A 144179-nucleotide genomic window follows, 5' to 3' on the forward strand; every position below is an offset into this window, starting at 1 on the left:
CTCTCTCAAGCTAAGTGATCAGTCACACGTTTTCTCAGCGCTGCCTGGTGATTTGCGATTCAATATTTCTTTCAAAACTGAGGAGAGAAATGTGAAATATATTGCTGCAATAAAACCACATTGCATGTTTGTATGTCATTAAAAGTGATAATAACGATAGTGATGATGTTTATAATAAATTGTAATAATAATAATAATAATAATAATAATAATAATAATCATAATCATCATAATCATCATCGTCACCTTGGATTATTTAATACATGGCCGTCATGAAAACCATAAACATACTCTTAATATTATCAACAACGTTGACGATGATGATATGACGATGATGATGATGAATTGATGATGATATTGTTAACAATATTGTTTACTTTCATTGTTATACTAGTTATCCACATTGTAGACGGTAATTACTTGCTGAAAGAGACCATGAAGGCTGTGGTGATTGTTGAAAGGAGCGCCGCTCTTCTTCTTGCTTGCATTGAAAATCTGGTCCATGGGGGTGTCATCTTTGGCTGGCCCTCACTCGTGTTCATTCTTATACAGCTTGGCTATTTCAGTGACCTGTGTAACGACACCAGCAGAAACCGTACACTCTCATCTCTAAACGTAAGTGTTTGATATATCTCCCACTGTGTATGTCGGGCAAGTCCAAGATATACTGTGGTCATTTTGGTCGCTCATACGTTATAGTGGACCAGCCAAACATTAAAAAAGGGCTCTAGAAAAATATTGGATGGCACTTTGGGGGAAGGCGTAGCATTCATGCTAAAAAAAACCTTGGAAAAATACAAAGGAATACGAAAGGGGTGCATGCCACGCGCTTTATAAACAAATACTAAGTATGTGAGGTTTTGCTCACAATGTGAAGGAAAATGTCAAAAAGTATCGGTGATAGTAGATGGGGAATCTTTCGAGAGAGAAAAATTATACAAAATTTGCCAAAATTGGTTGGGTATTTATAAATAGACGCATTTTTGTGAAACAATGACATCCACTGACAGTGCTTGTATTAAATAGCGCTTATCTTTTTTTCTTCATAAATGTTTTTAATATGCGAAAGCTTTAGCAGAGCTGTACTCTATAAACGTTAGATTGAATTAAAAAAAAAACACTTCCTACTCACATTTTCAGCCGTTTTCACTGACTTGCTAAACCCCGTTAAGAAATTATAACAATCGTTTAACACGCAGTTTCTTTGCCGATTCTCGACAAATTTGAACCGCTACATCGTATCACAAAAATATTCCTTCAAATCCAAAACCTCTCTGCCAAATTTGCCAATCATCGTCTAATTTTTCATGAGAAAAGATTTCCCTTCCGCTGGTAATAGTGAGTTTGACCTCACATTATTGGAAGTATGCTAGTCCCTTTGGTGGTCCACCCTGTATTCGGGTTAATGGTGCCTGTACTAGACGGGTCCAACAGGGTAATTGCGTTCACCTATTTATTAATGTGGATTCCGAAGTAAAATGTAATGATAACGATGCCACCGACTGATTTGTGAAAATCAGTGCCTAAAGTGCCAAGACTTACGTTTTAAGGACCAAACAGTGTTTATAATCATTCAGATTAAATATTTTGGCTGAAAATGTCCGTTTGGTGTGTAGAAAACCCACTATAAACAATACAGTGAACATGGTATAGGTTAAGACCTACAAAAGACCACAACGGCGCGGAAGTTGCTCAAATAGGGCCACAAGAACAAGCAATTCTAGAGAGTCAAGAGAACTTCTTTAACATATTTTCTGGGGTGGAAGGATCACATATGTCGGTATCAAAATACATTGATACTTTGTAGGTATGACGCTTTGATAGCCAAATAGGTCTCGGGTAGCCTAAATCTGATTTTAAGGGCCCAAATGCAACATAATTGATTAAAGAACATCAAACTAAGTTAGATAATATAATTTCTTTCTACATGCATGTGTTATACTAAATTAGTAGTATGTAGTCAGTGGACACCTGGGCATAGTGAAATAATTTCTTGATTGTCCTCATCATTTTTCCCAGTCATCAATGTGATCTCTACTATTATCATTATGATCATCGTCATAATCCCTATCCCCATCTCAATAATCATCCAAGTATATTGCAACATCAATTCGTCCCATATTATACATGTACTCTCCTTATATAATTTATGTTTGTAGTCTTCCAGTTATTCAGATTAAATAACAGACCACCTAGATCATTTAAATGACGAATCAAATGTCCCGTTAATATCATTTTTAAGAAGGTTGGTTTGAAAAATATAAAACTAAAATATCATGTATTATACAACACCTACGTGAATCCTTGTCATTTGATTGGACGATTGTTGGTCACATGATATTCAATAGATGGTATATTGCACGGTCGTGCATTTTTGGTTATATGCGCCGTGCATTTTTGGTTATATGCAGACTGCGTACCTCTCTGCTGCATGTGCGCGTATCCCTGCGTGTATCTGACGCGAAGGCAATCTGCATGTAATCGAGAAGGCTTGACTCGAACTTTAATTTATCTTTATAACTAGGAGTAAAGCATAATTTGTTGATTAACGTTCTATTAGGTCTTCTTCGATGTTGTATAAAACAAATAATGAATGTTTTTCATTCGTTTAATAGTGCAAATATGTTCATTCGTGGAAAGATTAACGTTAATTCTATTCAACTCGGCTGACGCCTCGTTGAATAGAATGTTAATCTTTCAACTCATGAACATATTCGCACTATTGAACTCATAACCATTCATTATTTGTATACTATTTCATGCCCCTCAGAAAATAATGCTTTTCCTGCCACCTCGATCCATAATTTCAAGCAGAGCCTCTCAGTGCATGGTAAATTTGTGAATATTCTTGTAAGTTAAACAAAATATTTAAAAAAAGAAAAACTTTCACGCATGTCATATTGGGTATAGCTTTAGGGCTCCCGGAGCCCCACCATGTGCCCTAATAACGATGTACTATCGATTAAATTAACGAGTACCTTTAGTTTGACACACATGCAAATGGATGTTTGGGTACCTGAGACAAATTTGACTTTCGAAACCTAATACCCACGATGTATCATTGCATCTTGATACCGAAGTAAAGATGTACCTTGATCCCATAACCCAGAGAAATGGGTTAAAGCAGTCCTCGCAAATGCATATAAACGCTGGTGGACCCCTACAACATATACATTCGGACGCTTTAGACACCGATTACAAAAAAAAAAATCAGTCGGTGGCATCGTTTTGGGCATTACATTTTACTTCGAAATTCACATTAAACAAAAATAGGTGACACCATTTCCCTGTTGGAGCCGTGGGTAGATGGCAAACCTTTTTATACATCTTTTCAATGAAGGCAAGCAAAACATGTTACGGTGTATACGTAAATGCCAATTCATTTTACATGACCGTGTCTCACTCAGTGACAAAATATTGTTTTGTTGTATGCTGTTACTATTGTTTGCTGTTGTTTGACTGTTGTCTGGTTGACTGCACTACTTGTCCCGCGATCTATTCAAAACCACACATCTGTGCAGATATAGGCGTATATGAAAGAATAGACAAATATGCAGCCCTCCTCCTTGTGTACAATATTTGGTCAGCTATACAGTCATTCGGTGACAGTAAAACTGTTATATATGGTTCTCAAAGGTTAACTTCGAATCACCCGTTATCATCGCGTTATACAAGAACTTTCGTGAAATGAAAACGGATTGTAGGACAAGTCATAATGTTTGTCCTACCTAGGAACAATTAATGTCTGCAATTCGCATTCTGAAAATTGAAATAAAATTATTCGTAAATAAAATAGGTGAATGACAAAAATTGTAACGAGGCACGAGATGCTCTTCGTCATGTGATAGAGGCCAGGATCCGGCTCTTAAATTATAAATCTAAACCTAAGGGGGTGGGGGTAGTCTAATGTCAAGGTTGTGTACCTGCAAAGTAGAGAGGGGCGTGGTTGTTTTCCTAACAGTAACTCTTTAAAAAATTGACCTGTTGCTTATACTTTGTTTGCAATAGCACGCGCCAGTTACTGACGCAGTTGTATCAGTAAAGACGGCGTCAAGTGTGCAGGGCGCTTTGAACGGGGTAAGAGGACACTTTTTTTTTTGTCTCGAGATTTGACGTTTTATTCCGTTGGGGGGGGGGGGGGTAAGGTCACCTTTTTTAGGTCAGCCATTATAAAAAAAAATTTTTAATTAAAAAAAAATCAAAAGGTTTTTTTTTTTTACAAGAAAAATACATAAAACATACACATAAAAAAACTCGAACCCACCCCCCCCCCCCTGCGTACGCGCCTGTATGCAGGTCCCGCGGAACGTTTTTCAAAGTGGAGTATTAACGATCAGGTAGAGCGTAAATTGGCGTGGGGTCCAGGGCATGAGCCTCGGCAGGGGGGGGGGGGGGAAGGGAGCCCCCAGAAGCTCAGAGGTTTTAATTTTTAACTACGGTCAGATGAGCATCCAGGGACCGCCTTAGGGCCCTTGGTGGGGTCTAGGGGGCAGAGCCCCCGGAAGCTCAGGGGTTTAAGGTATTAAATCTCGGTCATATGAGGATCCAGGGGCCCGCCTTAGGGCCCTGGGTGGGGTTCAGGGCGTAGAGCCCCCGGAAGCTCAGGGGTTTTATGTATTTAATAACGGTCAGATGAGCATCCAGGGGCCCGCCTTAGAGCCCTTGGTGAGGTCCAGGGGGCAGAGCCCCTGAAAGCTTGGGGTCTTTAGGTATTTAATTATGGTCAGATGAGCATCCAGGGGCCCGCCTTAGAGCCCTTGGTGGGATCCAGAGAGCTTTTTTTTAAGGTATTAAACTACGGTCAGATGAGCATCCAGGGGGCAGAGCCCCCGGAAGCTCAGGGGTTTTAGGTATTTAATTACGGTCAGATGAGCATCCAGGGGACCGCCTTAGGGCCTTTGGTGGGGTCCGGGTGCAGCGCCCCGGTAAGCTCTGTGGTTTTAGGCATTTGATTACGGTTAGATGATCATTTTTTATACCTTTTTTGTGACATTGGCAGGTCACTTATTTTTTCTCTCCGTCTTTCTTTCTTTTTCTTTTTAACATACTTTTTCAAAAAGCCACTTTGCAGACCATGACAAAAAGGCTTCTAAATAAGCGTATTTTTCGCCCGACTGTTATTTGGGAATTTCTTATTTTCCAACAAACGCCTAAAAATGTATGACTTACAAAAACATGGAGAAAAAATCCCGGAAAATCATGTCATAACAGCAACATTTGTAAGTCACTGGTATCGAATAGGAAATACACCCCCCTCCATCAGTACGCCAGCATTTAGGGGCTCATGTCTTTTCACCCCTCAGGGGCTCATAACTCTCTCGCACAATATGTCTACGATATGCGCGTATCGCTATTATAAAGACCTCAATCGATAAATACCGTATAGGTGGCATGCACAATGTTTATGAAATTAAATTCCTGTGAACTTTCCTTTTCTTTGAATGGAATTGTATATGTGATTTAATTCAGGTTTTTATTATTGTTATGTTCTTTTGGGACAAAAATGCAAACCATGTTTACTCCTTTATTGCTTTTTTTTTTGAAGGGGAGGGGGGGATGCGTTTTGCCCTCCCCCACTTTTTTGGTGGGGGGGGGGGGGGGAGTAAATGCCCCCCTGCCCCCCGTCCCCCACTTCCGGCGTCTATGATGGTTCACTATTATCGTGATTATAGATTAGCACAACCATTGACGGAGACAGCTCAGAGAGAGTATCAGATCCCCATACATGTCACGATCAGGACAGCCGCCTGCAGCTTGTCTACTCCTTGGCAGTGGCTTCACAGACCATCTCTATGTTCCCGCTTGGCTTCTTCTTTGATCGCTTTGGGACTAGATCGTCTAGACATCTGGTCAGGTGAGGTTTATAACATTCTCACATTTTTCATTAATAAAGTTTAAAGAGAAGGTTGAGTTCTGGGAAGAGGTGAAAAATAATTTGTGAGCGTTATCATTCTTATTATGCAAGTGTGGAAGAACATCAGATAAGACATGTTCCCTGAAAAGCATGGCTCTTCAAATGCCTTCATATTCTAAATATGTTATGTAACATCGTAAAACTCGGGGGTAAGATTTTTACGCCACGTGTTCGTGTAGTCCCATATACATCTTTCTGTGTACAGTGTTTGTAACTTTACCAAGACATGGCCAAATTTCTTATCATTTAGATGATTCCAGAACCTTGCAATACACACAAATTCTTATATGCTAGATGATCAACCTTTTCTGGTCGATTCCACACCGTTTCTTTCACAATGCAATCGCATGACCAGAACTCAACTTCATCTTTAAAGATTTTCTTTAATACGTTTTTTTTAAATATAGGAACCTTTCAGCTCACTACGCACTTTCAATCATAAATGGATAAAACAAATGTTTAAACCTTTACATCAGAGAGCATGTATACTTATTTTTGTTTTATTGCATTCCCCCCTTTTGATCATCTTTAGCCTCCTGTTACTGATCGGCTATTTAATGATGGGATTCAGCTCTCCTCTTACCCCCTTACTCCTGTTCCCGGGGACCATTATCTTTACTGTGGCAGGCTCCTTACTCCTCTTCTCGACGATGCAGGTCAGTTTATCGGTTAGGTTTTCGATGTGAAATATTTGGTTTTAATTTCCCCCTTTTCTTCGGTTTCTCCTTTTTTTGTTCTCCGTCTTCTTCTTTTTCTTCTTTTTCTTCTCTTCTTCATCATCATCTACTTTTCTCTATCATCACCATCATCATCATCATCGTCATCGTCTATCATCATCATCGTCGCCAACATTATCACAATCGTCATTAACATTATCATCATTCTAAGACACGTTTGGCTTGCACCCAGTAGATAAAGATCAAAATGTTCGATCTTGAAATTGAAATAAAAAGGCAGATTTTGTTTTTAAAACCAGCGGAATTGAATTTGCCATCAATTCCTTGCCGAGCAGTACGTGACTCTACTACGAAGCCCACCACTTGTCCATGGCACAGTCACGATGAACTGGAAAAAGCTCTCTTGTCTCATTCTGACGTATCTAATATCCATCTGTCCGCCATTGAGACAATAGCTTTGACTTTCAAGAATGTCATCGTCATTCATCACCACCATAACTACATCTTGAGAATGATTTCATACTATTTTTTTTTTAATTTACTTTTTCTAGTCCATTCTTGAAATTATATCATTTGGCTACATGATTGATTTTGCTTTTCCCCAAGAATTTTACGAATATGAAAATACGAAATGTAACCTTTTGCATTAGCTCTTGATTAGATCCGCTAATAACTCATTAGTTAAGGATCTATGAATTACACGCAGGTCGCCCTAACGTGAACCTATACTTTGTAAACAAGATGTATGGTTCTTTTTCTTCTTTATAAACACAGATTGGTAATGTTTTTCAAGGAAGGAAGTCTACTGTCATTTCATTGATGAATGGCATGTATAGTTCATCAACGATTGTCTTTTTGATAGCTAAGGTAAGAAATATTTGTCAGAGAAAATTCTAATTCGCCTTGGCGTAGCTTTGGTCCAGCCGGTGGGAGCGGGGGGGGGGGGGGGGGGGGGGGGGGGTACGAGTATATTTGGGTGACATCGGTCTTTTCAGGTAGCTGAAATAAGAGATAGAAAAACCGTCGAGTGAGGGGATGTATGGTCGTACCATCTTCTTTTTTTGTGTCGTTTTTTCTCCTCTTTTTCTCTCTCTCTCTCTGTCTCTCTGTATCCCTCTCTCTTTCTCTGTCTCTCTTTTTATTTGTTTCTTCTTCTTCTTTTTTCTTTCTTTCCGTATTTGATCCTTTTTGCTATCCTTTTGGAGAAGGGAGAGGGTAATATATTAATAATCATAATAACATTGTTTTGTACAGCGCTTAATACTACGATTCTAAGCACTTGACGTTGTAATTATTATCAACCCGATCATTGGATGCAATTGTTCATTCGCACATGATTAGTGCACACTCTCCGCTCCCCTGGGAATATTCCGGTCAGGCGCCATTTTACACGCGCACACATGTCCTGCCAACCACATTTAAGTTTACATCCTACCTGGTATCCATTTAACACCAGGGTGAAGAGTTTTCAAGTGTAGATTGTTGCTTTGCCAAAAGACATAAGTGCCGCGGCGGGACCCGAATCGCGAACCATGCTAATCCACGGTCTGGTGACGTGTCCACTAGACCACGACACCTCTATATCCGTTCAAGCTTAACATCGTCTCTGTGTGAAATACAAATTAACATAAACCATACACATCAGGAAATGATCTGCCATTGTTGTGAACGATGATTTAAACCCTAGACCAATATCAAACACAAACGAACAAACAATTTAAACTATTAGACAAGGGTCTCAGTTCTGAATGCTTTATCCACTTATGCTGCGCCAACAAAAATAAATGTCAACCTATCAATTTCGAAAAAATCCTATAGAGCCTGTAAAATGATGAACGAAAAGAAATGATTAAGTTATGAAATGGAAAAAGGATTCAACTCCATGACGGCATGATTTTTTTGTTTATTCATCCATTTACAAACATGTACTAGTTCAATGTTGTTAATCTTACGGTAAATCTTTTTAGGAATTACTCGGCCCTCCCTAAATTAGTCGATGACATCATCCCATATTGTCGGGGTTTAAACCTGGACTAAAATTAGTTCACTAATAAAACAAATACCGACCCAATTATCTCAAACACGACCACAAAGTCTTTTGAATGATCAACATAAGGCAATTTCGATATCCTTGTTTATCACTTACTAACACATTATGCAAGCCAATTACAATTCGACCTTGAGTTGATTTCTTGAAAGCCTTTCCGATCGCCTTCTCAATTCAAATCGCACTCCAGGCAGCTTATGAAGCAGGGATGTCCCTCAAAATCTTCTTCTCGATTCTGGCTGGATCCGTGATCCTCCTCAGCATTAACACTTTCATCATCATGCCCGCCAAACACGTTCCCTGGCCCTACCCCGACCACCATCGACTGGTAACCTGCTGCACTACGAGGACCGATCAAGACCAGAAGGGTGTCGCTGGACTCCGCAATGAAGCATACGTTGAGGATCCCGCCGATGATATTGGGTGTTCAGAAGAACCACACGGGGACGGAGTAGGGTTGGACTCAGTTACTGGTAGGTCTAGGTGTTTTGTTTCTCTCCTTTACGTAACTCCTTCCTTTCCTCCTCGGTGATGTTCTTGGTCTTCTTCTTAGACCTCTTGTTGTCGTTGTTTATTTTCTTCTGATAAATATATATTTCCAGACCTGTTTTTTTAATATAAAATCTGTTATATTTGTTTATTAATTTTGTCTTCTCTCTTTCTTTGTCTTTTTCTCCTCGTCATCCCCGTCCTTCCCTTTCCTTCTTTTCCCCTCTTCTATGTGATATTCGTGTTCTTAATCCCCTCGTGAAAGATGTTGTTCTTCTGATAAATTTATATTTCCTTACTTATTTTCTAATTTTGTTTATTGCTTTGCTAGAGACACTTAGTACTATTTTGGCAACTAGGTAGTAATAGTCAATCTGACCGTCTATGCAGGTTATATTTTGCACGACTTCATATGTATACAACAAATAATGAAATGGCATGAAAACATCAAAATATCAACATCAACAGCTACAAGACTTTAAGTAAGAAACTGAAATACTTTAACCCACCATCATAGCATTAGCATTGAGATATTTGTCTTATCAACTCAGATACCAACGGAAAAGAGCCGGCGAGTCTAAAAGAAGCCCAAAGAAAGTCCAATGATGGCAGTTTCGAGGACGAGAAGAGAAGAAAATATCCGACAATTCGCTCATGTATATCATCCCTGTCATTCTGGATGATACTTCTATGGCTGGCGATCCTGCAGCTTCACCTTTACTTCATAATTGGTGCAGTCAACTTTTTCCTCACCAGGCTTACCAATAACGACGAGCGCCTAGGTAATAATGTCGACGAGGAGTCTTTCTTTCTATTTCAATGATTTTTTATGTATACTATTCAGTGCACAAAACATTTTCCATTGAAGCATACCATGAATCTTATTAATAATTAACGCATATAAATCACCAACTTGAACACATGGTTATGAAATAAAGAGTTCACCTGGGCAACAGTTACAGTGAAAAGTTAAACTAATCAGAATTAAAAAGTGTTAGTATACAATTCCATGTTCTATGGTGGTAATTATGGGAGTTTACCTTTTCGATTTGTAAGATATTGTTAGTCTTTACACTTGAAATATTGTATCAAACTATATTATGCACTTTCTTCATAGCAACAAATCAGCAAAGGAGCTCTACAACCTAGCGCGCCGTTCTTAAAGGACCAAGAAAACCGGGGAAAGCATAAACAAGACTAAACCGTTATTGGAGTCAATGTCATTACTTCTGCTCTATTGCGAAACAGATTCCATAATTGTAATGATCTACTGACATGTCACTGTACCCTCACGTGGTTGTCCTTTCACCTGTGCTCAGTCAACTGAGGAATAATGGATTTAAGGTCAGCTAGGTGTCAAGAGATCATTACGGACTTTTAGATTTGCACGTCGACGGGCAAATCTAAAAGTCCCTATATTAACATGTCTCTCAGTACAGTATAGAGGAATGACAATGTGTCTTTCAAGCATGCCCATTTGTTAAAGCATGAATTGACTGATACTTCTGATTTGCACACACAATTTACATGAGAACCACAGGAAATCCCCTTCATTGGAAAATTTGTTCAAAATTTACAATTAAAAGGAGTTGCTCAGGAGGAAACTTACCTTTTGTGTTTTGGTGGTTTTTTGTTATTTGTATTTGTTTACAGTGAGCCGGTACACCGATGCCTTCGCGATCATCCAGACTTTCGTGTTCTTTGGCGGGCCTCTCGGTGGTCTTTTTATGGATAGGAACAAGCTCCAGACACCCTGCTCTACCACCAGTGAGTTTATAGCACGATCGCAAAGACTTTCGGGAAATCCCCTAATGCAATTTAAGATGTCATATCCATCATCCTTTGAAATGTGTTAAAGGTACTATGTCCCTTTTGCAGCCAACCTCAAATTCTGTAGAACTTTGCAGGAACTATGAATATGTCATGACTGTCCTATCTGTGAAATTTAAACGCTAGCAGTGTCCTAATATTCAAATTATGCAAGGAAACCCGTTAACTTGCTAGACTTTACTGACATACACTATTGAGTGACTGACCGGTTTTGTTTTCTTTGGTAATAACATACATAACATGAGCTGTGTAAAGGGTACATGGGCATTTGTTTACATCAATAACCCACTTCTTGTGATGGACAAAATTAAACTGACTGAATCTTTACGCAGCATAGACGTATGACTATTCTGTACAATGGTCTGAAAATCAAGACTATTACTTATTGGCTCTATTGCTCCTAAGTCGATTTGACAACTATTTTCGTTATTTTCCCACTTCAAGACATTTTCAAGCCCCACCTTTTTTTATGGAAGTTCTAAATTAGTATTATCTTTCAAATGCCGTTGGAATTTAACCTTTTCATTTTTTGGGCCTGCAAATGGGACATACTACCTTTAATATTCCAATTACATGTAACTTATGATTTGTATATACGTATTGCAATAAAGTATTGTTTTTGCCCTTTAAGTTGATTTTCGAAAGTTTTATCGATAATGTCATATGCGAGTTTTCGCGTTATTTATTTTTTCCCATCTCAACAAAAGTTTATTGTGCATGAAGTTATACATAAAATTGGCAGATTATTTTCGCGTATTATGATAATCCTAATGTAACAGTCTGTTTTTATATTTGTTGTTTGCTCGATGATTGCGTTGTTACACATATAATACACACTGAATACGTAACCATGACAAACAAAGAGAAACGAAACACTTCATTGTGAAATTACATTTATTGTACACAGGAATGATATATATATGTTTGATAAAATCCAACACAAGATATATTTTATAGTATATATATGTATATATATATATATATATATATATATATATATATATACACTATGAACATGACTGACAAAGAAAGCGGACAAAATATACAGTTCCTCAGGTAGACAAAGGAACACCCCTTCACTACTATTATGTAAAAATGTGTAGAACAGGTGTCACATGCATATTCACCTTTTTACATAATGGCAGTGAAGGGATGTTCCTTTGTCTACCTGAGGAACTGTATATTTTGTCCGCTTTCTTTGTATGTCATATTCATAGTGATATAAACATGTATTTGACTGTCTCCTTGCAATGCAGAGAAACCGTATGTTCGTGGTCAGTTTGCCGACATGCGAGATAGCTGTCTCCCTCTAGCGGTCACAAGTCTCTCGGCAGTCGGTTACTCGGTATGTCTCTTGATACCAAGTCTTCCTCTTCAGTATCTCACTTTTGTCTTCATTCTCCTTATGAGATCTCTTCTCTTTGGGGCCGGGGCGTCGGTGACCACCATCATGTAAGTTATCAAAATTGTACTGTATACCACAAATCTTGAATTTGATTTAGGGCATATTTTGTTTTTCTGTTTTGTTAAGAGTTTCGTTTCTAGTGGTGCAAATTTCAAGGATGAACTTTGGACTTTATGTTTTTAACTTTAGGAAAATATAAATAGAAAATCGAATAAATTATAGAAAATTAGGGAGTCATTTGATTAAGTGGTCTCTACTAACTTAATACTTTTGTTTATATATCATAGTAGTACAGCTCTTGTATATTAAGTAATTTACTATGAAATCAACTGGAGAGTGGATGAGAAATGATATATATATTCAATATCAATGTGTATCTCATGATTCCAGATTCCCCATGCAGTACTTCGGCAGTGTGTACGGTGCTATTCGAACTATGAGTGGTTTCGTATCCTTCCTGCAGTACCCGATCTTTATTCTGATCCAGAATCATTTTAATGACGACCCTTTCTGGGTAAGCAAAACATACAGTTTATTGCTTGATACCCATTGTACACAATGTGTCATTTCGATTTAATTATTGTGATGAGTGATAATGTTTTTGTAATTATGATTATATGATTTACATTTATTTGTAAGATTTTATATTTCAAAAGATACAAAGACATTCATCTAAATTGGCATAATTATGTCTACCCAAAGATCACCCTAATTTGTATCCGGGTGGAAATGTAATTACTCGTTTTCATTAACCATCAACATCATCATTGAAATCTTTTGAGGTAGGCCTACAGGCAGTGCAATTAATTATAAATTAGACGGCCTTTCCTAGGAATATATTTTCATTCTTCCTTTTTTTTTAGGTGATCGTCGCCTTTATCGTAGCCGATTGTGTGACCCTCATACTACCTATCGCCCTCTACATCATGTCAAGAGGAAAGTCTCAAGCAGCTGCAGGCCGTACGAGTGCCGATCCTGGGTCACAAAATTGAAATAATAAATTGCCTACTTTTTATATACATGTATCATGGGCTTTGAAAAACCGAATACTAATTTGTAGTGGTTTTTTCGACATATCTAATCTTAGTTTGTATTAGTGGTTGCAAGTCAATTGCTTTGCGTTTCTCCTATGGTATGCCACAGGGTTCTGTGGGCGGGCAGACTCTTTTTTTTCAATTTATTTGATTGGATTGCGACAAGCTTTGTAACAACATGGCATAGATTATCATATTTATGCAGACGAATTCAACTTATGATTTCCTTCAATCCAAATATTCATGTTTATTTCATTTCCAACAGAAAGGTAAACAAAGATATTACATTTGTTTTCATACATAATTCATTTTTCAGGAAACGATACAAATACACTTTGCACATAATACAATTATTACAAGAATTTCTTAATTTCTGAGGAAATGGGGGTGATCCACTAAAAAGCAGTGCTTGTAGTTTGTAGATCCCCCAGTCCGCATAATCTGCGGAAAGGGCTGTTCATCGCCTTGAATCGTGCATGGTTGATGTTCACGATTGGATGTTCGCACGTTCTCTAAAATTGAATTCAGATAAATGTGAACTCCTTATATTTGGTTATTAGGTGCAGCTTAGTAAAACTCATTTTAAATTGAGTTTTTATTTTCATATATCAAAAAGATATGTACTATATAAACTCCAACATTTCTGGGAAAAATGAATGGAATCCTGTTAATGACTATGTGAAGAATGTTAAGGGTCAAGCAGTTCTTTGGGCAGTGAAGAAAAGCCATGCATATGATGTACAGCTTGATATTTTGTATTATGTCCTCTCCACGTCCGACAGTGAATTACCCACTATTCCTTGTTGTTGGTATATTACATAATAAAAGGGGAGAATGTGAATGTAATGTGAGCAAGCACTGAATCCAGTGACCGGGGTAATAGTTTATTATGTAAAGCGCTATATAAAAGTGGAATATTATTATCATTATTATAAAACAGTTCGAAAACCAGACAGATAATTCCTCGTTTGTAGATTTTGCCTGTTTAAGATATTTAACATGAATAAGTGTGTAACGAACATAAACATCATTTGAAGAACCGATGACATCCTTTTTAACCTTTCAAATGCAATTATTTAGAGAACCACATTGTACAATTTCTTTTGCATTTATGCATGAAATGTTTCAAAGCTGGCTCAGGGACCTCTCAGAAACACCTGAATATATGGTTTGGAGAATGGACTATCATACATGGTCTTTGCTTTTGTAACTATTGTAATGAAATATGGTCGAAATTTGGTCGAAAATCTGGATATTTCGTAATACGGGGGAAAGGATTATATTTACGAATCAAAATAAATTGTTTGGATTTTGCGGTAAAATGGAAATATATGTAAATCAAATAAATCTCAGAGAGAATAAATTGAAAAAGAAATGGTGTCACTTAAGAAAATATTTTGAGAGTTTTGGAAATGTGCTTACACGAACATGATCATGAATTTTATGTTAGGCATTTTGTTATATATTAAAAATACTAATTTTGGCATAAATGTTTGTTTTTATCTGCCACAAAGTTTTTCGGTCGTGATGATGATTATTTTTGTTTAGTCATTATGTTGGGAAATTATTTCTTTAATTTTGTGTATATAATGTATGGATATACTGGTTATGATGGAATTTGTTTCGAAAATAAAGAACCATGTGGACGGGAAAAAATATTATCATTATCGAATTATTATCATTATTATTATTATCATTATAATAAATTTTATTATTATTATTATGATTATTATTATTGTAATTATTAGAACAGTTATTATAATGTTTTCGTAATTAGGGGTGGGTGGGTGCAGGGAGGGGCGAGTTTTCCCCTCCCTCCTCCGCGAAGGGCAGAAGCTTTGACATTTCAATAAATTATTAGAGAAAGAAGACGATTCGTTGTACCATTCCCAAAAATAATCCTCGTCTAAATTATGTTTCCCCCCATCCCGCGAGAAGCGCAAAAGCTTTTACGTTTCATTAAATCATTAGAGAAAGAAGACGATTCGTTGTACCGTTCTCGACTCTTAATCCTTGTCTAAATTCAGTTTCCTCCTCCCCACTCCCTACCGCGCGAAGCGCGAAAGCTTCGACGTTTAATTAAATCATTAGCGAAAGAAGACGATTCGTTGTACCGTTATGACTTTTAATCCTCGTCTAAATTCAGTCCCCCCCCCCCTCACCGCGCAAAGCGCGGAAGCTTTTACGTTTCATTAAATCATTAGCGAAAGAAGACGATTCGTTGTACCGTCATGACTTTTAATCCTCGTCTATTTTCAGTTCCCCCCCCCCCTCCCACGCGAAGCGCGGAAGCTTTTACGTTTCATTAAATCATTAGAGAAAGAAGACGATTCGTTGTACAGTTTTCGTCTCTTAATCCTTGTCTAAATTCGGTTCCCTCCTCCCAGCTTCGACGTTTCATTAAATTTTTAGAGAATAAAGACGATTCGTTGTTCCGCTCTCAAAAAATAATTTAGTTTCACCCATCCGCGCGAAGCGCGGAAGCTTTTACGTTTCATTAAATCATTAGCGAAAGAAGACGATTCGTTGTACCGTTCTCGAAAATTATCCTCGTCTGAATTTAGTTCCCCCTCCCCTCCCCCCGCGCGAAGCGCGGAAGCTTTGACGTTTTATTAATTCATTTGAGAAAGAAGACGATTCGTTGTACCGTTCTCGACTCCTTGTCTGAATTTCAAAAATGTTCTTTGTCTATTCCCTTTTCTACCTACGTCCTCTTCCTTTTCACTCCTCTCTCTTTTTGGCCGGCGTTTATGGGGGGACCACGACCACCCCACCGCCCCCTGGCTACGCGCCTGCGGTCAGATGAACATATGTTGATACCTTGTTCGCCCCGGAAGCTCAGGGGTTTAAGGTTTTAATTTACGGTCAGATTAGCATTCAGGGGTCCGCCTTAGGGGTCCAGGGGGCAGAGCCCCGGAAGTTCAGGAGTTTTAGGCATTTAATTACAGTCAGATGAGCATTATTTTGATACCTAATTATTACAGTGGCAGGTCACTTATTGGCTTGGGGTTAAGGGGGCGGAGCCCCGGAATCTCAAGGGTTTTAGGCACTCAATTACGGTCAGATGAGTATCAAGGGGCCCGCCTAAGGGCTCTTGGTTGGGTCCAGGGGGCAGAGCCCCCGGAAGCTCAGGGGTTTTAAGCGTTTAATTACGGTCAGATGAGCATTTTTGATACCTTATTATTTGTAACACTGGCAGGACACTATTTGGCGTGGGGTCCATGGGGCAGAGCCCCCAGAAATCAGGGGTTTTAGGCATTAAATGACCGTCAGATGAGCATCTAAGGGTCCGCCTTAGGGCCCTAGGTGGAATCCAGGGGGCAAAGCCCTTGGGGTTTTAAGCATTTAATCATGGTCAGATGAGCATAATTTGATACCCCATTATAATGTGACACTGGCAGTTAACTATTTTTTCCTTCTCGCTCTCTTTCTTTCTTTTTCTCTTTAATATACTTTTTCAAAGAAAGTGTGGGGGGGGGGGGGGGGAGGGGGCTCGAGGATCCCGATTCTAGCTGTTCCGCGGGCCCTGATAATGTAGGCATCTCAAGAAGCATTCGTTGCCTGGCTGTAAATTTAGGAATTTGTCATTTTCCAACAAACGCATGAAGTGAGGAAAAATCTCGGAAAATGATCTCATTTCAGCATTATTTGTAAACCACCGTTATGGAAATAGAAATAAACCACGTTTGAATTCTATTTCTCCAAAGCCCCTATGAGTACGCCAGTGCCCCATCCCCCTCCCCCCCCCACCCCCTCCGATCTACACCTTGTTGGCGGGAAAATTGCAACTGATATCCCCTACCTTTCTTCATTCTCTTTTTTCTTTCCCTTTCTCTCCTCTTTCCCTTTCCTTCCTTATCTCTCTTTTAGGTTCGCTGGGGGGGGGGGGGAGGGGCAAGGTCATTTTGGTCCCCACCCCGCTCCACACATTGTTGGCAGGATTAACCGCAACTGATCTCCGCTTCTTTTCTCCCTTTTCTTTTTTTCGTCCTCTTTTTTGTTCCATTTTAGCTCTCCTCTTTTCCTTTTCCTTCCTTCTCTCTTTTTTTTAGCGGGGACGGGGGTGGGGGGGGGGGGGAAGGCTAGGGCCTTTTGCCCCCCCCCTCGATCCACAACTTGTTGGCGGGAAAATTGCAACTGATATCCCCCTTCTTTTCTTTTCTTCTTTCTCTTTTGTCCTTCCCTTTATCTCCTCTTTTTCTTTTTTCTTTCCCTTTCCTTCCTTCTCTTTTAATTTTGATTGGGGGGGGGGGGGGAGGGGGGCGGGGGGATGCAAAAGCCTGGGAGGCGAGTCCTTTTGCCCCCCCCCCGATCTCCTTCTTCCCTCTTTTCTTTTCTTCTTCCTCTTTTTTTTTCCCTTTCTCTTTTCTTTCCCTTTCCCTTCTTGTCCTTCTCTCTCTCTCTTTTTTTTTTGCGGGGGGGGGGGGGGGGGTGGCAAGGCCCGCTCGCTCCCCCTGGATCCGCGCCTGGGGTTTCATACATTCGTCCGCTCTGACCGGTGAGTCGTTAAGAGACTCACTGCGGTGGTTCTTGGTTAGCTTTTCACGAGCAAAGTATACGAATCTCTGATTTCGAAGATTCGAAGAATCAGAGCTGATGGCAACGTCTGATTTAGTGAAGTTGCGCAAATTTTCCCTGCCTCTATTTCATAGATGAAGCATCATATCAACACAAACTTTGTTTTTAAGTCCTTTAGCTGTGTTCACTTTAAATCTAACACTGAAGAGGATTTTATGTCCACAAACTCTTCCTTAGAAATTGGATCTTTGTGGGTGACAGATCCCTTGCCAGCTATTTTAACTTGAACTAACATTGCACAAAACATTTCACTGGATTGTCTAAATTGTGCATCATTCACATTGTAAAATTCCCTCACTCTAGGCCTATTTAATAAATTGTATTTGTAGTCCGAAACGTAGGGTTATCACAGGCCTAGATCTTTTAGCAAGCTACCAGTCGTTCTTCTTACCTCAGCGGAGGACGTTCGAAGAAAGCCGTTAAGTTCATCTGCTGAGAAGTCATCAATATCTTTAATAATGATGTGCCTTTTCAACACAGTACTGACTAAGAATGTTTACAGGTGAATTGATCACCGCTTTTTTACAATGAGAATCCTTCGTGTAAATCGACTTGCAGTCGCCATGTCTGATCAGCAGACGCGGCGCGGACATAGAGTTCTAAATAAGAACACTTAAGCACTCACTTCGCATTCGTGCGCGCACAATGCTACTTATGTTTTTCTTCCTCTTTTTTTTCCTCCCCTTTATCTCCTCTTTTCCTTTTTTCTTCCTCTTTCTTTCCCCTTTTCCTTCCTTCTCTCTTTTTTTCTTTCCCTTTCCTATCCTAAAGGGCAATACAACATCTTTTTTTTAGGCCTGACGTAGGTGATGACGTACGTCCAATATAACGGACCGAGGTTACGTCAATCGGGCAATATATAACGTTGGAGATCCTTGCAGCTCTAGTCACGTGAGGCGCATTGACCAATTACTAATCAGTATCTACCGTATATAGGCCATTTTATGTTGTTGGATATTTGTGCGGTTTTCTGTCCGATTATCGTCGTAAATTAGTTTAAAACATGCAAATGCATATTTCTCACACAAAATTGATGAACGTAATCATATTGATATTCCAGCATGAAACTGTGACTGAACAAAATTGTAGATAAGTTGATTTATATAATTCCTAAACGAGATTTTATAGGATTTTTTCAGACGATGCCTATTTTCATGCGGCGCATTGCAAAATATACCAATATCATGGTTTAAAGGTAAAGACCAGTATTGGAAATGCCCCAATTTCAAAAAATGAAATGGAAGCTCTCATTACCAATCGTGTGAAAGAATATGTTTTGACTAATACATGATGATAAAAAATTTGCCGGGAAACAGCCTACTTATTCATATATTTAGTAAATTTGTTTCTCTCATGGTCTGTGAGAGATATAGGGTAGTCCCATATACATCTTTTTGTGTATAGTGCTTGTAACTTTACGAAAAATGGGCCAAATTTCTTATCATTTTGATGATTCCAGAACCTTGCAGATGCTAGATGCTAGATGATCAACCTTTTCTGATCGATTTCACAACGTTTCTTTCACAATGCAATCGCATGACCATAACTGGTCTTTACCTTTAAAGTGTCATTGCGTTCCTCCCCCTCTTCTCTATCTCTCTCTCTCTCTCTCCCTCTCTTTCTTTTCTCTCTCTCTCTTATTCTTTTTTCTCTCTTTCTCCTCCTCCCCACCCCTCTCAGTGAGGAGAAAGCATTCATAGAGCTATTCTGAGAGGAATGAGGGAAATTTATTAGAGAGATAAAAATATTATGAGCAAAAGAACAGTTAGGAAGCTTAGGCAAGGGATGACTTCGACGATGTTACTATAAAACCGCACAAATAGTCAAAAATATTTTGATTGGAACATATAGCAAACAAATTATTACTTTGTAATTGTTTCTGTAATTTATTCTAACAGCACACCTATAAAATTACAATAAAAATAACAATGATAACAATAATATCAATTGAATTGAATTCATTCACCACCATTGAAACAAAAGATATGTATGAATAAACAATAACGATGTCAATATAACATAAATACATGACATGAATTATAAAAATACATGTTCTACGACGATATACATGTACATTATAAAACATATTTATTTCCTCCACTTCTCATAATTCTGCCTCAGATACTTTTAATTTCCCTCTAAGCACGGCCTTTCTTCTACGGCTACTAAAAAAAAAAAAAAAAAAAATGGGTTTTGACGCATTGATAGTAAACTTATTTGCAGTGCACCAATTCTGTATTGATTTTAAATTTTTATTTATTTCAGACTCATCTATTTGATCTACACCTTTTGGAAAGGTATGAAAAATATTAGAATCATCTGCAAATAGTCTGAATTTCAAATAATTTGTCACAGTTGGCAAGTCATTTATATAGATTCAAAACAGAGTTGGTCTTAAGACAGAACTTTGTGGTACACCACATTTGATATATCTACTTTCTGATGATGACTCTTTGTATTTCACAAACTGCATTCTGTCACTAAGATAGCTTTCGAGCCATTTAAGTGCATGTCCCCGGATAATAGGATAGCTTTTAAAATAATATGTTATCGTATATTGTCTCAAAAACCTTTTGAAATTCAAGAAACACAATTCAACCCCACTAAATATTCCTCCTTTTATTGCCCATGATACAAAGTAGGCAATTTATTCTTCAATTTTGTGACCCGGGATCGGCACTCGTACGGCCTGCAGCTGCATGGGACTTTCCTCTTGACATGACGTAGAGGGCGATAGGCAGTATGAGGGTCACACAATCGGCTACGATAAAGGCGACGATCACCTAAAAAAGAAGAAGAATGAAAATAATATTCTATGGATAGGTCGTCTTATTTATATTTAAGCGCACTGCATGTACGCACAAGATTATAATGCTGATGTTGATGGTTAATTGAAACGAGTTAATAATTTTTTACCCAGATACAGATTAAGGTGATCTTTTGGTAAGCATAATTATGCCAATTTAGATGAATGTCTTTTGTGCCTTTTGAAATATATAATCTTTGCAATAATATCATTAACGACTGTACATACAAATTACATTGTCTATTGTTCATTTGTGATTACTCGCGTAAATATACAACTTGTTGATTTTCTTCTTATATTTATGTATTGTGAAACTTAATGTGCATGTAGGTCTATAGGCTATATAAATGATGTTTACCCCAAAATTCAAATTTAAATTCAATGAATGTAAACTATATAATCCTAATTACAAACACATTATCACTCATCACATTAACTTAATCGAAAAGACGCATTGCGTACAATGGGCATCCCGCAATAAACAAAATTTTGCTCACCCAGAAAGGGTCGTCATTGAAATAATTCTGGATCAGGATAAAGATCGGGTACTGCAGGAAGGATACGAAACCACTCATAGTCCGAATAGCACCGTACACCCTGGCGAAGTACTGCATGGGAAATCTGAAATCATCATATACACATTGATATTAAATAAATATTTATGTATGTAATTTCTCACATGTAAATAATTCAAATCTTCAGTCGCTATCATAGTTAATTATTTAATATACAAGTCTTAGAGCTGTACTACTACTTCATCAGATGACTCCCTAATTTGTTTTTCTTTGAGCTATAATTTATTTGATTTTCTGTTCATATTTTTACTAAAGCTAAAAACATTTACAAGTCCAAGTTGATCCTTGAAATCTGCAACACTAGAAACGAAACGTTTTAACAAAACAGGAAAACAAAATATGCCCTGAATCAAGTTCAAAATTTGTGGTCTACAGTATAATTTTGATAACTTACATGATGGTGGTCACCGCCGGCGCGGTCCCAAAGAGAAAAGTTCTCACGATAAGGATGAAGACAAAAGTGAGATACTGAAGAGGAAGACTTGGTATCAAGAGACATACCGAGTAACCGACTGCCGAGAGACTTGTGACCGCTAGAGGGAGACAGCTATCTCGCAAATCGGCAAACTGACCCCGAACATTAGGTTTCTCTGGATTTCAAAGAGACGGTCAATTACATGTATATATATTATAAAATATCTCTTGTGGTGGATCCGATTAGATATTTATAATTTCTGTGCAGATAAGGGTTATAATCAATTTAATTTCATAATGAATTGTATCTTTCTCTTTTTTGTCATGGTTACGTATTCAGAAATTGTCTTCTCACCGTAGTGTAGTTGATTAATATGCTAAATGTTAAAACAACGCAATCATCTAAAAAACAAAACAATAGAAAACAAAATGCTAAGTTAGAATTATCAAAATACGATACAAAATTTGTTACCAATGTTATGTATAACTCCATGTACAATTACTTTTGTTGAGGTGGGGAGAAAAAGATAACGCGAAATGCGAAAACATGCATACAACAACACCATCGATAAAAATCAACAAGAACAATACTCTATTGCATTATGTATTTACAAATCGTGTTCGGATTTAGTGACACGTCATTGTAATATTCATGATGGATAGGACTACTGAACTTGCTTTAGGCGATTTCCCAATCGTGCTATAAACTCACTGGCGATAGAGCAGGGTGTCTGGAGCTTGTTCCTATCCATAAGAAGACCAGCGAGAGGCCCGCCGAAGAACACCAAAGCCTGGATGATCGCGAATGCATCGGTGTACCGGCTCACTAATAAAACAAAAACAAAACAAAAATTAAGCTCCTCCTGACTCCCTGAGCAACTCCTTGTAATTTCTGAATCGCAAATTTTGAACAAATTTTCGAAGGAGGGAGATTTTCTGTGGTTCTCGTGTAAATTTTTTGTGAAAATTCAGAGATATCAATCGATGTATTAGTAGAGGCTACTATGAAATCCCGTAAGACAATCGTGCCAAAATTGATTTTTTTTTGGCTAACTTTGTCAATTTCGGGGTGCTGAATCTAAAAAAAATTTGGTACCATTTTTTTCGACCACGTCTTGGGCAGCCATTTTGAATTTCAAAATGGCCACCATAAATAGTTGCACTTTGAGCATTATTTCATATTATAGACATCATAGAAGGTTCAAATTTCGGATAAAAAGCATGGCATTGATGTCTGATATAGTAATACAAATTTCCATGAAATTGTGCTTTGTTCCGGATAAGCCGCCATTTTGAATTTCAAAATGGCCGCCATTGTTAAGCCTATTTCAACTTGAATATCAAGTTAGAAGTGCATGGAAAGGTTAAAACTTGTTATAGTATCATCATTATGATGATATACATGCTTTAAAAGGAAATACATGCTTCGTTTAATGATGACCATTCTAATTAGCCGCCATCTTGAAATTCAAAATGGCCGCCATAATATGGTATTTCAGATTTGTAACACATATTGGGTATTGGAGCGCTTAAAATGCGAAATCAATCATTTTGGAAGGCATGTGATTCTAGAATCAATCACGGCAGTCAACTCCTGCTTTATATTGCGATATGTTGAATTGAATAATGACATATAATGCATGGCATAACCTGAGACTGATAAATCATGCGATTGTGATTTCAAAGACCAAATGTCTACCAAATGTACCTCCTTGCAACTGTGTCTAAAATGACAACTAATCTTATGGATGTGAGTTTAGTTGCGACGTTGAAACAACAATTTCTTATAATCTACAATTTTATATTCACCTAGTCAACATCGGGGCTATTCACATCATAGTCCTGTGTATTTTCACAGTCACAACACTTGCATAGGGCTGTGCAAGGCAGATGGTTCTTCTTGCAAGAGCAATGGCTTTTGCATTCCTTCCGACATGAGCATTTGACCAATTCCATGACTGCCTTCGGCGCAGGAAGCTCTAAACACTTGGTTGCACTGAATGTTCCTTCTGGGGAAAGCTCCCATCCATTTCCATCTAGAGGGGGCAGCTTTGGTTTTGGAACTTTGTATCCCTTGTTGACTCTGGCTACGAAGTTTGCCCTCTGGATGTGTGGTGTCAAGGATCCAAGGGTTGGTGGGAGCTTTTCTGCCTCAAGATTTTTTGCCCTGAATAACTCCCATCTAAGGTCACTCACTTTTGTGGCTTTGCTGTTTCTAGCATACACCTTGCAGACAAAGTCTTCCAAGACTGATAACACACTTTCCTGGTTGAAGTCTTCTTCACCTAATGTTTGGAATGCATGGACTATGTCACATTCTGGGTCAAGGCCCAAATACTGCTTGATCCATCTGCTCTTTGAGATGCCTGCAAATTTACCACCCCAATCGGCACCACTGAATGCATGTAGACCAAGCAAACCTTTGCTTTTTTCGCTACCAACTGCAGAACATCTCTCAGCAATGTCAATTGTACGTTTCGCATTTCCCTTTCCAGTGATGAAGCAAAGGCGACCTAAGACATTGTGTGTAGAACAAAGATCCATCAGATATACAAAGACGTCAGTGTCTGGAGAATAAACATCAATATCTATGATGTTCTCTGCTGCTCTTGAGGTAGCATCCAGTACATGCAATGGGATGAGTGTATCCGCTTCCTCATGTGTGTGATGGCTGAGTTCTGGATCAAACATATCTGGCTTGTTGGAATATGTAGCATTTCCGTAGACGACAACAACGTTCTTGCTACTATTTGTATACTCATGCAGAACAGCCTTTCCAAGATATTCTGTCAGTTGCGACTTGGTGTAGTTGTGAGACAGAAGAGTCTTCAGTGAAACGAGCTTGATGTTGGTATTGTCCTTGATATCAAACTTCACTGGTTCAATACCTGCAGTCCTTTTCCCTCTAGTCTGTGCCTTGAGGGAATCATCAATGTATCTATCAAAGATAACCCGTGCTTCATCGTACTGGGATGCAATTTTCCTTATGCTCCTAACAAAAGCAGCAGCAAAGTCGGAGCAGTCAACCATTGATGGGGACTTCTTTATGGCCTGGACAACTGCCATGGCATCGATGATGCACAGTTTGTCTGTTTTCTTGTCTTCTCCTGATGTCTCTATGTTGGGTGAATCTTGCTGCTCATTGATCTGGTCTTCAGACTGACTATTCGGTTCAGCTCCATAGGTTTCTATGGCATGGATGAAAGAGCTTTTGTCTGATGGGATAAGGAGAAGGCCATCTGAGGTAAATAGCGACCTAGGAATGACAGAAAATTCATATTTTCCAATTGTGTCACCCAGTGAATGTATCATTCCAGGTCTGGACTGCTGAACAACGAGAAATCTTGCAAGAAGTTGGCGATCCTCTCTTAGCTTGACGAGCTTGGCTCCAATCTTACACTGTGTCTTCTTTCTGCAAGAGCTGAATGTCTTCAGTTTGGCCTTCCTCATTGGGTCCCAGATAGATTTCTTGACCGATGACTCAACTATTCTGTCAGATACAAATTATTTCCCTTTACATCTCTTTCAAGAATGTCCTCCCTGAAAGCTTCAGGAACTTGCATGTTAGATACCATATTCATCAGCTTCATTGACCAGATTTCAAATGGATTGCCCTCGCAGTGTCGTATGATTGCTTTCTTGATTGTTGATGAATTTCTGTGCATGCGAAGAGCCACAGAACCACTGAGCTGATAGTGCTCCTTCGTAGTTTGAGAGTCATTGGTGGTACAACAGTAAGCATCTTGGAAGTCTTGAATGAGGATGACCAATTCAGGGGCAATCAGGAAAAACCTACCCAGTGCTTCTTCATTTTGTGTTATTCCAGTGATGCCGCCAGCTACTTTCACTTCCCTGATCAGCTGTTCCAATGTTTGGTCAACAAATAGGTTCGTGAATGGGATGCCAGATTTAGTGACCATGAAGTCCCCTGCCTTTAGTGCATCCCAAGTAGTAGGATCAGATGTCTTCAGCGAATGCATTTGAAGAAGGTAGATTGGCACGAGCCTAGCATACTTGTATAAGTCATGTGCAAAGTAGTACTTGACCTGCTCTTCCATGGAAGCGAGATGCAGCTCCCAGTTCCCCTGTCTGCTAGCTCGAATCACATGCAGTAAACTCTCAACTTGCTTCATGTAGTTGAGTAAGAATGTTGCCATCTCGTCATTCTCTTGGATGATTGTGGTTTGATAATGCTCTTTAATCATTGAAGTTACCTCCTCAAAAACCTGTTTAATGTCACTATCTCTCTCGTGTAACTTCTTACGAAGCTCTTCGCATTTCTTAATCATGCTGTCCAAGTGTTCATGATGTACTGATGCTTCAAACAGGAGATCATAGCACGCCATGATGTTGGTCATGTGGAATTCAATACCACGTTTGAACCACTTTCCAGTGAATATTTGGCGGATCGTTGAAGGGGAAAAGAGGCCTGCTTCAATGCTAATAGATTCCAAGCCACTGTCCTCGAGATATTTTGCAATTGCATGCAGTGATGCGAAGCAGGCATGGAGTTCACCAATTCGAAGAATCCAGTTCTTGTTCCCTGTGGAAGATTGAAGTTTGGTTGCTCTCTCATACAAATCAAGATCAAGGGTGATGACTGTTTTCTTATGAGGACCAACCACAGCAGCTGATATCCCTTGAGCAAGACTTAAGATTGTAAAGAGAGATGAATAGTCAGTGGGAGGTCGGCGTAACAGAGGAGCAACAATCGCACTCTTTGTCAAGGATTGATTTCCTTTCTGCTGTGCCTGAACGAGTAAGGAATTGGTGGCTGCCCAGGTTGGCACTACTGTCTTCTTCAGTGCTTTGGCTGATGAGTGTACACCAGGTCCTTCAGAAGTTTTAGTGCTTCCTTCACTTTGTTCAATTCCATGGACTCTGGAATTCCCACCTGAATTGTCTAGACTAGGAGTTGTCATTGCCATAGGCTGTTCAATATCCGAAACAAGGTAATGTTCAAAAGTTGCACCTGAAGTAACCGACTCCAAAGATTGCTCGTCCTCAGGTTGTGTATCACTGTTCTGATCAGAATGGACGTGGAGGCTAGTCTCATCATCACTTGATTGTTCTGTAAGCGGTGATTGACTATCAAGAGGCTCAGTCAGTTGAGAAATATCAATGTGTAGAGATTCATTTGCAGCTACAGGGTGTGTTGCACTTGAAGTTGTATTTGACCTTGTAGAAAAGGATGCCATGAACCACGCCTTGTCACACATCTCATTTTCGCTGATGCCATGCTGAAAGGAGCCAAACTCAAATGAACTGGCAGTGATTGTTTTGACTTAAAGAGATGGTGGATGCTGTAGTTTGATGTCTACATCAATGGGTTTGACATCGTCTGGAATCCGGAGTGGTTCACTGACCTGTGGCTGAGTCACTATCCCCACCCTGGTTCTGATTGATTACCAGAATGGTACCATGGAGAGTGTTCTGACCGTCGGCAGTGTTTTCAAGGAAGTCAATATTGTCCGCTGCGAAAAATAGAGACTTTCCTTTCTCAATGAAAGGTGGCAAACAAAACCCACCAGATGTCTCCATCCTTTCTGCAACTCCACTGGCAATCCGCTTTTCAATTTGCAGCACCTTATCATACGAGCATCCAATGTTCAAATGGGATAGAAGATCAACTAGATCTTTACTTCTTGTCTTCTTGTGTATTGTGAGTGCCAATCCTACTGATAACGGCGTTTCATGCCTCCTTCTGAATTCGGCATCTGATTCTGGTGAATATGCTGCTTGACGGTCAGTCTTGAAGTTAAGCAACATTTGCTGCGCCATAAGATTGACTGCTTTTCTTGATGATTGGCTACGTCTTCCCTTAATGCCTACGCATTTTGTGCCAAAGAGAACCCAACGAAGGAAACTGGTCAGTAGAGGAGGATGCTGAAATTCTGACATCGACTGGATACCTGTAAATTTCCATTTAGCAGATGAAGATGCAAGTGCCTTTCTTAGTATCGTAGCTGCTTCCTGAAGACATTCAACATCAGCTTCTTCTGTTTGTTGCTCATGAAGTTCAGAAACAGTTTTTCCAAGCAGCTTTTCACCTACGAGAAGTTCACTCTCATTGGCACGATGTGATTTTATGAAATTTACTCCTTCAATGTTTTCTGATATTATTGCTTTCAGGTGTTTTTTGTGGTGATAAGGTCCGGGGTCGATGTCATTGTCAGCAAGGAATGAAACGTACAACTCATTAACTTCATTCATCGTCACAGTAAACCCTTCATTCAAAGAACATTTCACAGCATTCAATATGTCAATATCAGCAATATGTTTGCCAATGTTTAATTTGGACCTCATCTCTGAGTTGGAGTAGCCCTGTACCTTTCGCTCATGATCCCTTAGACAATTTCTGTGATACATCAAGTCAAATGCAGAACAATCTGTAGGCTCATTAACATGAGCTAACGCCACACGTAATTTTTCATCTTTTGTGTTTGATTTGATGAACATTAATCTTCTCCCCATAGACTCTGTTTCTACTCTATGTAGTTCACCACTATGTGCATTTTTGCATTGAAACACACAATTTTTGGCATTCGGTGCAGAGCTTGATCTTCTTAGTCGCCCTGGTACATCTCCTTTGCTGCATGACGGTGAAACCGATCTTGAAGGCCGTCCTTTCTTTGGTTGGACTGCTGTCTTTGATGATGATGATGATGCATCAAGAACCCTTTTCTCTGCCCTTTTCAACTTCGCATTATTTACAATCTGTTTGTAGCATGCCCAATGAAAAACAGACTGAAAATATTGTTCATCTGTAAGACTTACTATCCTTTCCCAAACAGGAGAAATCGTAGTTTCCCCCAAAGAAGAGCGTTTTTTTTGCAAAGTCTTTGAGTTTTTCTAGGGATGATTTGGATGGTGTCAAGTTCATTTGCGTTGATTCATCAGCTTGCAAACATACGATACACTTATTTGAACTTCGGCCGGAGGTCTCCATCTTGTCTGCTCGTTCAGTCCTGGAAAGAGACCGGATGACTGAATGAGCTTTAGATTTTCTTTCATTTCGAGCAAATTAATGAAGTCATAACAATGACAGCATAAAGGTGGAGTGTAAATCGTTTGTAATGTATTGTTGACGTTTATTCACAAAATCTAATTTCAGTAAGATTTCAATATATTTTTGATTCATTCATTAATGCATCACTCACTTTTGTATTGAAAAGATAACAAAAATAATAAATCATTTATGTTCTCTCTTGGCTAACCTGGAAATTGACACACATGTGACAGTTTTGTTTCCTCATATCCACTCTTTCATCATTTAAGATCTGAATCAGACCCTGAAGGGAGTGAAGGGGAAAAACAGCAAAGATTATGCATCAATTGGTTACAGATTCACTAATCTGTTACTAGTTTGTAGTGAATTAAGATGTCCATGTTGGCATAAAAATTCCCCCCTAGATTCCATATTGATAAACACTGTTATTGTAGGGATCACAAATACATCATTGATAAATTTGCTTCCCTTGGAGCCTATTCCGATCATTTTGGGTTAATTATAATAACTTTGATAAACTGTTCAACACCCAGCACTCATAGGAAATAACACAGATACAAATAGCTACTGTACAGTACGTATGTGCGAGATGGTAACATCATTGACTTTAAGCAAAGAGAATACTTCACATTACACATATTCAAATGTCTATTTAAACATTCTTATAAAACAACAGCAACTGACATCTGTTTATCAACAAAGGTAAATGTACATTGTAGGCAAATTTAATAGTTTAAAAGGCCTACCTCTCAAATCATGTGGTATGGTGACAGCTGCTCTGACAAAATCAGAATGCATAGAAGAACATTGTAGAGGTCTTGAGTCTTTACACAAGTAAATAGGTTTAGTGGGACAGTAAAACAATCTGTCAGTTGTGTGTAATCTGTATGGGACACAGACTTACATAGTGTATCTATACACATACATCCACGTGGGTGAGAGCACATGGGGAGCACATGTCATATCAAAGATATGCTGGCAATCTGCATAGACACGTGATACTGCATTCTGATGTGATGCGTGTCTCATCATGTCTTATCTCTGGAATAACAGGCCTGTATTTGCACACTGAAGTTTTAATACGTCCAGTCCAAGGCATTTATTTTTCTAGTTTTTCTTTAACACCACATTCAGTAACTGTTATATGTTATAATTAAGCCCCCCCCCCCCCCGGGTGGAAGAAGGGGGGTGATGCGTTTAGGCATATATACGATGATCAAGATGACAGCCGGTATTCTATGTACCAGGTCCTGCAAGCTTTAAATACAGATGATCTCTCAAAATGGATGATTCTAAGGTACTTTCAAATGAATTAATATAGCAAATGTTATTCCATGGCGGCCATTTTGAATTTCAAAATGGTGGCCAATTCGAATGGTCAGTTACTGGGAGCTTGTGTTTTGTTTGAAAACACACATAGCATCAATATTATGATACTGTTACGGTACAAACCTTTCCAGGTGCTTATAACTTGAGACATGAGATAAAATAGGATTAGCAATGGCGGCCATTTTGAATTTCAAGATGGCGGCCAATCGAAATAAAGCAAAATTTTATAAAAATGTGTATTGATATATCAGACATCATAAGCATACATTTTATCCCACATTTGCACCTTCTCCAATGTCTATAATATGAAATAATGGTAAAAAATGCATTTTTTATGGTGGCCATTTTGAAATTCAAAATGGCCGCCTAAGACGTGGTCGAAAAAAATGGTACCAAAGTTTTTTGGATTCAGCACCCCCAAATTGACAAAGTTAGCCAAAAAAAAAAAAAAATCAATTTTGGCACAATTATCTCACGGGATTCAATATTGTGACATTACAGGCTGTACTATATGCTTGAATGGCCACGCTTGATCATGGCTACATTCAGGCCTGGCTACATTTCAAACTCCGATTGTCTCATTTTTCACTCGCTTGATCTGCTGCGCGCGCGTTGCAGCATAAACCGTCTTAGCTCGCTTGACGTCACTACCGAACTTGCCAATCAGCTGTCAATGACGTCATACCTTGTTTGGCGTAAAGGGATAGAGCAACGTCGATCTGGCGCTGCCCAGTGGCTGCCGGGCTCACGATCGATTGGGCAAAAAGAATTTCCATTTTCGGTTTAACTTAATAAAATTAGGAGTGGACTTTAAAAGATTATTATTATTATTATTATTATTATTATATTGCATGCGGCGGCAAATATATTTGGTGGTATGCTTCAATGGAATATGTTTTGTGCACTGAAAAGTATCCATGAAATATCATTGAAATAGAAAGAGAGACTCCTCGTTGACATTATTACCTAGTCGTTCGTCGTTATTGGTAAGCCTGCTGAGGAAAAAGTAGATTGCACCGAATATGAAGTTGAGCTGAAGCTGCAGGATCGCCAGCCATAACAGTATCATCCAAAATGGCGGCGATAATATACATGAGCGAAATGTCGGATATTTTCTTCTCTTCTCGTCCTCGAAACAGCCATCATCGGACTTTCTTTGGGCTTCTTTTAGACTCGCCGGTGTCATAGGCGATTTGTTCCGTGCAGGCGATCGGTTCCTCCGGAACCGATCGCCTGGATATGTACCCGCCGATTTGTTCCGGATTCGTAGATTCGTTCCGCTAGTCACAGGCGATCGGTTCCGGCCAGGCGATCCGTTCCGAATCTCATCGGAGAGCGTGCGTGCTCACGTATTATTGAATACACGCCATGGTACACCCCTAAAGCAAAATGAACTATTCTGGTCGGCCTTTGCAACCAATCAAACTTTTCCAAATTAGCTACACCAACGATTGCCAATTTGAGAACTTTGTATAGAAATGCAGATTCCCGTTGTTCAAATATGTTGATAATTGCGGCCAATGATTGACCACAAACAGCGCCGTCGCGAAGCGACGGGGACTGGGTGGTCTAGCAAAAAGGGCAGTTGTTGCCATAGGCTTAGTTTGCCTGTAAAAGCAGATGTCGGGGTGTTTTCTAATCAGGCCTTCTAATTTGGTTTGAATGCTGCTTTATATGATATCGTGTTACGTCAACCACCTATTACCGGGCTTCGATCATCACAGAATCTAATTATGCATGTGGGCTGCATGCATGATGTACATGTAGACTCTAGTTTAAATGAAAGAGATGCGGGGTGGGGTGGGGGGGGGGGGGGGGGGGCCGGGGTCAACACAAAAATATTTCAAAAAAAATAATATTGGTTTTCATTGCAACAATAAATACAAAAGTATCAAGATAAAGCTAAAATTTATTTTTACCATGTTTATTCGACACAAGTAATAAAAATATACGCGATTATATAAGCAGAAACGTTCGGCCAATGTCGGATAAGAACGGCGGCTTTCGAACGTATCTGCGAACGAGTCGATCCAGTAGATTCGTTCCGAGGAACAAATCGGCGCGCCGATTTGTTCCGCGGAACCCGGAACAAATCGCCTACCACACCGGCTCTTTTCCGTTGGTATCTGAGTTGATAAGACAAATATTCCAATGCTAATGTTATGATGGTGGATTAACGTATTTTATTTTCGAAGACAAAGAAAGAGATAAAACAAAATAAACAAACAAATAAAATAGATTTTATAAAAAAAGAGGTCTGGAAATATAAATTTATCAGAAGAAGATAAACAACGACAACAACAGGCCTAAGAAGAAGACCAAGAACATCACCGAGAAGGAAAGGAAGGGAGAAACGTAAAAGAGGGAGAGACAGGGAAACAAAACATCCATACCTACCAGTAACCGAGTCCAACCCTACTCCGTCCCCGTGTGGTTCTTCTGAACACCCCATATCATCGGCGGGATCCTCAACGTATGCTTCATTGCGGAGTCCAGCAACACCCTTCTGGTCTTGATCGGTCTTTGTAGTGCAGCAGGTTACCAGTCGATGGTGGTCGGGGTAGGGCCAGGGGATGCGTTTGACGGGCAGGATGATGAAGGTGTTAATGCTGAGGAGGATCACGGATCCAGCCATAATCGAGAAGAAGATTCGAAGGGACAACCCTGCTTCATAAGCTGCCTGGAGTGCGATTTGAATTGAGAAGGCGATCGTAAAGGCTTTCAAGAAATCAACTCAAGTTCGAATTGCAATTGGATTTTGAATTAAGAAAGAAAGATAAAAAAAGAAGAAAGAGGGAGGGAGAGGGAAAGAGAGAGAAAAAGAGAGGGAGAGAGAGAGAGAGAGAGAGGAAGAAAGAGAAGAAGACAACGAAGAAAAAAGATGGTCCGACCCCTCCCGTACACCCCTTACTCGACGGTTTTGTTATCTCGCATTCTCCTACCTGAAAAAACCGATGTCACCCAAAGATACTCGTGCCCAGGCCAGTAGCCACGGGGGGAGGGGGACACGGGGGATGGGGGGGGGGGGGCACGTGCCCCCAAAACATGTCCAAGATCGGTTGAACTTTTTTAGACCCCTCCCCAGGACTTCGATCAATTACATGTATGTGCCCCCACCCCCAAACATCAAACTCTGGCTACGGCCCTGCTCATGCCCCCTCCTAACCGGCCTAAGCCATTCTACGCCAATGCGAATTAGAATTTCTTTGAAAATTGTTTCTTACCTTAGCTATTAAAAAGACAATCGTTGATGAACTATACACGCCATTAATCAATGAAATGACAGTAGATTTCCTTCCTTGGAAAACATTACCAATCTGTATTTAGAAATAAGAAAAAACACCATACATCGTAATTACAAAAATCTGCGTGTAATCCATATATTCTAAACAGAATGATTTATTAGCCGATGAAATCGATAGCAAATGCGAAAGGTTACATTTTGTATTTTTATATTGTTGAAATTCTTTGGGCAAAAGCAAAATCAATCATGTAGCCAAATTATATAATTTTGAAAATTAACAAGAAAAAGTAAATAACCAGATATTTGATTAAATCATGCTCAAGAAGTAAATATGATGATGCTGATGATGAATGATGATAAAATGCTTGAAATTTAATGCCATTGCCTTTATGGCGGACTATTGGAGTGTTGGCTCAGTCAGTAGAGCGTCCGCTTCACAATCGGGAGGTCGTGGGTTCGAACCCCGGCCGCGTCATACCAAAAGACGTTAAAAGATGGGAGTTGTTGCTACCTTGTTTGGCGTTCAACAATAAGGGATAGAGCAACGTCGATCTGGCGCTGCTCAGTGGCTGCCGGGCTCACGATCAATTGGGCAAAAAGAATTTCCGTTTCGGTTTAATAAAATTTGGAGTGGACTATTAGGCTATTATTATTACCTCTACCTCCAAGCCATCACTGGTCTATGGCACAGTCACGATGAACTGGAAACAAATACCTCAGCTCTCCGGACTCATTCTGACGTATTTGTTTCCAGTTCATCGTGACTGTGCCATAGACCAGTGATGGCCTGGAGGTAGAGTCGCTGCTCGGCAAGAAATAGACGGCAGATTCATGTCCGCTGGTTAAAAAAAACACAATTCTGACTTGTTTTTCAATTACAAGATCGAGCATACGATTTGTATCTTAGATGTCTTAGAATGATGAAAATGTTGCCGACGATAATGATAATGATGATGATGATGATGGTGATGATGATGACGTTGGTGATACAAATGATTAAGATGATGATGATGGATGATGATGTTGATGACGATAAAGAATAAGTAGATGATGATGAAGAATACGATGAAAAAGAAGAGGAAGAGAAGGAGCAATGTAAAGCAGAAAATGAATATTAAAAAAGACAGATAACAAAAATGAGAAAACGAGGAAAAGGGGAAAATTAAAACCAAATATGTCACATTGATAACATAATCGATAAACTGACCTGCACTGATGAGAAGAGGAGTAAGGAGCCTGCCACAGTAAAGATAATGGTCCCCGGGAACAGGAGTAAGGGGGTAAGAGGAGAGCTGATACCCATCATTAAATAGCCGATCAGTAACAGGACGCTAAAGATAATCAACAGGGGGGGAATGCAATAAAAAAATAAGTATACATGCTTTCCGATGTGAACTCTTACACATTTGCGTTATCCATTTATGAATGAAGGTACATAGTTAGCTGAAAGGTTCCTGTTTTTTGGCTTCCTATATTTTAAACATAACGTGTTGAAACAAATCTTTAAACTTGATATATGAAAAATGAGAGAATGTTAAAGACAGTGGTGAGTTTTGGTTTTGAAAAAAAGAATTCTCACAGAATAAAACGAAACTTACACTAAATGTCCAAGATTACAAATAAATGTCATTCGCCAAACAATTTAGGTAGAAAATGTATACTGGCTGAGTAATGAGCATAGAAAGATTAGAAAATCAAGGTTGTTAGCCCCGACACCATTTGTGTAGTCCCGTATGCATCTTGCTGTGTACAGTGCTTGTTACTTTACCAAGACTGGGCCAAATTTATTATGATTTTGATGACTCCGGAACTTTGCAGTACACACCAATACTTACATGCTACGTGATCAATGATTTGTTTTCTGATCCATTCCTCACCTTTTCTTTCACAATGAAATCAGATGACAAGACTCAACTTTATCTTTAAGACTCTTACCTGAGCAGATGCCTAGACATTCTAGTCCCAAAGCGATCAAAGAAGAAGCCCATCGGGAACATAGAGATGGTCTGTGAAGCCACTGCCAAGGAGTAGACAAGCTGCAGGCGGCTGTCCTGCTCGTGACATGTCTGGTTATATGATGCTCTCTCTGAGCTGTCACCGTCAATGGTCATGCTAATCTATAATAACGATAAATGGTGATTCATAAAGCAGAAGGGATATTACATTTTTTTTCTCGCAATAGTTAAAAAAAAAGAAAGATTCCAAACAATACAAATTAATTTTAGAAATAAAATACAGTTGCTTTTCCTGTGAAGCCACTGCCATGGAGTAGACAAGCTGCAGGCGGCTGTCCTGCTCGAGACATGTCTGGTTATATGATGCTCTCTCTGAGCTGTCACCGTCAATGGTCATGCTAATCTATAATAACGATAAATGGTGATTCATAAAGCAGAAGGGATATTACATTTTTTTTCTCGCAATAGTTAAAAAAAAAAACTTGATTCCAAACAATACAAATTAATTTTAGAAATAAAATACAGTTGCTTTTCTTTGACATGTGTTCAAATAACATTTGCGGCAGTCGATCCTAGCTCATTTTCTCATTCGCGCTTAAACTTCCTCTTCCGCAGCTCCTTCTCCCGTTTACTGTGCATGTCATTTGAAATCCCGTACGCTCGCTGAATGGATGCACAGGAGTGCCTTGGAAGAAAATATATATGACGTCATCAATGGTATAGTGCACTATACCATGGATGACGTCACGGCTTAGCACATTTTTCTTATCTGTAACATCATAGCAATGTTATGTTTGGTCACACGATGCTATGTTGACCAATCACTGAACAGAATTTCATTAATCAAAACTATAATAAAACATATATATTTTATGATGTGTTGAACCCATTGATGATATTCGTTGATAATAAACTATATACCACGTGCTCCTACACCTTCCATCACCATCACAATGTCCAACATTTTTTCTACGGGCTTATTGAGGAAAAAAAAAATCTAGAAATATATTTCACTATGCCCGGGTGTCCACTGACTTCATACTGCTATAAGCCTATGTAGTTACTTCGTAAGTACCTACCAAGGTTTTAGGCATGTTCGTCCAGGTTTGTATCATTCGGAACACACATGAATGATAAAGCAATGCGTGGGGCTGTTATGCGAATTCTTTCACATGCACCAAAGATGTGTTTTTAAGCTGTGCATATAGCATTCAAAATGTCCCCACGATAGCTGGAATTACGAAATTATGTAATTTATACATACTTCCTTATTATTAGATCAAATAAACAAGCACTATTGTTAATTTTTACCAACATTATTCAAGCAAGACCATGCGTCATTCGGTGGGCACATATGATTTGCGATTTAATCAAGAAAATGGACCTTAAGCATTGTGATTGAAAGTGTATAATATGTTATCCACACCTATCATCAATGGATTCAATCTTTACGTTGGTTCCGAGGTTATTTTTCTTTGAGAAAACACAATACTATTATTAACGGGTCAGAAGCAAACCAAGTATTTTGTGGCGTCCCACGGGGAAGTATATCGGGGCCACTGTTATTCATATTATACATGAATGATTTACCACCTGTTGTCAAGCGTCGCACTGTATCAATGTTTGCTGACGACACATGTTTATATTATATTTTTGATCAATGAAATCCTGTTCTGTGATTGGTCAACATAGCATCATGTGACCAAACGTAACATTGCTATGATGTAACCTTGACGTCATCCATGGTATAGTGCACTTTACCATGGCACTATACCATGGATGACGTCATATATATGCGATCAATCAAGATCAATGTGCGAGTGCGGTACTGTCGTTTGCGCTGCTTTTTTTTGTTTTTTTTGAGGCCGCCATCCTTGTCAAGCTTTGCTTATGATTGCGGTCTCCTGCACTTTTCCACCAGAATAGTTAGGTTAATACTTTAAATTTATGATAATATGTTATGGAAATAATAAGTTTCGTTATTATAATTATGTACATATATTATGTAAAAAAACATTTTGACATGAAGAAATTATTGTTTGTTTATGTTGTATTATACCTTACATGTATATTATGTTATTTGTTATTCAGTTATATTTTATTTGGAAAAAATGCAGAAATAAAATCAAATCAAATCAAAATCAAAATCTCACTGCACTCTACACTACTTCAGTAACAGATAACATAATTATTATTATTATTATTATTATTTTTATGAAGGTTGGTTTGAAAAATATAAAACAAATACATCAATGGATCTCTAGATGCATAGTAAACAAATATACCATGCACTATTTCGAGCCACTAGTTAAAATTATGGATTCCTCGGCGACAGAAATGGCACTATTTTCTTCGGGGCTACGCCCCACAGAAATTAGTGCTATTCCTGTCACCTCAATCCATAATTTCAACTAGAGCCTCTCAGTGCATGGTATATTTGTTTACTATGCATCTAGAGATCCACATAGTCTTCAGTGTATAATTAATGAAGATTCATGATTGGTTACTGCATAATAAATGTAATGCAATGAAATGTAAGTTTACGGTCATAGGAACAAAACGTAAACGTAAAATTGTTGAGAACATTAATGTTTGTATTGATAATTGGCCCCTAAAGAGAGTCGATCAATGTAAATATATCGGTGTTAAACTTGATACAGATTTTCCATGGACACACAGTTTGAAAGGGCGAAATCAACAATACCACGGAACTTTTTTTGTCTTGCGAAGAGTTAGACCATTTATCGATCACCGGACTGCTCTACTGTTATGTAATACGATGATTCGATCTCGTTTTGATTATTGTAGTAGGATTTTGATGAAACCCAACTCTGGGCACGTAAAGAAGTTTCAGATATTACAAAACAGGGCATTAAGAATAGTACTTTGGGTGGATTCTCGCTTCAGCAGACATGAACTTTACAATAGATTAAACGTTATTTTCTAAGAAACAGTACTCTTTATATCGCATCTCGGCTATTTAATCACCTACCCCAATGCACCAGAAAAGAAACTCGGCTTTCAAACTTTATAAAGGCGATCGATGGTATTCCCCCCTACGTTATAATTGTTATCGACTATCTTATGGGGTGTTGCAAGAAACTTGCAATCAATTGCAAATAACCCAATCAAGCGCAAGTCTTGCGATTAATTGCAAATTTGCAATTGATCGCAACTCAACTTTCTTGCAACGTCCCATTAGTAAGAGAGGGAGAGAGAGAGAGAGAGAGAGAGAGAGAGAGAGAGAGAGAGGGGGGATGAATAAAAGCTAGATCTAGTTAAATTAATTTAATTGTTCAAGATTAAATCCTAACGAAATCCCAGGAAATTTAGGAGACTAGTGGGGCGTTGCAAGAAAGTTGAGTTGCAATCGATTGCAAATATCTGTTGCAAATTTTGCAACTTGCAGTTAAACGCAACTTGCAATCAATCGCAACTTTCTTGCAACACCCCATTAGTCTCTGTCTCTCTCCCCCTCTCTCTCTCTCTCTCTCATTCTATCTTCTCATCTTCCTCTCTCTCTCTCTTTCCCTCTCTCCCTCGCTCTCTCACTCAATCTACCTTTGATGATTTGTTTTATGATAAGGAGCTTGTGATTTGACTAAATTGTATTTTTTCCTCAAATTTCTGATATTAAAAATACTAAGCGTGATTACTATTAAAAGTTATTTACAGATATGTTTTCTTGTTATTATTATTATTTTTTTTTTTACAAATTTGTATTCTTTTTATTAAGTTATTTCCACATTTTTATTCTTGTTATTTTAATTTGTGTTATGAATTTATATTTGTTTTGTTTATGTATATTGTATGAATGTTTTTTTTACGGACTTGCTGAAAAACAACCTCGTGGCTGATAGCAGATGTTAACCGTGGTTAAATAAATAAAACAAACAAACACATCTAATATAGCATGTGTTTTAATATTCTAGTCAATACAATACTCGATTTTTCACGCATTACTTATTGGGTTCCAATGAATAGCTACAGGGCTCCCGAGGCCCTTTGAGCTGCCCCTATAAAGATGTAATATTGGTTGCATTATTAAGTACAGTATTTAGAATAATACATGTATGTAAAAAGAAAAAAAATATATCTAACTTAGTTAGTTTGATGTTCTTTAATTACCTATGTTGCATTTGGGCCCTTAACATCAGATTTAGACTACGCGAGACCTATTTGGCTATCACAGCGTCATATCCATAATGTATCAGTGTATTTTTTTTATACCGAAATAGAGTTTTGCTGTGATCCTTTTACCCAACAAAATAGGTTAAAGAAATTCTATTGACTGTCTAGAATTGCTGATTCTTTGGGCCCTATTTAGGACCTTGTGGTCTTTTGTGTGTCTGAACCTATATCTCTCTTTAGTATGTTGAATAAATCTAGTCATCTCATTGATCAAAATTGGAGTCGTGATTTTAGCCATGCCCGCCTCATGGTTAATATTTAATGAAAAAGATGCCCGTTGCCCCGGGTAACGGGAGGCTTTGTTAAATTTTGCTGAAATTCCCATTGGTTAACGTGTAAGAAGTTTGTGCGAATTCGGTATATAAAAGATATATGGAATGCTTTAATATTGGAGACATAGCTGTTTCTATACAGACTTTCTCATAGCAGTCAATATATTAATATCATTTTCACTGTATTGTTCGTAATGGGTTTTTTACACACCAAATGAACATTTTCAGCCAAAATATGTTGTCTGAAATGCATATAAACATTGTTGGTCCCTTAAACGTTAATCCACATTAATAAATAGGCTAACACAATTTCCCTGTTGGAGCCGGCTGTGTACCTAACTAATATAAGCAGCCTTAAACCGAATCCACGGTGGACCACCAAAGGAACTAGCATATACTTCCAATCATGTGGTGTGAAACTCACTGCTACCAGCAAAAGAGAATCTTTTCTCATGAAAAATAATACAAAGATTGACAAATTTGGCAGAGACGGTTTCGTTTTTAAGGAATATTTTGTGATACAATGCAGGAGTTTAATGAATGTGCAATGAAGCTGCGTTTTAAATAATTTGCGTTTGTGTTTAACAAGTCAGTGAAATACGCCTGACAAAAAGTGAGTGGAATTTGGTTTGTATTCAATCTAACATTTATCTAGTACAGCTCGCCTAAAGCTAATGCGTATTAAATACCAATTGTGAAACAAGATACATTATTTAATACAAGCACTGCCAGTGGGTGTCATTTGTTAACGAAAATGCATCTATTCTTAAATAGTCAACCAATTTTGATCTATTTTTCCTCTCTCGAAAAAAATCACCATCTACTGGTACCGGTAAGTTTTGACATTTTTTTCTTCACATTGAAATGCAAAACTTGATATTTAGTATTTTAAAAAAGCGCGTGGCATGCACCCCTTTCGGATTCCTTTTTATTTTTGCAAGGGTTTGTAGCATGGATGCCATGTATTACCCCCGAAAATGACATACAATATTTTTCTAGAGCCCTTTCGCTGGTCTACTATAACGTATGAGCGACCAAAATGAAAACATTATATCTTTGACTTGCCCGACATACACAGTGATAGTCTTGGGGATAAGCAAACACTTACGTTCAGAGGCGAGAGAGTACGGTTTTCGCTGGTGTTGTTGCACAGGTCACTGAAATAGCCGAGCTGTATAAGAATGAACACGAGTGAGGGCCAGCCAAAAATGACACCCCCATGGACCAGATTTTCAATGCAAGCAAGAAGAAGAGCGGCGCTCCTTTCTACAATCACCACAGCCTTCATGGTCTCTTTCAGCAAGCGAGTAGTTACCGTCCAGATAAGATGGTTGATGATAACTAGTATAACAATAAAAGTAAATATTATTGTTAGCAATTATCACCGGCCATCATCGTCATCATCGTCGTCGTTGTCATATCATCATCGTCCTCATCGTCAACGTTGTTAATAATATCAAGAGTATGTTACTGGTTGTCATGACGACCATGTATTAAATGACCCAAGACAACGATGATGATGATGACGATGATGGTTATCATTTGTATTAATATCATGATTTATTATTGACATTATCACCATCGCTATTATCACTTTTATTGACTTACGGTGGAAAATACAATGTGATTATTTGTCAGTTTAAGCTCAAGGGAGAGATTTCTTTTTTGTTTTGGGGTCGAAGTTGGAACTCTGTTGGCACGATTAGTGGAATGCATTTTAATACAGCGGAGCAACAGTCGCATAAGCACGTGTCCTACAATACCTTCCCGGCCCTCTTCAAGAAACGTTAATCCACGTAGTATTCCCATTTCCCCCAAAAATGTAAATATAAACTACAAGTTATAGGCATATACAATTCCAATTAAAAATTATGAATAACAAAGCATGAAAATAATTAAATAATATAAAGGTAGATCTTAAATGCAGTTTTCAAGGTCTGGATTGTAAGTGCAGTTCAATGGCGACCTTCATTTATGTGTACAATAAAGTTTTGGAGATCATATTACTTAATTTAACTGAGATGAAACGATCGACTGTATGTTTTCTCGTTTTTAAGTACAGGGAAACGCAGAATGAGGCTCATCCAAGGCTGAATAAAAATAGATATTAATAGTAAAAATACAGATCAGAACTAGAAGGCTATTTAATTTCAGCAATTAAAGTACAGAAAGCTTACTCACCTTCAGAATCACGAAGCAATAGAATGATGTTGGTGGATAATAACCATATTGACTACCATGCACACAAAAAACGAACCCCTTTCCCTCTAGTGTAACCGCAGTCGATCGACTTATATAATCTTCTGTTAAAATCTATTCCTAGGGGTTTTAAAGAAGGGGGATGGGGTCCTCCCTGCTGTTATGGTTGAGTAGCTGGTAGTTTGAGCGTGACATGTTGACCCATCAATTCAATTCAATTCAACAATATTTTCAATATATCACACTGCACTTTTCCTCCGTTTCCTTTCTTTCCTCGCTTTCCTTTTCTCCACTTTTCTTTCTTTCTCTTTCTTTCTTGCTTGTCTCTCTTCTCGCCTCTTCTACCTGACATAAATTTTCTTCTTTCAACTGTACAGTGTATCTTCCATCTATATGTGCATGTACTAGCATACAGTTGTATTAGTATTTCTTGGCATAAATAGCAGTGTTTCATTATATGTAACAGTACTAAGCACAGGTGCAATATAAATGACAAATTTATTACAAAGCAATGTTTTGAATTAAATTGTATATGCATCCTCTCACACTGAACTATTCCTCTCTTCAACACACACACCACACACACTCTCTCTCTCTCTTTCTATTTCCCTTTCCCTTTCTCCCTTTCTCTCTTTCGTTCTCTCTCTTGTCTCTCATCTATGCACTCCAGTATGATGTACGTTTAGTTATGTCTGCTACCAGAAATAAACAGTTTTTATCTGAATATTTTAACAATTGATGAATAATTGATTTTAGATCTTGGCTGTTACTTGTTTTATTTTATTGTTGTCATGTACATTTTTTAGAATATATTTAAGTTTGTATTGTCTGTTGGGAGCCAGGAGAGTACAAATAATAAAATAATTCCCCTGGCTCTCAACAGAGAGGTTAAATTAAAATACAATGTTATGTTATTTATATTATTTGTAGTTATTTGCCTATGATATGTTAATGTATTGTTATATTTCATACAAATTAATGTGAGACGATTTTTATGCCTTCATCTTATTTTGTGCATGACAATAAAGAAATCCAATCCAGTATGTCCCTTTTTGCAGCTAACATCGATTTCTGGAATGCATGGCTATACAGAGGATTTTTTCTTGTGGGGGACCGGGGATAGATGCAATGAATTGTTGATAATGTGTTGCATTTTCGTTCATATAGCTCCGTTTAGTCTCATTTGACAACGCCCCCTATCGTTAAGCAGGGCTCCCACTTAGCCGAGTTGTATTAGCGAGTTATGGCGAGTTGTGGTGAGTTGCCTCAAAGAGGCCCTCGCAATAACTCGCGAACAATTTGGTATGGCTATTAAAGCGTAACACATTCCAAGACTCTCCTCGAAGTCGCGTGCAGTTCCAAAATTTTGAACATGTTCACAAATTTTCCCCGATTCGTTTTAATTCGAGGTGAACTCGCCTACACTCGTAATATTCTCGCATTACTCGTAACAAGCTCGCGCTCCTTGCTTGGCTCTTCATTGCTCCATTATCGTTGTTTCGTAAAGACGCTGTCACCGATCCTGGCCTTGCTAACTGCTAGCTTCACCTTGCGAACAATTCCGCCAACGGAAGGAACGATCTCAACGACCCTTGTTAACGGCCACAAGTTTTTCGGCACGTTATCGTCCTTCACAATTCATCGTCGATAATTGCGACTTCTCGTTGTGGACGCGTTCTCTTCGTAGCCTGCAGACCAGAAAATGAGAAAAGGATAAATGACTGCCGGATACAGGTTTTAATTACAACGTATAAGAAGAACAAACAAAATTGAGAGAAAATGCTGTCTTATTGAAAAGTGTCGTATATGGTTTAAGCTTTATATGAAATATATAAATTAATATGTAAACTCAAGCTACCAAAAAACAAGTGTCTCTTATGATTTACCAGTTCGTATTATTCGTGAGTTTGCTGTCGAGTTAATTAAGCACACCATTAGGAAACATGCTAAATTCAGCTTTTCAGCTACGAATTTTTCCTCAAATGTGGAAATATGCTGAAAATTACACCTGTGTCAAAGTCTTATCCGCCTGTGACATACATGTACACGGGCGAAAATCTCTGCGCATAGAACTTTCAAAGACTCACTCAGATTTTCTTTCTGCTCATTTTGTTGTATTTCTGAAGATGAAAAAACACAATTGAGAGAATGAAAAAAAAAAAGGTGCATTGATCGTTTTATTTTGAAAAGCGTCATATATTTTTATGCTAATGACAAATAGTGTCGTTTGTGTGTATATTACATATCCGGAGAATTGAACTTAAACGAAATTCTCGCCTGTGACACCGCCTCTGTATCGGCACTTCACTACGTTGTGAATTCGGCTCCAGTGATCTTTGAAATTGACTGGTTTACCAAGATTTTAATAATGGGTTTATTTATTCAAAAATATTCATCGCAGCCAATCGCAGCCCAGGGACAGAATATTGTACAGTTTGTTTTACAAAAGTATTTACATGATAAAAAATACACTACATAGATTCATTGTTCAAGTAAACAGTATGCAATTGTAAATTATTCAGGAGTATAGTACCAAGGAGCACATGTGAGTCTACCATTAAATTAGTACATGTAGCAGTACAATATTAGGTGTATAGGTGATGGTTCAAAAGAATCTAGTGTGATGTAAGTGAAGACCGCAAAAGGGAGGCAGGGGAGTGGAGAGAGAGAGAGAGAGAGAGAAAGAGATATAAAGAGAGAGGTAAGGAAAAGATTATTATTATGCCTTATAATTACCAAAGGAAACAAGTGCATCGGCTTGGTTTCGAACCCGGGACCTACCGGGTACAAGTCCACTGCTCTACCACTGAGCCATCTTTAAAGCAGGTCCCAAGTCTTACAGACTGTAATAGGTGTACGATTAGCTGAATGCAATTCTGCGTAAGATTCACAGCCGGATTCTCACACGCCTTACATGTATTTTTTCTTTATATTTCATCTACTCCCAATCAGAACAACACACTATTTACAAAGAAAAATAATACCACCTTACTCTCTTCAATTTTCGTACTTACATCCGTATATTCTAATACATGTACAAGTCACACAAAACTTTAGAACATAACGATATCATTTCTCAATTATCACTTTATATTCGTTTTAAAAGACAAAAATATACAAATTACTGCACATTCCTCCAATAATATACAGACAACTGTAAATTTATCAAATGATAAACAAAGTACTGTTAATTCAATGTGATGTCAATATAGATAGTTCTTCAATATGGAAGACATTATAGATTGCATATCAGATTATTATTTTTTAACTGCACTGAAATACAAGGATCTATATTCTGAAATATATGCCTCAAAACATTACTCTTCTAGACTATCTAACAAACATTTCATAACACGTACTCCTGCAGTCTACATACACTTAATACACTTAGAGAATGGAGCCTCTCTACGTACATGATTTGTCATATTTATATGCAAGGGCATTATTGAGAAATTTGAATATGGCATAAAAGTCATGTCTATTTTACCTGATAATAAATGAGCATGTGACAATGGCTTAATCTTAACGTCGTATCTTTACATCACCACTGGGTAGGATATACAAGGAAAACTACGTCTAAATGATTGCAGGAATGCAGCCATCTTTCAAAAGTAAGATATTCCATATAATGGAATTTCAACTACGTTTGCTGAACAGCCTTGAAATATTTCTATAGCCATTTTTGGTTCTGACTTTAATATTCAGTGTACAGCAGCATTCAAAATCTTTTCTGTTGTATATTTCATGTCAGCAAAACACAAGTCACGAACACCTTCCTGTTGTCTATTGACAACATCTCTTAATTGTTCACTCCATTTCTAATGGCATGATAAAAGTGAAATCTAACATTTCTTACTACTTGTGGCATCATTAATTCTTGCTTAAATGGTGCTCATGCTTATTTAAGAAAGATTTGAAGGGTGTTTATGTCACTGAGATCTAATAAATCTCAAAATACGACCTCTGGGCAACAATTTACAAACGGGCTATGAATGTCCCTTTTTAATAAATTACAATTATACTATTTTAATAAATTACAATTATGATATAAAAAAAGTAATAGAAGCAGAATTGCTTCATTCTTAGTGGGTTGCTCATTAACTCTCATTCACTAGTGATATGAACATTCCCCGAAATTAAATCAGGCAGACTTTGTCTAGGCCTACATGTACTTTGAAAGTTGTGGTATTACATTCAAGAGGAAAACTAACCTGTAACAGTTTTGATGTCCAGAGTTCCGACATCTTTCTCAGATGCGAACAGGCAGGCTGAAGCTAGCTTACATCTTTACATCGTTTATGTCAGACAGCTGATATCATCATAATGATGATATGCAGTAATCGCCAAAACAACAACCACTTGCGATAGCAAAATTGGCAGCGTACTTCAGTCTGCTAATTCGCGTCTGAGGAAGATGTCTAAACTCTAGACATCGAAACTGTGATATCATACGAGAACTTTCAAACCATTATTACAACCATCCTTATGAAAATCGTCATAATCGTTTACATGTGTATTTGATTATATTGCTATTTCTAATAAAATCTGAACATAATGTGATATCTCGCATTGTGTAGTATAATAATAATACATAACATTTATCAGGCGCTTAATACGGGTGTTTCTAAGCGCACCATTGTCTGAATTAAAATAACCAACCACAACTTATAATAAACAAAAATAATATATATCTGTTCTTTATTCAATAAATCATGCATATGCATATGCCATAACATCTGCTCTCCATGAAAGAATTTTCATTATCCCTGCAATTAAAATCATTTGGCATATTGTATATAGTCAGGCAATTAGATATAGCTCACACACATGTCATTTGGAAATACATTATATAATACAGAATTGCACAGAATCATCAGATGTCAACATATAGACCAACATAAATTTCTCAATGACAAAATATAACATTATAAACCATTTAGAAGATCAGATAGTTAAATCCGTTTTGAAGGAGAACATACAATACACACATGAACGTTTACTATCTATACAAAACAATTTATGTATAAAACAATGTATAACAAATTATTTTGATCAAAATAAAGTGAAATACGATACAAACTGCCTGGATTAATTTGTCTTTTTTTAAATACTTTTTATTAGATACCCCCAAACTTTAACTGATGTAGTTTTTCTGTCATTTTCTATCAACATTGACCAATGTATACCGAAATTTTCTCATTCCCATAGGCTGTTTTACAATAACCACATGGTTCTCATATAGGCAATGAGTTAAAACCAATTTAATACTGTATCAGGATGAGATTGCCCTCTAATATTCATTGATTTAATTCAGTATGTGGATTAAGTCAGAAATTTACTTAGCATTTAGCTTACCTACGTAAAATGGCTTCTAGTCTTCTTCAAATGAGATCAAGTCAGCTTAGCTTAGGGTAAAAAACACTTTGCCAACATTTTCAAGTGAATACTGAAGTTGGCTTGTTTAAGTTGAAAACTGAGTAGAATACCCATATTTCTGAGATACGTATCAAATTCAATACCGGCTCAGAGCCATATTAGGAGCAGTTGAGTTGAACGCACTTTGTGACTTATCCCAATGTGCTGCTTTACATGTACATCATAGCTCAGATACTTGGACATTCTCTTCTCGACCACTGTCATCTGGATGGCCTCCATCTGTGTGACCGGTCTTATCTTGGATGGTCGCCTCTTGGTTGCTTTCATCCCGACGAGTCGCATCTTGCTGGTCCATGTTTGCAGTATCTGTGCAAGATTGGAAGAAAGCAATACAGATCATCAATTTTAATGGAGGCACTGTTAAAGATGGGATAAATTGTGATGAGATAAGGAGATGTTGAAGATAGAGGAATGCAGGAAGAAATGAGGATGGTGAATGGAAATTACAAAGGAGAGGTAGAGCAAGAGAGAGAGAGAGAGAGACGAAGGGAAAAGAGATGGAAAGAGAGAGAGAGAGAGAGAGAGAGAGAAAGATATAAAGGCGATGTGAGTACATTTTATGAATGATTGGTTGTTTGTAACTAGATAGCCGCCACCGTCATCTCTCATTATGTATCTATTATTCATCCTATGACTTCAAATTTGATAAATGTTGGGGTATTTGCGCAAGATGGAAAGAAAACAATATCCCTTGGTTCATCAATTCATGAAATGCCACAAACCAATTAAAGACATTTCAGAAATCAGAACTTTCCCATGAATAGTTCAAATTGTTTGAATTGCTTTCATCGAATAAGTGAAAACTTTCATAAACCAAATCAAGACATTCTTAAAAACAAACCTCTTCCCTAAAAAGTTAAAACTTTATAAAATTGTTATCATTAATTTTGCACAATCGACACTTTAGACTAAATTGGGATATTCTTGAAAATATTCCTCTTCCCTAAATAGTTTAAACCCTTTATTACCTTCACAGACCAATGCGAGACATCTTTTAAAATGAACCACTTCCCTATATAGTTTAACCCCTTCAAATTGCTTTCATAAAACTGTAACAGTACACACCATAGAATAATTTAAGATATTCTTGAGAACATAGCTCTTCCCTATTGAAATAATCTAAAACTGGGAGACATTTTCTCAAACTTATAGTAACAGAAATAAATTGAAAGGAAAACTTGGGAAAGATTTGTAAATATGAAAAAGGTGAACAGCAGGAAAACTACCTGCTTCCTTCTTACCAATCTCTTCCTCCTCCTCCTCCTCCACATCCACCTCGATGACCCTACTCAATCTATTACTGGGACCAGCCGTCAAATTGGTAAGCTGGACAACCTGATGATTTTGATTAGGATCATCATCTATGAAAATCTTCTGCAGGGCTTCGTCCACCCCCTCCAGGGCATCATCGACGGTATCGTAGATGACCACATCCTTGATCTTGGCTTTGTCAATGAGAGTTCTCATGCTGGGCTGTAGAAGTAAATAAAAACAATAATGATAATAATAACACCAACAACAACAACAATAACAACAACAACAACAACAATAATAATAATAATAATAATTAAAACAAAATAACAATAATAACTATAGAGAACTATACGTTCAGGAAAGATGACCAACAGTCCTTTTCAGGACCGTACTACACATACTCAAGAAAGAAAGATTACCGACATTCCTTTTGAGGACTCCCTAATCCTCACCCCTCTCTCATTTGGTGTAACCATAAGCCTACTGTATACATTATGATAATGATAATAATAAGAATGATAATAAAAAATAAAAATAAAAGCTGAATTTATATAGCACCTGTTCCAGAGGATACAAGGCACTGTCCCTTAGTCTAAGGACAAATTAAGAATGGTAGAGGTATGTTTTCAGACGGTTTTTAAGAACTCAATATTATTGAATAATTTTTTCTCAGAAAGGCAGGGCATGAATGTTCCATAGGCGTGGGAAAAAGGATTACAAGGATTTAAAGCCAGCCCGTTTTCAGGATTTGGGAATGAGAAAGGAAGGAGCTGGTGTAGATCAAAGTGAATACTATATGTTGTTCTATGTTGCTAAATGAGTGAGGACATGTATAGAAAAAGTTTGGCTGACTTAAATGTAAAAGTTTGAATAAGTATCTGGTATTGTATTCCCTTTTAACTGGAAGCTAGTGTAGTTCGTGTAACATTGGGGTAGCATGGTACCGTTTCGGCTTTTGACAGAATAGCTGAGCAGCCTTATTCCGGATACGTTGGGAGTCTGCTCTGGTCCTGCTTACTGAAACCCCAGCAAGCATCCACCATCGTCACGACTGCATCAAACATTTCCTTTAAATGTCCCCTTTAGCTTTTTCAAAATAAATATGATCTTAGTACCCATTACGGAGATTATTTCATCCTGAGAGAAACTCATAAGTTAAAGAAAATAAATGGAATAAAAACAAAAGAATACATTTCAATTCTCCAGCATCACTAATACATACCCTCACACCTGCTAACACTAGACTGCTGTTTTTCTTCGAAAACGATTTGAAGATGTCTTTCAGACCCTGGAACAACATGAAAAGAAAGAGGATGAATTGTGAAGTAGAGGCAGACTAAACAAAGGTAAATATTGTAAATGCACACAACGGAGTAGACTGGTATCATCAGGGGGCGGCGATTTCTTTTCATGACCGGGGGGACGAAATGGGAGATTTTCCACTATATACACTAACTTTGAAGGAAATTATGCGAGGGAGCGTAACGACTGAGCGAGAAGATTTTGTTAGTCTAAACTCTGCACCTGTGGGCCCTCCAGAGCCTTAAAAGGATCCGGTAATTTTATCTCAGATTCTGAAACAAAATTCTGGATTTAGCTCATGCTGCAATGATAATTATAAACCTTTAGGTCAGTCAGGAACCCTATGACTTTTACAAGCCGATCGCCTGTCTGATTATCAAGATATTCATGATTGAAATTACAAATTTTGAAAACCGTTTACTAAACGGTTTTCATAACTGACAGTCTATTGGGGAAAACGAGTATAATGGTAAAACCGGTCACTCAAATATTTTTTTCCTTTTTTGAGGCAGTACTTGATCATTTTGAAGCGCAATTTTTGTAGGGCTTGAATATTACACCATATCACAAACACTGATAGCGCGTAGGGCCGTACATCTCAGATTTAACATTGTTAAACGATCCCTTTAAGGACTGTTGCATTCTTCAGTCAGTATTTGCTATACATTTAGTGAGCACCATTTAAAAAAAAAATTGTCACGAGGTCTAATTTGAAAGGAATCACTGGAAAAATGATTGAACGAGACTGAGTGAACAGGTTGGAATTCTGCCCCGCTTGCTGATTCAGAAGTACAATAACCTATTTTCAAACATGTGCAAAAGAACACTGAATATAAGACGGGGTCAATAAGTTGAACTGCTGGTTCTGTAGCAGAAGAACAAAAAATGCTTTTTTAAAACATTTGGAGGAAAAATAGATATTTTGACTATCCATCTGATATATTATGTGCTTGAAATCCTTATGATGGATGTAATGCTTTCGCTTACCTCAATAACCGAGTAATCCATAGATGAAACATTTGAGAAATCTAAGATGGCTGAGGGAGGTTTCTCTTGGATGAGGGCTTTGTCATCCAGGAGGTTCTGTAGCTCACTTACTGCAGGGAACCTCAGACCCCTCTCCATCTGTATAATCACAACGCTCTGATCCACCTCTTTAGACTGGAAACGGGTTGGGCAGAGGGGAAATATGAAATCAATGAAATAAACTGTCATTAATATCTTGTTTCAGAAAGCCACACCAGCACTTAGAGTAATACAGATTGACATAACAATTAATTCCTTTCGTACTTTATTACCAACTACACTAACTCTTCAGTAGTTTCTGAGGACCATGTGAAATAACCTATTTAATCTAACAGTTGTCACCCCCTCTCTGTGAAAGGAATAATTGTCACCAGATTCTCTAATCCACCATCTCACAGTTCATTATGCATATATTCCTAGACACGGATACTCTCATTATGAGGTCCTTTTTCATGCGAAAGCCAAGCACCAAAGCTTGTCCAGGGGTTCAATAGCAGAATAGCATCGTTTTTTTTTCTTCCTGAAAGCATACAACAGATAAAATATATGTCCTGTAAAGTTTGTTTTGTACACACAAAAAAACCATTCCAGATGACTTATTAATTCTTATAATTTGAAAATGACACACACAAAAAAAAGCTAGCTTTTTACTTCGGAATTTACCGTTAAACCTGGTTTTCCGTAAGGATATAGCAGCATAAGGAGGTCAACCAGAATACCGATGATAGTACCATACTCTACTCCAAGCCAGAGTGATACGAAGAAGGTCATCGCCAAGGTGATCAGGTCAGGTTCTGCAAGTAACACCAAATTGATTTAATGACAACGATGATAATTATGATGATGATCAAATAGGTTTGGTTCATTGTATTTTTATTATCCTGTGCCAGGGGCCAAATTGTCCTTGTCTCTTGCTACATTATGTTGCCTTATTCATGTATACATTGCTGGTATGTGTTGATTAGGGTGTTTTCAGATGTTCTTAAAAGAAGTTGTTACACAGCTTCAATAAACAAGACAAAATTACTCCTGGCAGCTATACTAGTGGAATATCTCACTTTGGTGTTTTAAAGAATGACTGCCACATCATTCCAATTTTGATATCAATAGTGAGGACGTCGTGCATTTTATGGTCAGAAATCTAAGAAATCAAGTAAATGTGTATTCCATCTTAAGGATTGCTAGAATGTCTAGTCTCTAGATATATGATGATTAACCCTTTAATAAAAAAAATATGTCAAAATCACTTACTTCTGACCCTCCATAGCTTGACAACGATGTGGTAGTCGATCATGAAGAGGACTGCATAGATAATGACAGCTGCTAGGGAGGCTTTGGGGATGTAGAAGAATACTGGAGTGAGGAAGGCAAGAGAGACGATGACCAGCGTCCCTGTTACAATGCCAGATGCCTGGGTCATGACTCCGCTCTGCTCGTTGATCGCTGACCTGTGACATGAAAGATATTTACCCGGTAGATCTTAACCAACATTTGCTTGGTATGTACTGTACCACATCGTTGAAGAGCAAGGATCTGCTGTACATGCAGCTCAAAAGTGAATACTTTATATGGCTAGAAGATTATACATTGTTAATGAAACATTAGGGGAGTGATAATATATCAGGAACATTTGTAAACCGATAATAACTGCACCTAATGACTGCACATTGTGTAGCAATAATTATTTGCATATTGAAAAATTTCAAGGTGGTTATGTTATGCAAACCACTTGCAAAATTCACAAAACTTTGTGTGCCCGAAAGTTACAGGTTTTACAATATGATGACCACTGTCGCCATCTAATAGGAAATTGATTTGCATAATTATATTAAGAGACTTTACTAACAAGAATATTGTAATATCTTGTCAGAGGCTTTCTTTGTACAATGACTCCATCTTCATGTATTACAAATGGGACATTTTATTGTATGTGTTTAGCACTGTGAGATGAATAGAGATATTTTGCACAGTCATTTCAATTCCTATATCCCACCGCTGCCACCCTTTAATCTACAGTACTATAATTTTCAGTACCATTTATGAATCAATCTAGTATGCAGCTTGATGTAAATTCTAATTCTATTTGTATATTCAAGTCTTTGGAGGTAAATTTGGTGGATCATTTTTGTTTAACTTCGAATCAACTAGTTCATTTGATCCCTAGTAAGTTTGCTGAATGCTTACTCAGTGGTCACTTAGGGCTTATGTCACAAATGTGAAAAGCTCCCTCTCTGCCATTGCCCATGATGAAATAATAATAACAATAATAAAAGGTTTTTACATAGCGCTCATGTCTGTCAAATTTGACACTCCTGGCGCTCCACAATTATTATCCCATGGCTTTCGCATGGCTGCCATTATCATGACATTCTAGCATTTCATGGAATTTATTCCAGCCAGGTACCCATTTACGTCACCTGGACGGAACGTGGCAAAAGTAGATTAATGTCTTGCCAAAGAACATTAGTGCAGCGGCAGGATTCAATCCACATTTTGGTGACGTATCGACTAGTAAACCATGGCACCTCCACATTTTGATTATTTTTTTGTTGGTAATATTAGTTTCACTATGGTCTCAACTCTGCCATGACAATAAAGACACCTATACCTGATCAATCACACTGCCAGACTGTCTCAAAACCAACTGCTTCTTGGTCATTCAGGGTCATGTTATTTCTATTCAGCCTGATGTGGGTATTGCTGGTGCAATTGGGGTATAAACCATCTCTCATTAATGATGGAGATGATAAGGATTCAGTAAATTGTTATATCAATGATTATAATATGATTTCTTACCTTGAGAAACTGCCTGTAATGGGGTATCCTGAGATAAACGATGAACCAATATTACATGCCCCTGCAAAAACAAGACGGAATAAACTGAAATTATTTTTCATTTGTATTTAATAAAAAGACAATTCCTATAAATCATAAAATGAAAAAGATGCAAAGATTCAAAGATAAAGTTGAGGCAAATGTTTATCAATTTCACAGTCAAACAATGTTTTTTATTATACTAATGACAACTTACCTATAGCTATCAGCTCTTGGTTTGTATCTACACGGTAGCCATTCTTACGAGCTGTAAACATACAGAAATCACGATAGGTTTTAATATCAAGAATATACATACCATCAACGTGTGTATTACAAGGCACATATCATTTCATTGCGAATAACTGAAGCTAAATTAAAAAAAATTAAATAACAAACGAATCTTATAGACTAATAATCAAATGAAAGCAAGAAACAAAGCTAAATACACAAAATAATTATACAAGAAACAAGCAGGATATTAACTGCAAGTGGGATTCTTAAAACCATACAAATTAAACTGCAATGAAATGGTCATTGACTACATATTGGTAGTTGTTTTTAAAGACATTTTCAACATGTTGTCTGCACTTTGAAGAGTATTCATTCTGTGCAATCTCATGTGACAATTATACATACTTCTACAAAATATAAAAATGAATATGTGCAATAGGTGAATTATTAGTAGAAATTAGAGTTAGACTGCAGTGAGAGGGGACTAGTAATAAAGTATTCATAAAAAAATAAAAGCATATTTAGTTATTAAGGTGAAATGCGATAATATAAATTAGTAAGATCAATAGCTGCACTTTAAATCATATTCTGTTCAGCACTGTCAAAAGACTGTCAATATTGTCGGCTTGTGAACCCTTTCAAATCCATTCCTTATTCACATCATAATAAAGGCTAATGTATGGTATAACAAGCCTGAACAATTAATGAGCATTATAACAACCTCTTCATACTCCGATACTAAACGTGCATTTGAATAAAATATGACATTTTGTTTTAAACATTTTTTTTTAAAGACAAAACAGTACCATGATAATTATAATGATAATAATCATAATAATAATGATAATTATAATGATAATAATCATAATAATAATGATAATTATAATGATAATAATTATAAATTGTCTTGATGATCAAGTGTATAGCCTCATCAGTATTAATATTGTTTTCCTTGAGGGCCCTGCAATCATATCATTACCCCGGCTTTAGTACTAAAAGCTATTAAAATCACTGAGCATTTATTTTACCATGCACAGTTTTTCAATAAGAATAATTGTGAATACCTATGTCAAAGACATTAATTGCTCATGTGGTAATATTCAGGAAAGCACTTACCAAAGCCCTTGACAATAGCTATATTTTCCAGAAAGCCCAGCATGGGTATGATTATAAGACCTATATTTAAGTGCTGGTGATGGTTTAATGCAACAGAGGAAAAACATAAATACAAAGGGTTAGTACAAAAACCCACATGCAGTTAACTTAAGGGAGAAGTTTACCCTGAAAATTAGCTGGTATCAATAAAAGCAGGAAGACAAGAGAAACAAATCAGTTGGTGTTTGAATGTAGTAGAGCTACTATTTAAGAAAGTGTTCTAACTCGCTGAGGTTACAGCAATGAAATTTGAACACAACTGCACCATACAACAATTAATGATAAAATTAATCTTTTAGACTACCTCCATTAGCTCAAGAGGCAAAAATGAGGTTGCTCTACAGCTTCAAAATGCATATTAGAGAGTTGCATACAAACAAACAATAACTAAAAACAAACAGTTATTTTTCAGTATGTTAAATGATCTCATACATATTTTCTTTGTGTACTCACTGCACTATGCCAAGAGCTGTAAATATCTTTTCATGCTTTTGAATAGTGAAAAAATAGCATCCAATGAGTTATTGCATCTCAAGTATAGTTATTTATTTGTTTCTATCTGCACTACATAGTACATATGCATAAAGGCAGTTAGACAAATTAGTAATGATATTTTTAGACAAATATTTTCACTCATTTGTTGTGCGTTTTGCAAACTTTGATGTCCTATATTTTAATAAGAAGTTACGTCTTTATGTCAAATCATTTCAAACAAAAGTGATCATATGTGGGAGTGAGAATGGGAAATTGTGCATTTCATTTTCGACTTGCACATAAACCTATAAAAGTAAAGATGTAAAGATAAAACTAAATAATTTTGACTGAAACATTTAGATAGTTAGTCTACAATGGAAAGCCTAGAAGAGTTTATTAGTCTGGTGATAAATATCTACCATCTAACTATCTAACTAATATCAAGAAGAAAAAAAAAACAGAACCAAGTTATCTAAACGTCACGAATATGGAGTTTTTTCACTCGACATTAACCGATGTACAACCACTGTATGTTCATATCACAGTTCAGAAAAAAAATTATGAGTTGAAACTCAACATATTTTCTCATGTCATATATTTTATTAAAAAGAAAATCAACTCTAGTCCAGCATGACTAAAATATTGAGGTTTTATGAAGCATCTATCTTACCTTGATGATGTTGTCTGCCCCAAAGTTTGGCAGAGACAGGGGCGGGAGACCATCTGTGACATTACCCGTGATGGTAAAGACCTCCTCCATGCCATTCTCATGAAGCCCGTACGTTATACCTGCTGCTACAACGACGATAACGGCATTGCGAGCTAAAGGAAAGGAAGATGAAGGAGAAGAGGAAGGAGAAGATTTAAAGGAGAAGATTTAAAGTTTACTATTATTTTTCATATTTTACACATCACTCTTTGAATCCCCCCTCAAGTATTCTATCATGATAACCCCCTCGACCTTTTCTTCTCCATCTTGTTGTTGTTGGCGTGTTGTTGTTGGCCTTCTCCTCCTCCTCCCCTTCTTCTTCTTGTAATTCATCTTCTTCTTCTTCTCATTTTGCTTCTTCTTCTTCTTCTTCTTCTTCTTCTTCTTCTTCTTCTTTAAAGCAACATCTTCAAGGGTTGATTTTACTTGATTGTCATTAATATTTTTTCTTGTAAATGGAATGAATAAAGTTATAATTGTCAGAGAAAATAAAGATGCAGTTTGTCAACTACTGTCCTTAAGTATACATCGATTAACTCAAGTTTGGCTTGAGTGATTATATGCAGCGTCTCACAAAGACAGTCAATAATAAGTTTTCTTATCTGAACTATTGTGATTATAATACAGCTAAACACTCACCAGTTCCAAACACCCATAAAAACTTCCAGATAATCTTTTTTCTCAATGGGGGCTTCTTTCCCAACTTTTCTATTTTTTGCTGCGCTATATTCTTCATGAACTAAAGAGAATAAGGAAAATGGATAAAGAAAAACATGTTCAATATATGATATCGGATATGTGATCCATAAGGTACTCATACTATCTGATATCCACATTTAGTGCAATCATTTCAACAGCATTTTTGTCAATTTAATTATCTCAACTTTTCCTCACAAAAAATAACAATTAAGTATAGTTGTGTAAGCAAACAAAAACACAGTTGAGAATCTGAAAGTATTAGAGTGGTTTAAAAAGAATAGCAATAGACACAGCATATTTCCAAGAATGTTGACACTATGAAACTAATTCAACTTAATATCACATGAAGGCAAATCATTCACTAAACTAATTTAATTTTTCCAACACTGGATCTAAAAAGTCCCCTTCCAGCATTGATGCTAGATAGAATTTAGACATCATAAAACTTGTTTGAAGCAATAAGCAATTCTGTAATTTAAAAAACATTAATTACGAAATGTGTATTAGTGGGACAAAAACTTTGATACACTATTTTTTAAAAGCAAAATACCCATTCTGTAAAGATAACTCATTCACACTATTAATCTATGTTTTTTTTTTCTTCCAACAGCAGTGCTACCATCGTTCACATCGTAAAAAACCTTGTTATTCTTCATCTACAATCTTACCCTCATTAATGCCAGTGCAACAATGCAGCTCAATCCAAGAGTGAGGTCTTGCCACCTGGGGCAACAACAAAAGAGAGAGAGAGAGAGAAAACGAAAATGGGAAGATTATAATCAGCTACCAGGAAGGTGAATGTTCTTATCTAAAGCCATGATGCAAGCGAAGCACCGATGACCACTAATATTAATTTAATAATGATATTAATATTACGATATTCATTTGTATTATTTCATAATAGTGGTAATGATGGTGGTGATGCTGCTGCTACTACTACTACTACTACTACTACTCCTACTACTAAACTACTACTACATTACTACTACTACTTCTACTAATGATAAACTGCGTTTACATAATGCATGTCAATTTACAGTCCTGGTATATGCACTGTTGGCAATTCAAACTAGACTACAACTACATATAGTTATAAACAAATGAGCCTATGTCTATTTTGTAATGTGTTAACTCTCGTACATACATGTACATCTTGTAGCCTACATTGTTAGAGACACACCCACTTGTACTAGTAAACAAACAAACGCTGTATGAATATTAACAAGGTTAATAAAACAAATCACATTAGGGAAAATGTGAATGATATTATGATAATCTCTGTAGGCAATTATCGTAGATCAAATATAATCTGTTCACTTATCATCAACTTTAATGGTATTTTCTAGTATTGACCTTTGATCATTCAATAATTTAGGACAGAGTTCACCTGATAAAGAAATATATATAGAGCTGCATGGTTTCATTTATTGTATTTGATCTAAAGCAATGATCTGAATTCTGACTTTTTTACAACCATATATAAAAAATAGATTTGAGATCAATTACAGAATATATGATGTAATTAAAAGCTTTAAATATATTGCTCCATTTTCCACATGAGGATGAATATTAGTTTTTTTTCTTTCTACATGTGGTTTTATTTAAAAAAAATCTTATTCTCCTAACTAAGTATGAGGCAATTTGAAAATGTGAAATTTTATTAGCACGAACTGTACCTTTAACGTATGCAAAAAGGAAGCAATATCTTTATCACAGTCTATTATTCCTTACAGCCTGACTATACTCATGCAGCAAATATTGACTTTTATTTGTTACAGATGGTGTTTGAGCTTTACACTGTGATTTGCTCTTAATTACCTGATAAAGATAACCAACAAGAGCTGTCTATCTGTATATATTTGCTAACTTCCCAGGCCAGCGACAGCAATGCTTTGATGATATTAGATATGTACATAAAACGTCTACTATGAGATATGAAAATGTGACACACTCTTCACAAAAGTGTAAAATACAGCAGGGAGATTGAAGGGGTTTTACCCAAATTAATTCATAACTTATTATTTGATGAATGTGCAATATCGAGCTTAAACACTAATTACTCTCCCTCCTTTGTAATATCTACCTCTGTAATGGCAATAGTACAGTTATAAACATTCGTTTTACTCAATTAAAAAGTGCAATATAAAAAACTGAATTGATGAACGAAACAAAATAGACTATGAGGAATAGGAAAAAGAAAAAAAAAGCATTAACGGACATGAAAATATACCTTTTTTAAAGAATGAAAGTAACAGTAATCAACGAATAGAGAACAATGTAATCAGACAAACAAACAAACAAAAATTAAAAAAATTATGGTAAATATTTTTAAAAAGATGATAGGAGGTAAAACGAAGGAGGCCACATAAATAAAGAGAGGAAAAGGGACTCCAAAGAAACCAACAGGCCTTGTTAGAAAATGGGGTGATATAATGCGTTACAAAAACTTCCACAACACGGTTAGCACATTACAGCAATGACCCCGAATATCCACAGATCTTCCGAACATGAAGAGGTCCTACTTTGTACATTTTTGAAATAATCACTCCTACAGCGATGGAAGTGCTATATAAATTGCCTTTGTTTCCCCTTTTCAAAGAATACTTCCACCTGTGTATCATGGAGTGCACTGAATGTGCATGAATGCATAATGATTACATAACTTTCATGAGAACGTATCCAGTATTTCGTCTCCGTGTATTTCAAAATTTGTTCTGCAATGACCTTTATCTGCTCATGCTCAGACTACAACCGTGAACTGGCTTATTCAAAATAACTTTACTAATTATGTGAACATGGCTTGCATTACCTTGTTTCAGTGATATGCCTGAATGTTTCGATGAGGTCATGGAAAAACGTCTCCGCTGGGAATTTGATGCCCAGAATGGTTTTTACTTGACTCATCGCTATGGTGATAGCCGATGCAGAGGTGAAACCTGCTATTACCACTGCAGATATGTAGTTGGCTATAAAACCTGTGGAAAACAAAATTGATAAAGAAATATGAAATGTATGCATCTGTACAATTTGATGATACATAAAGTTTTTGTATTTTATAAGTTCAGAAGGAGGTATTGCCTGAATGTTATGAGGAAGGTTCTTATATGACATCTCTACCCTTTATTTAATAAAATGTCTACAGTAACAGAAAATATCTATTGAAGAACGTTAATCTAAGCAATAGACCAGCTCACGGTTAGTACATAACTGCAATGACCCCCAAATATCCACAGATCTTCAAAACATAAATAGGGCTCACTTTGTACATTTTGAAATAGTCACTCCTACAGCGATGGAGGTGCTATATAAATAGCCTTTGTTTCCCCTTTCAAAGAATACTTCCACCTGTGTATCATGGAGTGCACTGAATGTGCATGAATAATAATGATTACATAATTTTTATGAGCACGTATCCAGTATTTCGTCTCCGTGTATTTCAAAATTTGTTCTGCAATGACCTTTATCTGCTCATGCTCAGACTGCAACCGTGAACTGGCTTATTAAAAAGATTATTTATAATCCTTTCATAAATTAAAAACAAACATGAGCTCACGAAAAAATTAAAGGGAAGGTTTCAGTTCCCAATTGATGAATGCCAACGAACAAAACCAGGAACACATCTCATAACAACAAATTCGATTATAAAATGTAAAAAAACTCATAACTGTAAATAATTAAGATTAATGGGTTATACTGCAGTCACACTGCCCCCCTCCCCGACTTCAAACAGACTGATTCGTTACCATTCATGGCAATGTAATGATTTTTGTCAGTCTATTGTCAGTCTCATGTTAGTTTCCTTTGTGTGAATGGGTTACTACATGTAATTAATTTAATCAGACAAAACGAAAGCACATCTCTCCAAACACAGATACATGTTTAGAATGTACTTTGATCAAGGGGATTCATTGTTCTTCAAAGTGTACTAAAAATGCCAATAATGCTTAATAATGGCTCTCACTTGAATGTATATGACCCATATAAATCTTGCATTTGTTATTGATAACTAGTTTTATGTAACAGGGCCCAGTTATATACTGAGGTTTCGTGCCTCGATTTGTAAAAAACAAACAAACCAAACAATGTTTTATACGTCATTTGATTAGCTAGGATAATATAACAAAAACTTTCTCAAAATTAATTGACACTCTCCAAGTCCATGTGTAAATCTCAATTTGATATGAGCTGTAAATTCTGAAGTATTATAATTCAAGTGTCAAGTTCTCATTCAATTCTAATGATCATTCATTTGGAGCCACAACTCTCCTCAGTTCACACAAAGTTAATGCCCTCCTCCAAAAATTCAAAGAGTCAAAATTATTTTTAACCATTGCTGAAGTCCCTCAGAACTCACCTAGATGTAGGATCCCGAAGACGAGTTGAACGATTCCACAGCAGAATGCCAACAGTATGGCATAGGTTGGATCGTTCAATTCTTCGTCTCCTGGGATGGGTGTTCCATACTGTGCCACTAGGAGGGACATGATGGCTGTGGGGCCAACCGAGATATCTTTGGACATCCCAAAGAGAGCGTACATGAACCCACCCATAATGGCTGCATAGAGTCCATACTATTGAGGGCAAATCAGAAGAATAGATATATATGTCTTAATTGCAGATTACTGAAACTTTCAATTACAATATATAATTTCTGGGAGTTATCCTCCCTATTTCACAAATCCTGTAGAAGGTCTAATTAAACGTGTTTATTATTATCAATGGAAAACATATATCTACATTTAGATACAGATAGCCAGAAAATGGATAACAAATATTCAAATCAATGTACCAGCAATACACTCACTGTTCTAGACCAGTTATTTAGGAGGCTCAGTTAACAGTAAACCCCCAATGACTATGACGTGACTGGCCATAATTAAAATCATGGAGTTGACACTCACTCACAAATCACTTCTCAGCAAAGCCTTTATTATCACCATATGTCTGAAGATACTACGGTTAGACCCATTGGTTACCAAGCAATTACATAATTGACTGGCCTTCAACATCGGAAGGGACAGAGACCAACCCCTGAGGAAAGCGATGCCAAACCATTAAAGACCAGTCCTTGAGGATGTAAAGTGAAACCCACATTTCACTAAGAGATTACATCATTAACTGTTTTTCAGCAGTAACAGTGACACTGACTTGTCTCAGAGGCCGGAAGCCTTGTAATATCATAGACTTTCAGTAAGTTCAATGCAAAAACATTTACTGTCTTTGATCCAGCAATGGAGGTGCCAATGACTTACCTCTGTCATCTTTGAAGGCTTCCATGGCGAGCAAGGTTTGATGTTTTAACATGTATTCTTTTCGACAGAATTAGTTGGCCCTGAAAAAGGCCCACTCATGTTCTATCAGGATAGGTCGTACGTATTCTGGATGAGTGTGTATGGTTAGATAGTAATAATAGGGGGTCCTTGTATTACCCTGGCTTTAGCACGGGTGCCATTCCGGCGCTCTAGCATATCAAGGAATTGATTCCTGCCAGGTACCCATTTACATCACCTGGGTTGAGTGTGGCACATGTAGATAAATGTCTTGTCAAAGGACATTAGTGCCGCGGCAGGACTCGAACCGCGGACCTGGTGATTGACAGTCCGGTGACATATCCACTCATCCACGACACCTCTAGGGTTTATATTTATTAACAAAAAGGCTTACCTCCGATGGAAGCTTGGCGATACCGGCATAGGCCAGCCCTTGAGGCAGCACCGTAAGACCCACCGTCAGTCCAGCGATGATATCATTGACTCCTTTGTAGATGCGGTACTTTGGCAGCCACATGGAGATGGGGAAGCGCTCCTTCCATTTCTCCTTGGAGCAGTAGTTCTTGACCTTGGATTTCAATCTCCTCGCCACCTCCTTTCTCTGACGACTTGAGCTCATGGTGATGGGTGTTTGAGAGTTGTGTAGGGGGTTATCACAAGTTCTTGCTCCTAGGTGAAATCATCTAAACAGAATCATTTGAAGAATTCATTTGAATTGACTGCAACTTCTAGGTCAATATTTTAAAGAAAATCTTCTTTGCTCAATTCGTTGAAATTGGGATCTTTCACTTCCAAATCCATATTTTTATGTACTTCCCACCCCTCCCTCGTGGTTTAAAACCAAACTTTGGAGATTTAATTAGAGACATTCTTAAGAAATAAAATAAATGAAATGCAAATGATATTTTTGAAATCAGTATGATGATGATCTCATATACGTATAGTTTTGCCGGGAGCAAAATATACATGTACATGATTATATATGCCATATATTTTCATGTTTAGCATTTAAATTCTGATTCATGATTTTGAATTTGCAGTTGTCACATAATGGTAATTCATTGACACCCCCTCCCCAAGAAGGCTTAAAGATCAGAGCCACATGCATTAATTATTTTGTCAATTGAAGTAACTGCCTAATTGCTGGCAGCCAACAAATTAATGTACACCACCCACTATTCCTGCAATATACACAACTAAATACGACTTTGTAGATAAGCTAATTTCAATAAAGGATTGATAACATCTTGGAAGTATTATATTATGTAAATAATATATAATGTAGCCTATTTGCTTACATATAATGTCAAATATATACCTGTATGTGTTCTTTTAATAAAAGCTTGACCTTAAATGGCGATTCGTTTCCTCCATACAGACAAAACTACTTTATAGGCTATTGCTTTATAGAAGCTTACACATTGTACATTAATATATTGTTAACAAGGGTGTTCAAAGTACAGATTGTAAAATAATGTCGGTACAAAAGGAGCTGGTACCAGGTGCTCTCCTTGGAAAGGAAATGCCCTGAGTTTAATAGTCAGACAAACAGGTACCAAATTACTCTCGGGAAAATTTCCACGTGCAGGCAGTCATGTTATAAAATCTCAAGTACTGAACAGTAAGAAAGTTTCATTCAAAAGTCTGGGAGAAAAAACAAAACATGCGTTTAATATTCATCTGACCATTATTTTTTAATTCAGCTTCTCACTAAAGTCTTAATGGAAAATGATACCTTCATAGCAAAAAAAGCTAAACAGAAAGAAGAAAAATTCAGGGTTAGCAGAATGGTGGAATTTTGAGAGAAATCAGACAAAAACTCACAAAGTTATGAATTTTTAAAAGCTGTACTTACTATACGTATGGGAATTTCAAATTGGTTGAATAGGTGATGTAAATGATATAGTGCAGACAATCCTTTTCTCCAACACATTGCTTTCAGAGTCGAAGCAAAATATGAAAGAAAGATAATGGTAAAGGTTTGAAATAATAACCCCCCCCCCCCCGAAAAAAAAAAAATATATATATAGGGCGCAATCATGATTGTGTATCGTTAGAGAACAGTCCAATCCCCACTATTTTATCTTCGCACATGCAAATACCATTCATAAAGATCATATCTGCACAGGTCAATTAAATCATACACATAGAGTCATTAAATTACAGGATTAGGGTCATGATTATATTACCTATTACACAATAACATCAGTTTCCTTTATAGTTGCGGGTAGGTCCTGAATATTGCATTATATTCTTTCTCTTTCCACACAGACATGAACAACATGGCAGATGAAGATAACATAATAATTCAACCAAACACTGGCCATTATTTTTTAAATATGAATGGTAAAATCAGAAAGACTTTTGCTGGCATATAAAATGTTTGAATTGGTGGTAATTTTGTTTAATTTTAAATTTGATGTATTAAAACCAAATAAAGACAATTAGTGCCTGTCACATAAACACAGTGCCTCGTTTGAATGTTATAAAAGGACAACTTCCTACAAAGCACTTTGCATAATACTATCAAAGGATAGAGTTATTTACTTTAATATAATTTAGAATTAATTCCCTTTCATGCATAATGAACTAAGCTTTTAAAAAGAGGTGGCTTAACAAGGTAATTATGTTTTGGAAAGACTAAAATAAATGGGTCAAGGTAAAAAAATATCGCTGCCCGATCGCAGAAAATACACTTTTAATTTCCATCCATTCGAAATATACCTCCTCAATGTTAATAAAAAAAAAACACGTCTTACCTTACAATATATGTTCTCCTTTTCTAAATGATGTCGTTATAATAATCCCCAACGCAAAGTCTGATTTAAGGTTGAAATATATTTTACATTCACACAAGGAGCCCGATCAAAAGTTCATTTATCCCCGGCACTTATCGACTGTGTGTATTTATAAGTACCTTGTATCAGCGGCGCTTCTTCGTTGGTCTCAGCTTGCCAAGCGTGTTCTAACTTCTGTTGAGAATGGTACGCATAATCGTCTAGCCCCGTACATGAATAAGCAAGGTGGCGCACTTGCTTGGCTTGCGGCATGCGAGAAGGTGACAGGTGGTAGAAAATGCGAAAAGCTGTATAGCTGGCGCTACCGTAATTCAGGTGCATTTAATACCGGATCATGACTTGTTTGTGTGTGTGTATATATATTTTTTATTGAAAGTTAAAAACAGATACTTGAAGCAGGATTATGACTTGGCTGATGCATTTTGTAGAACTGAATCAATGGTATACCGTTCGTGGAAACATTTTAACAAACTATAATGAAAAAAAATAAAAAAGAACAGGGCTTTCAGGCAAGGTTGTCGATTTGTATCCTCGGTTGGGGGGGGGGGGGGGGGTGATAGGTGCCAAAATATTTTCGGCAATGGATCAAAGCAACCAAGAGGTAGAGGCGTGTGGCAGATTGCACCCCTCCCTTCCAAGTTATTTACTTTTTCAAGTCACCCTCAATAAAGATAACATTTTAGAGAATATGGGACCCATGTGAGTCCAACATGGGCTTGCTACCTGGGTTATTATCCTCTCAAGCATAAAGGCAGGATTTTAATTTAGGAGGGGGCAGTAGTGAGCACCTCCTAGGGGGTGGGTGCAGGGAGGGAAAGTTTCCCCCTTCCCGCTCGAAGCGCGGAAGCACTGACGTTTCATTAAATTATTAAAGAAAGAAGACGATTCGTTGTACCAATCTCGACTCTTAATCCTTGTCTGAATTCAGTCCCCCCCCCCCTCCCTCCCGCGCGAAGCGCGGAAGCTTTGACATTTCATTAAATTATTAGAGAAAGAAGACGATTCGTTGTACCATTCTCGACTCTTAATCCTTGCTGAATGCAGTTCCCCCCCTTCCCGCGCAAAGCGCGGAAGCTTTGAAGTTTCATTAAATTATTAGAGAAATAAGACGATTCGTTGTACCATTCTCGACTCTTAATCCTTGCTGAATTCAGTCCCCCCCCCCCCCCTTTCCGCGCGAAGCGCGGAAGCTTTGACCCTTTCATTAAATTATTAGAGAATGAAGACGATTCGTTGTACCGTTCTCGACTCTTAATCCTTTTTCTTCCTACGTCATCTTCCTATCCTCTTTTTCTCTCTTCTTTTGGGGGGGAGGGGGGGGGGGGCGACCGCCCCCACCACCCCCTCGCTACGCGCCTGTTTCCTCTCTGTCTCTCATTATCTCTCTCTCCCACTCTCTTCTGCTTTTTTTGCACTTTTGCGTTTCGCGCTTAACATTTACTAAGCTCGTTACTTTTTAACGCTGCGGCTTTGCATTTGGCGCACTGCATTTCTATGATGCTGTTGATTGAATAAATTGAATAAATTCATCAATTCCTGATGAAGCCGTATGAGCGAGAATTAAATTTATACTTGTCTCATACTCGGTCGTATCATTTACTTCGTTTTCTATTTATATATGTATGTATTATAAAAAATGAGATAGCAAAATGTGTATATTGATAGTCATCTTGCGAGTAATAACCATTAACTACTTAACTACTTTCATCGGGCTCTCATCGTTAATTTTTTTTTTTTTTTTTTTTTTTGATGGTGAATTATTGGGGGGATGATTGTACATGCCATCCCCCACCTGAAATATTGGGGGGGGGGGGATATATCCCCCATCTCCCCCCCCCCCCCCAGGCGCGGATCCAGGATTTCTTAGGGGAGGGGGCCCAACTTTTTTTTTTTTTTTTGCTCCCGAAAATTTGAAAATCGCGCCGGCCGAAAATTCGCTTAGTGTGGGGGGGGGGGGGGGGGGGGGGGGGGGGGGGGGGGGGGGGGGGGTGAGGGGGGTTTTTTTTTTTTTTTTGATCCTCAAAAAAAATTTCAATTTGCACCACCCCCCCCCCCCCCCCCGACCCCCCCCCTTGAGCGCCAGGGGGGGGCCCAACCCCCCAAAAAGGTTAAAAAATCACGTGATTTTACATGATTTTTTTCTCAAGGGTGGGGGGGGGGGACCGGGCCCCCCCCCCCCCCCCCCCCCCCCCCCCCCTGATCCTGGACATCCGCCACTGCCCTCCCCCCCCCCCCCGGGGATCGACACCCATGCTTTCAGGGCCAATTCTCACAAGCATATGCTGGTCTCTCCATTTTCCATACTGTATTTTGTAATGTAACGAGTCAATCAATAAGGACGCAGGATTCATTTGTTTCCATTTGGTTCCATCTTTATTGATTACATTCACTGGCGTACTGGTGGGGGGGGGGGGGGGCAAAGCGCCCCCAATAAAATTAAACCATGACTTATTTTCTCAATTTTTATCATCCTACCTCTACCACCCTACCTCTAACACCACCTACTCTACTGCATCCTTCTTCTCAACCCCACTCCACCCACTCTACCCCACCCTACCCTATACCACCCACAATCGACCTCTTTTACCACCCTACTCTACCACCACCGTACCTCTACTACCATTCTACCTCTACCACCGTCCTACCTCTCCTAACTCTACCCCACCCTACCCCTACTACCCCACCATCCTACCTCTACTACCAACCTACCTTTACTACCATCATATACATGTATCTACTACCCCTACCTCTGCTACCTCTCCTACCCCCTACCTCTACTGTCTCTCCTACCTCTCCTACTTCCTCCCTCTACCACCACCTTTCCTCTACCCCTATCCTACATTTTCTACCACCCTACCACCACTACCTTACTACCACCCTACCTCTACTTACACCCTACCTCTAATACAATCTCACCACCTTCCCCACCTCCACCACCACCCCACATCCACCACTACCCCACCTCCACCACGATTCTCCCTCTAATACCATATCTAGAACCATATGTCCTCTAGAGCCATTTCTTTTTCTTTCAGGGTAAATAAAAAAAAAATCTCCATATATATTTCCCTCCACAGGGATTTTATTGATTTTCATTTGAAACAAATTAACAAATATATATATTCAAGGTAATTTACATTTATAACATAAATAAATTGGCTTCTCAAGATACAAGTATTGTTGAACTGCTGAGTTAACAGAAAAACTAATAAATCTTCAATAATTAAATTCTGATATTCATGGAAAGAAAAAAAAAAACATTCATGTAAACAAATTCCTGTATTGAAACCATTTTCTTGTGAATTTATTATTCCTACAATTTGAATTTGCAATATACTTTTCGTTTTTTTAAGTAATTTATAATCGAAACTCTAATATTATCAAAATCGGGCAAATGTTTCTTTATTGCAAGTATACACCATCCGTCGCACCACAATCTATATACAATTCAATGCATAATTATTTGAACCTCTTAAACCAAATAATTTATCTTGTAATGAAAATGTTAATTTATTTTCCGGTTCCAGCATAAATCCAGTGCTCCAACCTATCCCAAATATGTTCAACATGCGTACAATCACATAGCAGATGAATAAACTGTTTCAATCTGTTCATACAAAATGTACATTCTTTTCTTGGGACTAAATTCATTTTAAACAGTAGATCGTTTCGTATATAATATGCGTTGCAAAACTTTAAACTGAAACTGTTAGTGAGCACATTTTTTTTGGGCCCTCGAAAATTTGAAATTTGAACGCCCCCTCCCCCCCCCCCTTGAGCGCCATGTCTTTTGTCCTATGTCTAGCTATGCCTTTAAAAAAAAAAATGCATTTATTTGTTTATTCCTTTTTCATATATTTTCTTATTGATCAGCATTATTTAGGGGGGTATATACCAAATATACAAACAAAAGTTACTAACTTAATGTTCAATACAAATTTTCAGTGCATGTAATGGGTAATCGAGTTTTCGGAATATCTTTGAAATTAGGCATTTGTCTATTAAAGTCTAGCCCCCCCCCATGTGTATCAGGGAATACATTTAAAATATCATTATAATTCTCTGTCAGTCAGTCAGTGCTTTCTTTTTCTTTTAATCTATTCTCTCCAATATATGTCCCTCCCCCTCTTTAAGTCTTCTTTACTCTCCTCTTTTATCTATTCTCCATTACTTCCTTTCCATCTTTACTTTTCTCCTTGATCCCCTCCCTTCTCTCTAAATGTTTCATCTATTCGCTATTTCTTTCTTTCAACTTTACTTCCCCCCCCCCCCTTGAACCTTTCTCTTTCTCTCGATCTCTTCTACCCCTCTCTCACACATTACCCTCTATCCCCGTTCTTCACGCTTCTCTCTCTCTCTCTTTCTCTTTACTCTACCTCTCATCCCCTCTATCTGTCTGTCTGTCTGTCTCTCTCTCTATCTCTTCTCTCTTGGTACATTTATGTTTATCAATGTTTAACATGGACAAATTAATATAAAATATGCATAGAGGTATGAACAGACTCAAATAATCAAGCATTTCACCTTGTCAGCTATTATAAACACATTTGTACATTTATCAACATTGAACTGCATGGAACAAAATCATATTTGTTCTTGGAAATTTTAGATGAGACTAACAACAAAATGCATGTTAAATAAGATATATGTCAAATAGGAGCAAGAAATACAAATGAACTTTGAAGTGTAGAGTAATTTTAAACGAGGGACATTGTTTGAGCTACCTTATATGTTAAAGGTATAGACCAGTTTTGGAAAGCTCTTATTACCAATCATGTTTTGACTTATACGTGATGATACAAATTTTGCAGGGAAACATATATTAGTAAAGTATTGATCTATCCGGACCGGATAGATACTGCGCATGTGTTGCATAGTCCCATATACATCTTTCTATGTACAGTGCTTGTAACTTTACCAAGACTGGGCCAAATTTCTGATCGTTTCTTTCACAATGCAATCGCATGACCAGAACTGGTCTTTACCTTAAATACATACTAGCAATTTGATGATGCCATTTTCTAAACAGTTTACTAGTAATGTGAAGTAGAAGTGGTCAAGGTAGAAAAAAATAAACAAAAATAGAAACTTGTCTGGTCGGTGCACTTGCTTAGAGAATTATATTTACCAAAATAAATAACTGTGAGAGGTATCAAAGTATACCATACTTTTTTGACAGTCCATTCATACAAGCTTAATAACAATTTTCATTTTTAGGCATTTTTCTCTTCTTTTTTTTGGATTTTAACTTTATCCACTCAGGATGCTATGGTAGACCAGAGGGGTGTTTCACAAAGAATAAGATCAACTTAAGTTGGACTTAACTATGGCAGGCCATTCATGCCAGTGGTTGCTCTCACCATATAATCTTTAGACAATATTTTTCCTGCAATAATTAATTCTCAAAAGATGTAAATTCTGTAGATTTGTGGATATGATTTGTACATGCCAGTAAATGGTGAAAGCATACAGACAGTGGCATGAATGGCCTGCCATAGTTAAGGCCAACTTAAAGTTGATCTTAGCCTTTGTGAAACACCTCCCCTCCCCCTCCCCCCCCCCCAAAGAATAGTATACCTTAATCTAGTTTCCCCACTCAAGAATGATCACAACCACACCCAAACATGGCCTTTTGAATAGATTGATTTACTATTTCCACCTCAACCCCCCCCCCCCCCCCCCGCCAAAAAAAGAAAAAAAAAAGAAGAAGATTTAACAGTCTTCCAAGTCAAGTTTAATGCCACACACATCTGCAGCTGGCCTGGTAGGGTTATATATCAGGTGGTGTTATTGTTACGAATATGCAAAGGAGATGTTGATTGATATGCTAATTCCAAGATGTGGCCGACCCAACATTATGTTGAAGTTTTGTCCCAAATATTACATATCAGGGCGAGATTAAATTTCTATCCAAAGGATCTCTTGCATGAATACATTTACATTATTTACATTTTTACATGTGTTCAGATAATTTAATATTACAACCCCTCACCCCTCAACAAAACAAAGATAGTTTTTTAGATACATCTAAAGTTTTTGGATTAAAACTTAGTCTTTCAATCAGCTATTACATATCTTGATGAGATTAAGTTTATATCCACAGGATCTTTTAGATTTTTCACATGTTTTCAGATTATAATAGTGCTCCCAAATAAAAGAAAACAGATCATTAAGCTTTCTGATTTAACCCTCTATTTTTTATGGATTAAAACTCTAAATTGCCACATTGTTTGGAGTATGTGTGCCAATAAAGATTGTGGCCCGAATTCATAAAGGAGGTATGTCGATAAACCTCGACAAACAAACCTCCTTTGTGAATTCAAGCCTGTATGTTTCACAAACATATGTCAGTCCATTGTTTGTCTACCACCGCAGGCAAAGAGTTAACATATCTCTCCGACAATGCATGTACAGCAAGATTTCTTTCCAAAAATGGTGAATGCAATGCTTCATCGTCCTTTTCTACATCTCTGTCGTTCAACAGCAAGTTCACATTTTCAAAAAAATATCTGTTCTCATCATGAAATGGCGCTATTCTTTTAATCTCTGCAAAGACCTCGCTAACCCTGCCGGTGCCATGGCAAGGGGCGTCTTCTCCTCCTGAAAAAGAAGAAGGAGAACAAATCAATTAGAAATCAAATAGCTCTGAAAATTCATGCATATTGAAAATTCACAACTTGCATTTGGAAATAAGTGAGCTTTAACTTAAGTCTAGGAATATTTCCAATCTCATGCTACGAGATATAATGCAAATTAATTTTCCATTGCTCCTTCTCATTCAACCCGCCCTCCCCCCCCCCCCCCCCCCCCCCCCCCCCCCCCCCCCCCCCCTTCCACCCCCAAACTTTATGATAAGCTCAATAATATTTGTTCTTATCATACATATTCTCATCTCATCCTATTCTATTATCGGTATAATATATTCATCTTACTGAAATGATTATGGTTATGAGCTACTAAATGATGCCTACGAATTATCATAACATAAATGTTGTTAAATGAAAAACCGAATTAAAATTGTGTAACAGTATAAAAATGTCGCAACCTAATAAGTAAAGAAAGAAGAGGATTTTCAAACAAACTACTACACTCTGTCTTTTCAAAAGATGTGAGCATGTACAGTGGGTGATTCTTAATCTTTTTTTTTTATCCATTGACTTCTGATTTGTTATGTTCCCTATATGTTTGATAAAGAAACCATTCGATGGGTTACATGAATGGATGATTTTGTGCACAATACTGTTTTCTTCTCTGTGAGTTGCCTATGGTGGAGTGTATACCAAACTGACCTTGTTCACTATTTCAAGGCTTGCACCGTGTTCTACAAGCGCAACAGCTTCCTCAGTTCTCTCCTCCTCACAGGCTAGATGTCTGAGAGGAAGAAGATACATAGATTAAAGTGATAAAACACTAAAATAAAGACAATGAATATGTGGTTAAATGTGTTGGAATGTAGCTGTTCTAACAGCTATCCAAAGAATACAATTTTTAATAAAGTATATTCTAAAGATTCATTAGCATTATATTTAAAAAAAGGTTAAATATGTTCACCAAAAATATTGGTAAATAGTCATCCTATTTTTATGTTGAATTGTGGGTTTAGATATATTGGTTCCTAAAAGATAAGAAATAGAGAGAATTCATAGCATAGCAAACCCCTCATTTTTTCATTTCTGATAACAATAATAATAAGGTCATAAACGAAAACATGTATCTGTCCCATGTTTTTTATGCGAATATTCCTCCCACCTCCCTTATCCAAGCCTGTAATCAACAAAATTTCTATACAGATAGGTCATGACAATTATTTTTTATTATTAAAGTTTAAGATTATCACTTACAATGGAGTATTTCCTTGTTTATCTGTTGCATCCACTCTGCAGTTGAACTGGAGGAGGAGTTTGACGATCTCTATGTTTCCTCGGGAGGCGGCACGGTGGAGGGGTGTGGCTCCGTTCTCATCACTGATGATTGGATCGGCTCCATGGTCCAAAAGAATCTCCGTCACCTGGAAGAGAGAGCATGAATATGATGTGATTTGCCTTCTCAGAACCAGCTGCTCAAGTTCCCCCTCTCCTTCTCTCACTCCCTCTCCATCTCTTCCTCACTTTTCTCCCTTTTTTCTCTCCTCTATCTTTCTCTTTTTTTCCCCCTCTCTCTCTCTCTCTGTCATTGGATTTGGGTTTTCATTCAAGAATTTCATTGATCGGTGTCTCGGTTATAAATCTCCACTCTCCTGCATAATCTTCATTTGCCTCTCTCCATCCAGGTATTGCATGGGTAGCGGTTGTAAGGGATCCCTTCAATGCTATGAGCACGGAAAAAACGGAAGCCTAGCAGAACAGGAGTAACATTGGAGCGACTTGAACTTGTTGCGTGGTGGAAATGTGCTCTACAACATTTTCTTTATGAGAGTATGGAGAGGATTCTATAACAAAAAGCTGAAACCATCATTGAGATGAAAAATGGTCAAGAAAAAAATGCTCAAACATTTCACAGAAACAAATATTAAAATGCAAAAGAACAATATGAACAGAATACAGCTAACATAAGGACTAGTTGGAGCACACTAGTGTACATCACCCTCAACACCCCCCCCCCCCCTACACATACACAACATCACCGACTGGCAGAAATAATGAGAACAGAGAGATAGCAAAGAAGGGAAAATGGAAAACAAAAGAAAATGATAGGAACATACCTTCCCTGAGTATGTGGCCTTGTATATATTTGCATTAACCCCCCCCCCCCCTGATGTTAATGTAAATGTAATATGTCAAGGGGTCAAATTCTAAATCCTAAATCTGATGGGATAGTACGGCTCATTACTCCTGTAGGCGTAAATGCAAGGCAGACTGGGTGTGTACTTGGAGTAATAAAACAATACTATTGATGATGCTATATTGAATACAAACTTGGGATACCGTAAGAATTTGAATGTTTGTGGAGAGGTTGAGAACTTGAAATACAATTTCACCTGTTTGGAGCTAGAATGAGGTTACTTCTGTGTTAAAGAATATGATAACTCTTCTGGTTCCTACAATAATTATCGGATACTAACCTCGACCCTACTTCTTGATGAGGAGTAATGGAGAGGTGTCTGTCCCGTATGATTGGTTGCATTGACTTCAGCATTCTGACCAATCAGAGCCGAGACAATACCTGCATGACCAACGGATGCTGCAATGTGCAAAGGACTCCAACCTGACTGCAAAAAAAAAAAAAAATGTTTCGAAATATCTTCAGAAATTTTTTATGAAAATGTTATGCATTCACAAGTAAAGGAACATCAACTCACAATAAACATTATGCCTGAATGTTAACTTTGGAACGGATCTAATCCGTATTCAAATGTCTATAAGAAATAAGCAGAATTAAATGTAAACAGTTGGCAAGATTTAGGATTCTCATATTTTTGTATAATATATTTTAGAGTGGTCAAGTTTTGTTTTCATCATAAATAAATTGACAGAAGAAAAGAAAGAAAAATCTAAATAATTTTTAGACATATTACAGATACAGAAGGGACAGCTAAGTAAGAAGTACGAGGGAGAAAGGACAGCATGAAGAAGATATATGAAGATGTCAAATTGTAAATATAAAATTGTGTTAAAGGAGCTATTTTTTGTTGTTGCTTACTGCCAAGTGAATTACCTGGCAGAGGTCCTATTTTATTAAAAGTTTCACCAAAGCGCATCTCAAGCTTTCCAGAGCATAAACACTCTCTACTTGTGCCTTTTTTAATGTCCCTTCTCATCTTCTTTTTCATCAATACATTCTTCTCCTTCCTCTTGTCCTTCTTGTTCTTGTTCACCTTCTTCCTATCTTGTTTCTTCTGTTTTTTCTTCATTTTTCTTTTTTTTCTCAGCTCAGGAAAAGAAACAATGAGAATAGGGGAATAATATATCTTTTTCAATAGAACATTTAGATAGAGAAAAGAGAGAGTGGGACAGGGATAGACAGCGAAGGAAGGCAGAGATGGCTCAGACTGGGACAGGGAAATAGACAATGATGTGTGGAAAGAGAGAGAAGAGAGGTAAGGGGAAAGAGAGGATAAATTGGAATGATATAATGCAAACAATCCCTTCAAGGTTCTGTTTAACGAGGCAAAACAGAGTCAAACACTTACATCATCTGATACATTGACTGGAACTCCATTTTCCAACAAATACTGGACAACCTCAAACTTTGCTCCAGATGCCGCCCAGTGAAGGGGCATACGATCACTCTGTAAAATAATGATTAAAGTTACGAATAAGACAAGTTATTCTAACAAAAAATGTTCTATGCAATAAATGGGTACATAGCTATGCCTCAAGGTTGATCTTAATTATTAAAATTACAAAACAACTACGTAATATGCGCTAATGTTAACTTTGATCGTAAAGTGATACCGTAATTACGCCGCAAGCAAGTTAAACAGCAAAATGTGTTGATTATTTTGTTTCCCTTTCAAACGATGACAAAATACTGCACTGATTGCTGGATAACAGAAAATTAAGTACACATATATCATGTTTTCTACTCTGAGCTTTGTGCTTTAAGAGCAGAGAGTACTACTCACAATTAAAAAAAGAATCTGGCTGGTATACATGACAAACTTGGTGTTTCTTTTAATTTGTTTAAAATTGAATGATTTGACAAGATCTTTCCCAGTGGCAGTGACCAGCCACGTCCAATTAGATCTAGTCATGTCAGTCATAATTTAAAAGTCATATAATACATGTTGCTCGATTTATGATTATATAAATGGTTTATTTTATAAGTATAACTCAATCATTTCAAATTCCAAATCATTTAACCTGCCTCCAATCGAGATATCTGCATCGTCATTCCCAAATAGCGATTTGCGCACAAGTCATGTAAATCATTACCGCGTACCGTACCGGTACCGTAGCCTACACAAAGTTGAACGAGTTGGGCTACAATATCTCTACCTGCTTACCTGGTCTAACTTTAAGAGCAGAGATTTATCCTCTGTTGCTCTCACCCTTAGTGCACCAAGGTCACCTTCGTATGCCAACTTCCAAATGTCAACTGTATCCATCTTAAAGTATCATAAAATACCTAATTTCAACAAGATAAACGTGACAAAGCAGTTTTGAAAATAGCAGCCGCTCTCTAATGTTCCTTCAATCACTTATGAAGTGCCAATGAAGAGAGCGCGAGAAATGCCAGTGCCCTACAATTCAATGGGCATCGTGCATGACTAAACCATTATTGACGCTAAATCAACCGAGTGATCAACTATAGGATTCATATAAAAATAACCAAGATACAGATTGACAAAGGTTGAACATCCACCATCCACCCACCCCCCCCCCCAAACAAAAAATGCTGGTTGAATATCATGCATGTAACATGTTAATTTGTGTCACTTTTGGTTATATTGTTATCTTTATTCTTACACTCAATTATCTATGTTACACTATAACCTTGAAATTTGTTATCCAATGTACACAAATTAAAAATGATCCTATCTGTTTGGATTGAAATCAGTGAAGTTTGAATTTGAATTTGAATTTGTAAAAATAAATTACCAACTCAGCGAGAGTGGAAAATCGGGTTTGACTCACCGAGGAGGAAAAAAATAAGTTGCTCCCGGTATCCAAAACACAAGAATTTGAAGAAAGAAGTGATTTTCAACTTCATACAGGAAAGTTTTTTTTCAGAGGTAAAACCTTGTGAAACAACCTGTGCAAATTATTTTTTTTAGAAAATCAATTATGATCTGACCTCCACATACCCCGAAGGCGGCCCTCCAGGTCCCCCCCGGGGGGGGGGGGGGCGGTGCACAGCGCGCCCCCGGTGCTCCTCCCTACTTTTTCAAGTACCCCAAAAGAGCTCCTTTTTACATAAGAGAACGCGGGCCCCACCTTTGTAAGAAGTGCTCGTTTTCCATTGGTAAAGTGTCCCTTTTACTTTTAAGTGCCCCCATTATTTTTTAAAAGTGCAATAAGTGTCCATTTACCATTTTCATAAGTGCTCTCTAGTAATAAGTCCCCCTTTTCAGGTAGCCTACGGGAAGTGCCCCTCTGTACTTTTGATATTAAGTGCCCCCTTTAGAACTTAGACAAGCGCACCTTAATATTTCCACATGTGCCCCTTTTCCGAATGATAAGTTCCTCCGTTGGTCTTGGAATCAAAAGATCCTCTACCCCTTTTCACAAATATCCCTTTTCATCTGTGGCCGAATTAATGCCCTTTTTCAGGTATGAGAAGTTACTCCTTTTAACTTCAGATAAGATCTCCTTCACCTCCAATAATTGCCCCTATTTAAATCTGAGAGACATTCGCTTTACTTTGGCCTTCATCGCCCCTTCCTTTGTGATAAGTGCTCATCGCTAATAACTACCCCTTTCCCTTTCTAATGAATGCTCTTTTTCCTTCCTATATAAGTGTCCCTTCCATTTTCATCTCTAATAAGTGCAACGTTTATTTTAATCATATTATGTGCCTCTTTTTCTGTTTTTCTGTAATAAGAGACCACTTCTTCCTTTTCATGAAGCCTGCTTTCACCTCCGATAAATGCTCCTGTTCAAATCTGATCGGCGCCCCTTTTTCTCAACTCAGTACACATTTTTCTTTATTAAAAGTGTCTCCTTCTTCATTCTTATATACGGTGCCCCTTTTCCTATCTGATCAGTGATCCTTGTGCGTTAAGTGCCCCTTTTTATCTCTGATAATTTCCCTTTTAACAATCATAAGTGCTCCTTTTCCGTTCTATTAAGGTACCTAAATAAATGCCCTTATCAATCTGCTTATTACCCATTATCATAAGTGTCTCCTTTTTCACACATCATTAAACGCGCCCCTAATTTTAATCGACTAAAAGCAATTTCCCTCAAATTAGCTCTCTTGCTCGCATTTAGATGATCAATCAACGTTCTTTTCAGTCTTCCCTTATGAGAATGTGCAAATAAACCAATCGGAAGTTTGGGACACAAGAGGACACTTTTTATTTTTTATTTTTTTTTGGTCTCGAAATTTGAAAATTTGACATTTTGCTCCGTTTGGGGGGGGGGGTAAGGTCAACTTTTCCAGGTCAGCCATTGTTATAACTTTTTTTTTTTTTTTAATTAAAAAAAAAAAAAAAAAAAAAAAAAAAAAAAGTACCAAAGGGGGGGGGGGGGGGGGGGGGGTTTCCTCCAAAATACACACATAAAAAATACCAAAGGGGGGGGGGTTTCAACCCCCAACCCCCCCCCCCCCCCTGCCTACGCGCCTGTGTACATGTATTTTATAATTCCTAAGTCATGTTTGAGCAATCCCTAATGTAGCACAGGCATATTAAACATAATTTGAATCTAATTCCGTAGGTCCGATATGCAAGGATTGAGGGATTGTATTTTTGCAAAAGGCATTCAAGATCTCCAAGTCGCGTTCCATAGCATCTTGTTGGCTTTGCATTGACGACGTACGTACGTCGGCGTTCGCACTTTAGAAGTTATAGAAACGCACGTGTAACGTTGATTTTAAGGCCTCAGTGAAGCACAACGCCGAGAGGACCGAGTTTTACCCATATTTTCACCTGTAACAATACAATAATCTCCCTAACATGGTATGTGTCATATTCTTTTAACATTTATGAATATATTCAGGCGTCATTTTTTAAGAATTGAAATAATCTGTGATGATTTACAATGAAGCGTGTTTGTTGATGAGTGTATCGAATGCCAAATTGTACACTATAATGAATGTGTGGGACCAACACGTGGTGTGGTCGGTTAGTGTGCACGTGTGCTAGCATGTGGGAATTGTACTTGTTGTACTAGTAATCATGTACTAGACTAGATCTACTTAGTACTGTAGGCTGTTATACGGTAGTTTTGGGAAGAGCTTTGTGAGTTCATCTTTGCCTTCCTAATTTGCCTGGGCTAGGTTTTTTTACTTTTGCCGTTTCATTATTTTTGGCAGTTTTAAAGTTTGAACTTTGAGTTTGAGTTAGGCAGGCGCAGGGACAGGGTCACTCATATCACGAAAGTCAAAACCGTTATAAATAACATTAAATAAGCAGTAGGGGCACTGGTCCGAGAATGAGGATCGTCCACATAAACATGGAATGATGGATAAATCACGTCCGCAAAAATAAGCATCGTCCGTATCTTTGTAGACAATTTTTTTTCTTCCGCCGTTCCGGGCTCTGCGGGTTTCAGGTTCTTGATCCGTGCTCTTGCAAGTTGCAATGCAAAAAACTGATTCCACGTATTACTCCCAGTTTACCGTCTATTTTTAAGGGTTGCCCTGTCCAAGAATATATCGCTCATATTCATAAGTAACGTGAAAGTCTCTGTACAATGTGAAATGCATCAAGAAAATCAAAGCAGAATCCGTTTTTCGCATTGCCAACGCGCGGATCGGAAATAAGAATCGTCTGCGAAATTGGACCAATTTAAGCGATGAAAAGAGCCATAACTAAAGCTTTTTCGACTTGCACTCATCAGAGTAAATGCAGGAATGAAACAGAAAGCCAAAACCAATCGATATAGGCCTAAACGGAAACTAAAGGAACAAGGCGCGAATATAACGAGCGCTGATTGGCTGTCTAAAGTAACAGTAGGGTGTCTGAACGATTTTTCAATTTTCAATTTGGGATCGTTTTTCACCATTTTTGTTTGATATTTGAATTAAAAATGTTATCAGAATAATACATTTCAAATTTCAAGTCTCACCGATGTTTCTATCAAAAGTTACAGCCCCTCCAACACGCTGGTATATTCATATCATTTTGGTCAAAATCGACGAAAAAGACGTCCACGCAGAGTGATGTTGTTTTGCTAAATTTAGCCAAACAGCTGTATCGCGCGATATGCAAGCGTATGCATATCGTACGCATGCTGCTAAGCCAATCCGCGACTTGCAGCTTGAGCTACGCTGTCTCCGCGACATGTGCGATTGACTAGTATGGTTGGCGTTCGTCGCACAATAAACCCGGAAGTGAATGCACGTTATAGTCAATGGCAATATCGCGGAGACAACGCACGTTGTCTCCGCGATATTGCCATTGACTATAACGTGTATTCACTTCCGGGTTTATCGAGGGATTTGCCAACCATAATTTCAGTCACTATAATGTGTAATTGAATTTGGGGTTTCGTTCGTGCGCGGAGATGTTACGCGATGTAACCATGGTTTGGACTGAGCGGAGCGCACGCCTCCTAATTAGCTGATCCACCAAATAGCGAGAAGGGTATTTTTAAACTGTTATCAGTTGTGATCCCTGGGGGCTAGCGAAAATATAATCACATAGAATTGTTCCTTAGGACTGGGACTACTTATCGATCGGGGCGTCATATCTCAAAAGTGACAAACCTCAGAGTTAGCCAGGACACAATGTTTAAATTGCTGTTTTGACCAAGATATTTTTAGAATTTCGGGGGCTACGCCCCTTTGGAAATATTGGAATTCACCTGCTCTTTCATATGACACCTCATTCATTGATTATCACCTTCAGGATCACAACTGATAAAGGTTTGAATCTCGATTTGAAAAAAAAAATTGACTTTTTTTGCATGGTCGCGCAATGCACGTAGGCTGCATAGGGATGCGTGTAATCTCTATGGGAAGAATTTTAGCACACAACATCGGGTGCGCGATCAGACACCCTAGTAACAGTAAATTAGGCTTATGCCAGCCGGTTATACCAGGATAATCGCTAGAATAATACGAGCGTCTGAAAAAACTCTTTAGTTATGGCGCTTTTCTACGCTATTCTCCGATTTTGTAGTACCAATCATCTTTTCAATTTTAATGTATTTCTTTTCCTCTTGGGCACTCACAGGCCGATGAAGTAAACTCCAAAGCCTACCCTCTGGCTGATGGTGACCTGACAAAGAAACTCCTTAATCTGGTTCAGCAAGCCGTCAATTATAAGCAGCTCAAGAAGGGAGCCAATGAAGGTAAGTTCTACTTACATGTACATGTATGAGAAAACAGGTTTTGGGCTTGGTCACATGAACCCTCCACCTCCCCCCCCCCCCCCTCCCACAACAAATGAAATAATATCCCTTGAAAATAGGGTTGAGTCATCTCGGGATTTTCATAAACCGGGTCCCGACGGCCTTGCACCGATCGGGACCCGGTGTCCTGAAATCAGCTCGCAGGATTTGTCACTTGCCTCTATAAAAAGCGCATATCATGATTATTATCATCAGTATGTCCCTTAAAAGTGAACTTTTTTATCAATCAAATAAATCAAAACATGCATACCTCGGCTCAAATCGGTATATTCTTTCATTTGACATTATTTTCATCCATGATTGGCGATGTTTAGTGCCATTATCGTGCCTCTAAAAGTAAAAAAACTGGGGCAAAAATAGAAAGACAACACTCGAGCCGCCATTTTGATTCATGCAGGTTGAATAAATCGGGTCAAAGATATGAATGTTAGAATAATAAAATGGCTTTCTAAAAATTCTTCTTTACAATATACCGATCGTATAATCTTTTAAAGACAAAATAAATATTTATCTCTTATTTTAAACATTGCATGCTTTTTTTTTAAAAGCTGAAAATTACTTGGTAATCACAAGAAGTTTCAATACGGATAGCTGTTGCAAGGCAAGTTCAGACTAGTCTCATAAAAATGCGCAGTACGTGCTCCTCGTTAGCTGTAATGCGTGCCAGAACGAACTCAAACAAAGACGTGATCGTAACGAGAAAAAAATAATTAAAAAACTACGAGAGCACAATTGGAAAGACAACTACTGCTCAAAATTACCATAATCAGATACATAACTTTGGCAAAGAATTCAATAATCGCCCAAGAAATGCCACAGAAATTGTGATAATCGAGGAGTAACTGGGTACATTTTTATCGCAAGAGGCCTGCTGCAAATACTTGAATCCTTTGTTATACTGCTTTTTACCGTAGAGGGCGGTATTTGGTTTCTAGCCTCGTGTTCAATTTAAACACGTGTAATTCGGACATATCAGCAGGCCCATTCCGATAATGATTGTACCTATAGTAACTCCTTAAATATCACTATTTTTGTGGCTTTTCTTGGACAACTATTGTATTCTTCGGTTCTTCCTCCAAGTTATGTATCTGCTTACGATAATTTTGAGTAGTTGTCTTTCCAATTGTGCTCTCGTAGTTTTTAATGATTTTTTCTCGTTACGATCACGTCTTTGTTTGGGTTCGTTCTGGCACGCATTACAGCTAACGACGAGGAGCACTGCGCATTATTCTGAGACTAGTTTGAACTTGCCTTGCAACAGCTATCCGTATCGAAACTTCTTGTGATTACCAAGTAATTTTCAGCTTTTAGAAAAAAGCATGCAATGTTTAAAATAAGAGATAAATATTTATTTTGTCTTTAAAAAATTATACGATCAGTATGTTGTAATGAAGTACTTTTTAGAAAGCCGTTTTATTATTCAAACATTAATGTTTCTTTCAACCTGATTTATTAATCCTGCCGAGAGACCCGGCCAGTACAGTAGCTAGCTAGCAGCTGGCAACAACCCCATGGGGCGAACTAATTGCAACCCATATTTATATCAGCAGTTCGGATTGATTCAGGATGAGCTAGAATATGATTGGTAACAATTAAATACTTACGTTTTAAGGTGGATTGATTTTAGTGGTGTGTAATACTGCAATTTCTTACATATTTCATTATATTTTTTTCGGAGCGTCGGTTCTCAAAAAACAAAACCGGGACCCGACAGCAACGGTCGGGTCCCGGTGTGATCGACCGTACCGACTCAAGCCTACTTGAAAACTACAATCTATACTCCTTGTGAGAAGAAAAAAGAATTGAAAAAGGGAATAAGGAGTAACGAGTACACATTTGTAAATAATATTGAGCTCTTCATTAGTAAGGAATGCTTCTAAATGGCTGGATCAATAAGCCAGTAAGCCTGCCTCTGAACTAATGAATTGATTGAAGAAGCTGGCAGTTTATAACATCTTTGTGCATCTGATATGTATGCATTCAAGTATACAAGTAACTCGCCACTTTCACCTTGATTTCTTTGTATTTAAAACAGTTATGCATGTTGTTTATCATGAAATTGTCAACATTGCTTAGGAGAGACTACTAAGAATAATCTTTGTTGTCAAACCTGCTTTAGTGACCACCTGTCTACAAAGGCCACATTTGTTGTTTCCCTTGAAAATGGTTTCTCATTGAATCATGTACTAAAGGAAGCTGTCTACAAAGACTACCTGTCTACAAAGGCCACTTTTTGTGTTTCCCTTGGGCGGTTGCTATAGACAGGTTTGACTGTATCTCTGAGTTTATCACCCTGGCTGCTGATACCAATGCCCCTAAAAATCCTCCTGCGTCTGGTTCAGAACACCCCTACTCTTAATCATGAATATGATCAATCTAATCATAATAAATGTGGGACTGGCTGGGCCTTCTAGAATCTGTGACACTAAAAATAATCTTTTGTTTTCTTGGACCTTCCGCAGCCACCAAGACCCTGAACCGTGGTATCTCTGAGTTCATCATCCTGGCTGCTGATGCCGAGCCCCTAGAGATTCTGCTTCACCTGCCCCTCCTGTGCGAGGATAAGAACGTCCCCTACGTCTTTGTCAGGTCCAAGGAAGGTAGGTCATCCACTGGCACACTGAGTCACAGTGTTCATATCTCAGGAAGGACATTTAAACCTAAACCATGGTATAAACTCTAAACTGCTGAGTTATTGTGAAGAGCCAAAATGGCGAAAGCATGATTTGAAAAAAAATGGTCTTGATCTGGGGACAATTTTGATTTTGTACACTAAGTAAATTCTTAATGACAACTCTGCAATGGACCAAACCCTATACCAAATGCCTGAATGCTAACCCTGTATATTTCACAAAATAAAGCCTGAAGCAATTGGCCATTTTCGTAATGTAACCAAATTTAATGCACAAGTCTTTGTGAAGTGCCTCAATACAAATTGTTTCATTCACCTGATAAGAATATAATAGTATTTCAATAGACAATATCCAAACCGCAAACATTAATGGTTGCCAGGTAGGACAAACATGGCTTGACCTACCATACCTAGCCACACGTTCAGTTTGCGTTCTGACTATTGAAATACTATTATTCGTATCAGGTGAACGAAATAATTTGTATTGATGCACTTCACAAAGACTCATGCATTAATTTCGGTTACATTACGAAAATGGCCTTTTGTTGTGGTAGATGTCAGAGCACCATAAAAAGTCACTGTTTTTTTTTATTGGGGGAGGGGGGATGAAGTATGTGTTCCTTCTAACAATCTAACTCTTTTTCACCTTTGGTTGCCCAAAGTCAATGGGTGATTTAAACCATAGTTTAGGGTTAAAACAATTTCTTAAAGTGGGCTTTAGTGTCTGCTTCATGAATAAAGGAAGGTTGCATTGAAACCAGCTACTGGCAGAGGACCAGACCCTATATCAACTGTCAAACTTGCATCTATCTACCTTGTTGGCGAAATTCAGATTGATAAGTTGAAAATATGTAACTCTGTGATAGAGATGCAGACCCCATGTTGGTATTGGAAAGCCATAACTTACAAAGGTTGGCCAGTTGAGGACCTCTATTCTGTTATTCATGGCAGTTAATGATCATGTTGTTCTTACAAGATCATGTTTATTATTCCCATCAATTAAGGGACGTCACATGATACTTGGACAGCGAGAAATGTTACAACGTATTTTAATCTGCTAATAATGCGCAACATTCTTAGTTCCCAATATTGCTAGATAATTTGCCAATGTTTGACAAAAGGCCTGGAGGAACAACAGATTTTCCATGTTAAAAGCAATTTTAAAAATAATCAAAAACACTTGCAATTTTTATCTTAATTCCCTTCAACTTTTCACAGGAGTAATGCCCCATAATTTAATATATTCCTTGCCATTTTATGTCAATCTCTATTGATTGTAATTTGTTTTCATATGTGTAAAAGATGATAGAAGACTTTTAAATTTGTCCTCCATTTTTTCTTGTGCAGCTCTTGGTCGTGCCTGTGGTGTCTCCCGTCCTGTAATCTCCTGTTCAGTGACCACCAACGAGGGCTCCCAGCTGAAGCCGCAGATCCTGATCATCCAGCAAGCCATTGAGAAGCTCCTTATCTAAATATTCTACCATCTCAAACAACACCACGATATTGGATGACTGGACAAACTTCTGTTCACGTTTTGCCAATGCTACATTTAATATAATTTCCAAATAATTATTTTCAATCATGATTTCAAATTTGGCAAGGATTTTCAGAAAGAGATTCATTGTAAATACATTTTAAAAGTTGAATTGACATGAGGCAAATTATCAGTTCAGGGAAATTTTTCTGTTGCATCATCTACAGTTTTTGTATGCATTTTTCAAAATGTCATATTTGGTGTTGTTACATATTCACACAAGTAACCGAAGGTCTATCCTAGGAGTACGTTTTCATTTCTCTTTAATAGCCCTCTTTTCAGACAGACCTTTCGTACCAGGACCCTTCATCACTATTTTAATTATTTATATTTGTAATGCATTCCAGCGGTGTTGGGGGAAAATAATCATTAGAGAAAAATGAGGAATGGTCTATATCTTGTACAGACTTACACTTTGCCAAAATGAATATAGACAAATTAAAGAATAGAAAAGAGAGTTTGGAAACATCTCACAGGTAATCCGAATCCATATTTTTAGTTCTGATGATTTTAAAAGATTTAGTTTTCATCAAACACTAATTTATTCCCATGAATTTATTTCCACGTAATCATTTATGGAACTTACACTTTGCCAAAATGAATATAGACAAATTAAAGAATAGAAAAGAGAGTTTGGAAACATCTCACAGGTAATCCGAATCCATATTTTTAGTTCTGATGATTTTAAAAGATTTAGTTTTCATCAAACACTAATTTATTCCCATGAATTTATTTCCACGTAATCATTTATGGAACAATGTTGGTCCTAAAAAGCTTTGTAAATATTAACTTGTAAGTATTTTCAGGTTTTAGAAGATCATGCTTTTTAAATAAAATGTTTGAAAACCAAATTTTATGGGTTTCTTTTTGTTTGTTTTGAGAAATAATTATAATAGGTACTGGTACTACGTTTCATGTACTAATTAAATTAATTAAACATCTTTAGACAAGTTCTTGTAGAGAAGAAAATGACTATTGAGTAAAATTTGCATCATTGCTATCTTCTTTAATGAAAATCAATATTCACTTTCCTTTTTTCTTTGGAACATGCTTTATGTGTGACTTGAGGTCTGGACAGACTGGACTTAATTAATGCCGTTTTCTTGGGTTATTTTTTGGCAATTGTACATTTTATATAAAAATTACTCGCACATGTAACAGATATTTATAGGCTTGAATATTTTTATTTATTTATTTATTTCTATTCTTTTGACAGGGTAGCCCATTCACCAACAAGTAGTGGTCTTCCATGGGGCCCTGAATGAACATATTTACATCGTTTATAACATTTATACAGAACAGTTACAAAAATAATACTCGTTTGCAAAATAAACATATATCATTAACCTAGTAAACAGTAATGTCAATAGGAAAATATTAATTAAGTCGCAGTTATGTGAATAAGTCAAGTCATGTCATTTGAAGTCTAGTTGATTTTATGAGGATGTCTTTTCTTTTAGCATTTCTACTTTCAAGAACTAAAGATGTCATGATCATTAATTAGTTTTGCTAAGGTACATGCTGATGAAGGGGCTTAGATTGGGTATGAGAGGAAGTGATAACGAGGAAAAGAGAGAGAGAGAGAGGGGTTGGAGTGAGGGAAAGGGGGAAGGAAGAGATCTGGCAGTGAGAGGGACAGAAAGAAAGAGAGAGAGTGTGGAAAAAAGTATGGTAAAATATAATATACTGGTAGACACAAAGTGGACACTTTTTTAAGGCCCACTGCACTACTGGTAGCTACTTGCGCCCTCTATATAACTAACAATGCCTAATCGGTGACCATTGGTCCCCCATGATCCTCTTTTTCTTATGTTAACTGAGAGCTGAGTTGATGAGATAACCACCTGTCCAGTGACCTTGCAGAGCGGTCTAATCCCTCCTGTAAACTACGGCAGATAAGCTTTAACATTATGACATAATGCACATATTCACTCGATTACAAGAAACACATTCAAGCTTTATTGCAAGAAAAACATTGAAAAGTAAAGGTACATTAGTAAGGTTCTTTGGCTTTCTTTTTTTCATTATAACCAATATATACAGAGTTGTACGCATGATAATGATTCAAGTCATTAAAATATTTATAACAAAAAGACAATACATGTATATATCTTAACCAGTGAATAAAATTGATGTAACATATATTACAATTACATGTATAATTAAAGAAAAAGGACAGAAATAATGATAAAGACATCAATATATGTGTGATAGATAGAAAAAAGACCTGCTACAAGTATATCAAAAATGGACTACTGTATGCCATGATGGTCCAAAAGAAGTTGGTACTAAAACAGTTATACATATCACAGTGCCACCCTCCCCCCCCCCCCCCCCCCCAAGTGCACATTGAATTATTTTGTGTAATTTCCATTATGATATATAAACATACAGTTCTTAACATTACAACGTCGTTTGTAGACCAAATCATCCTCATGATATTTTGGTTAATATAATGTACCGGTAGGTAAATTTCACTACATTTACTGGTGTTGTATTTAACATGTATTCATACCTTTTGTAAAGAATCCTTTCCGAAACTCCTCCACCCCCATTCCCCTATTCAATTGTTTACACAATTTTGCATCACTATACTGATGAAATAGTTTGTGGGGCAAGTTTCCTCTTGTCCTTTTTAAACATGAATCTTAGGTGTATTTAATCAATTATTATATTTATCACGAATGTACAATGTAAACAAATATATATCATTGTGAACAACTAAGGAAAGTTTCATCTTTGGTCAAAATTTAAAAAAAATGTGCATAAGGATCAAGGTAAGGTTTACATACATACAGGTGTTGAAGTATGGAGAGAAGAGAATATAAATAATCCTACGCGTCTGAATATTTTATCCAATAGATGTACCTGAGAGATAGGACCACAGTTAAAATAATTTGAAATATCATTTCTTTGAATTTATTTCTTTCTGGTAAAATACTTATGTAATTCATAGAAATCCAAACAAACAGAAACTCACAGGTCAAAATATCTCAGACAAAAAGAGAAGAATCAAACCGCCTATGCAAACGGGCCTAAGTTTGCTACTGGGATTAAACATGTCTTGCCCAAATATCAACTTTGCAATTAAAAATATAAATGACAGCGAGCTAGATGTAGCAAAAAAAATGCTGAGACGATAAAGCCTCTTTACAAACATATATGACTCAAGGTGCATCAGTGCCAATGCATTTTAAAAGTACTTTCTATTTCTGTGATTCTGTCACAAAGTTTTGGTTTCATTCTGTGAACATAGAAGTGTTCTCTGATCATCAAATCTAATTAAATACATGCATCTTTCAAAATGTGGAGCCAACAATTAATTCATGGGAATGGAGTCAAGTATTTACATTATTACCCTTATATATCATACAAATATACATGTATTTATTCTTAATCCCACATGTAATTTTAGGAGGGCCAAATAAACTTCAGAGATGTAACAAGTACTAAACTTCAATGACAAAATGTCTGATACCAAAATACAAATATTTCTGTAGTTTGTAGAAAGTCTTGTAACTTGTTGTACTGATAATCAGTTGTATAAAACATTACCCAATACATGTGCAACAGTCATGTGCTACATCTACAGACACCTACATGTATGTGCACACAAACTTAGGCTACTTCCAGAAACTACACCAATTCATTAGAATTCATGGACGGAACTTCAAAGTAACTGGCACATGCATCTTTAGATACAGGTGTAACAATAAGAGAACATGTTCAACAACTTTTCATTCCACTTTCTTTTTCCCTACCTTAAGAAAAAAAAGTAGTACATCTTTTAATGAATATAAAAGTTGCCATTAAATAGAACATGTATCATCAACATATTATACATGTACAGTGATTGAATACATAATGACAAGTTGACAACATTAATAGAAATTCATTTTCTGAATATAAACAAAGGAATAAATCTGATCAGTAATAAAAAGGCAATTATTGTATGATACAAACACATACAATTTTATTTGTCCCATCCAAGGCACTGGAAAGTAGATACATGTACCATTTGGAAAATTATATTTGTAGAGCTCTCTGATGTTATAAAGGTAAAGACCAGTTATGGTCATGCGATTGCATTGTGAAAGAAACGTTGTGGAATCGATCAGATAAGGTTGATCATCTAGCATATACATGTAAGTATTGGTGTGTACTGCAAGGTTCTGGAATCATCAAAATGATAAGAAATTTGGCCCAGTCTTCGTAAAGTTACAAGTACTGTACACAGAAAGATGTATATGGGACTATACGCACACGTGCGCGACACGTGCGTTTATCTCTCACAGACCATGTAGATAAAACTAATTTACCAAATATATCAATTAGTAGGCGGTTTCCCGGCAAAATTTGTATCATCATGTATTAGTCAAAACATATTCTTTCACATGATTGGTAATAAGAGCTTCCATTTCGTTTTTTGAAATTGGGGCGTTTCCAATACTGGTCTTTACCTTTAAACCGGTGCTTACAAAAATACAATGTCCAGAAGTTCCCACATAAAACCCAGTTACATTTTAAAGTCAATTTCTACCAGATATCTTGTAAATTCTTGAAAATTGAATGAAGAAATGCATTATCAAGACGTAAAAAAACACTCACAGAATACAATAACACTCGCAACAAAACAATAATGTTCACCCGTAGACGACTGAATTCTCCCATTCCCTTAGGCTTCATACAGGAGCCAACTTGAAGGCAATTGGTTAAACTAATACCGTCTGCTTAGAGCCTGAAGGGTATTAGCTCTTACACATAATTATACCGGTACTCTAAAGCCACTCTAAAGTCAGTGTTGGGAGCCCCAAATTAGCCAAAAAATTGATGGCAAGATTTCACTTAAATTTTATCATAATGTGAAAGCGAATGTAATTTGAGACATGCTTCAGCAAGGATTCCCCTTAAATTGTGTTTCAAGACACATTTGTTTTGAAAATCATTGCCGAAATGTTTCTTTAATGACATTCTCTTTCACACTATAATACAGTTTAAGTGAAATTTTGCCATTAAATTTGTTGGGCTCCTACCACTTTGGAGGGGCTTTAACAAAGAGATAATGCCCTTCTGGCTCTCAACAGAGGATACGTGTTCGTGTGTACACATTCATGTACGTGAGGTCTTCATTAAAGTATGTGAATACTTTATAAAAAAATACTTGCAAAGATGATCCCCTCCCTGATTGAAAAGAACATACCAAAAAGTGTTCACACAAAAATAGAAAACTGCAAAAACAAAACAAATATCCTCATTGAATATTCAATGGCTTACAACGTATTTACATATCTTACTCAAACAAATACTGATTTCCCTAAAACAAGGTGAAAAGGCTGGAAATAAATAAACATTTTCAAAAGTATAAAGAAGAAAAGACATGATGGTGAAGTGTGAACATTCAACATATTACCAGAAAATTCATATTATGAAGATCCTCAAAAAGAAAAACTCAAGACTAGTAAAATAGATACAATAAGTGTCATGTATGGGATATTTACATCAAAATTATTCATACACATAAAATATAGTATTGGGTTAGTTGGTTACAAAAATAAGGCAAGGACAGCTCCGGATACGGTTCTAGAAGAAGACAAAAAGGGGTGGGTGGGGTTTTTTGTATAAGTTTCTACATGTGCCTTGGTTGAATTTATTTAATCAAGAAATGTTACAGCTCAATAAATAATGTAGCCTCTAAATGTGACAATGGATAAGGCATCTTCTTCAAATAGTATTCAACAGAATTTTTCATTCCCCCCCCCCCCCCCCCCCCCCCCCCCCCGAAGTATGTTACTGATTTGTCACGAACGCACAGCATCTGAATTTCAGCTCATTAATTATGTGACATTGCCTTGTAAAATTGAAGATTTCAATTCATCTTATCTTAATCTGAAATACATGTTGTATCACAATTCATGCCATTTTGCTCGTTCTGACGATTAAACTGCATAATATTTCCACATGAATTTCTCACATGGCAGATGCGTTTGCTGTAAACCATCTGACAAAGGGCACATGTATTTGATGCCTAGTTCCACACACTTTTCCACATAATCTAGGGAGTGGTTTCATCGAAATATATTACTTTGTAATAAAGCAGAAGGTAATGACAATGTTTAATAGTGAGTTGTTTAACAGTCCCATGACTTATCCAACAGACAGTCTTCTATATCTTAGAAGAAAGAAACAAATCTTTCACCATATCTCCAGGAAGAGACTAGTGCTGATATAGTTTTAAAAGCTCACATCTATTTTTGTTCAAATATTATATTTTCTAAGAGTAGACAGCACTACTGTAGAATGTTAGAAAAATACCTGATTTCTGAAAATAATATTAAGAAGGCGCAGTTCAAAAGAGCTAAAGAGGTATTCAAAAGAGTTCAAAGGTTTATCATGCACTCTCTGCATAAAGAATAGTATTTGAAAAACCTTGCTGCTACAGAGTTGAAAGAGATATCATCTCATTTCCAACAAATAAATAATTACATATACTTCATCGGCAACATCGCAGAGTTCAAGGAATGTGTTCACTATCCTCTGACGACAAAGAGGGGGGCACACAGCTTGCCCGCAAGGAGCTCCGAGATGACGGTTAGGACAATGGAGATGGGAAGATCACGTAGGATGATCCTACGGTGACGGTGCTATCCTCGGTGCTATCCACGGACAGCAAAGAGGGGATCATATGGTGGCGGTGCTATCCTCAGGTGACGGTGCTATCTTCGGTTGACGGTGCTATCCTCGGACAACAAAGAGGGGAGCACACAGCTTGCCTGCAAGGAGCTCCGAGATGACGGTTAGGACAATAGAGATGAGGAAGATCACGTAGGATGATCCTACGGTGACGGTGCTAGGGAGTTTGTAGGGTTCCCCTCCGATCTCATCCACGTAGAAACCGATGGGGAATATGATGGCTGCCAGGCACAGTAGAATGACTGGAGAGGGGGTAAAGAGACAAGAAACCTATCATATTACAGTACCACACTAGAAATTGCTTTGCACTGAAATAATGTCAATAATCACTGATTTTAAAGGAATCTATCCATGTACAAATGTGGTTTTTCAATGAAAGTTGTCTTTAATGTGGGTATATTTTATGAATATTAATATTGAGAGAGAACTTCCTGTACTTCCTTTGGCATTGTAGAGACATTTTAATGCTTCAACTGAAACCATATACATTTCTTCCAGCATGTAAATAAATAATGTGGCATCTTCAGTTGCGCATATAATAATAATAATAATAACTCCGCTTTTATAAAGCGCTTAATAAGCGTTTTACAGATATATTATTACCCCGGTCATTGGATTCAATACTTGCCCGCATACATTGTGTGCACAATTTTCACTCCCTGGGGAGCATATCAGCCAGGGGTTACTTGAGGCACTTAAAGATGTAATGTATTTCACAAGCTTTTGTCTACCTCTGACCTTCCAAAGTCCTAAGTATTACAATTTCTCAAGGATAGCCATTAGTAAAATATGAACTGTTTTATGAAGCAATCTTTATTTCACAAACTATCCTGAACTTACTTGCCGCAAAGGAGAACCATCGGGCGTGGTCGAGCATGGTGATTCTCCGATGGGAGTAGACAAACATGATGCAGGTGATGGTCAGGCATATGATGGCACACACGATGAAGAGCAGAGTCATCTGCCAGGCAGGGCAGAGGTTAGGAGGGATGCACACTGTATCCCTGCCGAAAATTGTCAGGCACTGCGAAATAAGGCCCATCGTCATGGCTCCTGTATGGGGGAGAAAAGCAGGATTGGATGTTTAAAGCGCACAGTTTGTTTTCAAAATTCTTTAGGGGCTCCTAACCCCATGTTTTTATATTTCCATGAATTATTGTATCGGTATATGTATTTTGTTTCTTTTCTTTTTTCATACTTTTCTTTTTCTTCTTATAGGTCTATTTGTTTTTTGTTTAGGACCTTTTGTAATTCTGTTCTATATTTGATGCCGATTGATGCTTTATGTGCACATTTCTCTCCAGATCCAGTTAACCCCATCTCTTGTAATTTGAAATGTTTTATGTTTCTGTAACTGCTTTCACTGCTTTGTCTGTCTCATGAAACTGATGGGGCGTTGCGCCTGTAATCAAGTTAACAAGTTACAAACTGATCCAGCTGAGGACACACACTCACTACGGTATAGTTCTTTGCTGAAGTAATTGCACCGATCCTGACCTTTATCTTTCAACAATCTCTAGATACAGGAACAGTACTATCTGACTGGCGTCTTGCAAACATTTCACCAATCTTCAAGAAAGGAGACAGGAGCAAGGCCTCCAACTATCGCCCTGTATCAATCACGTCCATCTGCAGTAAACTGCTCGAACATGTCATTTTCAGCAATAATATCATGGATCACTATGATGAAAATAATATTCTCAGTGATGTTCAGCATGGCTTTCGTCCTGGCCATTCATGTGACACCCAGTTGATCATTACATCTCAAGATGTTGCACACTCTCTAGACCAGAAAGAGCAAGTTGATGCAGTTGCATTAGACTTCTCCAAAGCCTTTGAACGTGTACCCCACAACCGCATCCTCCATAAGCTCCATCACTATGGGATCCATGACAACCTTATCAGATGGATCAGGGTGTTCCTAACTGAAAGGTTACAAAGTGTTGTTGTAGATGGAGAGTCATCTGAATGGGTTCCAGTCACCTCTAGGGCATGGCAGGGCACAGTTCTCGGCCCACTTCTGTTTATATCCTTCATCAATGACATAGTAGATGGGATCTCTTCCAAAATCCGACTTTTTGCTGATGATTGTCTTTTATACCGTCCAATCACTGATGTCACTGATAGCCAAGCCCTACAACAAGATCTCAACAGGCTGCATTCATGGGCTAACACATGGCAGATGAAATTCAACACTGAGAAGTACTCCCCCATCACATTCTCCCTACGTCGGAAAGCCATCACCACGACATACACGCTAGGAGACACTCCTCTTGCATTGGTAACAGATCTCCGGTATCTAGGACTGACTTTCTCATCCAACTTGTCCTGGCAAGGCCACATGAACAACATCACATCCCTAGCCAATCGGATGCTGGGACTAGTCAGCAGAAATCTCCACAAAACCTCACAAAAGATCCGCCAACAAGCCTACTTCTCTCTTGTTAGACCTCATCTGGAATACTGTTGCTCGGTCTGGAACCCTCACACAAACGAGCATATATCCAAAATCGAGGCAGAAAAAAGGCGAGCAGCAAGATTCATCCTCCAGAGATATCGTCATATGGCCAGTGTCTCGGCCATGATTCAACATCTGAAATGGGAGAGCCTGGAGAGGAGAAGAAATGCTGCAAGCCTCCACTTCAAGTACAAGATCCAAAACAACACAGTAGCCATCAATGCACACCATTACACAGCACCCATGATTGCCAGCAACCCACGACAGTATCACTCAAAGAAGTTGCTGGCTATCCCATCCCACACCCAACTCTACCAGAACTCATTTTTCCCTCGGACAGTAACTGTGTGGAATGCACTTTCGAAGATCACCCTTGACGCTACTTCACTGGGGGGGGGGGGGGGGGGGGGGGGGGCTTCAAGGGAGCGCTTCCACCCAGCATCTAGACCAAGAACTAGATGGTTTATTCCTCAGCACTACATCCTGACTTATGGATCCTGCTGAGTATCGTCGTAGAAGTAGAAGTGACTTGGTTCATATCATATTCATATCATTATTAATATATCTCTTGCGAGGCATTTACATAATGCACATTAGTCATTACATCATAATTCATATGGACATCTCACAACTGAATACCACCTACCAGCTAAAAGCTAGGCAAAAGCCCGTGTACCAGAATGGATAGCCACCACCACCACCCCATGCACTCCCCAAAACTGTGATAACGCCATTACGAACGTGTAGATGGCGCACAGTTTTTCCTTAATAATCGTTTTGCCTTCGGCGTAGACTAGAAGGGATGAGATTGATTTAGATGACTCCGTGCGCAGCGAGAGTTTAACACGGCTTGCAAGATTTCAACATGGATGTCGATTTTGACCCATAATTTCCTTAAAAGGGACCATTAAACGGATTATTTCAGTCAAGTTGGTAAGTGGAACCGATGTAGTATAACCTTCTCCTAATTTTAAATAATCAATGCATGAGGTAAAATGACATTTTGGGGGATTTTGGGGGCAAAACGCTACGTCTACGACCTGAAATGGCCGTGGCGTTATCAAGGGAATGTGTATAGGCCTAGACGGTTTCCGTCTCTAAAGAGAGAGCCGACCCTACCCCAATAAGAGGCTAACGAACGAAAGAGACGGAAAATTCGGTCTAGTACATTATCATGACAGACACATGCACAGTGCAGTGCACAGCACAGTCAGACACCTGTCAACTACATGTAACAACTAACATGAACAATAAGGTGTGGGACTGTGATATGATTTAAGTCGTCACTTACCAGATCCATGAGAAACCACCCATACTGGGTTAAATACACTCGTTAGTGCGAATACATCTGCAGCAAAAAATAGAAATCCTGTCGCTATCATAATCTTATCCATTGCTGCTGATACAATTTACGTCCCCATTAGATTTCGATCCTGGTTGTCGGGCGACGCGACGTTCGATAATACGTCACTGGTTTGTTTACCCAAGCCTAGCGCATGTGTTATATATTGTGTACATATGTGCACTGCGCACTGTATGTACTCATACTCCGCGGCAACTCTGAGATATATACAAAATGTAATATATAATGGATAAATGGTTCAGCTATAGGGGGCTCACATAAAGTTAACAACTAAATTATTCATACCCCTTGTTAAATTGATGTTTTTCGTGTTTTTCGTAGCTCAAGAACGATATTAGGTGGACTGGTAGAACTAGGCTCTTTGTTGAATACTTTTAGATGTAGCTTTATATGTCGATCACATGAAGTTCAAGAAAACGGGCCAAATTGATTTTTCACGTACATACATCTAAAATTACAATACTTGGTATAAGGGTATGACTATGAATAATTTAGCTGTTAACTGTATACATACATAAAGATGTTGTAAACAGCTGAATTTTTAAAATTCATATCCCTTGTAAATTTGATGGGTTCTTATTTTTGCAAGGGAAATACGCGAGTGTCACAGTTTTCTTAGATTTAACATGTAGGCCTAGGCTATATCTCGGGGCATCGTTTCATCACGAAACTAAATACAAGTATCATCCCATATTGATCAATTGAGCACATGGTTTAGAATTAACATGCTTGGGATGACGATATAAACTTGAACTTATTACAGTTTCGTGAAACATTGCCCTGGTCTACACAGATAGACTTTTCTTTAATTGTGATGGAGGTTGCAAGGAAGGAAGGGATAAAAGTGTTAAAGCAACCGACAGGAAAGGTGGCATTAGGGAAAAGCACAGTACAAGTAAATCTTTGGGAGGTATGGAGACAGAGAAAGAGATAGATAGATAAATAGAGAGAGATCGAGAGAGAACAAAAGGGAGAGAGAGAGATCGAGAGAGAGAGTCGAGAAAGAGAGAAGGGGGTGGGGGAGAGTACGTACACAAATTAGGGCACTTTCTTGAAAAAAGGGGTACCTACAAAGGGAAACCTCAAAAGGAAATATATAATTTTAGACATTGTGATGATTTCAATATGTGTTTCTCTCTTTGCATGGTCCTAGATACTGCTTTAAAACATTTTTACATGAAGGCCACCGGGGGCGCCTCTGAAAATTGAATACCGGCAATTAAAAGGTGAAGATCGGGGGGGGGGCACTTATCAAGGTTGGTAAGAGGCATTTATAAGAATGCTGAACGGGCACCTGTTAGAAAGAAAAGGGACAGTAAAAATTCAGAAGCAGAAGAATCATTAAACATTGAGATAAAAACAACGATCGATGTAAGATGGATGAAAACAAGCAATCGAATGCTGGCCCGAATAAAAGTCTTTTCGAAATCACAGATCAGATAACGGTCAAGCTACGCATTTGGTTATGTCTACTGTTTGTTTTGAATACAACCAAAGACCACAATGTACATGTTAACGCTTTTCCGACATTTTAGTACTGGAGTGGTTTACCGCATGGGTCCGATCATGCGTCTTCATTAGGCATCATGGATATTTAAGTATTGCTTCTTGAAGAGAATGGTCTTTCTGCGTTTATTTAAGATGAACTCTGCGAACCTCTTCTCCAACCAATGCCATTATCTTCGTCTACAACACAATTTTTTGTTTGCTCTTGTTCGTATGTTCAGTGAACATGATCGTCGCATACCACTTACAGGTTGTCGCCATGAATATCATTGCAACAAGAGTAAATCTACAAAGTTATCTTCATTTTTTGCTAGTGGTTCATTGTTCTTGTTATCTTTCGTCAGGTATTTTTATGTCTTCAAATATTGAATTTCCAATATGTTTCCTTGTTGTATCTATGGAAAACAGGAAGACCATATCAAATTACAATTTTGTTCTTAAACAGACATGCATGCAAATAATTGCCGTGGACAATAAATAATGTAAGTTTTGCCTCGGGCAAAATTATGCATTAAAATGAACATACTGCCAGTTTGTCGTGTCCGGTAATCGAAAGTGGAGCTTGAAGGATGGAAATAATAATGATAATTGTCCGGATGTTTTGTTAAGCTGACAGAAAGGGTTTATTCTCAAAGTATACGAGCATTTTTTGCATAATAGGCCTACTTTTACACATATGCATTACGATAATAGTCATAACAATCTAGTCTTATTTACACAATCATGGTCGCGACATTTTAGAAAAAAATTTGGGAAAAACATTCATACTCTGAAAGGAACAACACAGAACAGAATTGCAGAGAAGAGAGATGTGTCGAAAGAATTTGCGATCAAACTCCGAACTGGGAAGAGATAACTGCGGCAGTATCAATACTGCTCTTCCTGCGGGCTCTGCATTTAATTAGTCAAGGGGGAGCTACATGCAGGTATAAGCCCTTAGTACACCTGGGTCGAGAGGAACAAATATGGGTGAATACCTTGACTCACTGTATATAAGAATGTAGAAAGCGAGCAAGCATCAAACCCGCTACTGCTTGCGTGAGTGTCAAGCACTATGGCCTGTATCGATGAGGTAGCTCAGGAGGCTAGTGCCCCAAATAGTTCCACATATTCATAAAAGGAAAACAATAACAGAACAAAAACTAATAAAGAAATAAAGACAGTAAGAGAGAAAAGGAAAAAAAAAGAAAGAAAGAAGGAAAGAAAGAGATAAAGAGAGAAAGAAAAAAGAAAGACAGGAAAAATAAGGCATCATTTCATTATTCCCTTTCCGGAGAGGGGGTGGAGGAAGTGTTCCCGCCCCGCCCGCCCGTCTCTGGGTCTGCCAATGCCTGATACCTCTGCAAATATTTATCCGATAATAGTGACCATCATGTTTTCCAGTGCGTCTTCAATTTTCCAAATGTGATACAGCTAGAGGAAAAGCCTGTTTTCATCTTGCCATTTGATATGAGAAGCACCTAAAGCCTAACGTTCGAGCCTTTCCTATACATTGTCAGTTGAATAACTACCATAGTCCATAGTATATCAATGAACAATAACTATATTTGGAAACATTAAGGTATGGGTATTGCCTAAGGTATGGAAATGTAAGCTGCTCGCATTGGCGCGAGTCAGAGAGGCTTAACAGAATCTACGTATAGATTACGAAGTCCCAGGGGTGTATTTTTGTTTTTTCCCCTTTAAGTACCAGCCCAAGGGCGTTTCTTGCTGGATAGCGTCTACTCCCCTTCACCCCCTCCCAAATTATTGACTATTATATGCTACATCTGGTCGTTCAACCCTTGTATAAATATAAGTCCATTTAAAGGAAAGCAGAAAATACGATAAACATAAGGCCTAACTAAAAAAAATATTGTAGTCACAAAACATGGGTCTGTCGGTAGGAAATGTTTTTTTGTTTAAACTTTTTTTTCGTTCCTTATTTGGGCTGATATTTCTCAGTTTTTAATGCTTTTAATACATTTTCAAGATTTTTTGGTCGGTCGCAAGGGGCAATACAACATCTTTTTTCTTTTTAGGCCTAATAATAATAATAATAATCTTTTAAAGTCCACTCCAAATTTTATTAAACCGAAAATGGAAATTCTTTTTGCCCAATCGATCGTGAGCCCGGCATGCAGCCACAGAGGAGTGCCAGATCGACGTTGCTCTATCCCCTATTGTTGAACGCCAAACAAGGCGAAATTTGGAAGTTATGAATGGTTGGAAATATGAGATCACCGTACTACTAAGCAAATCTCATATTGGCATTTTTTTCCAGTGGATTGTGACGTTGTGACGGATAAACCTCGCGTTCGTCGTGTACAAATTAAACTTCACTAATTTTTGTTTTTCTTCCAGGTGCCCTCATCCCAAGGGCACTACTCAAATTATACACAGTATATAATTTCAGGTCTTCTAAAAAGAAAAGACCATCCGGAGACATTCGTTTTTGTAAAATGGAAATTTTAGTCATTTTGAGTGCTAGAACAAATGGGAAAGTATTGTCCGCTTTTACATCATTTTGGGCAGAGACATTACCAATTCATGCAAATAATATTGGTTGGAATTAAATATCCAAGTCGTTTTTAATAGTCATTGTTTTTATGGTTTTTCTTAAGCAATCAGAAGACCTTTAAATCCTCTCCGAAGGACTTGGTTACCTACCGGTAACGAGACCTCTGCTCTAACACCTATCCAACGCGCCTCACTGTACTCCCGTATGACAAGTACATACACATAATATTGCGAGGCAAAACACCCTCCATAATACAATATTTTACATGTTTATTGCGTTTTTTTGAGTTTTCCCCTACTCAATATCATTCGAAGCGATCTCGTGTCAGTAAATTAAAACTAGTTACATATTATTTGTCGCACGTAAGACGATATTTTCTATGGAGTTTAGTGCGAGAACACATACATGTATATTGTAGTCTTCTGTGTTTTAGTGCATGCAAGGTATTTGTATATTGCTCTAAATTCCCAAGAGCTAGCCGGATTATTGTTAATGAGTTGTTTTTCAAAATATTAACAATCTTTGAGGGAATATATCCCCATCAACGGCAGGCATTATGAAAAGCTAAGAAGGCGATTAAAGATCGCTTTTGGCTTATTGAAGCTGTTCGTTTTGATGGCGGAGGAAAATTATAATAATGGTTGGAGCCGACTTAATTTCAAAAAAATCTAGGAACACAAATTATTTATTTACAATTGAATTTCTTTACAATTTTCGTTCGATAAAAAATACAGAAAAACATTAATATGTACACTATACACCGAAAATTCGTAAGACTGACGCCGAATGGATAATGCTTGCCCAAAGTTCGATTCTTTTTCCCGTTTTGTTTTATACAGGCCCAATTTTTCCTCTTCTTCTTCTTCTTCTTCCTCTCCTTCTTCTTCATCTTTTTCTTCTTCTTCTAATTATTATTACTATTATTATTATTATCGCTACAATACTGCTGCTGCTGCTACTACTACTACTACTACTACTACTACTACTACTACTACTACCACCACCACCACCACCTCCACAACTACTACTACATGTACGTGCACTACTACTACTACGTACACTACTACTAATGTTATGATTCTACTAATACAGTTGTTAGTACTATCATAATCACATCATTACAATTACTATCTTTTTTATTTAAGAGAAAAAAAGTAAATACTTCATGGCCTCTCCACTTCCCACATAGATAGAACAATAATACAACATACAAATATGTTTAAAGAAGAGTGAAGAGTTAGGGCAAAGATGAAAAACATTATGAATGTGATTGAACTTGAAACTGCATTTGTGTATGAATCACATTTCTTCCAGCATTTGTAATTTGCCTTGTACAATATTATGATAAACGTAAACGGATTTCACAAATGCAAAGTAATCATATAAGCTGTCAACAAGTTGACATTTTGATAACGAATAATCTCGGTTGCAAAGAACGTCTCTGCCAGCGGTCTTTCTGAATGGTAAACACAATTGTTTTTAAAAATATCGTGCAATTTACTGACCTACATTTTTTTTTTACCCCTGGGAACTTAATGCAGACATAATGCAGTTAGTACTTTGCTAAGCCGTTATAATATTAAAAGTAAACAGGCATAACCAAGAGACATCTATCATTAGCCGGGAGGGTTGTTTTGTTAACCCAATTAAATCGTAATTAGCGCAAATATGATAATACTCCCATATCTTTTAAGTGCAGAGTCATTGATTAGGAGAGTTTGGCCAACCCGGTTCGAGTTGGGAACAATATAGTCCGGCAGCCATCTCGATATACCTTGTTTTAGGGTCTATAGTTTTTTTTTCTTCGGATTATAGTTCCTTAGACCATCAATTTGAGGAATTCGATTGCTGACACTCTGTCAGCATTGAGCAATTTGAGATATGTGACGTCATACAAAATGGCCGCCAAAATCCCCTTTTTAACCAAAATTAATGATATAAAAAGTTTTAACAGCATTTTACTACATTAAATGGCAGTCAAATATCTTAATTTTTTTCTAGAATCATCACTAAATAAAAATTGCGATGCTGTATGATCACAAATGATATGCAAATTTGCATAATTCGGAATGGCGCCCTCTATAGACACATTAACTTGAATAGTTCAAAATGATGGCCAAATACCAATTTCTAACATGAGATTATCATGTCATGAGTCAGATGCACTGGATACAGTGAGTAAAAATGGTGCTGCACATTTATTTTTATTTTGTAATTTTATACTCGAAGAAAACATGGTTGAATTTTATGCTCTCTGTCCCATAGATATGAGGTGGCATATGGTGATAAATGCCCATTGTCAGTGACAGCGTTAAGAAACTAGATTTGTATTCTAAGGTACTAGATTCTTTTAAATTAACCTAAAAATTACGAACTACCGATACGATACAGGACTATATCCGTTTATAAGTTTGCTTCAAAATCTTGAAATTTGTTTAAAAGCCCTCTAAAGTGTTGGGAGCCCTAAAATATTCCATGCGGAAGAGGGTGTCATTTAACACTTAATTCTGCAAAGTGAGGTCGTGACTGTAATGCGTGCTTCCACACGCATGTTTGCAAATGAGCTCTCTTTTAATAACATTTTCTACAAACGCTTGAGGTAGTTTGAGGTAGTGAGGCAAGGTTTGGGGGTATTTGGAGCTCCTAGTCTTCGGACCCTTGATAGCCACACGTTGATACGAGCCTCTGACATTCAGTTGGTTGTTGACTGTCCATAACATGAAGCAAAGCATTGAGTAGGTTGAGTGATGACATATGACCATGCTGCATCAACATTGCCAACTGAGTCCTAAGGGAGTCGAATCTTCTGCTTCATCACTTTCAGCATTGTACCCTATCCAATGCCAAAGTATGCCCCAAGAGTGTCGCATCCCGTCAACGCATGTCCTGCCAACATCGATGGAATGGTATCTCCTAACTTGTCTACATTAGCAGGAACATCAATAACAGTTCAATTTGTGAAGGGGCGTCTCCATGGTCATTGGCGTTTTATAAGTCCGTCATGTAGATAATGATGCAAAAGTAGTACGTAGACGTCTGTGTCATCCACTAGGACCCTAACATACATCTTCTCATTAGCATCAATTCAAATCGCTTGCTGTAATTCGATGTTGCCTGCTTCATCATAACTATGTTGTGGACAGACCTTTCCTTGCCATGACATCACTGCCTGGAATCCCTTCAACAGGAACCTCATCTTGACGGTAAAGGCCTGCTTGTGCTTTTGCCTATTTCTGAGCACCCAATCATCCTGCAGACTCGCGCATATAATTACGATGTCGATCAACTGTAGTTTGTTGTCATGAAAAGATAGTGAAGTTAGCAACACTAGAGACACGTTTCAACAACTTCTCTCCCTAGCTTTATTGATCTTTCCAAAGCTTTTGACTGCGTACAACATAAACGCCTATGGAAGATTATGAGCTGGATGGGCTTTCCAGCACATATAATTCAACTCATCCAGTCGCTCTACCAATACCTAGAAGCAACAGTAAGAACAGAGAATGGCTACACCGAAAGGTTCACTATTGGTCAAGTTGTCCGTCAAGGCTGCATCCTATCACCATCTATGCTGTATTCATTATGAGAAAGGCATTTTATGGTCAAGTTTCTGTTGGTGGACGAACGATCACCAACCTAAGATACGCCGACAATACAACACTCTCTGGGGACAGTTAAACCCCCAAACAAAATTCAAACTGTTTTTTCTATATATTCGATACCAGTGATTTACAAATGTTGCTGAAATGACATGATTTTCCTGGGTTTTTTCTCACTTTTTAGTAAATTATTATTTGTTAAGCGTATGTTGGAAAATGACAAATCCTAAATTCACAGTCAAGCAAAAAATATGCTTATTTAAAAGCCTACATGTCAGGGTCCGCAGAACAGCGGGGCTCAGGGGACTCGAGCCCCCCTCACTTTTTGTATAAAGTATGTTAAAGAGAACTAGAAAGAAAGAAAGAAAGTGACCCGAGGTGAAATGAGGTATCAAAATATGTTCATCTTACAGTTAATAAATGCCTGAAACCCTTGAGCTTCCAGGGGCTGTGCCCCTTGAACACCACGCCAATTTGCGCTCCTCTCTTCCTGATCGTAAATACTTCACCCCCCCCCACCACTACGATTTTAAAAAAGTTCTGCGGGGCCTGAATGTAACATGTATGAGTGGTGGTGATGCAGATTGTTTTTCTGCCCCTCTAAGTGTTTTTGCTCAGTATGCCACTGACAACACTTATAACAAGAACATCAGAAGAACTACTAGAACTCTTTAAAAAAGAGTGAAGGATGCAAGTGAATAATTTGGACCCTACCTCAATGGGAAAAAGACCAAGATCATGATTGGTGGAAATAAACTACATGCAACAGAGCATGGTGGTTGATGGAGAAGAAGTTGATCAATTGGACAAGTTTATATAATGTTCTTGGGTCAATGATTGTCAAGGAGGGTGGAAGCTCGGCAATATCTGCCTTTGAAATGTGGTGTTGGAGGAAGCTACTTGGGATATCATGAAGAGATTAGAACACCAATGTACACAATTAATGTCCATCATCGGAGATCAACCGCCACTTGCTACCAGGATTGACGGTACAAGCTACAATAGTTTGGTCACGTTAGCAGAAGATCAGAAGACAACCTTGACAAATTATCATTCAAGGTACCTTTGAAGGAACACGTAACAAAGGAAGACTCAAGCTCAGATGGACTGACGACCTTCGGGAAATCACTAGCCACCCTCTAAATACTAAAGACACTCTACCGGATTGCAGGAGACAGATGCCGATCAAAAGGTCTCATCAAACGGGTCACAATGGTGAGCCATGATCTATATGACAACGACGACGACGACGAATAGTAAGAGATAGTTTCTTGGAGGGCAGCAGTGACGCGGGACTCAGTTGGAAGACTCTCGACCCGTTATGACCTCTAGATACTCTCGGATCTGTCAAACACCAAGCAAAAATCATCAGATTTTCATCCACAGCAGAGCACAACCATCAATGACTGTACAAGGTTGTTCCAGTGTCTCATGCCTGGCTGACATCTCAACTTTTGTCAAATTCTATAAGTCCGTCTTTGACATGGGAGTGCTCGTTTCCAGAATCATCAAAAAGTGCTGTTGGGACTGGTGAAAGCTCTTATGACAAAATGTCCTTGACATTGACCTCTCTTGAACTTGTCTGCAGTCCTATTACTCTGGAGTAGATCAACTTTTCATAGATTTTCGTATCCCAACATTGACTTCTTTATGGCAGCCATGGTTTGAACTTTCTTGGAAATTGTGTCATAGAATCCACCAGGTAATATCTTTTGAAATTCATGCATCTGTCTAGTATAGATGTCAACTGCTTTATCCACATTCACTGACGTTGGAGCAATGCTGGTCTAAATAAAGCCTATCGATTGAATAATAATGTGTGCCGTAAAACCACTTCTCACCGATTTGATGAAAAATGAATTCTTTCATAGCCATTTTTTTTTCTTGACATATGTAGGGTAGGTGTAGGGAATTGGAGACCACCAAGCTTGAACCCATCACTGTCTGTCCGTGTTGGCTCCAATATTGATATAGCGACATATGTGGCCTTAAACAACACTTCTGCATATATCCAATTCATTTCGAAGACTACAATGCGTTCTCTCTCCGAGAAAATTGGCAAAATTGACCAAGATATTAGCAATTTTGAACGTAAAAATTTGCTCTGATATAAAAACACAACTTTCACTGAATGTTGTGGTGTATGCAGATATTTAGGGGTGGCTCTTAAAAATTAGTTTTAAAAGGAAGTTTATGAAATGTGCCAACCATCACAGAAAGCTTATGGCCATTGTATGTTGTGAATGGGTGTTGCAATTCACATTATGAATGGTATCTGATCAGAAATGTGTGTAGGTAATTGGGGACACCAGGTCCAAGATGGGGGCCTACTTCTCCCCAGTTGTCCATTTCATGTTGAAAGGCACTATCATGAAACATATTTGGTCGTACGTGTCACCATTCTAATTTGAATGCATTCAATTTTAAGAAGTTGTTTCTATGCTGTGAGTTTGATCAATGTAAAAGTCATATTGCCAGAACATTATTCTGAAAGTATTTTAACATAATTGAGAGCACCTTTATTACTGTAAACAAAAAACTACAGAAATATTTTGGGCCACATTGTTTTAAAATCGTTTCAAAATTTCAGTAAGTTCATTGGCTCCATGTATCTCTTTCAAAAAGTGTTTGAACTAACTATAACAATCCCATTTTCATTCAAATTGTATTTAAAATGTCTTGATTTGTAACTGTCCCTTATTACCTACACATGTAGGTAATGAGAGACCTTTGGTGATGACGTCATTAATCATTGTTATCTTATTAATCAGTTACATCATGACTACAATTTCGTTACAAAATAAAGAGAAAAAATACTAAAGGGAATACAAAAATGTCTGTATGTGTAACATTGTTCATGTTTATGTAAATTATGCAAATGTGCTTAAGGGTCTTCCATTCCCCACACCTACCCTATCTAAATTTGTACCAAACACGATGAAAGATTATGCAGCACAACTGCAATTGTTGCCCCCAAAAAGCATTTAATATGATTTCAACGTGACATAGATTTAAGAAATTGGCAATTGGCTGGCACATATATTTTATTCAAATTAATATGTTTATAGAGGGCGCTATTTCAAAATATGCAAATAAGCTGGTCATCTATGGCCATGCAACATCACAAAACATTTTGTTAGTGATGGTCCTAGAGAGATACAGACATTTGGCTGCCAAAAATTGTAGAAAAAATCCTTATTATATATTTATTATTCATTTTTAAAGGAAAATCATGTACTTTGGCGGCCATTTTGTATGACGTCATATATCTTAAATTGCTCAAGGCTGACAGAGTGTCAGCAATCGGATTCTTGAAATAGAAGGTCTAGGCAATCAAAATCCATTGAAAAAAAAACTATAGACCCTAAAACAAGGTTAGGCCAATAATCTGGATTTGGCTGCCGGACTAATATGGCGAATACCGCTTTGTCGGACAAAGTAACACAGAACAAAAGAATATACTTCATGTATTTACTCAGTGAAACCAAACTGGCCAAACTCTGTTCATGGACGGCTCTGGTTAAGATGGTAGAATGTTGTCAATTTGATACAAGCAAAGATAAGTCTTTCGTCTTCTTCTGTTTTCTTTCAAATTCTTCAATCTGCAATAGTTTTGGTAAAACGTATCAAGACGATCCATTTTCTTTTTTCTTACCCTCTTCGTTCAGTCCTAGGAGATCTATAGAGGCTTGCAGCGGGTTCCAAATGTATATATACATTTGGAACCCGTCGTTCGCACTGAAATATGATATGAGGACAACCTCCAAGATGTCATTTTATTGCTTTAGTATATCTTTTTTAGGAGGAATTGGCGAGCGTATATAGACTGTTAAATAATGCATGTTTTATTCACAGGGATTTGCGTGGGTTAAAAACTATAGGATGACAAACATCCGTAGACAGTGCAAACAGTTTGTTTTTTATCCAGCCAATGATACAAAAGAGTTCACTAAAATATCATCTTCGTGGTGGGGGTGTTAAAAAAAAACTTCTCTTTTTAAAAGCTGCGTTCGTATGATCTGTTTTATTTTGTTTTGCTTTGAGTCACTGTCAGTTTATACATTGCTTATAGTTGGACACTAGTTACTGACACTACTTCAGATTTGCAAATACTGCCATCTGCTGTTCATAACATCCCATGTGTCGACATCCATGTCCCACAATGCACCACCTACTAATGACGCATAAGTGGTGACACCAGAAATTGCTCTATGTAGACACTCGCTGAAAGATGGCGCAATTGAAAATACATTACAGCAGTAATTACGTGGTAGCGATGTTGGTAAAATGTACACTGCCTTTAAACCTAATCTAAACCATTGTTACAACCCTAAACCTAACCATATATGTTTTTAAGGCTACAGGGGGGGGGGGGGGTGTTAAAGCTCTGATATAAGGGCTACCACCACCTTAAATTTCGGCAGTTCGGCAGCGAGGTGCCCAAATGTGTTTCTTTTGTATTGTGTTGTCACTATTTTTTTCAGCTTTAGCACAAAATGTATTAATAGAAACTGAGGAGTTGATATTCGGGCAAAATGCGACAGCCCCCCCCCCCCCACCTCAGCCCCTCGCGAAAATGTGCCGAAACGCCTTCGATAGGTTTGTTCAAGATACCATAAACAAAACCCAAAATAAGTGTGAATGTTATTCATTAACCCTCCCGTTTGAACTTTGAACTTTATTCTGAAGGCTCTAATCAATCTAAAAAATAATAAAAACAAATTCCGGGAAATTGTATCAATTTGCCCTTCGTAATGTCCAATGTTTGGTAATTTTGTGCAGTGGTTAACTTGGCAAAAATCTCATTGCATGCATGACCAGGCCTTTCAATCCATACACGGGCTTGGTGACCTATAGCTGCATCTGTCGAGAGGACAGCTTTCCCCGAACAAATATCATTTTATAGGTTGAATGACGAGCATGAATAATTCTACTTAAATCGATTCCACTTTAGCGGAGCTTCTGCTTGAATTATCATTAACCAAAAACTAGCGAAACACATAGCAAAGAGGTTTCAAGGTAATCGCCAATTCCGAATTCGGCATTTTGGAAGACGGGCTTGAAGTCATTTTGATTTGACCTTAAAGAAACCAAAAATGAATTTACCGAAAAAAAGTACACTGGTAATTAATTCGGGAACACATGATGTGAAATGAGTTGCCCCCTCCCATTAATCACATTTCAATAGATACAAACCCATTTGGCTTACATAACTGTATTCTTGAAGATTCGTGATACAATTGTTTTCCCCATCATTATACAACCATTCAAAACTTATTTTTTTTTAGTAGTGCGTTTAGAGGTCCAGTGGATAAGTCCCCGGATTGACAACCATAAGGTACGGGGTTCGAATCCCTGTTGCAGCACCAATATCCTTTGGCAGGACTTCATTTATATTAATTTGCCATACTCTATCTAGGTGAAGTAAATGGGAACCTGGCAGGAATTAATTCGTTAAAATACTCGATCGCTGTAAAGGGAGCCGTGCTAAAGCCGGGGTATTAATAATGATGAAAAATTAGTGACAGAATGGCCACTTCAGTGTCGAATTACTTCAGATAATAACCGATTTGGCTTTTCACGGAAGCCATGCTGGTTGTCATAAAAGACATTAAGGTGTTCAACAAGATTTTTACAAACAAACCTTTTTAACATTTGAAAAATAATTAAATGGGTGCCTATTTGTTACTGTTCGTAATAAGGGGACGACATTAATTTTGTTCTGCGCCAGTGAAATGGGGAAGTTAGGGGGGGGGGGACAACATTAAGAAACATTTCCAAGCCATTACGCTTTCTCTGGTGATTATCTTACAGAGTGAAAATATGAAATATGCATCAAATCTCACCAAAATGAGAGAGAAAGAGAAAGACCGGAAACATGTGGGTATTTATATTTGTCAAAGTTTTTTCTTACCAGGGTATGCATCTTCCCCAGATAATGTCATCCAAATGTCTCGCACTGAGGAGACGAGACGTCTGAAAAAGAATTTCATGAATAATCACTGCAGTATTAAACACCAAAAAGCCATAATTCAAAGACATACTAGTACGTAGATCAGGCGGAGGGCCTGAAGCCGGAATGTTCGGATCCTAGATTCATTTCAATCTCACCCCACAGTGAACGATTTGTATTTTCTCTTCGTGGTTTTGATTAATTTCATTTAGGAGATAATAGCTTGGGAATAAAGGATTTTACTAAGCAAAATAACAATACTGAAGAATATGAATCGAATTATGCCATACACCAAGGTTATCAATATATTATTGATAACAGCGTAAGTACATAAACATCACTAAATACTATACATCTAGGCCTATATTACGTTTAGGCCGCATATCCGAGAAATTTCGATTAGGTGCAGCCTATTTAGTTTACAAAAACAGACAATCCACAATTAAGAGTTAAGCAAAGAAATTCTTTTCAGCAAAAAGTCAAAAATGGAGATTCCTAATTTCCTCAAATTTGAGGGAAGAGAGTTTGCAGAGAACAGGGGCAACCTGCACGACCTTGGCTAAGTAATAACAAGCGGTGTATCTGGACCTTGGCGTCAGGGCATGGATGAGGGGGAACATTCGAGCATTGTTGTAGCTAAAAAAAGGGCAATTTCTAGAAGGGGGCATCTATAATTTGAAGACCTGGTGGAAATTTTTTAAGACTTTTCATTTTCATGCCCCTCCGCGAGTTTGGACAATACTGTCTGATTGTGCCATCTCTCGTTCTACTGATCATCAGTGGCTGCCGGGCTCACGATCAATTGGGCAAAAAGAATTTCCGTTTCGGTCTAATAAAATTTGGAGTGGACTATTAGGCTATTATTATTATTATTATTATTATTATTATTATTATTATTATTATTATTATTATTATGATCATCTTTAAAAAAAAAAAACGCAGCATGTATTATTATTGTCCTGGGCATCAATATGCCAACTACTAACTGAGTATAACTTGGCGTCGTTTTACGAATTCGGTATCAGTACAAGTTCACGGACAACCAAATCAAATGCAGGTCATTTATTTGAGCACGAGTTTCAAGGGAACGTCTGTGAACTTGAATTTATAAAGATTTCGTAAAACGATGCCCTGACTAGTTCTTTATTTTGCGAGGCCGAAACCCATTAGGATTATAACTAAATTTAATGGTATTGAAATTGGGACTAGTTTAAAGACGCATGGCAGTGGGTTCTCATGCTGAATTCGACACCATTCGGGGTTTACCCAATAACGTGTTGTCAATCACCAGCATTTGCCTTACGTTTTATGACCAACAGGCCTTATGTAATGCTCTGCATTTCTCGCACGTCGCCCACATGGTATAAGTCATTATCTTACATTTCCCTCAACCGAAGACTCTCTGAAAGACGAGGGGGTATTCTCCTCGATGGGACTACGAGTTTCCTGTGTTTGGGACTTGTACGCCCATCAATGGTATTTTCGCCAAGCCGGGTGTCAGCGAATTATTACCTACTGCACACGGAAACTGACGACAATCCCCTTTTAAAATCACGATCTTCCTTTAGGCGGGTGTGTAACATAGTCGAATGGCAGCAGCGGGCGCAAATCGGAGCCAGTGCCATCTTTTACAAAGAGTTTGACCAACTTGGTTATCAGGTGGTAACATCATGTTGCGTGTTAATTTTCTAGCCCAACAAAGCAGTGTTCGCCATATTGTGCCCCACTCGAATCGGCTTCATTCTCCTAATCAATGACTCTGATCGAAGCGAACTAAGACGCCCCCTATCGATAGCCCCAATTCTTACCCTTTATCTCTGTCACAGTGGCAGGACGCGTTCCCACCAAGAAACAGTCAGATTTGTTTACAAAAACTTGTACCTTCAACAAAAAAATAGAGAAAATTTATTTAATGTATATCACATCCAATCTAACTTCTACCAGAAGTAAAATCGGATTGTATATTCTCCGACGCGCTTTATTCATATACGCACATTTAAAGGAATTTCAAATCGCTTTATCGAATCCTGTTTGTCTGTCTGCTTGATTGTTAAAGCTAATCTTGAACTCTGGTTTGGGAGTCGTAATTATTCTGGATTGTTTATCCTGCAGCAGATTGATTATTTAAACCAGTGAAATAAAAACAAACGCACACAAACTTATTGGGTATCATCTTTGATAAAAACTACAACTCTCAGGCACAGTCATGGTGTCGGGCCTACTTACCCGGATTTCCTTATCTTTCTATGCTCATTACTCAGCCACTATTCATTTTCTACCAAAATTGTTTGGTGTAAGTTTCGCTGGATTCTGTGAAAATTTATCTAATTTCTAGATTTACCAAAAACTCAGATTTATCTTTAAGGTCGTCAACATGATGCTCTATTCTCAAGTCCAACACAGCTTCTGAAATATCGCATATTCCATGAATGATTGTCCCAGATTAGAGGGACCCGTGTCAGCGTTAGACCCCGTAGCTGAGGAATCTCATGTCACCCGGGGCAAACACCGGATGCTCATCCGTGGTTTCCAAGATCAGACGTGTGAATATATAACTGGATGCCGGTGGGTGTTGATCATCAATTGGCGGGAAATCCAGACTGTTGGGATTAACGTCAGATGGGCTAAATATTCTCCCCCTGCCGTGTGACGTGATCGCATCGTCTGCTCGGGGATTACGAACACTGGGTAATGCATTATGTAATGCATATTACATTTGCTTTTAATACTGCTAGTTGATATCACCACATTAATTTGTTCAGCTTGGCATCATACTTCACCCGCAATATCGGTTACATGTTGACGTGAAGGCCGGAATATACAAGACATTCTATTAAGGGTAGGAGGATCATTAGAATAGGCGAATCCTGTTATAATATCACAGAAAATAGAGCGTCCGCCTCACAACCAGGAGGTCGTGGGTTCGAAGCCCGGCCGCGTCATACCAAAAGACGTTTTTGCTACCTTGTTTGACGTTCAACAATAAGGGATAGAGCAACGTCGATCTGGCGCTGCTCAGTGGCTGCCGGGCTCACGATCAATTGGGCAAAAAGAATTTCCGTTTCGGTTTAATAAAATTTGGAGTGGACTATTAGGCTATTATTATTGTTATTATTGTTATTATTATTATTATTATTATTATTATCATTATAAATACATATGTGTACATAATCGTGTACATATAAACGAAAAACAAGCCTAAAAAGGACTGCGAGTATACTCAAGTAATCTACGCAAATTCAATTTTTGTTGGCAACTACTTTATTGAGTCGTTGAAATCATTTCATCGGAACAGATGGGGCACTGTGGTTTATTATTGTTGAACGCATTTGGCCCTCATTCGAGACGTCTAGTGTTTGTTAATTGAAAGTGTATTTGGTACGGTCCTAGTCCAGGATGTATAAATGGAAACCTGGAAATGCTGGAGTAATAATACAAGTTGTAGGATCATCATAAAAATCAGTATTGATGCTGATGAGGTCTCTCTTGATAAGAATGACATTATTAGAATGAAAGATTATTACTCAAGAAATAGAATTGATTTTGTTTTCTATGCACACCATTTTAAAGCTATACAATAGACAAAACATAAATATTTTTTCTCTCTTTCCTCTGTAACCCAGTTAAATTATTATAATATTTATTTTCCAGTTTATACCTCACAATTTTAGTTAGATTTGTTGAATCAATGGCGCATTTATACAAGTTTTTATTGCGCCGTTGTTTCAACAAAAGAAATTCTAGCACTTTCGAAAGAGTTAAAAAGAAACTCTAACCTTCAGCATATACATGTACTGATCTAGACGAAAGTAGAAAAATTAGAGAAATAGACTGTTGCAAGTTCGTATGTTTGTTTGATACATTACCGTTAAAGAATATAGCAATATGATATCCATGGTAGTTTGAGTAGTATATATGACATTTTGTACACGACGAACGGGAGAGTTATCCGCCATTACCTCACTATCCCCTGATCAAAATTAACTGCCAATTTGAGATTCGCATATAATTAGAGATCTCATAGTTTAAACATTGAAGTTTGAAGTTTTATTTATTTCACATTTTACATAGAAAAACAGTTTATATTCTTTTTTTTATACAGGCGTATATTATTATAAGTATAGATTTGACACAAGAAAAAAAAAATAGAGATTTCAAATCAAATATAATGTACGGAAAATAAGTACGAAATTTCGAAATATGTATATATAACAGGCTGGGTAGAACAATGTAAAATGTGGGGAGCCTAAATAAAAAGCATAGCTTGTATGTGAATAGGCTCCCGTACTGAGTAACACAATATAGTAGGTCTGGATTTAAAATGTATTATAGGAGGCGGAGTAGTATAGTATGAGATTCTAGAGACGTAAAAGGAGAGTGAATTTAAGAAGAAACGAAAAATAGAAATAAAGAGTAAAGAGAATAATATAATAGTGATAAGTAGGAGAAGGTGAGTAAGGGAAGGAAGAGGAAGAAGAGGAAGACGAAAAAGAATTGGAAGAAGAAGAGGCAGAAGAAGAATAAGAGAAATAAAATTGATGAAATCAATGGCATTGTAAAATAACAAAAACAAAGTCTGTATAACCACCTGTAACTTGCTTATTATTAGTCCAATTTATTTCAAACTTTCACCTTTCTGTTTATCTTTTTTTTTCTGCGTTTATACAAATGAACTTATTACAAGGGTTGCATTGCCCTTTAAGAGAAAAAAAACACACACGTGTTAAATATAACACTCCAATTAATGATAAATATAATATAATTTGTTAAGTTATGTTAGTAATATTGATTTTTCTTGAAGTAATTTTGTTTTGTGTACAGCGCTTTGAAACTTTTATGTCACAAGCGCTATTTAAATTTTTCGTATTATTATTATTATTATTATTATATCTTTAGATTTTCTTAACATCCTAAACTAAAATGCAGCCACGTATCTGTCACTTTGGTATGATAAAATAAGGTACGTTCATTCTAGTGGCTAAAGTAGAACATTACAGTGATGTTATTGAGTTGTTTTACATTCATTAAGTTAGACGCTCTCATCACATAAATATAACCTGCATATTCAATCAAATTTCTGTTACACAAAATACTCTAAAAAAGTTGTTTTCTATAAAATAAGAGAGTTTGATTTACCGTTTTTTTCTTCAGTGAGACACAGTGAGAATTGTAATGAATATCTGACCCTTTTAAAAGCTTTTGACAGGTAATCCTTGGGAATGGAGATAAGTAAAGCAAATTAATCTAATTAATGCTCTCTTTTCTCATTAAAAAAAGTGATTAGATATATCATTAAGTGTGCCCTTTTTGTAGAATTACTTCTGTCCAAGTAATGCAAACTAATATTCATCCCAACTTTATCTAAAAATAATTACAGGCCAGTCGAATTATAGATATTCAGGGAGTAAACAACTTACTAGTTACATTAAAAAACACAAGTAAATGCAACAACCACAACATCAAATACGGCTTTGCATAGTTTAATAGTAATAACATATAACTATTGTGTAAACAACTATGTATTCGGAATCAATAGTTTGATACGACTTTTTTAGTTATAATTTCATTTCTTTATCCCCGTTTCAAATTAATTTAAAGTAGAAGCAACAAGTTTATCTTAAATGAACACGAAAAAGAAGGACAAAACTCAAACAATACAGGGATTTTCAAGGTTATTCAGCTTTAATAACTTTCTTTACTAGTAGGGTCCATGATAGAATGCGGATCTTGCATGGTGTAGATAGAAAATGCCAGGCACAGTTCAGAGTACAAAAAAGAGAATGAGAGAAAGAAGAAAGAAAGAGAGAGAGAGAGATAGAGAGAGAGAGAGAGGGGGGGGGGGGGAGAGGGGGAAGAAGAGAAGGAAGATATGCAACAGGAGGAAGAAAAGAGAGAGAGAGAGAGAGAGAGAATGCAACATGAGAGTTGTTTTGAGAAGCTAGAAAAGCCATGGACTAATCAATCCTAACCCTAGAAGTGAGTGGCTTTACTCTTCGAGTGAGGCAGTATTTTCTATGGGTTTCGTGTTTCGCAAGGCGATTCCAAATCCCAAGGTTTTCCATTTGCCACCCGCACTTAAACATATTTGAAGCGTTCGAAAGAGTCATTTATCAACCTTCTAAAACGCTATACTGTCTGTTAAAGGAAAAGCACAGTCTTCATTCCTGGTATCCTTTTTATGCACATGTTGCCCATGAAGTGAGCAAAAATTAGTTAGACCTTTTTTCACGAAGCGATCGTGACGATATGATTTGTTCTTGATGGACAATGTTTATTCCTTCGCAGAACTTAATTCGATTAAAATAGTCATAGAGATTGATCAATATAGTTTTGAGAAGATATAAAGTCTGTTTATCATAAATAAATCATGTGTTTACAATCATACAATGAAAAGGTCTATGAAATAAATAGTTCCAACTTCATGTTTGTTCAGGTTTACCACAATTCCCGAAAACAAAAGATTATGCCTCAATTATGTTTAAGGAAAAGTAATAAACCTCAACAAAAAAGACCATTCTTCCTTTAATAGCTTTATATAATGTTAGTACAAATCACTTAAAAATTGGTATTGTGCCTCTTTTTATGTGTTTTCTGCACTGTTTAAAATTTGATTAAATAAAGGAAATGTAATTGATTTGTATGTACAAACCAACTTCAGGTACTGTAGGGTAAATGTTGGTCTGGAGGTGATATTTTCCCAATCATGACAATACTTACTACTGATTGAGCTTAAATTACCCGAGTTCAGCAAATACAAGTTGCACAAAAGGGAATAACTTTCTTCACATCGGGCAATCTTTTATGCAACATTTTATGTAGCTTAACCTTTTACGCCACGTTTCTAAAACAAGAAACATGAAAGCATTACACATCTGGTAATCACATGTAGGACCATTGAGCCATTGTGGCAATTTGCCTAGCTAGCCACTTTAATATTGGACTTCGTTAATGTCGCATCTGATGTGCTTTTCACTTACTTGTAGATCATGATGCATTAATAAGGAAGCTATGATCAGGTGGCCGACATATCATGGTTAACTTTAATGTAACATAGTGCCGTAGGGTTGGGAGTAATTATCGTCAAGAAAACACCTACCCAGCTTGTTATCGTACCGAATGATCAATTGCCCTACATTTTTAAATAAACATGTTGTTTTTCCATCGCAGGGGAAGCCTTACAGCTAACAACCAACTAGACCAGCAAAACAATAATTTAGCAGACAGAGAAACGAAGTAAGATTCAAAACGTTCATGAGACTGCGAGGTGGGATTCGAACCTTCAACCCTTGAATTGAGAGTTGGGTGTATGAACTATAGATGATTATGTATAACAAGGATCATTTTTACATAAATGCCTTTTCTGTTTTTTGTTGTTTTTTGTAAAGGATTTGTCTGGTTTAATTATTCTATATATTGATGTTTTGTGTTATTTCAATCTCTGTATTTCTATCTCGTTGTTATTATATTTAAGACACTTTTTATGTAAATTTTATTATCTTCGGGAATAGCCTTGGTGGCCATAATTGGCCTCTGTTTTTCCCACCACATTATTATATAAATTGAACATGTTTGATTTTAACGGTTGTTATTATATGCATATAAATTTTACCTGTTTAAAGAAAAATCAGATGTGGAAATAAAATTTGAACTTGAACTGAACTTGAACTTCTAAACCACTACACCTCTCGTTGGCCGTGAGTCCAGTGAATCTTTAAACAGTGGACAAAAGGAGCTGGCCACGAAACCGATAGTGTCGGTCTCGTTGGCTGTGAGTCTCGTGGCTGTAGGTACACTGATTTTCCGGTCGCTGGATGGTGGCCAACTTAATAGCTTCTAAACGTGTATTGGCTTAACTCAGCCCAAGAGGGAGAGTGCGATGCTAGTGAATCCTCAACAAAATTGTCAGATATATGTCATATAAAATGAAAGAAACGTTAATATTTTAAAATCATACTTTTCACCGAAAGAGAGAAAGAACACAGAGGACTCATTTCATTGTTCCTAAAGTTGCATTTGTGAAATTATACATCTAGAATCTGCAACAAGTATCCTTCTGATGGTTTCATTATTACAGGTTAATTAGAATATAGGCGGTCTCTTTGATATGTTATACTCCCGTCCTTTGTGGGAGAGCTATCGCCTCTTTTAATTTAATGAGCGATCAAAACCCAATCTGTCTGTGCCGTCGGCTAAATATTAGATGTTCAGATAAACAAATAGGATTCTATACTCTCTCCGATACCAATTTCTACAAAATTAAGTCAGATGTTTAATAGAAGCCTCTTTAAACAAAAATAAACGAATGAATATACTTTTTAACGTAATTGTATTATTGGGATTGCAAAAATACTTGCATTCATAACAACGTGGATTGTGATTTTTTTTTTGTGTACTATAATTGAGATTAAAAAAATGGCATACATGTAAATACATACAATTTCTATGATTATAGTTTTAATTATCACAAATAATTTTGAACTGATTTTAATAGATAAAGTTAGAAACTAAAAATGCAACATGAGTGTCTGGTTGAATTATTAATGGCTATACGGGTATTCCTGTGAAACATTCAACTTGATTCAAGATAGAATCCTTGAAGGATTCATAATATGTATGAAAACAAAGTAATAATAAAAATAATATGTCTTGTTTACCCACGGAAGCCTCTTCAGTATATAACTCTCTTTTTCATTATAAATGAAGGCGAGTCATTTGATTTCAAATGAAAGCCGAATTAAGTGCACACAATCATATAACTCCAACTTATAATGATAATAATAGTAATAAATATAATAATAATAATAATAATAATTACAGTGCTTATATAGCGCCTAACACTTACTTTGTCAGAAGTCTCTAAGCGCTCTACAATAATGCAGCATAATGATGATGATGATGATGATAACAATAATGATAATGATAATGACAAATTATTATTATTATTATTATTATTCTTATTTGTATTCTTCTTCTTCTTCTTTTGATTATTAAAGCTACATATTTATTATTGCTACTATTGTTATTATTATTACTATCGTTATTATCAATATTATCATTACTATCATTTTTTTTCCGGGAAGCCTGAACAGCATCAGTGCTGGTATTCATGAGGGCCCAGCAATTATTATCCCCCAGCCATAACCAGATACCCCTTTACCCCTGGGTCAAAAAGGGGCACATGTGGATTAATGTCTTGCCAAAGGACGTTAGTATCGGACTGGGATTCGAACCCTTAACCCTTTAATTTAGATTCAAATGAATGAACCACCGTACCTGCACGACACCCCCTCCTACACTCTATTAAAAAGGAACTCGAATTCCATTTTATAAGATATTAAGAAGTACAACGCGTTTTCTTAACAAAACAAAACAACAACAAAAGGTTGAACGAGCGTCTTATTATTTTTTTGCCATTTTTTTTAACGAATCATTGGAGATGTAAAAACCATAAATGTAATTGATACAAATTTTCAAATACAACACACAGTTATTCTCACAGTAACCATGGCAATAGACATGTATGATTCCATTAGTATGTTTATCAGCTTTATGCCCCCGAGGGAAGCTCTTAGCGGAGAGCTGTATGGATGCTCGTCTGCAGCTGTTATGCTCAAGAGATCGCTCTTTGAGACAGATTATAAACAGTGACTTCTGTAGCATGCATAGCACAACAAGGACGAAAAGAAGAAGAGCAAAAAGAGCAATTATACCGTCGAAATTAAAGGATAGGTTGAGTTGAGGATGTTTTATGATTGTTAGAACATGACTGCCAACATGACTAAGAACGCATGTATATGTTTGATATTGCTTGTAAGACAGTAAGAAACCAGGGTACCGACGGCTTTAAGTCCTCTCCGAGAGATTGGTAATGATAATTAATGCCTTACCAACATGGGGGCACGAGCGCATTGACTTGCGGTTACGATACCACTGCTCTACCACTGTGCCATCGCGCCTTCTATTGGCAGGAGAAAAATACTTTGTGAGCTTTGTAATTTTTAAGCCCACTATCGTCCTGCAATCCAGTTTCGATGAAATGGCAATTGTGTAAGAAGAAACGTCATCTCTCTGACTTAGCTTCTAACTAATGTTAAGAATACCTACTACCGGAACTATAGTAAATTGAACTCCTTTAAAGTTAAAAGAAAAGCTGCATCGGCTTAAAATCGTAGATAATCGCACTACTGGTCCGACATTACTACGGTACTGAGCCGACTTAGCCTTTTCTCTCCCAAGGAAGCATGAAATCCATTGTATATAAATTATATTTTCTTAAACATACGACTTTTCAGATCCTCTGTCATTAACATTTTACATCTTTGAATGTTCGTATTAAATACTATAATTAATTGTAAATTCTACCAAAATCGAATCGTAGTCAGATCGTTTAGTGCATGGTGGGTTTTATTTCAGTTTAGTCGTGGTCGTGTTGGAGAATATCTTAGACGAAAATGTTTCCTGACATGTTTTGCTCTCCAAATACCCTCATATGCAAAATATGGCGAGTACTTCAAAGCTTCACTCAAAACTCACATCTTCCTTCAGACATTTAAATGCTAATTTTATTGGAGGAGCTTGCGCCTTTGAATGTTTCTTGAAACAGATATATGGCGCCACACAAATGCTTTTCATCATCATCATCATCATCATCATAGTCTCATATACAAATTTCTGTTTGCAGTGCATGTTACATATAGCTACACTTGATTAACCAAGTTCAATACATAAGTGATGTTAGACTCATTACAACAACATTTCTGTTACTAACCAGATATGACTTTGTATTAAAGAGTTTTTCCCTTCGTTAAATATATATATATATATTTTAAAGGATTTGATTTGATTTGATTTATTGGTTTCTGCATCTTTTTTCTTTTTTTCATCATACATTTTCATGAACATAATATGGCTTGATACAATATTTCAAGTGTATATAATTTTAAACAGATAATAAACGATATTAAACAAATATATTGAATTTAAACATATACATTGAATGCATAATTAACATACATTAGATGCAGGAGGGCTACAGAAATAAGCTAAGTAGCTTGACGTGCCGGCAGCCCTCAACTTAGATACAACAATACAAAATAATATATATATTTTAAAGGAATCCCTGACCTTCTTATATAACTCTCATAGCTGGCTACCCCTTCTCCAGGAAGAAAAGTCAGTATCCGTTCTCGTCTATATTCTCGGTCACATAATACAAGAAGTCCTAATTCGTCCGAGGGACATCCGGTAACATCTTATCCGTGGTGGCGGATAGTCGCCCAAAGCCCACAGCTATAGCCTAGACTGGGTGACCTCGCAATCGAAACTTATCGTGACGTCATTGACAGGAGGTTGAATGACACGACGACGCCAAATTGTTTTCATCCACAACACTTCTTCCAACGCTGTAGGTACTCTGATTTTCCGGTCGCTGGATGGTGGCCAACTTAACAGCTTCTAAACGTTTATTGGCTTAACTCGGCCCAAGAGGGAGAGTGTGATGCTATCACCGACGGATCGAGGCTACAGGGACTTTCCTAGAAAATATCAAGACGTGTATGGGGTACTGGAGGGTATACGAGTGGTGAATACTGGGAGTGGGGCGGAAGGGAAAAACGGGAGATGATGGAAGGGCAGACGAGAAGAAGTTGAACAAGATAGATGAAAAGGGATATGTTTGATGCTGTTTGATGGATGTTTTACCTGACTGCTAAGAAAGCTTTTGTACGCTTGTCAGGAAGCAACCGGGAGACCGACGGATTTAAGTCATATCCGAGGGACTTGGTAATGAGGATTACTTACTAATACTAAAGGTTACGAGAATGTTGACTTAATAGGTTTCTAATCCGGGACCTCCCAGTTAATAATCACTTAATGAGGGTAGAGAGAGAGAGAGGGAGAGAGGGGGGAGGTAAGAAAGGGGGAAAGAGAAAGAAAAAGTAAGAGAGAGAGAGCGAGAGAGAGAAAGAAAGAGAGAGGAAGAGAAAGAAGAAAGATATATTAATATTATACTCTCAACAATGATACCCATATGCGACCATCAATGCCAAAATTACGAAAATAATGTAGTAGATCTCTTTAAAGCTTTTCTGTACTACTTTACAGGAAGGATTAGACTGCCCTGCAAGGTCACTGGACAAGTGGTTATCTCATCAACTCAGCTCTCAGTTAACATAAGAAAAAGAGGATCATGGGGGACCAATGGTCAGCGATTAGGCATTGTTTGTTTATATAGAGGGCGCAAGTAGCTACATGTAGTGCAGTGGGCCTTTAAATCTCACAAACATGAACATGAGAAACACTTCAAACCATGGGTAAGGAGAGCTCTTCTAACTGCTTGGTCAGACTAAGATAAGAATTTGGTTTTCATGCAATTCATGAGATTTCATAATTATCATTCGACGTAGCTGAGAAATTTATTGCCCGGGGAAAAGTGATTAATCATTTCCTGCTGGCCTTGAAATAAAAAAAAGAAAGATATGGTTAACCGTGTAGCTGGATTACTATTAGAAAATAGGCTCATTTACATTATACCGTCCAAGCAGGGAAACGTTGTTTAAACACATGACAACAAATCAATTTGCGCCAATTATATATATGGATTTACATTTTTTGTTATTGTTATTGAAGTTGTTATCCTTATTATTATTATAATTGTTTTGTATTACATATCTTAAGTTTTAAATGATTAAAATCATTATTGTTATTATTATTATCATCATCCTCATCATTCTCACTATTCTTATTATTATTTTTATCATTACCTTCATCATCATCAAAAGGAGCAAGCATCTTCTTCTTCTGCCTTTTCTTCTTCTTAGTACTATCATCATTACCTTAACTATTATTACCTTCATTATTATGGTTATTATTGTTGTTATTATTACTTCTATTGTTATCATTATTTTTATCATTTTTAGTATTAGTGTAAATGATGCTAAGACGATACTTTCTCCCCTCGATGATAGATCCTTCCACTTTTCAAGACTTCTATTTCTTACAGCAGTGACCTTGTCCCGATGAATTTATGGCATATTTTCTGTCATTGATACCAAGGACACGGTATTTACGAGGGAAGTAATATCTATAGTAAATGTCAGATCACAAGTCCGTTGGGAAAAAAAGAATAATTCGTTACACTTTGAATAGCCCGTTTAAAACTTAATTACAGCAACTTAAAGATAAAGACCAGTTATGGTCATGCGATTGAATTGTGAAAGAAACGTTGTGGAATCGATCAGAAAAGGTTGATCATCTATCATATAAGTATTGGTGTGTACTGCAAGGTTCTGGAATCATCAAAATAATAGGAAATTTGGCCCAGAATTGGTAAAGTTACAAGTACTGTAAACAGAAAGATGTATATGGGACTACGCGTCACGTGCGCGCACGTTCGTTATATCTATCAGGTCCAAATAGATATAATAATTTAGCAAATATATCAATAAGTAGGCGGTTTCTCGGCAAAATTTGTATCATCGCGTATTATTTAAAACATATTTTTTCACATGACTGGTAATAAGAGCTTCCATTTCATTTTTTTTGAAAGGGGGGCGTTTCCAAAACTGGTCTTACCTTTAAATTATCTCCCTTTTAACCCCCCCTTTTTTTTAAAATCACCCTTTCTTCAACGTTCAAAACTGTTCCCCTCCTTCTTCTTATGGCCTTTTGGTTTTCTGCAACGTTCAAACTGTCTTTTCCTTTAATACATGTATTTTTATTTTGTATACCGACTGATCGTTGATTGGAGGCAGGAGTGCTGTTTCTCATTCCGAGGTCTAGCCTGGAGACATGAATGATATTTCAACCTTGATGCGGAGCGTGAATTTCATAATACGACGATCTGAAAGTGGATTATTCGTAGGATGGCGGTTCGCTTTTATCATAAGGGTTTGTTAGAAACCCAGATACATAAAGATGGACGACGCTGGAGGGGATTAATGATATTATGGAAAGATGGACTCGACATGATTGATGATGTGAGATTCATTTCCATCGAGATGCGATTATAATGACCTTTAAGCAAGGGGCGTCAACAGATTCTGGGGGCGGTTACATCAGTTTTCACCTTTCTATCGAAAGATAGTCATTACATATTATTTTTACACTTTTATTACCCTTATTTTCATTGTATGCACATACCCCCATCGTTTCATGAAAGTATAATTAGAAAACAAATCTAATTAGAGCACATAAATATGAAGCTGTATAGTATTTTTGTCATAATGGCCATGAATAAAATATTTTTTTATGTGATATTTCTTTCTTCAAACGTAGTGCACTACGTGTTTGTTTCGTACACTCCGATTGATGTGCGTCTTTTACCTCCATTTTTATTTCCCCTTTCTATTGACTCATTCTGATGTTTAGGTTGTATTATTCATAACAAAAATCAGATTGCTTTGTATTCATGTATGTATGTTTGCATATTGTATGTAAAGCAATGACTGGTTAGGAGAACCGCTATACACTATGAACATGACGAACACAACAGAGGACAAAATACTATCTTGTTACTGGCTTACTTTGTTCCATTGGATGTTCGTGTCTTTAGGGGCTTTCACACCGGGCCTTGCGTAGAGTTGCGTAGAGTTGCGTAGAGTTGCGTAGCGACTACGCCGATCGTACGCAACCGTACGCCGATCGTACGCAACCCTACGCAACTGTACGCGGAGGGACGCGAATGGGTACGCGAGATGAACGCAAAAAATTAAACATGTTTAATTTTTTTCGCGTACCTTCGGCGTAGGCTTTACTACGCAACTGTACGCCAAGCCTACGCAACTGTACGCCAAGCCTACGCAACTGTACGCCAAGCCTACGCAAATGTACGCCAAGCCTACGCAACAATACGCTACCCTACGCCAGTCCGACGAAGCATTAAAAACGTATGGTATAAAGATTTTTTTGGATATATACCTGGATGTAAACTTGGCAGGTATTGATCATTGATCATTCTTGCTTGTAATTCTGTTTGTACTACTACAAGGTATTTCAGACTGACATGTTTTGTTTTGTTATGGTTTATTCAATTTGTGATAATTGACATCTCAGGCTGTTGATATAATAAACAGAGATAAGATTCATAAACTGATGCCTCATGCGAAATGTTATTTTGTTTTGCGGAAATCTGTATGTATTTGTGTCGGTTTGTTTGCTTGTGTGTACGTTTGTGGTCCTGTTTGTATGTTTGTAATATAATTTTGTTTAATTGAAATGAGCAAAGAAATAATTTTGTCTCACTCTGTTAGTGAGACTGAGTGAGTGTAGATTAGTAACTCCATGGTGTATGTCAGAAGTATTTCTTTAAATCTAATAAATGACTAACATTTGATATCATTACATTGTCACTCACAAATACGCTACGGACCAAGGACAACAGATATCGTCTTCAAACTTTCAGGAAACCGTTATGGAATGATATTTTACAAATGAGTGATAAAAAGGGATATGGTCAACAAATATCAGACTTCTGTCCATATTTATTCACAAATCAATATAAGCGCTCTCTTTTGTTTGCGTTTTGAGGTATCAAATCACATCACGTGACCTTGCAATGTTCATCAAAAGAAAAATCATGTATTACCCTTTTGAATGATACATAGTACAATAATGTAGTACTCAACAAAAATGTCTGCATTTTTTGGAAAATAAAATATTGAACAAATTAACATTACTGCAAAATAACCTCAGCAGAAAATTTAACGGTCAAAAACGTGTACCAAATGCCACTTTTTACTATCAAAACTTATGGCAGGTTTATAAATGTTATTTTCTACACTCACTATTTTACGCAAATTGGCGTTTCAGCCCTATTTCACGCATGCAAAAGAGACCCACTGCCCCTTGGATGTCACAGTTTGTCAGAATGTTATTATTATACTAAAATCAAGTTATGTTCACATGTAATAACATGTACAATTCTTTGTACACTGCACAGTTCATTTATACAATAAATTGAACTGTCTTTTTAACATATTTTTTTATTATATATCTTTATAAAGCGCCAATGGCTATACTCGCGGCTCCTACAAAGCGTCTATTGCATTTTTACATGGCATTTTCGCACACAGTAAGCAACCGTACACTGTAAAAAAGAATTTGTTCATTGGTAATTTTTACGTATTTTTTCCATGTAGAATTTACTTGAAAACATTAGTTTTGCCACTTACGCACTAAATTTAAATCTTGCTAACTCAAACTTTCAATTTAGTAGAACATACGTGTAATATTTAAGTAAAATCAAATACATAAGAACTTTAAGTAATTTCAGCTTGTATTAATTCAGTAATTTTAACTCAAAATCAAAAATTATACGTATTACTCACAATTTATTAACAATTTATGTTGATTATTCTTATCTTTTTAAAGTAAGGACCGATGCAGTGCGTAATAGAAATATTTACATCATTTATGAATATTCATTAAGACCAAATTAAACTCTTTTTAAATAAAACAATTCTTTTTTGTGGTTGAATGAAAATTTAAGGACTTTAAAACATTTACTAATTCATTTAACATGGCTAAGCAAAGACAAGACAATTTTTAATTGTTACCCAGTTCAAAACAAATCAAAACTTGATATTTCAGGAAATTGTCAACCAATTTTCCTTTTAAGATGCTACGATCAAGTATATATAAAATTTGGAGTCTTTCAATATGTGTCGAAATGAAGCGTATGTAATATATATACGGTTAAATCTTAAATAGAAGTAGTGAGTGATTATTGGATGTTACTTGTTAAATTAGATGGGTACCAAATCGTGCAATATGTAATCCTATCATAGCTTTTTTTAAATTATCTATAATGATTACAATACTTAAATTATTTACGTTAATGTAACTCGATTTAACTGAGTAAAAATTTATTCAGCAAAAAAGGTAAATTCTACTTAAGATGCCGTAGGTAATATTTACTTAATAAAAATAAGGCAATTCTTTTCCTCAATTTTATTGAGTTATTTCGACTATTATTTTTTTACAGTGTATTAAGCAACCCTACGCCGGGCCTACGCAAGCGTACGTAACCCTACGCCAGGCCTACGCAAGCGTACGTAACCCTACGCCAATTGCCTACGCACAGGGTACGTAACTATACGCCGATCGTACGCAAGCCTACGCAGGGAGTACGCCGAAGCATCAATTTATTCATGAGTACGCAGCTTAACTTCGGCGTAGTCGGTACGCAACACTACGCAACTCTACGCAGATCCGGTGTGAAAGGGGCTTTAGCGTTACACGAACTTTCGTGTAAAATCAAGCCATAGTTTCCGAAGGATCGGGTATAACGTTATTGCAATACATCCCTCATATCGCCAAAGCATCTGGTTCTGTTTACCCTACTCTTTGGAAACAAAGCCTTTAGCAAATCGACGAAAACTTGCGTTTCGACCCGATACTTTTGTACACAAGATAAATATTCACAATGAGAGTTCTTGGATACGGCCAGCGATCGACACTTTGTCATTGTCTGTTTGTTTGTTAAAGTTTTCACATATATGTTGTTGTTGTTTTAGTTTTACAATATCTATTTGTATAAAGACTGGCCTTATCTCAAGGACGATCTTTGAAAAAACGTGATTATTTGCATTCGAGTTATTACGAATGTCGCCTAGCCAGAGAACGCGAAGTACCCGATCGTGAATATGGGGGTGTTTTTTTTACGACGCGAATACCCGATTAAACAAAGTAAGTCAATGCAACCTGGCTATGTTAGTGCATCGGTCGGTGGTATTCTTAATCATTCAATCAATTGTTGTGCTTATTTCTAAACGTTTTTATTATTTTCCTAGAAATTAGATGAATGTGATAAAATAGATCAATTAAACCATGTAAACGTCATTTTTCTTTTGAATGACTTTGTATCGGCCCAATCACATTATAACAATAACAAAGTCGCATCATACCCATCTGCAGACCTTTTAGTTAACCTATTATTCAATAGGCTGATTTTGTTGTTGATTAAGCATTACTTTGAAAAATGTGAAGAGTCCATCTGTAAAAGTAATTGCCAATTTTCCCCTTCTTGCGAAGACAAAACTTCTTCACCGCAGTACTTAATGGAACATCATTAAAGTTACACCGGTTTTTATTAATATAAGGCATTTAAAATAGAAGTATGCTTTCCCATTTTTTGCGACGATTCACGTTAATAACGCCCGCACTTAATTAAATGATCACCGGCGGGCCATTTATTTTAATCATTTTCTGTCAGAACAGTCAGGACCTTTATATGATAATGAATTATGACATAACTTTTTTTCAGACGAAACAAAATCATTTAGTTTTCATCACTGCCAGCTGATGATGGCGATTTCTTTGAAACACTTTGACGTGTTTTAAAAATTGTTACTTTATATAAATCATATCATTTATTTTTAATTCGTAGGAGACTCTCATCTTAAAAAGGAAGTAAAAAGTGGTGTGTTGAATAACATCTTTAATAGCCATATTCACTTTCCCCAGGAATAATTTACCGTGAGCGAGGGACAAATGGTGCATCAGCGTCCGTCCATTTACATGCGGCTCGTTCGATTACATGAATAGCTCGCCGACAAAGGAAATTAATTCTCGATTGATTTCACGAGAGATTGCTCTAAATTCCATGCTGTGCATGACCAAACATGGCGATATAATAAGCTAGATATTAACGGCTGGGTAGTTTGAATTCAGAAGCGATTACGCCTGCATGAATTCTGAAAGGATACCGACTGTCAACTGATTATATGTATTCATAACTTGATAATTTCTAACCTAGTTAATCACCGAGGCTTAAGGTCACATTAATGGCAGACAGAATAGTGAAACGATTTATCCTGTACATGCAATAACAAACGTTAAGTACAGCGCTGTTCCTCGTAATTCAATTAATGTTTTTTAAGGATACCTATTTTATATTAAATACTGTTCTGTAAAAAAAAAAAAAGTAAACGGTCGGACAATGTAATCCAAAACATGTTGTGATTTTTTTCTTATAAATGTAATGCTTCCTGGGTGTAAGCCACAAATATGTTTAAACAATGTTATGACTTTTTTGCGATTTCTTTCCGGAGTTCTATTTGACAGTGATTCTAAGTGCAGTTAAGAAAATCCTAAGGCGTGCCCCCGACACGGAGCAGAATCTGACTGGTCGCATTCCGACGCCATATTCTCAAAACGTTTTTGCCATTGCGATGGGTCAGTAGAAGGTGAACAAACTTTCTTGAACACTCAACCTTCGGCCACTGCTATACGGAAAGGTAATGAAACGATCAGGAAACTACAATAATTTGTGAGCTTTTAAATTATGTTTGTTAGTCATACCAAAAATATCCGTTGAAGGTTGTTGACCACACTTTCTTCATGCCACTTGTTTTGTAGTCCCTTATAAACATCTAAGTGCATGTGGCTGTTAGTAATACTGAGCCTTTATTCTCCTATGTTTATGATTCCAAATCCTCATAGTACACACCAATAGTTATGTGCTACATGATCACTCTTTTCCAAGCGCTTCTTCACAATTTCTTTCACAATGCAATTACAAGCGAAGGAAAAAACTTAAGTTTGCAATCGGCGTACAGGTAGATAACCTTCTGTATTATTGCATCTCGGATGACAAAGCAATCAAGTTGATGACAACAAGTCTGGGAAGTTTAACGAAATTCTGTGATTACTTTCATCAAACCATACATGTCTCCGATCAAGCGATTTTGTTTTTTCCAATGGGAAAAACGTTGAGAGAGCCTTACTTTTTCTGTCGCTCTTTCTTTTCTTATGCAGAGAATAAATATTTTCGTTTATTAAAACAATACATTCTAGATAGTAGAGACAGGTTTTGGTAATACGCAGACATTATAAGGCGGACGCGATCTCTATTAGATATGAATGTAGGGCATAAATAATATTTATAATAATGATCTTGGTTTATATAGCCTTTGATACATCTTATCGCTTAACAAATATACTAGAACCCCGTTCGTCGGATTTTAGCTTTCCCACAAACAATGTACGTACATTCCCCACTCCCCGGGGAACACTCACACCAAGCGCCATTGTACTGACGTGTACCGCGATCAGCGTACTACGATGGCTTTCGCATCCTCAAGGGTACCCATTGAACACCTGGGTGGAAAGTGGCTAATGTGGATAAATGTTTGCCTCAGCCGTTGTATTGATAGCTAAGTGAGTGAACCAATTTACCACGAAACCTCAACAGAAGTATTTTGGACTGAAACTGAATTTCATTCAAGGAATACCCAATCCTATTTTTTAATTTTGTTTAAATACTTTTAAAGGATAATCAAAGTAAAAGGCAACTATGTTGCTCAAAGTAAGAACGATTAAACCGATTTCTTTAATAATTTTGTTCCTTAAATCACCATAAATAGTATATTCGAATACAGCACACAATTATAGTCAATCAACAATTTTACAAACGACTACAAGAACATCTTTTTTTAAAGAGAGAAATATATATATATACATATAATATATTCGAGACAAACAAAAAGTATTATTCTGATGGGGATTCTCTGCCGACTCACGGGACGTTCAATTCACATAATCAAGTTAAACACATTAAGGCAATTTCAAGGATGTATTTCAATTCATGTAATTGAGATGATAGATTGAACCCTAACTGATATTGGACGATGAACTATTGGATTTTTAAATCATGCGTCCTCTAAATGAATTGTATGCATTAAGACAGATGATAAGTGAATTAAGCATGCTTCTCGGTAATTTGATTAACTTAAGCTAGGATGGTCTTGTGTCTGACGGAGTATTTTTATATTGATATATCTTCATTCGATATCTGGTTGATATGAATAGTGCTTTCACGCCTCGTATCTGCTGCCTTTTATCTGCCCGCCAGTCGTGGTTCCATGTCCTATTCGATATTGTTAAAACGTGTTTGCTTCTTTCTTCTGTTTGTCTCTCTTTGTCATTATTCCTTCCCCAAAACACATTCGTTGGATATTCTTACTGTCGTTTTTTTATCATAAATGTATTTTGTTTGTTCCTTCCTGGCCTTATATTTCCCATTACTCTATTCAAGTATTAATTTCACAATTGTCATGATATCACTCTTAAAAATATTGGGTTTAAAACTCGCCATGAGGGTAATTCACCAAACTTTGAGCATTTATACTAAACTTGGTTAATAATTTGCCCCATTTTACGTGATTATTCTCTATTTGTCCCTAATTGGAAAATAGTTACTCAAGTTGGGGACCAAAAAATGCCCAAAGTTGGTTGAATACATAATTAAAATAGTGTTAAAATAGGCAAATTTATGCTCAACAGTTTTAAGAGTGTATTTTTATCATACCAAGGATACCATCATACTGTTTTTATTTTTTTTGTCTGACAGTTTTATGTTGCGACTGTCGTAGTGCCCCCTTCGGTTGCTTTCTTCGATTCTCTGCACGGCTGCTCGTTTGCCTCACGTACGATTTTGCACAAAAGAATATGCTCCATTTGACGGACGGATTGATTTGTGCAACACAATGGCCCGAATTCACAAAGGAGGTTTGTCGACAAACCGAGGTTTATGTGCGTCATACGACGCGTTTCGACGCGTTTTTACAAACCTTGGTTTGTAAAAAAAACAAAAGGAGGTTTGTCGAAACAAAAGAAGGTTTGTCGACAAACCTCCTTTGTGAATTCGGGCCAATGGCTTTGCAAAATTTCGAATTCCCTGTCTTTATGAGCTCCATAAAAACCCTTTTAACGCCTGTAAAGATCGATCTTGCACTGAAAATAGGACTATCATCTTGAAGCCTTTGATATCTCTATCCCGTGGTAAATACAATGTGGCGGAGGGAGATTATTAGTGTGGTAAACAAAGAGCTAAATGATAAGACTCGTGTTTCACCACTGATGCTATGCCGGTATCCTCTGAGTGCCAATTCAAACAAGGTCCCTCAATCAGAATGTTCTTAGAAAACGTTGCAGTACGCTTTATCAAAAGGCAGATTATACAGCCAGGCTTCGAGATACAAAACCGCGAATCTTCAGAAAAACCACAGCAGAGGCCGTGCGAATCAAACTCTTACAACAAGCGCAGGAAATGCGTCGGTTTTACTGCATGCGACCACATTGATTACATTATTGTTTGATATCAATTCTTCTGAAGTTAGCAACCAGCTTTGCTCTTTAGGTAATTACAGTGTTTTTATTTTCAAATACATATTGGTTGCCACATCGGTGTATAGCATTCTGTTTTCTTTACACTAGAGAAAGCAATGTCTGTAATACCTATTATTTGTTCTGATCGCTCTTTGGTCGCTATTCTCCACCTGCGTTTGGAAATTATTCTGAAATTTTGATTTAGAAGATACTATAGAATTTTAAGAAATTCCACGAATCAGAACACAGATGGTACTACACACATTCGACTACGCATTCTGCCTGTATCTCGGTCGAATCACTTCACCCAGGTATTTTAATGACTCTACTCTCATAAAATCCCTTCTAAACCTCTACAAATTAAAGTTTTAGTAGTAGCGATGAATTTCCCGCGACAAAAATTTGAATCATTTAAACATATTTGTGGCTTACACCCAGTAAATAAGATCGATTGATCGATCTGTATTGAAGAAAAAAACAATCAGAAAAAATCTTGGAACCAGCGGGTGTATTAAAGCCACAAATATGTTTAAATAAATTGAAATTTCTCCCAGGAAGCATTACATTTATGAAAGAATTAAAAATCAGTTATCAAGTAAATAAAGGTTGAGTTCTGGTTTAATGTTGATAGATTTGTCTAGCTTTCTAAGGCCATGAATTTGTATTCGTATATTAATTAATAACATAAGACCACTTGAAAAACGATGGCTTTTGGAATGCCCTCACATTCAAACTATGACTAATATCAGGACATACAATTGTTAGCATATTTCGATTTGTAGTTCTTTGTATCCAATTCTACACGCAGTGATTTAACTGCCTGTGATTTCCTGCCAGCGTATAAGGAAAGACTTCTTTCCTAATGATTTCGATTACTCCAAAAGCACAAAATACACAATTATTCTTATGGAACTGCATTAGAAACATTTCCAAATTGCTTTAAGGCAATCTTCCTCAATGCAATATCATGAACACAATACTCGACCAAATTCTTTGCCACCTGTGCAAAACTGCATTTATCATGGGATATATATATACCAAAGGTGTCGAGATCATTTAACAGTTTCAGTGCGCGATAAGCTTAAAAAAGGTTGTCATCGGGTCAATCAAAACAGGAAATTGGTAATACGTGCAAATCCATTGTCTAGCACAAAGTAATCTTATCGTCTATTAGTGCCTATTGTTTTGTGCGAAATGGGATGAGCGGCAAACGAGCGACTATCCAGAGAGACGAAGAAACCAACTAAAGAGCTAAAGCCTTCAGACTTCTACCCTACGTTCGTACATTGGCATTCCACCCAGATTCATCACATACGATGTGTCTCTCAGGGGAAATCGTTACAAACGCAATCAAGCCGGAAGGTCGATTCGATCGTTCAGGTGTTGATTTGGCTTCCATTTACGGGCGCTGAAGATTCTGCTACGCCGCCTGTAAAACGTTCGTCAAAGCTATGTGTGTTAAAATAATCATGACCTTTTTACCCATAAAATGTTCGATCAGTGTTTGAAATGTTATTAATTGACTTTATGAGATAAACCTACAAATTAAAAATTAGAATTTGTCATTCGAATATATTTACTTTTTGCCATCAATTAAACCAATGTCAAAATCAATTTGCTTTGTCGGATAAACATAAACAAACTAAACAAACAAACAAAAAAGCGAATGTAAACGAAAAAAAACAACATCATATTACGTAACAAGACGTCAGCGGACTAAATTGAATTCTACAGAAATGATTTTTTATTCAATTCAAAGGTACTTTCGGAACAGTCGTTATCACTTTTTGTGATAAAAACAAATCACCTTATACATTGTATAAGCCCTAGCGGCCGGATCAAAGTTGCAATGATTTTTTTTTTTAGTTTGGGCTCGTTTCAAGAAAGGTGTTGGGAATAGAATTGTTACACAACTATATATCAAGGTGATAGGCTGTCTAGATGACGTCACAATAGAAGGGAATCATGGTCAGGTGTTACTATCAGGTCACGTGCCGTTTTCCCGAGGGATGAGGGAAGAAGAAGAAGTGCTGGGGAAGGATCGATGCTAATGCTATGCCGACGTATCTAGTTGTTGGGATAGCTAGAGGTGAAGTACACTGGGCGACGTGGAAAAACACGTTGATGAAGGAGAGATATAGAACAAGATAAGTACAAAGATGGAGAGAGAGAGAGGGGGAGAGAGAGAGAGAGAGAGAGAGAGAGAGCGAGAGAGAGAGAGAGAGAGAGAACGAAGAAAAACGGGAAGAAAGACATCTTGGAGGCAAAGAGGAGGACTCCAAACAAATATGCGAAAGAAAAGAGACAGAGAGAGAGAGATAGGTTTAAAAAACAACGAATAAGCAGGAGGTGGTTAAAAGCGGAGGGGTAAGAGGGGGGGGGGGGGGGGTCATGTGATTTTCGCAGGAAAGGACAAGAGAATCGGCAATTTTAAAGGTAAGCATGTATTTTAAAAAAAAGAGATAACTACATGTAGCAAGTTATGACCGAGCAGAAGGGAGATGGGACGGATAGAGTATTTAGTGATTAAGGGTAGGGAAGAAAAATAGAGGATATAGATAGGGGAGGGGACTATGTGTGTTTGACAGACACAAGTAGATCAGAGTCTAAAGGTAGAAAGAGACACAGAGAAAGGGAGGGAGAGAGAGAGAGAGAGAGAGAGAGAAAGAGAGGGGGAGCGGGCGCAAGTTAAAGGGAATTAAAAAATGAAGAAAAAAGCAGGGTCGCAGAAGGAAGGATAACCTGTAAAATCAAATAGGGTAACGTAGCAAGGCGTTTACCTTTGGGTGAGATCGATTGAATTGTGTCAGTATGGTTCGGCTGTGTTGTAGAGAGGAAACAAACACGTAGCAACCCGGTGTCAATCTTGACATTACAATTCCGCAAGGGAGAGAAGCTTTCCCCGACTGGATGTTCTCATGAGAAAACATATTTCCATTCTCATTTAATCAAACGCTTTATCATGCTTGAACGGCAACAAACAGTCGGACATAAGGCAGTTTGCATGCTACTTTGGTTATTAAAGGTAAACCACATCCCCAACAGCCAAACAACATCAACAACAGCATTAAAAGAACACAAACAAACAAACAAATAAAGACAAAGATTGTCAGGTTTATTTAACTTTATGACAAAATAGGAAGATACTACCGATGTTACCGAGCAAGTCACCTTCTCCTGTGCCAAACTAGTAATAAAACAGGGAGAACCTAGAGAGATGAGAAGTGAAACTTGATTTAGTATGCCTGAACTGGCACCCGTAATTCCAATGATGGCAGCAGCCATTTTGATTGTCATGCCCTGTTCTTGCTAATGCTATTTTTTGAATTATGAGAATATATTCACCGTTGAATTGACCCAAATGAAAACAAGACCTTAATACAAAAATAATCATCAACAGAACATCAGCACAGCTCTTGCCACATTCAGGGTTCCATCTTTTGGCAGCCTTGTGTTTCGAAAACAAAAATAACCATTCCCCTCTCATTCACTCGAGCCTCACAGGTCTAGAAAACATCTCTAATGATGAAACGAGAAGGTGAAAAGGAAAGGAGGAGAAGGGGGTGGCACTTGACCGGCATAATCACGGTGTCAGACTACAATTATTATCTTCCCACCTCTTTCAGTAAGACAGTGCCTCCCTTCTGTAGCTAGTGTCTTGAGAGGGGATTTATCTAATCTGTATTCAAGTCACATCACCCTCTTCACAAGTGATCTCCCTCCGTCAAGAGGCTCTAGTCCCTACAACTCAAAGACCACTAAACGTGACCAGCCCCTCCAAATCAGGGATATCTCAAATGTTCTCTCAAAGCGATTGATAGTGATAGGGGACGGGATATAATTCGACATGTTGTAAGAATCCTTTGAATAGACACCTCAAGTGTGTATCATTATCATCATGATTCGGTTACGTGCAAGATATATCTAGGACATCTGCAACATGGTACAAGGTAGATGTTGTAATAGCTATGGTTACAACATGCACATTATTTTATCTACTTTACAAACCTTTATTATTGATTGTGTTTGAATAATAGTATCATGTTTTGAGGTACTTCACTTTATCGAATGATTCGTATACTATTTGCATGATTTGCATGAAAATACATGCCAAGGTTATGTATTGTATTGGATGTTATAACATGATCTGATATGTTCTTGAAATACTTCTCAGGATCGTATTTCATTATAACTTATTTTTCCATTTTGTCCATAGTATCTACTTAAATGGGACAGAATGGTTTCAGATATGCTTGCACTTATACATTGACTACAATGTGGGTCATACCCACTTCTTAATGGCTCCTACAAACAATTAACAAACAAAAATTGGCTTTTCACCGAATTCTTCAGAAAACATTTATATAATTGTTATTTGTTTTTCGCAAGATCTAAAGAAGAGCGGGTTTGATTTTGATGCGAGGGAGTATTAAAGCATGTTCCCCTCAATATAGTGGTAAACAATATCAAGAAAGTAATACAGAAAGAGAGACAGAGAGAGAGAGAGAGAGAGAGAAGAGCGAGAAAGGGGAAGAACACGTCCCGCGTCCTTCCTAAATTAGTAGCCTTCACACGTTATTTTCCGAATAAGACTTGTAAGACAACCCCTTTTTGCTCCCTTCCCTCCACGCCATTGCCTGTGATGTATCCAATCACCGCATCTCACCTGTGTTTCCTGATAAACGACCTTTTGTTTACCTGATTGTGTCCAGGCTGAGAAAATACGCTAATAACATGCATAAAAAGATCGAACGAGAGCCTTCTTTTGTTCGCCAACCTGTTTCGCTAATGACCCAATAGGATGCTAAAGTGATCCACCTCAATTGCAATTATCGGTCAGTGAGTCGATGAAACGTGTGCCACATCAACATGGGATTTGAACTGTAAGGTATAAAAGATGCAGCCTTGGGGGACTCACGCCAATGTGAGGTGGATTATATTAACAGGGGTTACTGTGACCGATTTTCTTTTTCGAGTTGTAGATGACCAAAATGAAACACATATAATCTTCGTGTCAATACGCCGTATATCAAAGAAAACAAAATCCCGTAATAGGTTTGCAAAATTAAAAAAAAAAAAAAAATTCTTTCAAGAATGTCACACGGCAATACTAAGTAGTAGCAGTAGTTTCATTGAAATAAAAAACAATCGCGGCTCGAAAACCGAATTACAGGTTTTGCACAAGAGAAAAAGTGAACACCAAATTACAGGAAACAAAATAGGTAATAACATGTAATAATTTAAAGCAATGAGATCATGATGTCAAAGATTAAGTAAAGATTAAGTAGCAATTGCTACGGAAATGTTCACGAAATCTTCTCGAGGTTTTTCTTCCATTCGATATTGTTTTCTTCATATCCGGTCATAATCAATATCATATTCTACCATCCCATGGTTTTGCTTCATTGCTAACCATTATGGTCAAATACATTCCTTCTACTAAGAGTCGCTCCAATTGAACTGCCCTATTTCCCCCTTTTGTAATGGCATTTAGTTTGTTTCCTTCCATCCGGTCATCATCTATACTTCTTTCTTTTGTTTTTGTCCACCCTCTCCCCCTCCCCCTTCCTCGCTGTCAGTCTGATACTATTCCCTTGGGTTATATTGATTCGTCGTCACGATACAATCGTCATATTTCTGTGTCTTCGCATCCGTTCTCTTTACATCTCCCTCGGGAATGCCGTGAGCGCGAATTCATGTTTTATTGACTTTCTTTGTGAGGCGTCAATTGCGTCTTATTTATCTTCCGGGGCTGGCTGGATTCATGCCAAAAATGTTTGAACATAAGTGAATTCCAGAATTTTAAGTTGCATACATCATTCGGGAATAAACAAAATTATATTTTGTTTTTGTGTGTTTCGCCATTTGTGACTTATATTTCAGTCAAGTTGGGCTAAGACGTAAAATATATTATCGGGATAATAGTTTCTTGATTGGCGTTGCACAAAAGATGATATTTAATATCTCTTACCCTCTTCGTCTCTCAACCCGTTCGTCTGTCTGCCCTTTACCTCTTAACTAAAATGTTAATGCTATCAATAACCCCCCTTCCCCGGGTTCTCACATATTTAGACAAACGGGGGTGTACCGCTCTAATGGATCTCCTTCTCACAACAAATCCCTAAACATGGGTTCCATTTTTTAAACAAAAATATCCCTAAAAAAAAAATTAAAAAAAAAAAAAATAAAAAAAAAAAATAAAAAAAAATCCGTTTTTTTTAAATTTCCAAAATGATCAAGTGATCAAGTGGTAAACACCCCAAAAATTGCATGAAAAGGGCTTCATACGTCGGGAACACCCCCCCCCCCCCAAAAAAAAATGATCCTTAAAAATGGGTAGGGTTTCGAGGCTTCAGCGGCACACCCCCGTCCAAACCAAATTTGAGTACCCCTTGTTTCCTATACACTGTAGCAAATATATATAAACTATATATAACTCTCTAACCGATGTTCTGAATGACGAAACGTCGTATGAAGAAGAGGTCATTTGACTTGACAGCTGGTCAATCACCTCGCCCAGTCATACAATTGTCGTGTTGGAAACGACGCTCCTATTAGAGCCAGTCCCCGATTCTTTATCATTTTTTTTAATAAAACGTTTCTTTATAACATGTTTCTTTATACGACGTCTCTTTATACGACGTTAAATCTAAACAAATAATTACTTATCATATATCTGTGCATTATTGGTATAGCTTGCAGTCTGAACGCGGTGTGAATCTTCTACGGTCATGATATCAGTCAAATCTCTCATAGGAGACCCCCCCCCCTTATTGATGTAGAGAAACCTAGAAGAAAGAAGTAAATAATGCGGTATTATCCTGCTCGCCTTCTGCCAAACATTTGCCCTAGAGTGGGATCGATGTTTTTCCGTTCGATTTTGTTTTTGTAGTCTGATCAGTATTCTCATATTCCACGAACACCTTCTTTTGCTTGCTCCAACACTTCGTCTTATCCATTATAATGATAAGATACCTCTCCACACCGACCAATACTAGAAATGTATATATTTTGTTGATGCATGGTGGCTTCGACAGGACAGAAAGGGGAAACGAAGAAGGAAGAGAGAGAGAGAGAGAGAGAGAGAGGGGGGGAGAGAAAGGGAGAACAAAACAGAGAGAGAGAGAGAGACAGAGAGAGAGACAGAGAAAGATAAGACGGGAAATGGGAGTTATGAGGACGAGTGATAGAAAGGTGAAGAAAAAGGAAACGAAAGAAAAGGAGTGTACTGTATACAACCAATCCCATTAGCGATAATGTTACGTTATCTAACACTGGCTTGAGCTTGTGCTTTGTCCATCTTCCGGTGAGCTTCCATAGTAGGATGACGTAGAACTTGATACCAGGAAGATTGAACAGGCATGCAGATAAGGGCTAGATTTACATTGGGAAACTGCAAATGGCAACAAGTTTCTAAACCTCTATTGGTAATATCCTTGCATCTTACTTCATATTTTGTCAGCCCATTTTTATATGAGATGTTTTCTGCTTATAATGAATATAATAATAATTGTATTATTTATAAAAAATAATAATACAAATACACATAATACAATTTTGTGTAATCCAAGGGGCCCATCAGCATCAATGCTGGTCTTTCTGAAGGCCTTGCAATTATTATTGTCGCAGCAATTGCCAGGTACTCATTTACACGTGGGTGGAGAGTGACAAATGTGGGTTAATGTATTGCCAAAAGACGTTAGTGCCTGGCTAGGATTCGATCCCTCAACCCTTAGATTAAGAGTCAAGTGAATGAACCTATAGACCACGACACCTCCACTTTATTAATATTGATATTCTAGTACATCGATATAATATAGTCTGTGAATGTGTCATCGTAGACACCTCCTAGTATAGAATGCCCGGAACAATATACGCCAAATTATACTTTTAACTTGCAATTCGAAGAACGTTTTCCCAACACAAGCGTTTGCTTTCCGGGTTTTCTCCTTCTGTTTTTATATCATTTATTTACTGTTATACTATTCGTGTATTGCTCACTTTATTGCCAATGATAAGGAAATAATGTGAATCTAAATCGTAACCATTACATGTCATTGTATTTCTTTTATCAACATGATCAACGTGAAAAAAAAGTTAAGGTCATTCCTCTCTACTGATGTACTGCATCAGGACTCACTTATAGATCTGAAAGTTGCTTTTAGAACATAAGACCAATACTTTTTCTCTCAATGTACAATAATTGGCATGCTATATAGATCGAACATTCTTTTTCTTCCCCAAATCATCACCCCCCTCTCTCTCTCTCTCTCTCGTTCTCTTTCCCTTCTCTTTTTAAAAAATATTTTCCCTCTCCCCCTATCATGTCCTTAAATGTTGTCACGTTCCGTTGGCACGGCTAATTTAGGGGGAAAATAGACACTATTCAATCATGACAGTTAGACTCTATTAAAAATTAAAATGTTACCTATGATAACGGCTAAGTAGTTGGAATGAAATGTGAAGGTGTTTTGATGAAGTGGTACATTCATTTGACTCTTAATCCAAGGGTTGAGAGTTCGAGTAGCAGCCCGGTACTAAACGTCTTTTGAAAAGACGCTAATCCACATTGTCCACTGTCCGCCCTCATGTAAATTGGTACCGGGCAATTGCTGGGGTAATTGCAGGGTCGTTAGGAAGAACGGATAATGATGATGGGTTTTCCCTGGGTAAATCAAAACTATTTTGAGATAATTATTATACACAGTACTTTGAACAAGTTCATATAATGCTATATTCACATCTTTAGTAGATATACCTAAATCCATCTATCTATTTGTTTTATATTGACCATGATGGGTTCACAGTTTTCGCTTTTATGCGTGCGAATGTCTATTTGGTTCGTGATAATGATGAGGTAACCTGCAAGTACATACTCTAATTTGACATTCTACTACAATTATTAGAGCCTTGAGCAGAGCCTAACTCGGCCAGTCTTCTGGCTGTATCCGGAGCAGATGAAGTTACATAGCCCATGCAGTATGACGTCATCATAGTCTCACTGTCCAGACTCTGCAACGCCTAAGGGCTTGTGCTGCAATATAATGATGGGATGGGCTTACACATATCTAGATTTCCGACATTTGTATTCAGGTACGGCAGACCTAGAACGTCATCCTTGACAACAGCACGTCACCAATATTGTGTGTTAATATGCATAACCTGCATCAGTCTATGAAGAATATCATTATTAGCATGCTCATTTCACTGAACCTCATTTCTCATAAGTTTCAATGTACTTTGTCACCTAAAAATCATCTTGGAAACAGCATGGCATCAAGATTTTACAATTAGCTTGCGTCGTCGGATACTTCGTTGACTTTCTCTCAAATATTTATCGAATTCTGCATCCCATTCCTTTAATTCACTTTCGAGTGGAGTGCATTTGGTGGTCAATGAATCGTGTAAGGGTCAAGGCAATCCAATCGTGGCTCTAGAGGTCATCTTGTCATGTTGATCTGGTCATCTCCTTATCGGGCGAAGTACACTCTGCTAGTAAACATTATGCGTGTTAACACTTTAGTTGCTTTCTTCGTATCTGTGCACAGTCGCCCGTTTGCCACAAGTGCAATTTTGCATAAAAACCATAGGCACCAGTATTGCTTTGTTCAATACAACGGCTTTGCATAACTAAAACAATACCGGTCTTGGTTAGCTATATTAAAACCTTTTTAACGCCGGCATAGATTAATCTTGCACTATGGAAAGAGTTAAATAATGTTGAAATCTTATGGAATATCATTCCTATTCAATTATAAACACAGTGCGGCATGTAAATAGTTAAACAAGGCAATGCTGTACTAATAAGGAGTGTTTTTTAAACATTTTTTAATATGAACTTTGTATCAACACCGACCTTCTGCAGCACAAAATGTCGTTTTATTCGATGATAGCCGTTGCATTTAAACTGAGTGTTACACAATGTTAAGGTCCAATGGACATTATGGGGGGGGGGGGGGGGGGGACAACGCACGCTCCCTCTTTCTCACTCTATTTATCTGTCTCTGTCTTTCTTTGAACCTTTTTTGCCCTCCCTTTCTGTCTTTCTCTGTTTTCTCTCCATATATCTTTCTATCCCCTCTCAGCCTCTACTCATATATCTTTCTCTTCTTCACTGTAGTCTGCAGGCACAGACCCTAATGTAACACTTATCAACAAATCGTTGTGCCTTGAGAGAAGTCTAGCCAAGCTACCTACTGATGAGCAGCTACAGTACATGGCCTATGGTAGTCTTATAGTGCAGACTCACTTTTACGACTGACCAGGGTTTGTGCTTGCAGACTACCTTCACTGCGTCTTCCTCTCTTGTTCTCTCCTCTAATTTTGATAGGGATTTATCTTTTCCTGTTTACTTTGTTCTTAGTTAGTCCTGATGAATTTGTTTTGGTGTTCGTGCTGTGGTAATTAGGCCAAGTAATCATACTTGATCTTCTACTTATCGACAGCATCAATCTATAAGTTCCCCTAGATACCTACATTCATATGCCATCGAAAACCAATCATAATTTTGTCACTGTTAATCTCTTACATTTAGGTTTTTTTAATGTATATTTTTAAATAGTTTTCATTTACTCCCAGAAGAGGACATCGCATCAGAAAGCGTGGGATTTCATTTTGGCATCAGCTAATATCTTCAAAGTTATTAATAAATTCTAAAGAAGCGAAGATCATCTTGTGTGGGTCGAGCTTGAAATAAATTGTTTTGTGTCTTTCCTCCCGTGACGTAATTATAATAAAATAGGGGGAGATGGACTGAATTTGTCGCTTGATCTTTCTGAGTAAGGTTTTGCGACAGACCACAATATAAACATGATAAAGGAGATAACTATGGACAGGATTCTTCCTGTGGCTTTAATTTTTGTCTCTAGATACCACAAATCTATGAAGTCTATATTTCTTTAAAAAAAGAATTTTCGTTACCTTTCCTCGAGATTGGCAACACAGTTGAGCTTTACTCTAGAGGCGCCCTGGTTTGCATCGCGGGGGGGGGGGGGGGGGGAGGGGTGACCAAACACACTTATTTTGAGGAGGATTGGAAACTTTTAAATCGAACACAGAGCAACATTCCATTTCGAGCGACAAGCAATTAAAGCGAGAGTAATTTTTTCTTTGACATCTCGTCACTATTGGCAGTTTCAATTTTGTTCTGGTTATCGTAAATCTGTTAGGAGGAAAAATTGTCCCCCCCCCCCCCCCTCTTTTTGCATCCCTCCATCAGATACGATAACCGGCCTACACTTTGAGAAAAGTTTATACAATGTTTTAATTGTTACTGCCGTTATACATGCATATGTCATGGACAAAGATGAGTCATTCTAGAGGCTATTTAACAAGTATTTGGGCGGATGGTTAGCTGGTTACATCAAATAATTTATAATTTGTCACTATTAGGATGAGAACAAAAGTGAAGGAAAGAAAACTAGAGAAATAAGGGAGAAAGGCAGAAGAAGGATAAAGATAATATGAAAATCTAAGTCCTACTGGACAATGAACCAAAGAAACAAAGGGACTACATGTAAATGAGAAGTACGCAATTAGTAAAACAAACAAACAAACTAAATCCGGTCAAAGGAGGTTTAATGAGATATCAGGGTTTAATTAAGAGGCATGCAGACAGTAGTGAAAAAAGTTATTATGGCGTTCATTCGTGCTGAAACTAATCTGGTGATGATATACGTTAGGGACCAACACCCCATTTCTCTCTTCTCCTTTTGGTATCTCTTCCAGCAAGGCCACTTGATCAAAGAGGGCCGTCTATAATTAATGCATGTTGTCCTCACGGCTAGATATCCTAGTCATTATGCTTGGTATATTGCTTTCCTCCGGGCAGTTTTAGTTTGTCCTGCGTGCGCGCCTCGAGGACAGTGCGAGAAAGATTACATTAAATGTTAATGTCAAAACAAAATCACTCACCAACAAAACAATAACACAAATCAAAACACATAACAAAAATAGAATATTACAATAAATGTATTATTATGATAGATATGACAAATAATAACTCGAGAAATCATAGTTTACTCGGTTTATTATCTGACTACGTTATTCCTCTCGTACTGGGATATAAAAATAAACAAGAAAAATAAAGAAATGAATTACAAAATCTATTGACTATATAATACATCACAAAATGTCTTTTTGGTTAGTGCTCGTTGTAGTGTTCGTCTGTGCACTTGCGGTCGGGGAAGCATATCCAACATGAAGAAGTAAATATTCATTGCTCCTCAAAACTTATATTTTCCGAAGATGTTTATCAAGAGCTTTGACGTGTATGCAACTTTAAGATAAGACTTTTTAGAAACCATGGAAATGTTATCTGTAAACTAGCCAAAAAATATCATAACAATTTTTTTAATTTCAAAGAAATATCTTCCTCACAATATAATTCAGGGCATAAGTCGTTACATATCTACTAATTCATGAAGGTTATAGAGCAAACCAACCTACCTTTTAACAAGCGTTGTATTTTCAAGATGTGTAGCATTTTCTGTCATAATTCGACTGACGTCCATTTGTTTAGAATGTTGATATCATGCTGTTCGATTTTTTTAATATTCTTTGGAAGACGAAACGTTGAAGGGCAAAGTTCTATTTGCCGTGGACTTTCGTTCTGCAATTACAATCTATAATTCCCCTAGGGTATACCACAGTTGACCTGCAAGTCATTTATACATGCAATTTCACTCTGTCATTGCACAAATTGAGCATCAATTATCATGAAATTTGCTCCTATTTACAC

At 37.4% G+C, this 144179-nt stretch overlaps 8 protein-coding genes and 1 long non-coding RNA gene across 13 annotated transcripts; 3 read left to right on the forward strand and 6 right to left on the reverse strand.

Annotated features, from left to right (window-relative positions):
* The first annotated feature begins 8835 nt into the window (after nt 1-8835).
* Nucleotides 8836-10034, forward strand: LOC115929876 (solute carrier family 43 member 3-like). The gene is made up of 2 exons (XM_030999976.1): nt 8836-9111; nt 9679-10034. Exons 1-2 carry the CDS (start codon nt 8847-8849, stop codon nt 9948-9950), a joined length of 537 nt encoding a protein of 178 aa, XP_030855836.1. The 5' UTR covers nt 8836-8846; the 3' UTR covers nt 9951-10034.
* A 2724-nt stretch (nt 10035-12758) lies between these two features.
* LOC115929881 (solute carrier family 43 member 3-like) lies at nt 12759-13406 on the forward strand. Its single transcript, XM_030999985.1, has 2 exons — nt 12759-12876; nt 13226-13406. The coding sequence occupies exons 1-2, from the start codon at nt 12760-12762 to the stop codon at nt 13352-13354; spliced, it is 246 nt and encodes an 81-aa protein (XP_030855845.1). The 5' UTR covers nt 12759; the 3' UTR covers nt 13355-13406.
* Nucleotides 13407-20508: 7102 nt separating this feature from the next.
* On the reverse strand, nt 20509-31281 carry LOC115929568 (solute carrier family 43 member 3-like). The gene is made up of 5 exons (XM_030998958.1): nt 31074-31281; nt 22482-22595; nt 21750-21945; nt 21278-21401; nt 20509-20757 (listed from the first exon to the last, which is right to left on the reverse strand). The coding sequence occupies exons 1-5, from the start codon at nt 31174-31176 to the stop codon at nt 20629-20631; spliced, it is 666 nt and encodes a 221-aa protein (XP_030854818.1). The 5' UTR covers nt 31177-31281; the 3' UTR covers nt 20509-20628.
* A 923-nt stretch (nt 31282-32204) lies between these two features.
* LOC584947 (solute carrier family 43 member 3-like) lies at nt 32205-35480 on the reverse strand. Its single transcript, XM_030999847.1, has 5 exons — nt 35287-35480; nt 34559-34682; nt 33332-33424; nt 32505-32787; nt 32205-32233 (listed from the first exon to the last, which is right to left on the reverse strand). Exons 1-5 carry the CDS (start codon nt 35460-35462, stop codon nt 32205-32207), a joined length of 705 nt encoding a protein of 234 aa, XP_030855707.1. The 5' UTR covers nt 35463-35480.
* Nucleotides 35481-35599: 119 nt separating this feature from the next.
* Nucleotides 35600-42023, reverse strand: LOC115929888. Its single transcript, XR_004066756.1, has 3 exons — nt 41951-42023; nt 40878-41110; nt 35600-35709 (listed from the first exon to the last, which is right to left on the reverse strand). It is a non-coding gene; the product is annotated as an uncharacterized LOC115929888 (long non-coding RNA).
* Nucleotides 42024-45037: 3014 nt separating this feature from the next.
* LOC115929571 (sodium-independent sulfate anion transporter-like) lies at nt 45038-65355 on the reverse strand. Of its 5 annotated transcripts, none has more exons than XM_030998975.1 (17): nt 65259-65343; nt 64197-64276; nt 62736-63024; nt 61426-61642; nt 59881-60046; nt 57740-57794; nt 57012-57111; nt 56334-56485; nt 55151-55223; nt 54018-54068; nt 53783-53843; nt 52238-52434; nt 51650-51780; nt 50948-51121; nt 49881-49946; nt 48631-48877; nt 45038-47710 (listed from the first exon to the last, which is right to left on the reverse strand). In XM_030998975.1, the coding sequence occupies exons 3-17, from the start codon at nt 62958-62960 to the stop codon at nt 47565-47567; spliced, it is 2061 nt and encodes a 686-aa protein (XP_030854835.1). In that variant the 5' UTR covers nt 62961-63024; nt 64197-64276; nt 65259-65343; the 3' UTR covers nt 45038-47564. The 5 variants fall into 5 exon arrangements, with proteins under 5 accessions (XP_030854835.1, XP_030854831.1, XP_030854839.1 ...); XM_030998971.1 differs by having other exon boundaries at nt 65101-65324; XM_030998979.1 differs by lacking the exon at nt 64197-64276 and having other exon boundaries at nt 65259-65355.
* Nucleotides 65356-70823: 5468 nt separating this feature from the next.
* On the reverse strand, nt 70824-76316 carry LOC576864 (26S proteasome non-ATPase regulatory subunit 10). Its single transcript, XM_777132.5, has 6 exons — nt 76085-76316; nt 75269-75367; nt 74201-74347; nt 72981-73147; nt 72429-72510; nt 70824-71739 (listed from the first exon to the last, which is right to left on the reverse strand). The coding sequence occupies exons 1-6, from the start codon at nt 76184-76186 to the stop codon at nt 71671-71673; spliced, it is 666 nt and encodes a 221-aa protein (XP_782225.2). The 5' UTR covers nt 76187-76316; the 3' UTR covers nt 70824-71670.
* A 2247-nt stretch (nt 76317-78563) lies between these two features.
* Nucleotides 78564-85781, forward strand: LOC115917922 (NHP2-like protein 1). Its single transcript, XM_787029.5, has 4 exons — nt 78564-78700; nt 80921-81038; nt 83561-83698; nt 85078-85781. Exons 1-4 carry the CDS (start codon nt 78698-78700, stop codon nt 85200-85202), a joined length of 384 nt encoding a protein of 127 aa, XP_792122.2. The 5' UTR covers nt 78564-78697; the 3' UTR covers nt 85203-85781.
* Nucleotides 85782-91165: 5384 nt separating this feature from the next.
* Nucleotides 91166-95915, reverse strand: LOC587344 (uncharacterized protein C16orf52 homolog A). The gene is made up of 3 exons (XM_030999003.1): nt 95704-95915; nt 92795-93007; nt 91166-92196 (listed from the first exon to the last, which is right to left on the reverse strand). The coding sequence occupies exons 1-3, from the start codon at nt 95804-95806 to the stop codon at nt 91997-91999; spliced, it is 516 nt and encodes a 171-aa protein (XP_030854863.1). The 5' UTR covers nt 95807-95915; the 3' UTR covers nt 91166-91996.
* Nucleotides 95916-144179: the final 48264 nt, after the last annotated feature.

This window comes from Strongylocentrotus purpuratus, unplaced genomic scaffold (genome assembly GCF_000002235.5).
Source record: "Strongylocentrotus purpuratus isolate Spur 01 unplaced genomic scaffold, Spur_5.0 spur5_contig_861, whole genome shotgun sequence".
NCBI lineage: Eukaryota > Metazoa > Echinodermata > Echinoidea > Camarodonta > Strongylocentrotidae > Strongylocentrotus > Strongylocentrotus purpuratus.

Coding starts and splice junctions, on each gene's coding strand:
- LOC115929876 (XM_030999976.1), top strand. CDS start 8,847: ATGTCCCTCAAAATCTTCTTCTCGATTCTGGCTGGATCCGTGATCCTC. Junction 9,112..9,678: donor AGGGTTGGACTCAGTTACTG/GTAGGTCTAGGT, acceptor TTATCAACTCAG/ATACCAACGGAAAAGAGCCG.
- LOC115929881 (XM_030999985.1), top strand. CDS start 12,760: ATGCAGTACTTCGGCAGTGTGTACGGTGCTATTCGAACTATGAGTGGT. Junction 12,877..13,225: donor TTAATGACGACCCTTTCTGG/GTAAGCAAAACA, acceptor CTTTTTTTTTAG/GTGATCGTCGCCTTTATCGT.
- LOC115929568 (XM_030998958.1), bottom strand. CDS start 31,176: ATGATACTGTTATGGCTGGCGATCCTGCAGCTTCAGCTCAACTTCATA. Junction 22,596..31,073: donor CAATAACGACGAACGACTAG/GTAATAATGTCA, acceptor TTGTTTTATTAG/TGAGCCGGTACACCGATGCA. Junction 20,758..21,277: donor TCAATGACGACCCTTTCTGG/GTGAGCAAAATT, acceptor CTTCTTTTTTAG/GTGATCGTCGCCTTTATCGT.
- LOC584947 (XM_030999847.1), bottom strand. CDS start 35,462: ATGACCATTGACGGTGACAGCTCAGAGAGAGCATCATATAACCAGACA. Junction 33,425..34,558: donor TCCTCTTCTCATCAGTGCAG/GTCAGTTTATCG, acceptor TTCTAAATACAG/ATTGGTAATGTTTTCCAAGG. Junction 32,788..33,331: donor TTGTCTTTTTAATAGCTAAG/GTAAGAAACAAT, acceptor ATCGCACTCCAG/GCAGCTTATGAAGCAGGGTT.
- LOC115929571 (XM_030998979.1), bottom strand. CDS start 62,960: ATGAGCTCAAGTCGTCAGAGAAAGGAGGTGGCGAGGAGATTGAAATCC. Junction 55,224..56,333: donor GGGCAGACAACATCATCAAG/GTAAGATAGATG, acceptor AACCATCACCAG/CACTTAAATATAGGTCTTAT. Junction 51,122..51,649: donor ACGGAAAACCAGGTTTAACG/GTAAATTCCGAA, acceptor ACCCGTTTCCAG/TCTAAAGAGGTGGATCAGAG.
- LOC576864 (XM_777132.5), bottom strand. CDS start 76,186: ATGGATACAGTTGACATTTGGAAGTTGGCATACGAAGGTGACCTTGGT. Junction 75,368..76,084: donor TGCTCTTAAAGTTAGACCAG/GTAAGCAGGTAG, acceptor ATTATTTTACAG/AGTGATCGTATGCCCCTTCA. Junction 71,740..72,428: donor GCCTTGAAATAGTGAACAAG/GTCAGTTTGGTA, acceptor CTTCTTTTTCAG/GAGGAGAAGACGCCCCTTGC.
- LOC115917922 (XM_787029.5), top strand. Junction 81,039..83,560: donor CAAGAAGGGAGCCAATGAAG/GTAAGTTCTACT, acceptor GACCTTCCGCAG/CCACCAAGACCCTGAACCGT. Junction 83,699..85,077: donor CTTTGTCAGGTCCAAGGAAG/GTAGGTCATCCA, acceptor TTTCTTGTGCAG/CTCTTGGTCGTGCCTGTGGT.
- LOC587344 (XM_030999003.1), bottom strand. CDS start 95,806: ATGGATAAGATTATGATAGCGACAGGATTTCTATTTTTTGCTGCAGAT. Junction 93,008..95,703: donor GGTGGTTTCTCATGGATCTG/GTAAGTGACGAC, acceptor TCCCCCATACAG/GAGCCATGACGATGGGCCTT. Junction 92,197..92,794: donor ATGGTTCTCCTTTGCGGCAA/GTAAGTTCAGGA, acceptor CCCCCTCTCCAG/TCATTCTACTGTGCCTGGCA.